The sequence below is a fragment of the Xenopus laevis genome, chromosome 5L (assembly GCF_017654675.1).
Source record: "Xenopus laevis strain J_2021 chromosome 5L, Xenopus_laevis_v10.1, whole genome shotgun sequence".
NCBI classification, from domain to species: domain Eukaryota; kingdom Metazoa; phylum Chordata; class Amphibia; order Anura; family Pipidae; genus Xenopus; species Xenopus laevis.
This window is the reverse complement of record NC_054379.1, coordinates 88140996-88285174: the sequence shown is the minus strand read 5'-3', so window position 1 is coordinate 88285174 and position 144179 is coordinate 88140996. Positions and strand designations below refer to the sequence as shown.

The following is a 144179-nucleotide window of genomic DNA, read 5'->3' as shown; positions in this document are numbered from 1 at the left end:
ATTTTTTTCTAAAAAGGGAATACCACACCTGTACCAACATGTGCAGAGCCAAGTTATCTCTGTCACTTAGTGTTGGGCCAAAGGTCCATATGACTACTGACGCATGGTCCTCCAAGCATGGTCAGGGCAGGTATGTCACCTACACTGCCCACTGGGTGAACTTGGTAATGGCTGGGAAGCAGGGAATGGGTAGCTCAACAACAACAGTGGAGTTGGTGTCACCGCCACGGATTGCACGCGGTTCTGCCACCACCTCTACTCCTCCATCGCTCTCTACCTCGTCTTCTTCTTCTTCTTACTCTGCTGCTGGGTCCTCCTTCTCCTCCTCCACACCTGTGCACCCCCAGCTCCCCCTAGGCTATTCGACGTGCCAGGTACGCCGTTGTCACGCTGTCTTGGGGATGACGTGCCTGGAAAGCAAAAACCATACCGGATCTGTACTCCTGTCATCTCTGCAGTCACAGGCCGATCGGTGGCTGACCCCACACCAACTGCAGATCGGAAAAGTGGTGTGTGACAATGGAAGCAATCTGTTGGCAGCGTTGAGACTAGGCAATTTAACACATGTGCCCTGCATGGCACATGTGTTAAATTTAATAGTCCAACGTTTTGTCTCCAAGTACCCAGGATTCCAGGACGTTCTCACCCAGTCCAGAAAGGTGTCGGCCCATTTCAGGCGTTCCTACACAGCCATGGCATGCCTTGCTGACATTCAGCAGCGCTACAACATGCCAGTCAGGCATTTGATTTCTGACAGCCAGACTCGCTGGAATTCAACGCTCCTTATGTTGGAACGTCTGCTGCAACAACAAAGGGCCGTCAACGAGTACCTTTTTGAACTGGGTGGTAGGACTGGATCTGCACAGCTGGGGATTTTTTTCCCCCGTTACTGGGTGCTTATGCGCGATGCCTGCAGGCTCATGCGACCTTTTGAAGAGGTGACAAATATGGTCAGTCGCACCGAAGGCACCATCAGCGACCTAATACCCTTCGCTTTATTCCTGGAGCGTGCCGTGCGACGAGTGACAGATGAGGCTGTAGACCAGCGTGACGAGGAGCTGGAAGCGCACGATTTCTGGTCGGAATCACCAGAACGAACCCAGGCACCTGCTGCAACGCAGGGAGAGGTGCCAGAAGTGGAGTCAGAGGAGGAAGGTGGCTTTGTGGAGGAGGAGGAGGAGGACCAACAGGAGCAGGCTTCCCAGGGGGCTAGTGGTGACCTTTTGGGGACCCCTGGTCTTGTACGTGGCTGGGGGGAGGAGACCGTGGATGATGCAGTCCTTGATAATGAGGAAGCGGAGATGGATAGCTCTGCATCCAACCTTGTGAGAATGGGGTCTTTCATGCTGTCATGCCTGTTGAAGGACCCCCGTATCAAGAGGCTTAAGGAGAAGGACCTGTACTGGGTCGCAACGCTACTAGACCCTCGGTACAAGCATAAAGTGTCAGAAATGTTACCAACATACCACAAGTCCGAAAAGATGCGGCATTTACAAACCAGCCTGCAAAACATGTTGTACAATGCTTTTAAGGGTGATGTCACTTCAGGAACTCATCAACATTCCAGGGGCAGAGGTGCCAGTAATCCTGCCACGAGCACACCTGCAAGGACAAAGCCCTTTGGCCAGTCTGTAACGTCAGACATGCAAATGTTTTTCTGTCCAAGGCAGCGCCACAACCCTTCTGGATCCACCCTCAAAGAACGCCTCGACCGGCAGGTAGCGGACTACCTGGCATTAACTGCAGATATCGACACTCTGAGGAGCGATGAACCCCTGGACTACTGGGTGCGCAGGCTTGATCTGTGGCCAGAGCTGTCACAATTTGCCATGAACCTCTTGTCTTGCCCAGCCTCAAGTGTGCTCTCAGAAAGGACCTTCAGTGCAGCAGGAGGGATTGTAACTGAGAAGAGAACTCGCCTAGGTCACAAAAGTGTCGATTACCTGACCTTTATTAAAATGAATGAGGGGTGGATCTCGGAGGGTTACTGCACGCCGGAAGACTTGTTCTGACTTCTATGCAGCTGTCCTTCTCTTCAAGCCTCATGACTCCACACACAGCTGTCCTTTAGCGTCCTCCTCCTCCCTCCGCCACCGTTACAAACTAGGGTGCAAACCCTACTGGTTTAATTTTTTCTGGCCTCTGTGCTTCAGTGGCTGCAACCAAAAAAACTGGGCAAACAATGTCTACAAGGTCAACGTATGGCAAAAAATGACTATTTTCAGCATTTATATGGCATATTTTTTCTGGCAACTGTGCTTCAGTGGCTGCAACCAAAAAAATGCATATTTTCTGCATTTATATGGCATAATTTTTCTGGCCTCTGTGCTTCAGTGGCTGCAACCAAAAAAATGCATATTTTCTGCATTTATATGGCATAATTTTTCTGGCCTCTGTGCTTCAGTGGCTGCAACCAAAAAAAATTATATTTTCAGCATTTATATGGCATAATTTTTCTGTCAACTGTGCTTCAGTGGCTGCAACCAAAAAAATTTATATTTTCAGCATTTATATGGCATAATTTTTCTGGCCTCTGTGCTTCAGTGGCTGCAACCAAAAAAATTTATATTTTCAGCATTTATATGGCATAATTTTTCTGGCAACTGTGCTTCAGTGGCTGCGACCAAAAAAATGACTATTTTCAGCATTTATATGGCATATTTTTTCTGGCCTCTGTGCTTCAGTGGCTGCGGCCAAAAAAACTGGGCAAACAATGCCTACAAGGTCAACGACGTTGACCTTGTAGGCATTGTTTGCCCAGTTTTTTTGGCCGCAGCCACTGAAGCACAGAGGCCAGAAAAAATATGCCATATAAATGCTGAAAATAGTCATTTTTGCCATACGTTGACTCAACGTATATGGCAAAAAATGACTATTTTCAGCATTTATATGGCATATTTTTTCTGGCAACTGTGCTTCAGTGGCTGCGACCAAAAAAATGCATATTTTCTGCATTTATATGGCATAATTTTTCTGGCCTCTGTGCTTCAGTGGCTGCAACCAAAAAAATTTATATTTTCAGCATTTATATGGCATAATTTTTCTGTCAACTGTGCTTCAGTGGCTGCGACCAAAAAAATGCATATTTTCTGCATTTATATGGCATAATTTTTCTGGCCTCTGTGCTTCAGTGGCTGCAACCAAAAAAATTTATATTTTCAGCATTTATATGGCATAATTTTTCTGGCAACTGTGCTTCAGTGGCTGCGTCCAAAAAAACTGGGCAAACAATGTCTACAAGGTCAACGTATGGCGAAAAATGACTATTTTCAGCATTTATATGGCATATTTTTTCTGGCAACTGTGCTTCAGTGGCTGCGTCCAAAAAAACTGGGCAAACAATGCCTACAAGGTCAACGTATGGCAGTTGTTTAAAGAGAACAGTAGATTACTAGCCAGCAAAGCTACCTAAGCTAAAATGTCCCTCAAATCCCTGCAGACTTCTGTCCCTCCAATACAGAGCAGTATCAAGCAGATTACTAGCCAGCAAGCTTACTATCATCTGTCCCTGAAATCACTAACAGCTCTCCCCCTACACTATCTCTTCCAAGCACACACAGGCAGATTTTTCAGATACATTTTTGCCCTTGATCCCCCTCTGGCATGCCACTGTCCAGGTCGTTGCACCCTTTAAACAACTTTAAAATCATTTTTCTGGCCAGAAATGTCTTTTCTAGATGTTAAAGTTCGCCTTCCCATTGAAGTCTATGGGGTTCGCGAACCGTTCGCGAACCGCTCGCATTTTTGCGCAAGTTCGCGAATATGTTCGCGAACTTTTTTTCCGACGTTCGCTACATCCCTAGTGGGTATAGATGTAGAAGGAGATGAAAAAGGAAAAGCTAAATGAGGAGTGTGATAGGTGTAATGTGTGTGAATCTGTGCAAGTGTTACCTAGTGCAGCAAATATAATGAGTGTCTCACAGGCATTGATAATAAAAAGGCTAAAGCCTCCCCAGCCGCTAGCATTTGTGGCTTTTAAGGGAGAGAAATTGCCCAAAACAAGGACCACAGCTTCCTGCCACATTTCAGGTACAAGGTCATTTAAAACATATTTAAATACAATAATCCCCTGTCTAAAAAAAGAAAAACAGGGTTTTTTTTTACAAAGTTATGATCATAAAGTTGATAAGCCACCATACCACGTCAAGGTAAACCCCATACGGTGGTTCCTAACTTGTTTACCTATGATCAAAATATAAAAGCTTGGTTTCAATGTGTGGACTAGATTCTCCCCTGCCACCTGCATTTGCGGTTTTTGAAGGGGAGACTGCCCAGACCAACACCCATTTTTTTTTTTTTTTTTTTTAAAAAAAGGTGATTGTGAAGAGACTATAATGAAGGCAAAGTAAAGTTGTATATTTAAGTGCACACTTTTGTGTGTCTGTGAGCATAAGTTCCTTGGTTTGGGCAATTTCTCTCCCTTAAAAGCCACAAATGCTAGCGGCTGGGGAGGCTTTAGCCTTTTTATTTGAAACCAACGCCTGTGAGACACTCATTATATTTGCTGCACTTATCACTAGTTAACACTTCTGCACAGATTCACACACATTACACCTATCACACTCCTCATTTAGCTTTTCCTTTTTCATCTCCTTCTACATTTATACCCACACCTGTACTTATACTCACACACAAGTGTGCACTTATAAATACAACTTTACTTTGCCTTCATTATAGTCTCTTCACAATCACTTTTTTTTTTTTAAAAAAAAAGGGCGTTGGTCTGGGCAGTCTCCCCCCTTCAAAAGCCACATATGCAGGTGGCGGGGGAGGATCTAGTCCACAGATTGAAACCAAGCTTTTATATTTTGATCACAGGTAAACAAGTTAGGGACCGCCGTATGGGGTTTACCATGACGTGACATGATCATAACTTTGTAACAAAAAACCCTGTTTTTCTTTTTTTAGACAGGGGATTATTGTATTTAAATTTGTTTTTATATGGCCTTAGGAGTGCACCCACAACCCTCCTTTTTTGTACATGGGATTGATTGCACTGTATTTAGGGGTCAGAAAACACTTTTGCAAAGTCATATTTGTTTCAGATATTTCACCATTTTGCTATTTGGGTATTTTTGAATACAATTTTCCCTATGTTGTTTGACCAATATCTGTTTTGTTGTATGCATATCAGCCTAACAAAGTCTTGTGTGTACATCTATGTTTTGTTATTTATACTGTACAACATGTCAAATCCTACATATGATTACAAATTACAAATGAGAGGTTATGGATTACTGTTTTACCATAGAAATAATATGAATCTTATTTAAAGGACCAGTAACATCAAAAAAATTTTGTAAAAAATTCGTTAGTATACAACGAAAAATAAACACCAAGACAAATTAAAATTTTAAATTGCAAAGCCTTTATTAAGAAATAACTTACCGAAACTCCACTTCCTGTCCTCTTCAGAAACGGCGAAAGGGCGACCATCCTTCCTGCAGTGATTGATTTCTCCTCCCTGGCTATTCTTCTACTCAGTCCATGTCTCCCAGCACTCAGCGCTGTGCTCAAGGTAGAGAGTCGGGACAGCAGCAGCAGCATGTCCAGCAGCAGCCCCCACAGCATCCCATCCAACAGGTCCACGAGTCTGGAGGCTGCACGCTGCTGCAGGAGAAGGTAAGGATTCAGGAAAGGAATCCTCCGCTGCGATCGCGGCGGCAGCGGCTACACGGGCAAGTGACTTGAGAAGGGGAAGAGGAGCTGCCGGCACATTCACTCACTGTATCCTTGATTGCGGCGGCTGGAGGAGGCGGCTACACGGCAAGTGACCTGAGAAGCTGAAGGGGAGAGGAGCCGCCGGCACATCCACTTGCTTTATCCTTGATTGCGGCGGCTGGAGCATGCGGCTACAAGGGCAAGTGACTTGAGAAGGGGAAGAGGAGCCGCCGGCACATTCACTCACTGTATCCTTGATTGCGACGGCTGGAGGAGGCGGCTACACGGCAAGTGACCTGAGAAGCTGAAGGGGGAGAGGAGCTGCCGGCACATCCACTTGCTTTATCCTTGATTGTAAGCCGCCCTGAAGTAACTCTGTTCTCCGCGAAGGCAGCAGCGGGCCCTGTTGGATGGGATTCTGTGGGGGCTGCCGCTGGACATGCTGCTGCTGTCGCCGCAATCGCAGCGGAGGATTCCTTTCTAGAATCCTTACCTTCTCCTGCAGCAGCGTGCAGCCTCCAGACTCGTGGACTCGTGGACCTGTTGGATGGGATGCTGTGGGGACATGCTGCTGCTGCTGTCCCGACTCTCTACCTTGAGCACAGCGCTGAGTGCTGGGAGACATGGACTAAGTAGGAGAATAGCCAGGGAGGAGAAATCAATCACTGCAGGAAGGATGGTCGCCCTTTCGCCGTTTCTGAAGAGGACAGGAAGTGGAGTTTCGGTAAGTTATTTCTTAATAAAGGCTTTGCAATTTAAAAATTTAATTTGTCTTGGTGTTTATTTTTCGTTGTATACTAACGAATTTTTTTTAAATTTTTTTTGAAGTTACTGGTCCTTTAAGCTAAATCTTTTCTTTAAAATAAAATGAAATGTTATGTGATACTGCCTCTGTTTGTCGCATGGTAAAAGGAAGTCAGTAATTGCAGCTGGACCCATGCAAAAAAAAAACCCTGCTGTTTTGTATATAAACACTTTTATAATAGTAACCAGTTTCATCAGTAGCAATGTATTCAGGTTGTTATGGTTTGGCTCTTCAGTTTTTGTAGAGCTCGATTCCCCAATCAATCAATGTAGTTTTAACCTAAAACTACCTCTTCCATTCTGGCATTTTAAACAGTAAAGTGCATTCTGATTGTTGACAACTGGTTTCTTCAGTGTTTTCAGATGAATAATTTTTTTAACATACAATATGTAGCATATGTTGCATAGCCTACAGAGAAGTCCATTAGTGCATATAAACACATGCTTATAAAGAGCTATCTATACACTCTATGGGCCCATTTACTTACACTTACATTTCTATTTTTTCCGGGAATCTAAAAAATATGTGGTTTGCCAAGTTTTCTTAAAAGCTCTAAAAATTCGAGATTTATTAAGTGTAAAAACCACGAAAAACGTTGCCAGGTAAAAGTTGTCCAGGTCCTTTAGAAGTCAATTGGAGCTGTGATGATCCATTTGGACCATTTTAATCAATTTGGACTTTTAGAGGTTTTCAAATTTTTCTTCCACATGGAATTGCCCAAAAACCTCAATTTGTTAAAGGGGTTGTTCACCTTCAAACAACTAGTTGGTTTCAGATAGATCACCAGAAATAACAACTTTTCCCAATGACTTTCTATTTTCTATGTGTGACGGTTTTTCTAATATTGAAGTGTAAAGTGTCATTTCTCTCCTTCTGAAGCAGCTCTGGGAGGGGGGGTCGCCGATCCTGTAAACTGTTCTAAATGGATACATTTAGTTGATACATTTCTTATCTTTGTCCCTGCTGAGCAGAATCTCAGGGTTTCATTACAGGCAGCTGTTAGAATTGATACAATTGTTGCTTATACTCCAGAGATGCTGCTGAGAAATGGATCAACTCAATGTTGCAAAATAGTAACAGTTCAGAGTCTGCACCCGAATTACTGAGCTGCCAGACTCAAACACCAGAGACACAAATATTCACCTTTAAACTTAGATTTTGGAAAAAACATACAAAATAAATAATGGAAAGTAATTGAAAAAAAGTCTTTATTTCTGGGGAACAATCTAAAAACAACTGAATTGAAAAAAGTGTTGGAAGGTGAACAACCCCTTTAGTGGTATTTTTTCCAAATTGTTTAGTGCTTTTTTTCATTCATGCTTTTTAAATCTGGATCTTTTAATACATTTCATGACATTTGTGGTTTTAGAGAAAGTGTGGTTTCAAAAACCTCTAACTAAAATGAGACTGTTGATAAATAGGCCTCCACATAAAATCCTTTGAAGAACCTGAAAGTTGATATTCCTGTAGATCTTGGTCATGACATGAGCTTCATGATGAGGTTGATATTATTAGTGATATTTGTAGGCTGGAGAAGTATTTCTTCCTCTAGTTGCTTCAAACACGACAGAATATATATATATATATTTTTGAAAAGTGAGAGTCTCAAATTAGAGTCTTATTATATAGAATAGTATTATATAGTGATTATCACTAAAACTGATCTCATATGCACTTGCTGTGCACACACTACATGTTTTTTTTGTCACCCATTGCTTTGTGTGCCATTTCTGTTTTTATGCTTTGGATTACTCATTTAGATTATCTAACCAAACTAAAAACAATTAAATATCTCCAATCCATTGTTTACTAATCATTTTTATTGAGGTTATAAAATATGAAAAACTAAAAATGAATAGATAGTTATAATGTTGGCTATGACGGGTCCCACTGACTTCTACATGACCTTGCAAGCTTATGGATGCTGAAGTTTTAGGCTAAAGTTGGTGTATTTTTCGGTTAATAAATATCAAAAATTCAAGTTTTAAAGACAATTATTCCCATTAAATTATTTTTAGAGCAAAAAATTTTGAATTGCAGAATTATATTTAAAAATGTTGATAAATAGGCCCCATAGAATTAAAGCACATCTAAAGATTTCTATAATTTAATTCAACGTACCAATAAATATATAAAATGTATCTCAGTATTTCAGGAATCTCTAAATTGGCAATAATACCAAATAAGAAACATAAACTTAAATGAACGCAGGGTTTAAAATACACAATAAATTAACATGTGATCTCTTGCATAAAAAGAAATCACTCTTATGTTAAGCTTGTTCTATTTTTCCTAATTTGGGTCCCAAAAAAAGAAACAATAGGTAAAATGTGAAATTGTATTCTCAAGTGCATCAAACATGATTATGAGATTAGAAAATTATATTTTCAGATGTGTTGTATACCATCAATTTATAATGTTGCAATTATGTTTTCTAAACAGAATTTGTGCTTTTACTAGTGAACTGTCATGTCAAATTCATGAAGTGCAATCGGCTCCCTATGGCAGTAATAACACAACCTAAATATTTAATTGAGTTTATTTTGTTTTCCCCTTATTGTCATGTTCTTAAAATAACAATTTGTAATCCAGTTATATTATTATAAGGAAAAATAAACCCTTTTGTAAAAGGCTCTTTTGTTTTCCACATATAGGCTGGTTCCTGATAACACTCACCATTTTGTGTTTGAATGCAATAGGGATGTTAGAGTGTAAACTCCACTGGGGCAATGTGAACGTTGTTTAATCCCTTGAAAGTGTTGCAGAATATGTTGGCACTATATAATATAGGGAACCCATAGGTTAACTTTTCCATACTGCTCATAAAGTCCCCAGTCATTAACCTAATGCTCTTTGGGAGGAAAATGTGGAGGTAGGCTGCAGTATAAAAAGAGCAGAGGTCAAACCATAAGGTAACCATTTCTTAGTGAAGCTGTGCAACAGGGACCCTCTGAAATAGGTTAGCAAGTAACAGACTAGCATCCTACGGTATATTAATTCACCCCAATATTGTAAGTAGTGATGGGCGAATTTATTTGCCAAGCGCGAATTCGCGGAAAAAATTTGCCGGCGTCAAAATTTTTTTCTGAAAAAACGGACGTCGGCATCAAAAACGGGCGCCGGCGTCGAAAAACGAGACACCGGCGTCGTTTCGTGATTTTTCGCCGTTTCGCGAATTTCGCGCGAAATTCGTGAATTTTTCGGCGAAGTGAAAAGGCGCAAATTCGCCCATCACTAATTGTAAGTTAATCAGTGAACAAGGAAGGTCTTGTGCTTCCCCAAGGAGAAGTAACAGGGTTAGTATTCTTCAAGAGACAACCATCAGAGCAGGAACTTCAGTATGTAAAGGCTCAGGGTAGAGTATATTGTTTTGGAGCATTTTGTACAGTACATCAGAGCTAACACCTGTGGTGACCATTGAAGTGCCTGATATATTGTTATACCTAAACTTAACCATTAAGTATACCAAGAAAGTACTTGTTCAATAAACATTCACTAAGGAAATTTCATTTGACCCCCACTCTAATAGTAGTAGTAGTAAAATTGTGGAGACCAATTAGTGAAGCCAGGTTTACCAAGCACCTTTATATTGAACGGCCTGTTAATTATACGTTATAAGTTACTAGTGATGGGTGAATATGACCTGTTTCTCTTTGTCAAAAAATAACAAAACTGTAAAAAATTTGGCAAATGCATTGGTCGTCAATTTTTTTTGGCACATCACAATTTTTTTTGATGTGCCACAATTTTTTCACTTATTTGAGTCTATGGCTATTTTTCCTGCGGCGAAACCTGGCAAAAAAATTTGCTTATCACTATGCCTAACAAATTACCATAACTATACTTTTAGATGCAACTTTCTCTTCCTAGAAGAGAAAAAACTAAATATTTAATACATTTGCAACTTGCATCAGGTGATTTCTGATTCAGTGCTATGTTAGAGCTCAGTGCCACTGATAGAGAAACAGTATGTTCACCTGCTCAGAGCAATCAAACAAGGCATTAACAAATTAACATATAGCTGCTTTGATCGGTTTGTCAGCTACACTGTGAATAAATATAATAAAATTTGAACTCGGCAATTCTTCAGGATTCCCCAGTTTGACTTGTCTTCAATTTACCTTTTCCCCCATAGCATCTATATATACACTATTGTTCTGTTATAGATTTATTAAATGTAATTCATAAAGAAATTGTTTAAATGAACTGAATGAGTTTAGGATTAAATGTAGAATAAATATTAACAACAATGGAGCTGTTTGTCATTATAGATAGCCTAATTGATATATCAGAATGTTATCTTAATCAAAGAAATATGGAGGTTTTTGATTAATTAAATTCAAGAGCAATGCTCTCATTTATGTTTCCTGTTGCTTCTTGTGTTACAAAATACCTTTGGGACCTCATTAATGTTCAATCAGCGCATTTCTGATGTGCATTTAATTGTTCATTTATGACACTGGTGATTATTTAAATAAGCGTTGCATATTATGACGGCTGTTTTTAGCAGTTTTATCGTTACTTACATATGGTGCTTTATATTATATGCCTTATTTTTACGTTTTTTAAAAGAAAATTAAATGTACTAATCCTGTGTTTTTCCTTGGTTTAGTGGACTATTTTAATTAAAGTACCTATTCACCTATTGATTGCCTTAGATTAGTATTTTGACATGTTCCCTGACAAAGGCATCATGAGATGCCAAACCAGCCGTGTGTGACATAGAAAATACTAAGACCTTTTGGTTTTTAAATTGATTTTCTGTGGAAAAGATATTATATTTTGAGGCCAGGGCATGGTTTTAGTTTTTCATAATTCAATTGTTTCTGCATATCATGACCTATTTTTCCAGTTCACATAGAGTTTTGAAACAAGTTACAGATGGTTAACTGAGCATTATGCGTTTATTTAAGTCAGAGCTGAAAATCAAGTTAAAGAGGTAGTCACTATAACTTAAAAAAACTCAAATTTGTTAGTACACAAATAGAATCTTTTATATGGAATGCTTGGGACCTGGGGTTTTCCTAACATCATTCTGTAATTTGGATCAACATGCCTTAAGTCTGCTAAAAATCATTTAAATGATAAATAAAACTAATAGGATTAGTTATTGAGGTAGTTAAAAAAAATAATTATTTGCTTAAAATCTCTACTCCTAATTCTGATCTTACTGAATAGTGTGTACAGTATGTGGATAAGGAATCCCATTCCTGTATATAATATTTTGCCTGCCATTAACTTTCACTTTACAGATCAACTTGGTATTAACTGAATTTTTATAACTTTTTTTCTTTCTTCATTTGGTTCGTTATAACCAATTAATATTTAGGGGGTTATTTATCAAAGGTTGAGTTTCAGAGCTTTGTGAGCTTTTTTAGACCTCAAATGTACTCTAATGAACTCACAACTTGAATGATTTCTAATTTAAAAAAAACTCATTTCAATGTAGTCAGGGTGAAAAACTCAAATAAATATGAATTGATCGAGTTTTCGGCATAATAAACTCAAATCGCTCGAATTGATCAAGTTTTCTAGCAAAACCCACTTTAAATGGTTCAAGGAACCTCTGCCATTAACTTCTACATATAGACAAATACAAGAAGTCCTCTGCACTCAACACATTATCAATATATTTAAGACATTGAGACATTTTGTGCATCCAGCTACTAAAAAATGCCTTACCCTTTACCCTTTAGACAAAATAGGGATTAGCACAACTTTCCCTTGTTTGTTATAATTTATACAGGAGCAGTGGTCAGCTCCATGTTGTAGCTCCCACACTTCCCAGTTATAGTCAGATGATCCTACTGGTGGCAAATAAAAGAACAACCATGTTTGGGAGTTTTACTTTGAAAGCAGCAAGTCAGTTGCAGGTAAAACTTAGTCCCTTTGTAAAATGTATAATGAAGCAATAGAATTCTTAATGAATCAGATGAAAATTGAGCATAGGACTGGCCAGATTGCAGACAAGTTTTAGATGGTGTATTTTCAGATTTGAGCTTTTCCAGGTTCGGGTTATAATAAATCACGAAAAATTCAAGTTAAAAAAAGTTAAAAAAAGTTTTTAACATGAAAAATCGATTTTTGAATCAAAAATACCCTCATAAACTTGGATTTTTCATGGAAACCTATGCTCAACCTTAAATAAATCCTACCCTAAATGTTTAAATTATTTTTTAGAAGACAAAATATGGAAAGATCCTGTAGGGCCCTATAGGGATACTGGCCCTATAGAGTTAATCTTTTCACCATTTCCTTGGGTTATTGTGTAGAATCCCTGTTACAAAATAACCTTTACAGTGATAGGCTGAGAGATTTGATGACACTGCTCTGACTCACTCCTATATAGTGTGTGCAGGGAGTGGCCACTTCCTCTTTTGCCTCTGGATGTGATTCCAGCTGGATGTGCTCAGGGGGACTGAGTTGCAATAGGCCCAGAAGAAGGCATGTGTCCAAGTCGGGGACCAGGAAACCCCGTGAATGAGGAACAGATATACTAGGGCAGACTTGTCATAGTCTCTCTAGGAGAGAAAGGCAGATAGGATAGAGAGAAAGAGCAGCTGAAGCACCAACAAGGATTTGCAGTAAGGGAGTAGCTTCCCAGAGGCTCTGTGTGTTGCCTCCAGTCAGGGACCTCAGTGAAGAGGGACTGTAGGGTAGAAGCTGCTTGTCTGACAACTTCCAGGAGGGAAAGGTTGTACTGTATTTGCCTGTGTACTCTCTGTGTGAGCCTGCCTTTGATCTGTGTGAACTCTCAATATGCTGTTTTCCTCAAGCTCCTGCATGAGAACTGAAACCTGTGGTCATTTGCCCTTTTTGGCATAATAAACCGTTCCTGATTGTTAAGAACCTCCTGGCGCCCAAGTTGTTTTTGTGTGCACAGTAGCCTGGGGGGATGTAGTTGCACTACACCATAGAGGGAACACTTCCACTTAGCGAAGGCCCTGCCCTGGGTGTAAGTCGCGTGTAACCCATGCTCTAGTGTTCTAGCTGGTGAATTAACCCCGAGTGGCCCAAATAGGTGTTACAATCCTTTATCCGGAAATCCCCAGGTCCCAAACATTTTAGATAACACATACCAGTATAGCATATATTAATTTTGACAAACAGGTGTTTTAACTTCCCAAGTCCAAGTTACTGCATGGTAAGAATAAAATTCTTCTTGTGGGCACTCCGCTTTTAAGGTTTGTCTCGGGTGCAAGGTAAAAAATTAGATAATGAAAAAATGACCATCAACCCACGAGATATCTTGTGAATGACTGAAAAGGTGTATTATAACTCACATGAAAAGCCTATATAGGTTGTAACTTTCCAAAGGCCAGGGCACTAAAGTACAGTCAAGTAGGGGGCATATTATTTATATTTTTATTTATATTATTAAGGGAGCTTTATTTTAAATTGTATCAGTGCCAATTGACAGTAGTCCCTAATATGATTCAAAGAAATTTGCCAGAAGTATTATTTATAATAACAAAACTGGCTCTATAATCTATGATTTATAAAAATAAAGTTTTGTCGGTGGCCTATATTTTATAATATGTGTGGCTGGATCAAACTGGTATTGGTAGCTGAACTAGAAAATGAATCAGCTTATTGGTTATTTTTGAGTGACCCTAAATTATTTCAGTTGCATGGAAAAACATGATTTAAACAGGTACTGAGTTCTACATCTCATGCCTACCTCTTAATATTGATACCATACATACATATTCCATTATAATGAGCAGAATATATTTATCTTGGCTAGAGTAACTCATAAATTGAATCCTATCTATCCATCTTTAAATGAATACAAAAAAAACCTCAACACTATAATATTGGCTCTAAAATAGTTTAAGGGCCGCTCGTATTTTGGACGCTTTAGTGCATTAGGTAGAATATGACATTAATATGACTTTAATTAAGAACAGAGTTGATTTATTCTTAAAGTGGGATATGGATGTAGTTTTTTGGCTGTTGGACATAATTTTTTTCAAGGATTAAAATAAAGAAACTGGTTTTCATTTTGCATCAGGATCTAAAGGAAGCATGGTACATTATGAAAAACAAAAGCAATATCAAAGGCTTTATTAAAGACTTCCTTGTAAAAAAAAAAACACTAATTAGTTTCAGTTAACATTATGGTCATAAGCAAGTAGAACGGAATAAGCAAATTATGTTCCTTAAACATGCATTAGCTAGAACAGAAACAAAAAGAACGGTTACACAGAATTTCCATTTTGCTGAAGATCCCAGAAAGAAAATATATATTTGTGATAACGTTTAACCCATTTATGGGGCAGGGTATGGATTACTGTATATAAGTTTGTATCTGTCAAGCCCTCACACAGTATGACATATCAGAGAATCTGTTCATATTAGATTTGATTATGTTGATAAAAATTTCCAGTTCCGACAAAGGGATTACCAAAGTGCTTTGCCCACGTTGTTTTTTCTTGATTATTTAAATTCAAAGGCACTGTACAAGTGATTGCCAGTTATTGTCACTTAAAAATCCACTACAGAAAATCTTTAAAAAAGTGCATGGACTGGTACTTCCAAAGGATCATCATAAAGAGCAGTGGAGGATGATGTGTTGTAGATGTCCATGCTACTTATTAGAAAACAGAAAGAACTGGAAGTTTTTCAAGCAGTGTAAATTAGAAAGAAATTTACATGGCAAAAACCAAATGAATAAATCCAATGAGCAATGAACTAAAATAATTTTAGGAATAAATCTAGTTGAGACATCCAACTAAAACAATTTAAAATTTAATTCGAAGCAACTTTTTCGCATGTGTTAATTAAGAAAATGCACTCAGCAATGCCGTTGCCAAGCCAGTTGGGCGTCCTAGGCAACCCAGCCGGTCTGTCAGTGTCGGACTGGGACACCAGGGGCCCACCCAAAAACCTTAGACCAGGGGCCCACCAAAGAACTATAGACCAGGGGTCCATTTTCAGTACTATTATCCTTCGTCTCCTTACTCAACTTCTATCCTCCTAGTCTCTATTCTTTACATACTATAATACTATAATCTATTATTCCATCTATTTAGCCTCTTTGTTCTCATAGAAATAGGGAATGGCCATGAAATAGGCCAAATGTTTATCAGCACAAGGGCCCACTGACACCTGGGCCCACCGGGAGTTTTCCTGGTATCCCTGTGGGCCAGTCCGACAATGCGGTCTGTCACCTCCCACCCCCTGACGAGCACAAAGCACAAGTGAATAGGCACACATGCATGAACTAGCACACACACAGATGCACACAGTCTCCCACTACAGGGGAACAGCAAAGCACAAGTGAGGAGAGTGGAGACAGAGGACTGAACTAATGGTAAGCGGCAGAGAAGGTACATGCCTGGCATCTCCCCAGCCTAACGCCCTAGGCACTTGCCTCATCTTGTTACCCCTAGTTCCAGCCCTGATTGGTTGTCCCTTTCTTTTCTCATCCTTGAGTCAGTATAGCAGGTCAGTTCTCTTTTTAATAAAATTGCTACATGTTTTAGCAACCAGAGCCATTAATACAGAGAATACAAACAGAAAAACACAGCTCTTAATTTCAAATACATTTACATACAGGTATAGGACCTGTTATCCAGAATTCTCGGGAGCTTGGATTTTCCGGATAATAGATTTTTTTTGTAATTTGGATCTTTGGGTCTATTTATTAAACCTCGATTTTTTTCTGGTCAAATTTTTGAAGGGAAAAATGAGGAAGAGGAAAAGAAAGAGAAAAAAAACTCTTTTAGACATTTATTATACCCCAAAGCTAAAAATATGAATAAGAAAATACTCCAGCTAAAACCAGTCAAGGTCATGTTGAAGTTGGCAGATGTCCCTTTTACAATTTGAAGATGTCAGACAACTCAAAAAAAACAATTTGAGTTTCAAATTGTAAAGAGTCGTACAATTCGAATTGTTACACTATTTTGTCAAGACTTTTCCCACACCGACTTTTGCAAGCTGAATTATTTGATAAATTAGTTAAATTTGTGGATGGAAATTAGGTCAATTTGTTTTAATAAAAATGGGATAAATTTGAGTTTTAATAAATACTCACCATAGTCTACTAGAAAATCATGTAAACATTAAATAACCCCAATAGGCTTGTTTTACCTTCAATAAGGAGCAATTATACTGTTTATTAGCCTGAACCAAGTACAAAATATTATATTATTACAGAGATAAAAATAAATAATTTTTAAAAATGTGGATTAATTGAATAAAATGGAGTCTATGGAAGACAGACTTTCAGTAATTCTGAGTTTTCTGGATAATGGGCTCCCAGATGATGGATGACCTGTATAAACAACTGAAAATGTTAAGTTAATCTATTGTGAAAGGTTTTTAGAATTAATTTTTTATTATACAAAAATGACAGTTAAGGGTAGACATCCACTTTAAATAGACTGCAGGACCCCTTTTGTCCTGCAGACAGTCTCGTGTTGTCAAGGAGACTGGTTGACTTAGCCTTTCAAAAAGTGATGATGGCACAGGCTAACAATTTTGATTCATGTGTTGAGTAGTCTTTAAGTGGATCTCTGCACTTCAGTCTTATCACATGGATATTCATGCAGATTGAGATCTAGAATCTTGATGGGCACACTATTGCAGAACTGGTAATTATTGAGAAGTTCTGTAATTAAGGGATGCACAGGCTGGCAATAAAAATTAATTACAAAGAAACAGTACATGCAAAAATATGTTCACCTTTACATACCTTGTAACTTAAAGTGGACAAATACTGTAGCAGCACTCCCATCTTGTATTAGTATTACTTGTCAGCTTGAAAAAGGATCTGGAAGCTCTGAAACGTTGCTGAAGTTACCCTATGAAACAGTAAAGGCGGTTTTATTTTCATAAAGATGGGAGTGCTGCTATTTCTCTACTTTAATAAAAATGAATTATCCTGTTTTCAGATATTAGTCTATAATCATTATGGATTAAATTCTGTCATTGTGCCATTATACAGTGTCACAGTGGGCCAGTAATGTATTCATCATGTGTCTTGCACCATTAGTGTTGTGGTAAACTGTTTGACTGATATGCAAAATTTGTTTCCCCTTTGTTTTCCTACCTTGAATAAAATCACAACTCAAATGTTTGGCTATTTATGAAAAAACCCGAATGTAAAAAAACTCGACTAAATGCAATTGGGGGGAAAAACTCGAATACTCAAATTAAAAGAGTTATCGGAAAAAAAACTTGAAAACTTCGAATTGATAGAGTTTTTGAGCAAAAACCACTGTAAGAAATAGAAAATCATGAAGGCATGATTCAAATGGATCAAGGGACCTCTGCCATTGCATTCTACATGGCCTTGACAGATTTTAGCTGGAGTATTTCTAGATTCAGGCTTTTAGCAGCTTTGGTGCAATATCTTGAAAAAGTCTAGGGTTTTTTTTATCTCAAAAAATTTGAGTTTTTGGGGGAACTACCCATGACAAACTCAGGAAGTTTTTTTTGCAGGAAAAACACAACTTGACCTTTAATTATAATAATAATAATAATACCCTTAGGGGCCAATTCCTTAACTTCGAGTGAAGGATTCGAAATAAAAAAACTTCAAATTTCGAAGTGTTTTTTGGGCTACTTCGACCATCGAATGGGCTACTTCGACCTTCGACTACGACTTCGACTTTGAATCGAAGGATTCGAACTTAAAAAAGAAGTACTGTCTCTTTATGAAAAAACTTTGACCTCTTAGTTTGCCACCTAAAATCTACCGAACCCAATGTTAGCCTATGGGGAAGGTCCCCATAGGCTTGGCTAACTTTTTTTGGTCGAAGGATAATCCTTGGATCGTTGGATTAAAATCCTTCGAATCGTTCGATCGAAGGATTATTCCTTCAATCGTTCGATCGCAGTTTTGACGCAAAATCCTTCGACTTCGATATTCGAAGTCGAAGGATTTCATTCCCAGTCGAATATCGAGGGTTAATTAACCCTCGATATTCGACCCTTGATGAATTTGCCCCTTAGTGGCTACTATCTATCAGCACTCTGATCCTACCCACTGCATTGGCAAGCACAATGCTGCATTGCGACATTAAACTTTTTATTCTGGTGCCAAATTAAAAATAAAAAGATAAAGACCCAAGGTCTATTGTTTGTTCTTTCCTTGGATGTTCCTGGATGTACTCCTTATGGTTCTTTATTATTTTGCTGACTGTCAGCCTGTTCCCGACTTCCCTGCTTGAAGTCAGTCTCAACGATTTGCCCATTTTTGATCATGAACTCTTTACATTTGGACTTGTACCCTGTTCTCCAGTCCTCACTTCCGATAACAAGGCATAGTGTTCCTGACACTATCTTACCTTGTTAAAATAAATGTATTTTTCCTAAACATTTTCTGTCATATAGGAAATCTATCTCTTCTTCGTTCTTTAGATTGATTGAGGTGGGTGTCAGCATTTTCACATGGATTTACCTGGAAGAAACACCAACTTTATTATGTATGTATTGAACTAAAAATTGTGTAAAAAATAAATAGCACAGTCATAGTGATTTGTGGGAAAGAATAAGATCAGCACACAGTAGCTCTGACTATTAAATAAATGTCAAAATACAACAGATAAACAATCATTTTAAAACAATCTGAATCAGATAAATTAAATTATGCATTTATATGCTTCCTGTAGATGTATACTCTTACTGTACTGTATCATAAAATATATTGCCTTCAGTATTTCCTGGAACAAAAGCACAACCACATTTATGAGTATTTGCTTATATTTAATACCATAAAAATCAACATGTTGTTAAATGCATTGTATATATAGTTATTCGTAGACTTTAAAAAGGACAGTTAGAAATAAAAGACTAATTATACTTAAAATGCAATACTCTTTCTGACATATGCTTTGTACTGAAAAAGAAAAAAAAAAAAAATTATAATAATAAAAAATGATGTATATATATTTATATTTTACACAGACATGCACACGGAAAACATGATAGCCTCCCTCTGACTCACAGGGACCCCTTCCACCCAATTAAAATTTTTGAACCCCTCCAACCTTTTGCTCAATGTTGATGTGGTTTATTCAAGAACTTATCTCAGCTTTTCATTGTTGGAGGTGCATAAGTACTTCAGGTCCCATAATCGATCAATGAACATGGAACAAGGTGAGGAAGAGGATGAATAAGTGTACCAGGCTCTATCAGGTGGGCTGGAAAATAGTCCCTACAAGTCAGAGGTCAGCTATCATGGTTGCCTCTCAATTTGGCAGTTCACATAATGTTTGTACCTTTTTAACCATAAGCATAACTCCGTATGAGTTTATGTCATGGAGGGTTGTAAATTTCATTTAATTTAACAAATACTGTTAAAAGTGTGATTAGGTAATGCTTTATATTCAAAGTTACATCAGTTTTATTCATTTAGGAAAATAACATTTTTAATAATGCATGAGGTATATTTTCTCTTTAAAATGTATTTCCCTTTGCAAAATGTGTTGCAAAGTGTTACTAGCTATATATGTAATAACCTATTCGACTGTAAATTATAAGGCCATTCAAAAGATATTTTAAATGGAAGTCCTGAACAAAGCAAACACAATTTATGACCCTAGCTTAATGACCTCACCTTTTCTACCAGCAGGATTTTACGAGATTAAGTTCAGCAATATCTAGAACAATATAAGAGGGGGGGGGGAAACCCTGTCTTATAACTTTAATTTCATCTGGGAATATATTATTTATTTTAGTATAAGAGTGATATCCCACTTGTAACATAGTATAAATGTGTTAAATTTATATTTCACAGATAGTGAGAGGTGTTTATTGTACAATGGAAAAACTTAGAGCCCATTTATTTGTATAGGGAATTAAATAGGGTAGATATTATTTTAAAATATAAGGACATCAGAAATCACTAAGGTTTTTCAAACAAAATAAAAGTAATAAAAAATGAGTATACTAATATATATTATATAAAGGTTAGGTTTTATTGACTCCAGAATGACAATCTGACCCAGCATGAAAATAGCATATTAGAATAATTAATTTGTGAATGTGACTCAACACAGTGCCAAAAGGGACTGTTATGAACACACTGGAAGATTCCAAAAGAATTAGACATCCCGCTGACCATATGTGGTGAGTACAACTGCATCCTTGAATAAGCCCAAACTTCGAAGCAGAAAATAACCATGTACATCTAATAACAATAAGATTATATACAATATATATAATATATACAATATAACGGCTGACATTCAGTGATCATAAACCAGGGCATTAACAAAACTTTATTTTTAATAGCAACTTTCCTTCCAGAACATTTGAAGTAGGATAAAGTGAATTCAGCTAAAGCTTTTGAGTATTACGGGGAAATGAGTTGTTAGATGGTTCCTTGTTGTTCAGCTCATAGATTACGTTAAATATACCTTTCTTATAGAATGATTTTTATACAAGTAACTACCAGCAGTTCCATTGTAAGAGACACAGCAGTAACCGTGTATCACTACACTGCTCTTAAAGGAGAAGGAAAAGTTAAAATTAAGTAAGCTTTATCAGAAATATCTATATAAATACACCAGTAAACCCTCAAAGTAATGCTGCTCTGAGTCCTCTGTCATAGGAACAACTACATTTCTTTCCTTCTATTGTGTAACATGGGCTTCTGTATCAAACTTCCTTCTTTCATCTAAAACCTCCAGGACACGTGATTGAGCATGCTCAGTTTGCTCCTCTCTCCCCTCCCTTCTGTTATCTGAGCTCATAGCTATGAGTGAGCAGGGAGAGACTCAGTCAGGGAGTGACATCACACCAAGCTTATATGGCAGCAGTATCTTAAACAAGAGTGAGTTTCTAGAGCTGTTTACTCAGGTATGGTAAAACATTCTACAGAATAAATATAGGGGCAAATTCACTAACAGGCGAAAATTCGCCAGCATTGGCTTAGCGCACATCGCAACACTTCGCTAGGCGTAAATTCGACTGGACAACGCTAATTCACGTAGATCCGAAGTTGCGCACAGGGTAACGAATGCTCTCAGCAGTTTGAAGTTACGCTAGCGTTGGCTAATTAGCATACGGCGCGCAGTTAAAGTACAATGCCCGTATATGCTGCAGCAAATACATTACACTACACAAGGCCAGGGAACCTTAATAAAATTATATAAAATTGTTATATTGCCCTACACATGTACCCACAGTATAGTTTAGGTGCCATATGTTAGGGTGATAGACTGAAAAAGATCATACATTTTTTTTGGGGTACCCTCCTTCTCTCCTACATTTGCTAACAAATGGCACCTAGCGTTGTCCAAGCGAATTAAGCCTGGCGAAGTGTTGCGATGTGCACAAAGCCAGCGCTGGCAGTTTTCACCGGTTAGTGAATTTGCCCCTATGTGACTTTGCCACCATGTAATTCAGAGCTTTCTGGATGACAGGTTCTGGATGACAGGTAATGTATAGAGGGAAGTACTTCAGACAACACCAAATTGCATTTTTCTAGAAGCATTTAAAATAGGACGTGACAGTTTATACTGTACATGTATGGGATCCATTATCCGGAAACCCATTATTCAGAAAGCTCCAAATTACTGAAAGGCTGTCTCCCATAGACTCCATTTTATCCAAATAATCTAAATTTCTGTAAAAAGAAAACAGTACCTTGTACATGATCCCAACTAAGATATAATTGATCCTTATTGGAAGCAAACCCAGCCTATTGGGTTTATTTAATGTTTACATGATTTTCTAGTAGACTTAAGTTATGGGATTCAAATTACAGAAATATCTGTTATCTGGAAAGCCCCAGGTCCTGACCATTCTGTATAACAGGTCCCATACTGTACTGTATACTGCTGGTTTACTACATTATAATTACAGTTCGTATTTTTAATTGTAAGTGTGTCATGTCACACATTTGTATGGAAAGTTTTATTTTCTTTACTTGTGACATCTTAATAATTATCCCTGCGTTCTAAGCAAAATGTGAAATTTGATCCTTTTATTGAACTGTGCTAAAACAGTTTGTTGAATATTTCTCTATTCTGCCAGGAATTATGAAACCTAATCTCTTCGCAAGGAGATTTACAGGGCTTGAAGCATTCATGTTGGACTCTGTGTAATGTCAAATGCTTAAATCTACCCAGGGTTTAGAAGTACCTGTAGCTACAGGATTATTCTAGTAAAAGCAAACCTATTGCTACTGTATCTAATCAAAGTGACTGCTTTGCTTTGCTTGCCAAGGGTGAATGTTTAAAGAAGTAGGCTTTGCCATTTGTATCACAAATTGTTTGCCTGGGCTCTGATTTCTGAAGGTTATTGCCTTATCTGTGTACATAGATTATAGGGAAAAAAGAAGGCAACGCATCAAATCTGAATGCTAAAATTAAGAAATCATCTATGGGGCAGATTTATCAAAGGTCGATGTGAAAATTCAAATTTAAAAAATTTGAATTTCAAGCTAATTTTTGTGTACTTCGACTAGGAAATAGTCCAAATTCGAATTTCGAAATTTATCATGTATTGTCTCTTTAAAAATTCTAGTTTGACCATTCACCATCTACACCTGCCGAATTGCTGTTTTAGCATATGGGGGACCTCCTAGAACCTATTTGGAGTCAATTGGTGGACTTTGAAAAATCAAAGTTTTTTCTTGGAAAAAAAAAATTTGAATCGAATTTGATCGAATGCGCTATTATTTTGTTTCGTACGATTTGAATTTGATCAAAAACAGACCTATTCAATCAAAAACTGACCTATGAGGCCAAAAAAATTACATTTGATTAATTTTGGTTGGTCTTTTTGAATTCCAAAGTTTTTGCAATTCGAAATTCGAACCTTGATAAATATAATACAGGTGGGCTTGGATATATATTTATTTTATCAGTATCTCAAATTCACTGGTTTCAAAATATATGATGACTTTGATAATAAAGTACACATGCATTTAATATTTAAAAGGGAGAGTTAACTTGCTTGGTACCTCAATATAAATTTTCTCTTTAAAAGTAGGTGCTACAAATGTATTATTCTTTCCAAATGCAAAGGTAATTTATATAAAATTCATTTCAAATAAAGTTTTATTTCAAATACCGTATTTAAAAATACAGAAGCACAAGAAGATGAAATCTCTAGCAAATCAAGAGTAAGAGCATTTGTCATGTAGGCGCATATTTATCTAAATACACAAATTGCTTAATTATCATGGTATGATATGCTTATTCATAAAGCTGTGTCATAATACAATCAAACCATGATATTACATTTCCCAAGGGACTATTAATTACGGGAAACATATGATCCAGGGATGTAAAATGAGGGTTCTACTCTATTATGTAGATATTTTATTTTATTAATTTTATGAATATTTTTGGCTATGTTTAAGTGCAGGCTCAATGTGTAGATATTACATGTAGGTATTTAAGGCAAACATCCTTGCATCTTACATGTGGGGGCTTATTCATCAAAGGTCGAGTGTTAGAGGTTTTTTTTGCCTCAAATGAACTCAAATGAACTTGAAACTCAAATGGTATTTTATTTAAAGGAAGAGTAACACCAAATAATTTAAGCATTTTAAAGGAATGACAATATAATGTGCTGTTGTCCTCCACTAGTAAAACTGGTGTGTTTGCTGCTACACAGCAGCTTGTTTTATAAACTATTGTAGAGTTTCAGAAGCAAACACACCAGTTGTACCAGTGCAGTACAACAGTACATTATATTTTCATTACTTTAAAACACTTTCATTTTTTGGTGTTACGGTTTCTTTAAGAAAATTTGAGTATTGACAAAAAATATTTGAAAACTCAAATTTTTGTGGAAAAAACAACTTGATCCATAATAAATCTGCCCCTTACCTTCAGATAATTTGAAAATTAGAAAAAAATAAAAGAAACAGTTGTGTCAACAGCATTGTTGACAAATCATGGAGATTTTGTAATTGTAAAATGTAAGTGTATAGAGTTTAATCCAAATGTAAAGTTGGCTACTTTGGAAAGCTGTAGGGTATGTTGCCCAATAAGTGACACTAATGTTACCAGTGTTACCCTATGTTGCATCGTGTGTTTAATTACTGTTTTAAGGGGGATGATTGGAAGGAATAAACACATTGCATTTCTAAGGCTTTAATGAGCATAACATTTGTAAAGAAAGACCATGTCTGGTCTAATTTGAAATATAGTTCCATTAACACGGTCCTTTTGGAAGCAGGTAATAAAGTCTTGACTAGGTGGTACTTAACGCCAGCTAAAATAGCGAAGATATACCGCACTTCTAACAACCATTGCTTCCGAGGGTGTAGAATGCCAGGCACGATGGGGCATATTTGGTGGACGTGCCCGAGGGTTATTAGATTTTGGAGGAGGGTCTATCAACTAATATTTTCGGTTTTTCAAATTAATCTAAGGCAGCACCCTTACGAAGCCTTAATGGGACTACCTCCTCCAAATATCCCGAAAATTCAATGTAAATTGTTGAATCACATATTCTTGGCGGCCAGACAAACGATAGCGAAATGCTGGAAGTGCCCCACTGTCAATTACACTATGTTTAAAAATAAGGTCGATTGGATATATGTGAATGAAAGGCTCTCGGGGTTGGCCACGGACAGGTTACAGACGATTAACAAAATTTGGCAACCCTGGATTAGGTATAGGTATAATGGTACAGTTTCGGGCGCCATTTGATGGGTTGCGATAGCGGGGCAGTCAGGCACTCTATATGTACTTGATTTCCATTCTCACTCCATGGTAACTGGGTCTCCACCGGTTAGGTTATGATGACCGTTTTTTTTTTGTTTTTTTCTGTTTGTTTTGTATTTCGATTTGTGGTATGATGTTGAATTGTTGACACTATTGTTGAAACGAAAACAGTGGTTCGCATTTATACATAAAATGTAGTTCTGTATCATGGCCGGTACGTACCGTTTTGTGAATGTATCGGGAGTATGCATTTTGATATTAACAGAATGTAATGTGATGGTATATTTCTGCAAGGAACTACACAAATAAAAATATTTAAAAAAAATAAAAAAAGAAAGACCATGTACGTATCCTGGTATGCATTTAAATATTTGAAAATGTATGTTGTAATTCCTGGAGATGTGAATGCCTTTGATATTTCCTTTATCCAAATGGTGGCCGACTCTTTAAAACACCCAGAGCCCTAGCATGTTTCACACAGTTCAGGCTTGGGATTGTGGGAGGCACAGATATAAAATATTTGTAGCTTAAATTATAATAAACGCCTTCCTAACCATTTAGATACTGGTGCAAAAAAGTTTGGGTTGTTAGTAATCTCACAGAGAAGGTGAATATGCAGAAAGTCTGAACTAAACATTCAGATGGTTGTTTACAAAAATCCGAATCGATCTAATTTTTTAAATTAAAAAAAACATGACCAAACTCTAATACCTGATTTGACCTTATTTATTACTAAAAAAGCTTGATTTAATCAGTTCAGGTAAAAACTTGATAACATCATGCAAAAACCCAATCATACAATTTGTTTTGTGTGTTTTCCAAAATTGCTAGATTTTTTCTAATTATACAGATTTTACAGATTTTTGCCGGAAAAGTCAGAAAAGGTTGGACTTTTGGGCTAATTCCAGCGCAGACCACAGAAACCTCAAAATAGGATAGGGACCTCTGCCACTGACTTATATACAACCTCGGCAGTTCTGAGATGATTTTTGGGTGAAGGCTTTTTGCTGCATCGGGCTTTAATAAAATTGAAAAATGTGAGTTTTGCCTTAAAACTGGAGTTTAGTAAATAACTCTCTCAGTGTACATAAACTTGTTCTGTTAGGACCTATTCTAATATTTCCATTTTTTATTTATAATATTGAAATAAGGAAGGCAAATTTTGCTGTATGAGGGGATTTCTGAATAAGACATCAAATTTCCAGTCATCAGAGGATAATTTATTGATACTTGTCAAAAGGAAGTACCAGTCTAACAGAAATCAAGACAAAAGGAATGCCTGATGAATTTCCTTTGATGTGTCTTTTATAAAAGTCCTTGGTAATACATATTGATGAACTCCAAATTGTCTTGCCTGAAGGGAAAAGTAGGCTGCTTTACACTGTCTTATAAATATTCATCAAAGGAACAAGACTTCTGCTTCCAGGCGTGAGGTGAATGATTATGTTTATATGATTGCTTTGGAATGTGGATAATTAGTAAAAGTATATTTGACAAGTTGATATTCACAGAACTCCCATTTGGGCCTCCTTGGACTATTTCTGTTTATCAATAATCCAGTAAAACAATACTTATTTAATAGTTAATTTATTGATTGACTCCATTCTTAATATTACATTTTAGTTATGTCGAGTTTGGAAGAAAGTTTACCTGCGATTAGCATTTTGATTTCTGAACAAAGTTCTCATTCAGTTACATCTTTATATTTTTACACTTAGGGGCAGATGTATCAAGGGTCGAATATCGAGGGTTAATTAACCCTCGATATTCGACTGCCGAATTAAAATCCTTTGACTTAGAATATCGAAGGAATAATCGTTCGATTGAACGATTAAATCCTTCGAATCGAATGATTCAAAGGATTTTAATCCATCAATCGAAGGATTATCCTTCGATCAGAAAATTGTTAGCAAGCCTATGGGGACCTTCCCCATAGGCTAACATTGGCCTCGGTAGGTTTTAGGTGGCGAACTAGGGGGTCGAAGAAATTTTTAAAGAGACAGTACTTCGATTATCGAATGGTCGAATATTCAAACGATTTTTAGTTCGAATCCTTCGATTCGAAGTCGAAGGTCATAGTCGAAGGTCGAAGTAGCCAATTCGATGGTCGAAGCAGCCAAAAAAAACATTCGAAATTCGAACTTTTTTTCCTCTATTCCTTCACTCGAACTTAGTGAATGGGCCCCTAAAAGTTGGTAATCCATGTTAAATATCAATAAATGAAAATGCAAATGAAAAAACAGGAAGAACACCCATTCAGTATATGGAACATTGTGCAAAGGCTGCAGTTTCATTGCCCAGGGTGAAGTCCTAAAATAGTATCAAAACTAATATTCACTAAGCTAATTATGTGTATGTTGGTTTATTTATAAAGGACTTCAACATATATTTGTATAGCTTTAATCTCTGATGATGATAATGATGATGATGATTATAATAACAATGATAAAAATAATAATGAATACGGTCTGTAGCTTGTCCATCAACATATACTATTCTATTTTAATTTTTCATATGTCCTGGTTCCCTCACATACTTGTACTGATATCTTCCTATGGTCTTTACCAGGCCCGGATTTGTGGCGAGAACACAAAGACCCGGGTCTAGGGCGTCAAGACTGTAGGGGCGGCATGTTGACCAGCCACACTCTCAGAAGCTTTTCTCTCCCGTGGAGAGATGGTTATGCGCAAAGTGGTGGGTGCTAGGACCATGCAGCCTCGGGGTGCTCCAAGATGGAAATTCGGGCTGGTCTTCACCAGGGGGTGGCATTCTAGTGTGGGTTCTTCTAGGTGGTTCTTCACAGTGAGGACAGTGAGGTTGTGGAATGCACTGCTGGGTGATGTTGTGATGGCTGATTCAGTTAATGCCTTTAAGAATGGCTTGGATGATTTCTTGGCCAGACATAATATCAAAGGCTATTGTGATACTAAACTCTATAGTTAGTATAGGTATGGGTATATATCATTTATGTAAAAGTAGGGAGGGGTGTGTGTATGGATGCTGGGTTTTCATTTGGAGGGGTTGAACTTGATGGACTTTGTCTTTTTTCAATCCAATTTAACTTACTATGTAACTATGTAACCTGAGCCTTCTGGCCCTGACAATATCGAACTGCTAGGAATCTCTGTGGATTGTCTACTTCAATCATTAATAAATCTGTACCGTAGTCTTTCACTACACGTTTGCTCATTCTTGCTTTTCTCTAAAGACCAGTAAGACCAACTTTGTGTTTAGTATTATTAAACTTATAACCAAAACCTTGACTTAACTCCAATACTTTTTTTACTCCAGGTTCAGTGGATTTCAATCTCTTGCAGCTTTTCTTCGCTAAAATGCATTCTGTATTGTCAAATGTTTACCCTTTAAAAGCTAAAAAAACATTTATTTATTTCAAATGATCTTCTTATGCAAATCAATATGCAATTATTTTTTTATTATTTGTGGTTTTTTTAGTTATTTAGCTTTTTATTTAACAGCTCTTCAGTTTGAAGTTTTAGCAATCTGGTTGATAGGGTCCAAATTACAATAGCAACCATACATCTATTTGAATAAGAGACTGGAATATGAATAGGAGAAGGCCTGAATAGAAAGATGAGTAATTACAAGTAGCAATAGCAATTAATGTGTTGCCTTACAGAGCATTTGCTTTTTAGATGGGGGTCAGGGTCAGTGAAGAGTCAGAAGAAGAAGGCATATAATTCAAAAACTATGAAAAAATAAATAATGAAGACCAGTTAAAAAGTTGCTTAGAATTAGTCATTTTATAAAATACTTAAAAGTTAACTTGAAGGTGAGCCACCCCTTTAAAGTATTAAATGTTATTTTCATTATATGCTGTATAATGTACCCCCTACTGTAATTTATATAGTGAATAAAGTACTGCCTATTGTAAAATATAAGGATATTATAAGTTACAGAGGAGTTCCATAACAATATAAAAACACTTGGCAGAGGCCAAGTGTTTTTATACAGGTCATGGAACTCTGATGTGACTTCTAATATCCTAATATTTTGCAACTGGGGGTACTTTATTTATTATATTGCATAAGTTTCAGGGAGTCATGTGACAGAAATCAGGAAATCACATGGACCGCATGTGACCATATGATCCGGAAACGTTTGATCACTGTGAAGTGTTGTGAGCACCATGGAATAAAGTTTGGGATTCCCCCGTTTGTAGCAGACAAGGTATTGGCTCTCTTTTTTCCTGATATATATTACTGGTGAGTGGCTAGGCCAGTGCCTTTAACTAATCCCCTTAATTGAACTGTAATTTGTAGTCATGTGACAGAAATGACATCACTTAGCTCTGATTATAACTGATGACTTCACTAAGCACCATTTATAAGGATATAATTTACTGGATATTCATGTCTCTTGTGTATTTTAAAGATATTATAAGTCCTCTATGACCGTTACATGAATGCATGAAAGCACAAGGCCACAGGCCAATATATAATCTTCAAGTAATCATTATAATCTACAGATAAATGCATACTGTATAAGTGAGTCAAGAACTTTCTCTCTTTGCTGCAGAAAAAAATGTCTGGTACAAATGTGCCATACGCAGGCCCGGATTTGTGGAAAGGCCGCCTATGCCTGGGCCTAGGGCGGCAGGATTTTAAGGGGGTGGCATGCTGCCCCACCACACCCACATTGGTTCAAAAACACTGGGGATGCTCTGGAGATACAATCATTTTTTACATTTCCCGTGCGCCAATCCCCATTGCTCCAGTCCAGATGATGAAAATTTGCACGAATAAAGGGAAGAGGACAGGGGCGATTAACGGTAGTGGGCCTAGGGGCACCCACTATGTAAATCTGGCCCTGGGCATAGGGTAAGATTTTCCAACACTTTTTAAAAAATAATAATTGCTTATGTTAGGTGGTCCCCCCCCCCGCCATCCATGAACAGTGTGATTCACAAATATTCTTGCCCCATACATGCTCATTTATACTAACACTGTGCCATACACTGTGTGTTTGCCAGTTTGTTAGATGCTTGTTAGATGTGCCTAATGCTGTGCATAAGGGGCAAGATAAAAGTTGCACTGCACTCTGGATCTTAGTGCTCTGTAATACAAAAAGAGCACACAGTAACACTACATATACTACATTTGAAAATAAGCCTTACTGTGTAGATATTTTATAACAATTGCATTATAGTACAGTATCTCCATAAAGATCCACACCACACCATTTCTCAAAACTCCTTTTTACCTGTGAAATTTCAATTATTTACTACAGACAGCATATAACAAATTGTTTCCAAATTCTGAAAACTGTAATTAATTATCTATCCCAATTTCATTTCATATAACTTCAGATATGTAGTTCTGTTTTTAGGGCATAATTATAATGATTATAATAATTGTTGATTATTGATTATTGCTACTTTTATGATAACAGAATATTAAATGAAACAGAAAAAGTTAGCCCTATTTGGATATTATTGCAAATTTGTATTATCTACTACGTCAATAAATACTTAGCAGCCTAAGATAACTGCTAGAGTCTCCTGCTTATAATTATATTTTATTGGAAAGAAGCAACCTGTCTTAAGAAGAAAGAAGAGAAAAGAAGAAGAGGCAATACAGAGGAGGATGAAGGGTACTTTTAATGAAATGCAAGATAGTCACTGTGGTTGGATGGGTTAAGCAGGTAGAAAGAGTTACTATTAGAAGAAATATGATAGCCAGGGTTGCATTTACTGTAGTTTGCTCTAGGCACCCCATCCACATCAGCCCACTGCCATCCTTTGGCAATCGGTGCATCGCAGAAGACCAAGGTACCCATCACTTCCCCCCAGCCCCATTGCCTGATTTAGCCACAGTATCCAGATTTGTGCTGGAGAGATTATTTTTAGAGTGATATTTTATTTACCATAAACCACCTGAGGAACATCCCTCTAAAGCTGCTGTCATAGAAATGGGCCCTCAGATGTTGATATGGTAAACATGGACTTGCCTTTAGAACTGCATCACAGTTGCACATGGATTTTATAGTTAATGATTAAACTGTTGTGTGGAATCATTTTTTTGCTAATGGTTATTAGTAACAGACTGGTAATTACCAAAACTGTATTATTAACTTAAAGTGTTAGTTGCTGTTATGATGTATATTTGTGCATGAAGGGTGAAGAAATGTAGGAAACACCAATTTTCTTTTTTAATGATTAGAAAGTCATGCTTCCCCTACAGTGTTCTTTATGCCTCAACTGCTTAAAACCTGACATGAAGCTTAATAAGCTTCAGATAATGTAATCTCCATATAATGGGATTTTTTGAAGCTAGTTGCTAAGTGTATGAATTATTATAAGAAAAGAAAGCAAAATGCAAAATCAAAGAGCCAACTTCAGAAGTTCAAACTAAGGGCAAAACACACTTCCATCAACAAAATTGTTTAATAAGAGACTATCAATGGTTCAGCATGTTAAGGATCCTTAAATTAGAAATGTGATGTCTAGATATAATTAAAGCTGACGTGGTGGTGTGACCAGGATTTGTAACATTTTTTATATGCATTATTCTTGCTAAAAATAAATGATTTCCCAGAGTATGAATCGAGTCGGAATAATGTGAATATAGAATTATATTGCATGCAAATGACTGTAATCCAAATAACAAAACACATTTGTCTGCACAGGAAAGGAGTTAGATGTCATTAATAAAATGATAAAATGTAATACATTTAATTTATAGCAAATGTTCCAAAATATGTAGCGAGCACAGATTCACACCCATTTAGTGAGTAGTAGTAGTAGTAGAGAGAAAAGTTCACCCAAATTTTATAAAGAACTGCAAATACCTACCTTTTCAAGAATGGAAATTTAGGAGGGATAAGTGTGGTTGCATCACAACCACATTATAAATATATTAAGAAAGGCAAATCCAGTTGACTTTAGCTGATCTAAACAACCATGCAAGCAATAAAGAAATAGTGTATGGTTATTATTTTAGTTGCCTTGAGGTTTAAAAATAAACATTTCGTGGTCCATATCAGATGTTTGAAGCAAGACTTTCTGAACAACAGAAAAAAGAATAAACTTAATGCAAAGATATTCATGATATCTTGTACCCCAGGGCACATGATGGGGTTTTGAAGAATAGGTTTGCTGATGAAGTAGAGAGTTGTTATCATTTTGATTATCGGGGTCTGAACACAATTACTTTCAAGTGAATTGACCATTTTAAGAAGCTCAAGATCATCTCCATACTGGATCTTCAAGGGAATTACATTTTTATATGCAAGTGATGAATGAAAGATTGCTGATAATACTAGCAATGGTCACAATGAATACACCATTATGCATTTTTTTCTATGTGATGCTTTAAAAATGCTTCTTGCATCCAACCAAGATTTTCCCCTTAAACAGATTCTACCAAGGTTTCAGCAGTTCTGGCTGGCCTATTACCTTGGGACTCAACAGTTTATACAGTTTACCAACTGCAACAGATGTTAAATTAAAAGCACCTCCTTAAGTGTTACCCATATTATTTCACATACTAGAATAGGACCTGAAGCAAATTGGACTCATGAACAGTGATGGGCGATTCTGTAATATTTGACACGAGCGTCAATTTTTATACGTGCGACTATTTTGTCCAAATGCATTAAAGTCAATATGCGTCTGAATATTTTTTATGCGCGACAATTTATATTATTTTTGTTGTGGCGGAAATTCTCTGTGAAACCATGCCTGCCAAATTTATGCACCCATCAATACTCATAAAGACTCAGTCTGCCTTAAACAGATTAGGATCTGAACTTTTCATATATTGTCAAGAAGTCACACAGCAATGAAGGTAGCCCCTGTCCTAGCACCAATCATACTGTACATTACTGAACTGAAAATTCTTTTTGAGCTTGCTAATAGACCTCCCCCCCCAAAAAAGCAATATGTGAAAAAACTGTATCCCTCTGATTTCTACAGAGAGGAAGCAAGGATTTGTGAAAGCATAATCAGCTATGGACAGCACATTTCATTATAAAGAAAGTAGAAAAGGCATTCTGTCATTCCTAGTTAGAATATTAACTGGTTAGAGTGTCTTGTGTCCCTAATGTTGGGGTTTGGTTTGTAGCTGAAAGGGTGGAACAAACTTGTCTGAAATAATACATACCTTAATCATTTTTGACAAATTAGATTTGTTTACCTTAATACAAGGACATATGGACCTTCTATTCCCCTAGTGCAAATTTGTTAATTAATACATATGTAGATGTAAGCTGCAGAATACACACTGGGTGGGTAAAGCTGTAAAAATAAGGAGTTTTAATTGCTGTCTGTCCACTTGTGGTAAACTACAATGATGGAAATGTGTTTAACCAGTGACTATTTCCCATACTATTTCCTATACTATTGAAAGAGAAAAGCACCGATTGTAGCACACATTTACAAACATTTGATAACATACTGTATATTCACTGTATATTCATTCAACTACTTATACCTGTTAATTATGTTACTACAGGTATGGGAATCTGTTATCCGGAAACCTGTTATCCTGAAATCATCAAATTACTGAAAGTAATAGTCTATCTACCATAGACTCCATTTTATCCAAATAATCAAAAAGTTTAAAAATGATTTCCTTTTTCTCTGTATTAATAAAACAGTACCTTGCACTTGATCCAAACTAAGATATAATTAAACCTTATTGGAAGCAACACCAGCCTATTGAGTTTATTTAATGTTTAAATCATTTTCTAGTAGTATTAATAGAGAACTAAGTAGTGATGGGCGAATTTGCGCCGTTTCGCTTCGCTGAAAAATTCGCGAATTTCGCGCGAAATTCGCGAAACGGCGAAAAATTCGCGAAACGGCGCCGGCGCCTCGTTTTTGACGCCGGCGCCCGTTTTTGACGCCGGCGCCCGTTTTTCCGACGCCGGCGCCCGTTTTTGGCGCCGGCGTCCGTTTTTCGGAAAAATTTTTTTTGACGCCGGCGAATTTTTTGCCGCGAATTTTCGCGGGCGATTCGCGAATTTATTCGCTGGCGGCGAAACGCGCAAATTCGCCGCGAATTCGCGCCTGGCGAATAAATTCGCCCATCACTAGAACTAAGCCCTAAAAATGAATATGGCTAAAAAATGCCATATTTTATAAATTGAATTTATTGCACCAGCTTAAAATTTCAGATTCTCAATAGCAGCAATGATCCAAGACTTCAAACTTGTCACAGGGGGTCACCATCTTGGAAAGTGTCTGCGACACTCACATGCTCAGTGGGCTCTGAGCAGCTGTTGAGAAGCTAAGCTTAGGGGTTGTCGCAAATTATTAAGAAGAAGCTGAGGTTGGCCTATAATATAAGCTGATGCTACAGTGCAGAGTTTTCAATTCTGATGCTAGTTGCACTGGTTTCTGTGGTGCCATGTAGTAATCCCTAAGCTCAGTAAGTGACAGCAGCAGAGAGCATGTGCAGTGAATCAGCAGAAAAGAAGAATTCCTATTTGAATTTTAGAATTTTTTACAAACAATATGGATATATTCATATGCTGCATAATTTTAACATTAGATACTATTCGTGGTTTGAAAAATATTGCTATAGAGTTATTCTCCTACCTACTGCAAAACAGGGGTCTTGTAGTGCTAAATGCATTATTATATTCAGAAATTGCTGTAATGAGTCAAGGAAATTAACACCCACACTATGGTTTAATAACACATACTACTTTACTAAATGGCTACTTTTTTATGCATGTCTTGTTCCCCAACTATTTTTACATTTTACAACCATCAACCAATCACCACCACCTCATAAACAGGCTAACTCCACCTGTACCTGTACAATTTCTGGATAGGGTACAGTGTCTGTTGTGTATTAAATGCCTATTGTGTTGGGTGTGAAGATGCCCTTCCCAGGGTCTTTTGTTTACTGTAAACAGATAGGCAGCCACGAGTCTGTTGTCCACTGTTTACAAAAAAACTGAAAACCCAGCACAGGGCCTGTTGATTTATAAATGAATGCTTTATGGCCCTAAACACCTACTTTTTGCTGTATTCATTCCAGAAAACATAATATTTTTTTTTTATCATACTACTGGTCTTTACTTTTCTTCTTAATAAATTAAATATGGAGGTAAAGAATGGAGCAGAGTGGAAGATAAATTCCTTCTGTAATGTTGGGAGATAGGAAAGAGAACTCTCACAAAAACCCGTAAATCAACAATAAGTTCTATATCCATTTATGGACTAAAAGAATAATTTGTGTGGGTAGTAGAGAGAGGGAGTCACGCTATGGAAAACTAGGCTTGACCTATGGTAGCCATATGTTCAGTTTTGCTATTAGGGCATTATTACTATATTAGAAAACTCCTAGGTATAATAGTTTCATATTTGTTCATCTCTTATATAGTTAATATTTACTTATAGTACTCCAAATTATTAACCTGCGCTACTCTTTTAATTTTTGATGGAGGCAAATCTAATTAACCAAAAGTTTTTTTTTCTTTTTTCCTCCTTTTCAGTTGTTTATTACCTATCGTAACTAGCTTTCTATTTATGTGGTAGAGGTAATTTTGTCCTATTTGCTGTTCAGTCAGGGAGGCTGTTCAATTAGGAATTTCTGCATTAAGAAATTAAGTGATAAAATTGTGTCAAAGACTAAAATGTGTCACTTGAAGTTGGCAAATAAACACTAAATAGCATGAGTTTCAGATGTTCTGATTTTCACTGAAGAGCAACTGAAGTTTCCAGGTGGGATGCTTTATCAAAGCAGATATACCCAATTAAACTTTCTGTGGAAATAGATCTCTTGCAGCCTATATCATTAATAGTCTAGTCATCCTGTATTCATTCAGCTTGCTAACTTTAAAGCTGTGCCAGTGAAGTTCAGTTAGAATTTGTCCTGGCCAAGTCTCATGAAAATATAATTGGTTTCTGTGAGCATTAATTTGGCATCAAATGAACAAGTGACTTGGCGAATACAACTGATTCATAAAATATTCCATTTTTATTTTATGTCATTATTTGTAAACTGGAATGGAAAAATGCTGAAAAATACAGATAATACTAATTTATCTGTGAAAATGTATGCCCTATATTGTATACTGATTTATATAGATTTTAAACGTGCCCTACCTTTAATGTTATGTCATAAAGTGCTAATGAACGATATGTCTGCATTTAGGAATGCAATAATAAGATTGATGACATCATCCCTCTATCACATAGCACCAGGGAATTTATACGGAGAAGATTATAGAAACACATTTGCACATTTTTAATTATACAGCTTAAACTTCAGGACTTCTTCATGTGCAGGAAAGACAAATCTTCAAAGCTCTGGTAAACTTTCGGTGAACCTGAAATACTGAAATTATCATCAGCCCTCAGGATCTGAATGCAAAAACTTTGCTTCCTGTGAATCAAAGAGAATTTATGATGTGTAGTCTATGGTGAAGTTTAAGACAAAACATAAAATATTTAATGTGATAAATAATTTTGCATTGACTGGTGTTAGTTTCACTTCAAAGATCATTACCCAATGCAATCATCTTTACATCTAGACTATTTGTAGTCAGGCTCATAGCAACTCAAGTGAGAAGGCTACCAAAACATCATTTAAATAGAGTTTAAAAACCAATTAAGAATATTTACAGCGCAAATGTCAATTTTCAGACTTGCTTTTCACAATGAAAACTATCTAAAAATAAGCCATACTGCATGTTTCAAACAGATTGGCATTTGGCAGACGTTTTTTTTTCTGAGCAAAGAATGTTAAATAGATTAAGCTGTAACTGTCATATTGAAAACTGAAGTAACTGGGGACAGAATGCACAGCAGATATGAAATGCAAGCTACAAGGAATAGCTAAGAAATAGCAGAAAACGATAAGGGTAATGGTTTGCAAAGTTCAGGTTTTAATGTTGCATTGGCTCAGCATGAGAAACCACTCTTTGTACCATGTAAATGATGTTTCATGTTGATTCATGTTTATGTTAAGTCATAACACACAACTGAGGTTTGCTCCATCTGAAAGTCCAACCCTTTAAATGTGCCATTTTGCTGAGATTAATTGCAGAAGAATTCCCTCTACTTTGTTATAGTCAGCTTAATGCATAATTCTTCAAATATTTTATTCACAAAGGGCCATTTCCCTGTTAAAACACTAAACATGTAGGTGTTAAAGCCCAGTCACACAATGTCCTGGAACAAGAGGTGGAGGGTCATTCCTCAGATGCAACAAGCTAACAAAATACGTGCTGTGTAAAACAGAGGGAATTTTTTTTTTAAAAAGAGGATCCTACTGTCACTTAGTGTCTGTCATAGAGAGAGTGTATATGCCAAAAGACTGAGCAAAAGCAATGTATGCAATGGACATTTACAGTGCAGGGAACAATGCAAACATGGGCACAACCTGCCCCGCACATAAGAGAATTGCTACAGGTCTCTGTAGCCCTTTGTTTTCCCCATGAATAGGACTGTATTCAGCAGTACTGTATTCATGGAGGGGAGTGTCCCAGACATAAAAAGTTGTATAATAAAAGTCCTTTCAGATATAAAACCTGCATTATTTAAAAAGAATAACATCCATACCTGTTACTAAATTCATTAACTCATAAAATTCATTTAAAAATCTCAGCTGTCAATCATATTTTGTTTTTCCTGCCTCAAGTACAGCAATCACTTTCAGTTCTGTACATCCTTGATGTCACTCTGAACATCCTCCTCCTCACTCATTGTCTACAGTTGCATAGCCTTTGAATGAGAATCAGGTCCTCCTTTTTGATCCATACAATTCAATTGGGGATGATGCAAAGTTTGCCTTGATAACTTCTTCCAAAAAACGCACCTGCCTATATGATCTTATTATATCTTAAGAGCTGTTATTTGCTATTTGGTAGCCCCTATCTGGACTGGCAGCCTACACGAGGCTCTGTGTATGCCACCTAAACTTGCCTTTAAGCCAGGTATTCAAAAAATAAGCGCCTACTTTGTGGCCATTGGGAACAATAACCAAGGGGTTGGTTAACAGAATTTGGTTTGCGAGCCACTGGTTGGGGATCAGTGCACTGAGCTAATAGGACTATTATTGCTATGAGCACATAGACATTCAAACACAGCAAATAGAACAGAAGCTTTCAGATAATTATAATAAGTTAGGAATAAAATATAGTTAAAAATGTAAAAACACAAGTACAACAATCAAAGGGCTTAACACAGTAGAATCACTTACCTTGTAAGCAATTAACAGGGAAGAACGCTATACAATTTTTAACAATCCTAAGTAATACTTTGAGAGCTAAGAATGTTAAATTTGATGTGCTGTCTGTGCAAAGGTACATTTTTCCTTGGCTACAATGAATGGAGTGTTGCTGGTTTTTACTTACAGTAATTGCTTTACATACAACAGCAGCATTTAGGCAGGTGGATATTCACAGATAGTACATAACCTACTGTTTTTATTTACACAGTACTTTGGCAAGCGCCACAAAAGGTTTTGTTTTCACTTGCATTATAGATGAGTAAACCAGCAATGACTGACTTCACTAAAGACATTATTTCAACTCATACATTTAACTCACATGCTCAATGGGCTCTTCTAGTTAGTTCATTTTGCTGGATAAGTAGTCTTTCATTATTGACATGGTTTCGCCCTGTTATTATGGAAGAAGCAAAACATTTGTTGTATTTTCTATATAAACAGCAAGCTAGAAAAACACAAACATTCTAGGAATGTTGAAACTAGTCTTAGACTAGATAGATAGAAAGATTCTATTCTTTGTGTACTTCGACTAGGGAATAGTCCAAATTCCATTCGAATTTGAAAAAAAATGTGAAAATTTGAATATGAAAATTTATCATGTACTGTCTCTTTAAAAATTCGACTTCGACCATTTGCCATCTAAAACCTGCCGAATTGCTGTTTTAGCCTATGGGGGACCTCCTAGAACCTATTTGGAGTCAATTGGGAAAACGTTGAATCTAATTCGATCGAATGCGCTATTCCTTTGATTCGTACAATTCGAATTCACCAAATACAGACCTATTTGATTGAAAACTGACCTATTCGACCAAAAAAAACTTTGACTTAATTTCGGTTGGTCTTTTTGAATTTGAATTTTGAAGTTTTTTCAATTCGAAATTCTACCCTTGATAAATATGCCCCTTTAAATGGTTTTTAGCAAAGTTAAGATACTGTTCGGAGACTAAATTTACAGAAAGACTCCTTATTCAGAAAACCAAGCTTTCTGTATAACAGATCATACATATACCAGTAGTTTCATTGATGAAAATACATATCCCACTGTCTTCTATAGAAGCTTGCCAGGTTTTTGTTGCCAAATATTTGTATACAAATCTGATATTTTTTCATTGATAAATCTTGGAAATTAGAGTTATAAAAATTTGAAATAAAAAAAAATTATTAATCAAAAATGTAAAATATATTTGCCCCATAGTGTTAGCCAGTGTAAAAAAAACTATTTTGCTTCATTTCACAGCTTTTGTGGTCAGTTCAAAAATGATGTTCAAACTGATGTTGATTAGCTAACTTTTTACTCCTAGTGATGCGCAAATCTGGGCATAAATTGAAATCAGTGGCTTTTTTTTTCATTGGCAACTTTTTCAGAACAAAATACATTGGAGTCTATGGGCATATTTCACAATAACAAACAGTTCCCCTGAAAACTTTTTGCAGTTTCTCAAAAAATCTACAATATATCCAAGTTGGTTGTAAAACTATTTAAGTCTGTTTACAGTAACACAGTGTTTTAGTATTACTGTATGTTCCAGAAACTTATATCCAGGCTGGAGAGCCAAACCAATCAGATGCCTTGTCCCGTGTGCATGCTAATGTGCATTCTAATGTGCATGCCTGGTTATACATATGGAAAGCTTATACTTTATCCCTGCTACTGGTCTTCTACATTGACAAGTCTCTTTATTATGTCCAGTTATCTGACAAACCTTAGAACCTGAGAATTCCATACCTATACAACAATTAAATTGACTCTGTTGCTGTGAAAAGTTAGCACAACCATGTAGATCAGGGCTTTCAGACTTTTTCGTTTAAAGGACCCCTTAAATTCCTGGCACAATAGAGGAATACTATATACACGGCCACTACACCTGCTCATGCAGCAATGTGGATTATGCAATAACATGCACTAAATGCCCAACAAGTGGCATTTACATTGGAGAAACTGGACAAAGCCTCAGAAAAAGAACCAATCACCATCGGTTCACAATAAACAATAAAAAATTGGACACACCAGTAGGTGAACATTTTAATAGCCCCAACCACAGTCTGGGAGACTTTCAAATTTCTGTCATCAGAGGCAATTTCAAAACAGAAAATGAACGCAAAGTGTGGGAATACAAACTTATGCAAACCTTCAGGAGTCTGGAGACAGGACTAAATTTAGGCCATGGATTCATGGCAAATTACCAAGACTAGCAACAAACACATTCATTTTTTTCTGTGGAGACAACAAACTACTACGGGAATCTGTTATCTACTTCACACTGTAGGTCTAATTTGTGCCTAGTCTGGACTACTTTGCATAACCCACCTCTCTATAAATCTGTCCCTGCTTGTAAGTGTTGTTTCTCCTTTTGTCCCTCACAGTCTTCTTTGTAAACAAAATGCTGTATTTTAGTCCCAACAGAGCTTCATTGTAATCAGCTTTGAAGAAGGAACTGCAATGTTCTGAAAGCTTGCTGTGATTATCATCTTAGTTAGCCAATAAAGGTATCACCTTTACACCACTTTTGTTATGCTTCATATCAAAAGCTCTTCCCTATAACTTTCTCAAGGGGCTAACACGGTGCAAAAAACTTTACTTAGGACCCCTTAAAGTACAACATTCAACCAGGGCCCTCCTTAACTTATAACAAAGTCTCAAACATAATATGTTTTGCTCCAATTGTGTCAGGATCTGCTAGTAATGGAACTCTGGTCTCTCTGATTGTCTGGTCCTACATTACCTCAGTGAGCAACTGGAGGCTTTTAGCACTTATGCTCGCTAGTATACATAACTGGCTTCTAACGTTCCCTACCACTCAGTGCCCTCCTCCTGACTCGTTAACAACATCTGCCACTGATCAAGCAATCAGGGGACTTTATAAGCCTTCTCACTGAAGCTCCCAGTTGCTTGATCATTGAAGCCCACAAGCCTGATCCAGACCATTACTTCTTGTTCCTGTTTGTCCCTCTTCCTGGTTCTGAACTCTTAGTCCTTGCCTTGTTCCAGTGCCCTTCTTCCTAGTCTTTTCAACCTCGAAAGGACCTGTTATCCTCTGTCTTAAACCTGCCCATAGCTTAACCTGTATATTGGAATTCCCTTGTTTGCTGCCTGTCCAGATCTTTGGTCTGTTTAACAGACTCTGCTTGCTGGCCACCTGCCTCTGACCATTGGCCTGGTAAAAAGACTTGTGTATTTGTTACCTTGCATTCGATCTGCTACCTTTTCTCTGCTTTTACAATAAACCCTGAAGTGACAGGGAGAAAGTTGAAGACAATGAACAAAAATGGGGTTAAAAAATCAAAACAAAAAATTATCTATTTCTTTCACATCTATATTGTTGATATCACAGTTTTGCCAACATGACTCTAGATAGAAGACTACATCCTCCAGTTTTCCCCTTTGATGTACTTCCTCCTCTAGTCACAACCTAAAAGGAACAACAACAACCCCCTGTAACTGAAGTTTAAGGGAAGAACCTACTTATAGGTAACTTTGAAGAGCTACACGATGCTGATGATTGTTTGCAGGCATCAGGTGTTATTTTAATGCACCACAGTGGAAAGAATAAAATAATGTTTTTCTCCACTTCACAAAGAGTATGGACTCAGCCAACTCAACTACAATAGTATAGAAAATTCACATGCTGATTTGATTCAGTCATCTACTAGAGGGTTTCCAAAAATTAAAAGGATAGAACAGTGTGACCTGTATTTTCATATTTTATTTCTGTATTATTTTTTAATGAGTGTTTTACGACTTCAAAAAAAAAAGATGGCTTTTTTGGAAGAAAAACTGTTTAGACAGAGGAATAATGGTTTGCATTGCGCACATTTTTGCGTTCATGAATGTTATTACATTCCCCCTGTCGGCCTAACATTAATATTATCAACTCTAGCCCTGAGCAAGCAGAGCAAAAACAGACTATTTAATTACATTGTGCAGTGTCTATAATCCTGCTCATATTGAATTTAGAAACAGAGCAATAGTGTGCAGCATAATTGCCAGAAGTTTCAATGAGTTGAATTTGCCATAATACCTCACAGCTATATCTGAAATTTATCAGAGAAGCAGCATTTCTATACATGTTTGCTAGTAAATACAGAATGTTCTCTCTTGAAAATGTGTTGAATTCCTTGTCTCAAGAAATATCAAAATAATTTTTTTTACCAGCAGTACCTATCATGTCTAGTTCAATCTGTAATTTCCTTATTTAACATGCACCATCACCCTGTGCACTTCAGGTAATTACACTGTAGAATTGCTGAGATCAGATGACCTCTTATTAAAATCTACTTTGTAGCATTTCTTCACTCATCAATCACTACTGTGGATGCCACCCACTGAGACAGTACCTTTCTGCATATAAAATAACCACTTAGTTCAATTAAATCTAAATTGTTGGCTTTGTGGATAACAAAAAATACAAGACATAGATCATTTTTCAGAAATACAACATCCATAATTAAGGAACATATTGTAACTCTTTTGACACTTCATTGGTTCAATGACTGTGAAACTTCTCAGGCACCAAAAATCACATTGTACAATCTGTGTGAGAATAACACTTATTTTGTATGAAAGACTTTCTGTTCAAAGCAAAAAATAAAGTCTGATTTGTATTTATGCTTCTACATGTTTTGATTTCGAATCCCGTTGCATGAATGCTTTCTTGATTTCCAGACTGCTTGTTCCATTTATTTATGGAAATAAATTGAGGTATATAATCCAAATTATTCAAGTTACATATTTGTGACTCATTTGCTCAATTGGGTTTTTATTATCTAGCTTTAGAACATGTGTAAAAAAACAGAATATTGCAAATTCAAAAGTAGTGATGGGTGAATTTATTGTCCAGGCATGAATTTGCGGTTAATTACCACATTTCACCACATGCGATTTGCAAAACTGCTGTGAAAATTCACCGGCACAAAAAATTTGCTTCAACATAAAAAGCGCTCATGTAAAAATTGTCATGTGTCAGAATAATTTTGAAGCCCATTTACTTTAATAAATTTGGACAAACAACTGTAAAAATTGTCGCGTGTCAAATTGCGTTTCACAAAGTTTCGCTAATTTTACAGCGAAGCGAAACACGACAGATTGGCCCATCACTATTCAAAAGGGTTCAAAAACTTTCAAGCACCACTGTAATTTGTAAGGGTTATAGTTCATAGAAGTTGGAATATTTTTTAATATATTGTATGTGGTTTAACTGGGACCTATTGAACCACTGACTATATGGACACCAGACATTTTTAATTTATACCTCACCATTAATATTGGGAGAAAACCTCTTTCATTCTCATACCTGGGCATTTATAAATATTCATACACTTTATAAAGGCACCTCTGTTCCATATTAATGAACCCCCCCAAATGGATTATTATAGATGTCTCTATCAGCTTCAGATTCTGGGTAGGATTTTTTGTGTGCGACACTTTTCTGATAGCTGCTTCTGCATATCCAAAAGGTAAATGCCACCACTGGGTTCACAAAAACAAATATCCTTTTTAATGTTTCACTTTTCACTTTTTCACCCAAATTAAGGAAGATAAAGATAGACAAATAATCAAAAACATTCATTGGTGACAATTGGCAATACCACAACTGCATACACATTTACACATACACATATTAGGATAACAGATGGTTAGGAAATTATATTATTTAATAATAATCTCTGCAACATCAGGTGACACTTATGACATGTATACATATTGGTATACAGTCCATTACAAAATATAGAATAACATAGGAGACAATTGGTTGCGGTCATACTATAGTGAATATGTATCCAGTTTTGCCCCACTTTTTCAAATTCCCCCCAGAATGGTTTCATGATATAGGGCAACTTGAAATCAGGCAATATTGTGTTACAACTTTCTTTAGTCAACAAACAACCTGCCTTAATGATATCCATCTTATCTTTGTGCATACATTGCTTACTACTAGAGGTATTCTGGTAATTCAGTTCAGCCATGTCACTCCATGCACTGGCTTCCACTGACTTTCAGAATAAAATTCAAACTATTGCCCCTGACATTGAAAGCAGTTCACGCATCTTCTCCATCCTACATCCCTGAACTCATCTTCAGATATTCACCATACCACTTGTTACACACATCTCCTGACCTGCTCAACTGTTCTCTCATTAACTCATAACATACTCACATTCAATACTTTGCTGGGAAATTCCCGGACTTTCAACAAACTCTTTAAATGATCTCCTAAAATACATTTAAAGCTTACCGTGAACAAGCTTAGCATATCTTCTGTATACACTATTTACTGCAAAATACCACTTCTCTCACTTTGCAGAATGATAGTTAAAGTGATGGTTCACCATCAAGTTAACTTTTAGTATGTTATGAAATGACCAATTCCAAGCAACTTTTCAAATGGTCTTCGTTATTTATTTTTTATAGTTTTAGAATTATTTGCCTTTATCTTCTGACTATTTTCTAGCTTTCAAAAAGGGGGCCACTGACCCCATCTAAATGCTCTGTGTCATGAACGTCACCCTATATCCAGAACCAGTGCTAGGTTCCCTGGTCTCGGCTCTTGCTTCTGCCTTTAACAGCCGCCTTTCACCTCGGGAGGAGCCCTCTGCTAATTGGATGCCGCCAGGTCTTACTAAGAGAGGAGCAAAGCTACAGGTTCTGGACAAGCAAAGGGGTACGATCGTCTCACCAAGGATATTGGATGGAAGAACACAACTTGGAAGACAGGCCAGCTAAAACAGCGTGGAACAGGCAGACCTGCCAGCACAAGCAGAGTTAGAATAGTCAGACAGGCTGGCAGACAGGATTGGAGAACGTAGAATAATCAGACAGGCAGGGTTCAGCTTGGAGAGATCAGAATAAACAGCCAGGCAAGGGTCAGGATACAGATTTCAGAATAGTCAGGCAAAGCAAGGGTCAATACACAGAAGATCAATAGGAATCACAAAGGAATAGTACCAGGAACAATCAAATTGAACCTAACAATGGGCAATGTGTTATTGCTACTTTTTTACTACTCTTCTTTTTATTCAGTTCCTCTCCTATTCATAGTCCAGTCTCTTATTCAAATCAGTGCATGGTTGCTAGGGAAATTTGGACTTAAAATCCACAAATAGTAAAAAATGAAAACCAATTGCAAATTGTCTAAGAATTTCATTCTCTCTATTAAGACATAGATAGAGATAACAAAGGGAATCTGTTTGGTTTGTTTGGCACCTGAGACAGTTTTCACTTGTAAAATGGTTCAACCTATGTAAACAGTAAGGGGTACCATTTGTGCAATTAAGATATTTTACTTGTGTGAGTTTATCTCTACTACATATAAGCCCCTGTCTAAAGGGAAATCCCTTTGTCACTATAAAGGATGCTAAATTGAAGACCAACACCCAACAGCAGCTGTTTAAAAAACAGAGAGAAAGGCTTCTATAGTAGTAATGACTAAAAGTTTTCACCAATTTTAGGTCAGGTGTATTCACCAGTCCTCCAGTCCCCCGGGATCTGTATTAAACAGTTGATTTTTAAATTGGAATTCTCTCGCAAAACACTTCATCTTTTTTGCTTCTTTTGCTCCAGGGCTTGCAATAAATCTATGAACTACTGCTCCATCTTGTATATGTTTGTCCACGTGTATTTCAGATAACTTTTTAGCAGTTCTATTAAGGTATATACTTATATTCTCTGCTTGTAGCTTGCTTGTAGCAAGGTACTGGGTATTATTTTATATTAGGATTGGATCATTATAACTAAGGTTCCAGGTCAGAGTCATCTCATAGTGCCATTTTGAATGAACATTTTGTAGGTTATAATAAGCCCAGTACCACCATTAAGAAGAAACAAGCTTGTTTCTTGACTGGTTCCCAGAAGGCATGATGACATTGGGGTTATATGCTGCCATTGGGGTTTTAGTAAATTGGGTGTGTGGCCAAATGGGCATATATGGCCCCACAATATCCTACAGCAAAACTGCTAACCAGGACCCGCAGTATTTACAATGTAAGACATTGGGGCAGATTTACCAAAGGGCAAAATGGCCGTCACTAGCGAAAATTCATCAGAAATTCCATCCACAGGGACTTCGCCAATTTACTGACAAATGTAAGGGACAATTCGCTAGCCAAAGCGACCATTGCTTGTGCAGTTTTGCTCCCTATCGGCAGGCAAATTTTCACTCAGGCAAACAATTGTTACTCTGCAGATTTACTAGCGAACGTGTGAATGTTCACACTGATGAATTAACACTAGTGAAACTTCACCAGTAGTGATACTGAAGTGGTGTGAAGTGTGGCGAACCCTTCGCAGGCGAAAATTCATCCTTTTGTGAATTTGCCCCATTGCCCTTTTACATAAATGCAGGAGGTACAGGTGTTTGATGAACAGCTTCTTCCAGATCATATATTACTATCCAGTACTTTAGATATACTGATGAGAAGAACTACATATAATACTGTAGCTCAAGACATTTCAAACATTCCAAATCCTAAGGACTTTTTCTTGTTAATGTTTTATAAGGGTAAATATCTCATGGCTACAGTTAAGATCTCTGTATGTAGCTGCTAAATGATAAAGACATATCATTGGCTAAAATGAAAAGTAACATTTTTTCTTAAAACAATAATGTAATTTAAGTCAGGAGATGGACCCCAGCTAAAATGTTAGTGTGGATTCTCGAAAAAGTTTGCCGCTTGCAATTTTTCCACAAAACTCTACTTCTAAAAAAGTTGCCAAAAAAGCTGGCATTGTCTTTAAAAGTTATAACTATTAGAAACTTTTGTTTTAACCTATTCAAATTGACCTGAGCTTAAGTGTACTAGTAGACCAATGTATATAATATTGCAGGATTTTCTGTAATTTCTTTTATTTTTCGGTGAGGGAAACAAGCTTGTTTCACTCATCACTACACTATACCTCTCAAACAAATCTTGCTTGACAAATATGCATATTTTTAGAGAACTCAATTTTGTGTAGGATGTACAAATTATTTTATTCACTAGTTGAGGTCTATGAATAATTTTCATGGCTTAGAAGGTGACCTTTGTAGTAGGGCCAGTGGCATACAAACCTGCATTTACACTTTGACCTGTAACTAGCCATAATATTAGTCAATGTATTTTAGACTCTACATGGATCCAAATATGTAACAACAGGATGAGTAAAGAATTAAAGACAGAGACTGAATCTAAATAAAAATAATCATATGGCGTCTTCTTAAATTGGGATGCTGGGCGACAATTTGTAACTAATAAATCTTATAGGCTGGTGTTCAGCTTAGTTAAATGCGCTATGGTTCTATACAGTCCAGTGTGGTCTCCATCAGAAATGAATATGATTCTACCCTGAATAAGCTCTTATATTAATCTTACATTAATTATATATTTTTTTTGCTTCTTAATTTAAACACCTATGAAATAAACTCAAATGAAATTGAGTAGTAGGCAGAGACCTGTATTACCATTTCTCATCTTATTCCGCCAGGACTACTGCAACTTGCTTACTGCTTGCTAATTGGGCCCCCTAAGTCCCACCTCTCCCCATTTAGAGTGCAAGCTCTATGTGGCACTTAGTACTTAATGTAACTTAGTATCTTTTTATGTATTATTGTTCTATTAATTTATTGTCCTAAGTACAGTGCTGTGTATATAAGTAGTGCTAGATAGATAAATAAAAACATACATACATACTTCAGTATGCCCATGAATCCTCATTCACTCATCTAAGGCTCTCCGTTATTGAATTCTTTATTATGGCTCCTCATTGAGAAAATACATACAAATTCGTTCTCATGACTTTTAAAGCTCTTCAATCTTGCTCTTCTATCTCTTTTCTTATGTCTCTTTGCATTCCTGGCAGCCTACTCTGTTTTTCTCACAGCTAATACCCATTAACATCTATACGCTTCCACCGTTTTATTCCACCTTCTCTTACTGCTCCTTCTCTTTGGAATTGCATGACTGGATTCCTCTGGACTAAACCCAAAGAATACATCTTGAAGCATTCAACCACTGGAAACTGCAACATGTATTGTTGTCCTGTACACAGTATTTTAATGTTTTGATGAATAATATTGTGTAGCATCACATAAATAGGGATAAAAATTTAAGGCAAAATTTGTAGTTTTGTCAGTAATTTCTTTTTCATGAATCCAAGCTACTATTTCGGTCACGTGGTCTGTTTCAACAAAGATGCCTGTCATTATTGCATCAAAATCAATGAATCTGATAAATCTGAGTATGGTATTGCAAGTAACCTTGTCAAGCGGTGGATAGTGCATGTTTTTAAACAGCGGGTAAAGACATTCCCTTGATTCCAAACTCTGCTATTTCTATATCAAGCAACCACTATGTCAGCACACCAATGGTTGCCATATATAGCAATTACAGTTGTTCTATGCTTAATATAGCAAAGTCAATGGTTACAGTTTAAGGGGGTACAGAGCCTAAGGGGTATATTTATCAAAAAGTGAAGTTAGAGATCGCCGCACTCCTCTAGAGTGAAATTCCGCCACTCTCCATCCCTTACTATAGGATTTTTAAAAGAGTATTTATCAAAAGTGAAAGTTCATCCTTTGATAAATACACCTTTCAATGAATGGAGTGTGGCCAAATTTCACTCTAGAGGACTGTGGTGATCTCTAACTTCACTTTTTGATAAATATACCCCCTAGAGTATGGTAAAAGGTGCAATTTACTTGTAGGGGCAGATTTATCAAAGGCCGATATGAATTTTCGAATTAAAAAACTGCAAATTAATTTTTGGGTACTTCGACCATCAAATAGGCCAAATTTCGACTTCGAATTGGAAAACCTTCAAATATTCGACCACTCGAAAATCGAAGTACTGTCTCTTTAAAAAACTTCGACACTTCACCACCTAAAACCTGGCGAATTGCTGTTTAGCCTATGGGGGACCTCCTATCTGAGGCTTTTGTTTTGAGAAGTCCGTTTTTTCGTACGTCAATCGAATACGACCTTTTTCAAATACTTTGACTATCGAAGTACTCAAATTCGATAGTTGATTTTCGAAGTTTTTTTTACTTTGAAATTCGATCCTTGATAAATATGCCCCCGAATCCTGGATGAAGCAAGGTTTCTACTGCAGGACCTGCTCTGGCTGCCCCTAGAGGTCCACAAATGCATTCAGCAAAGCAAATGCTGCTGCTTAAGGCACAGAATGTGGGAACTTTATTTGCCTCCTTTATTGTGTGTGTGTTATACAAAAGACACTTGTTAATATATGTATTTATACAGTATATGCAGACTTGCTTGATTTTGCTATATTATGGAAGTAAAGTGTACTCTGGTTTACTGGTCAGTTATACTTTTATTCAGCTACAGTACCTGCTATGTGTGCAAAACCAATGAAGTTTTATTATTTCCAACAACCACTATGAACATTTGTTTCTGTATGTTACAGTTATAATATAAAGGAGTTTCATCCATTAAAACAGATGCCAATTTGCTACCAGGTTTAATTAAAGTAATTTATATAAAAGACATTAAAAATAATTGCAAGAATCTTTGGGGTGCTTTTTATTTTCACAGCCTATGTTTAGACGTACAGATACTACAAAAGTTGCATGCTTGTACAAAGTGTACATTTTAATTGTTTTGTAATTAATCACTGTCAATCATATGTATAGTGTTAGCATTTTCTGGATAGCAACCCAAGAATGTAAAAAGAATGGGTCTAAAATTTATAATATAAGAGAATCATATTGAAAAGGTTTGAAAACTAGTGATGGGCGAATTTATCGTCAGGCGTGAATTTGCGAAGAATTTGTGCGATTCGCCGCCAGCAAATAAATTCGCCTGCGTCAAAAATGGCCACCGGTGTCAAAAAAATGTTTCGAGAATTTTTCGCCGTTTCGCGATTTTCGCACAAAATTCGCTAATTATCCGGTGAAGCAAAATGGCGCAAATTCACCCATCACTATTGAAAACAAATTAACCATGTATTTCTACAATTCTAAGGGAGGATGGCATTAAATTCCAGACTTTATTCCATTACTTTAGTGTATCGCCTTGTTTCTATCTGTCTGTCTATCTATCTATTCCACCGCACATGTTTTTTGCATTAGCTAAGTTTATTACATTCCATTTTTAAAAAAAATATGCCAAACTTTGAACAAACTGACATTGAGATACTTTGCAAAGCTTTCTTTTAATGTAACATTTAAGAGAAACAAAATAAGAGTAAGTTTATTTATTTTATGCAATAAAATGTCACCTTTTGGGAAAACAATAGCTATACTCCATCATTTTCATGTTCCTCAGATGTGCAATTCACTTTTCAGAAAATAAACGATTGGACTCCTGGGTGTAAAAAAAAGAAGAAGCAAAGATGCCAATAACACATGCCAATAACATCTAAAGCTTTGATACAATTTGGCAGCACTTTTAGTATTACTTTTTTTTGTATTCACACACATGCATTGCATTATTTAAAGGGTGTTTTGCTCTTTAAAAGTTATTTTACTAAATAAAAAATAAAAATAAATAAAAGGTTATTTACTTGAAATATAGAACACAGAAAAGTCCAGTCGGTGGGTCTCCATCTGTTGCTGTAAAACTGTCTAACTCCTGGAATCCCCTGACAGCAGAAGACTGAGGTTGTATCTACCATTACAAGAAACCCACATAACATTATTTACAGAAAAATGTATAATATTCTTCAAGTGAAATATTTTCTTATGGGTTGGCATTAATCCACAACTACACATTTAAAAAGAAAGCTGATATTTTTCATGTACATTATGTTGATTAACATTGATGGGGCACGAATAGACAGGAACAAATTAAAGCTGAAATTTAATTACAAGTCTATCTAGTACTAATTGGAACCTTAGAAAATGTTCACCCTTCTAATCCATTAATCAGCTTTTCTGACTACCATCAAATTAATAAATGTAATTAAAAAACCATATATTTAAATGAGTAGTTCTGCATATTAGACAAGCTTTTTGCTTGCTTGAAATATATCTGCTGTTCCATCTTTACTGTGGAAGGAACAAACTGAATATGTAAGATACACATCTTCAGAAGAAATGCAACCATATTTCTAAGACATTATTGATTTATATTATTGAAGGGAAACAACAAAATAGAATGTTTCTACAGTATCATTTTTACTGTATAGATTTTAATGATACCTATGTTAGGCTTGTGAATTGCATAGGACTGGTTAAATACATGCAAAATAAAAACGTTAAAACTAAGAAACTAATAGCTTGAGGGCTCATACACGCACACAAGCATGCACAACTCACATATGCACAAGTGTGAATTCTTGTAAAAAGCCGAAGGTAATTCAAGAAATATTTAAACAACAAAGCAAGCTGGTCACATTTCTTATTCTGTTGGGGTTTCAGAATTCTTTGCTGCAGGTGTCATAACATCTATTAGTAATTCAAATTGTATTATCTCATGACCCCTTCCGACACTCCCACACAATTACACATTTCTAACATCTGCCAAACCATTACCATTTTCTTCTTAACAGAAACCTACTGACATTTTTATGAATTAATAAAACAAGACCATTGACCATATCCCCAACTTTGCAGTTAACGTAGATGGAATTCTTTGGGACCCATACCCATAGGTTTAGAGGTTGCTGGGTATTTTTTTACTGTATCTATACTGCATTTTAGTATTCATTATGCCCTTTCTGTTTCAGATTATAGAAAATTATAGTATCAATGCAGTAAGAGGTCCAACCCTTTACAGGCTTTAAGTTGTCAAGTTCTAGTCTGAGTTTCTACTTCTGATGTGGAAACCTTCCATTAAAAGCTAAACAGTGTCTACAAGAGATAGTACTGACATTTGAAAAAGTAGATTACAATGTACAGTAACTGTCGCAACTACAGTTTTACTTGGAAGCCAGAAAGCATTTCAATTATAGCAGTTGTATGGTGCTATATAACTTTAGAAATTAGCCAGTGTGTGGGCTTGTTTATACAGTTCGGTCTTAAATAGCAGAAACTAGGCATTTCTATGTTTGGAATAAGTCATTTTTATTTTTTGAAAGACAATTTATATACTGTAATAAAAAATGTAAGTAATTGAGTACATTCCCCCTTAAAATAAGTACAGATGCAGCCACTTTGGTTTGTCTGTTTGACACAGAATAACTAAACACAGATATCCCATTTATCTCATTTAACACAGAAAACTGTGTCACAACAACCCATCTAATTAAAGCATTCACCATTGTGAACAATGGAGCTTTGGTATGCTAATGAAAAGGTTAAATGCATTAAATGAGTTAAGATGACTTAAGATAACACAGTTTCTTCAATTACCCCTGAGTCATGACGCATTTAACTCACAAATCCAAGTGGCTTCATCTGTATCTGGAGAGTACACTCTAAGTTCGGAATTTCTGTTATAAACTTCCACTAGAAATGTGGATGAAAGAGTTAAATGTCTGAACTTACTCTTTTACTCTCATCTTACATTTTGTAAGGCTTTCACACTGAAGTGTTTGCTGCTAAACAGCGACTTTCAAAACTACAAATTATTTAAACATCATTATGTCCAATATGATTCATACTGTATTTACATCTATAGAGAATATTTGCCTTTTGATTGGCAAATCTGGAATCAGTGTCTGTGCATTATCTGCCTATGTATTTATAGATCAAGGTAATAGTGCAGCTCATTTTGCTAAACTAATCAATAAAACTTTATTTTTCAATCAGCTTTTGGATCAAAGTTTTTAAAGTGCATATTAAGTATTCACATCCCTTTCATTATTTGTGCCATGTTTCACAGTTATGTAATCCACTGGCAGCCAGCCAGCATGCTAAGCAGAAGTCTATTCATCTGTAGTGCTAATTTAAGGAAAAAAAGACAACATAGCTCAAAGAAGAAGATGATTCTATAACAAAAAGAGGGAAACACAGTAGAATTTCATAGTTCATTAGGGCATGCAGAGAAAGTCAAATACATTTTGACACATTCATGTACAAAGTAAAAACTACAATTTAAAAGCAATCATGTTAGAATGTATAAAAGTCCAAAAGTCATTGCAGATCTCAAAAGAATCTTCTTTCCTTCTACTGAATAAATCAGCAGTTGCAGACCTTGGTGGTTAAAGATAAATGGTAAGGGGAAAAAATGCAAGGTTAACACAATTTAGGTTAGACAGGACATTTACTTGATTAGTTCAAAAAAACGGCAGCTACAAAATAAATAAACAAATTTGGTTTGCTTGCTGGGAGTGCTTTAATAGATATCCTGAAAATGTGAAAATCTATCCGACTAAATTATTGTTACTTAAAAGTCTTTTAAATAACACTAGACATTGCTTAGATATTTATTTTTTCAAATAACTGTCTGATATGAAAAATAATTTCTACATATGCAAATAAAAGACTGCTAAAAGTTTGAAGGAGGTGTTAAATCGAATTAATGCAAGCAGAGGTGCAGAGAATTTCAAGTTTTGTTAAAGGGGAGGGGCATTTGAGGCAAAAGGATCGTAATCTGTCAAGATTAATAGACATCTGAGGTAGCTAGAGAGTAATGATCTGAATAGTATCCCACAATGAGCTTCTACTTCAGTGGTCCCCAACCAGTAGCTCGTGAGCAACATGTTGCTCTCCAACCCCTTGGATGTTGCTCCCAGTGGCCTCAAAGCAGATGATTATTTTTGAATTCCAGGCTTGGAGGCAAGTTTTGGTTGTATAAAAACCAGGTGCACTGCCAAACAGACTCTCCTGTAGGCTGCCAGTTCATATAGGGCTACCAAACAGCCAATCACAGGCCTTATTTGACATCCCCATGGACTTTCTCATGCTTGTGTTGCTCTCCAACTCTTTTTACATTTAAATGTGGCTCACAGGTAAATAAGGTTGGGGACCCCTGTTCTACTTACTTAAATAAGACAACTTCTAGAACATTACCAGTGTTTTCATGGAATGATATTAAATTGCCAGTATATGAAACTTTAGTTGCCATGCTAGTTGGGAAAAATGTCTCTGACAGGTAACGCCTGTCTTGCTGAAGCAACAAAAAATCCTGACTAAGGAAAGAATATGTCTTCCCTATAAAAGCTACAACTGGGAAGGATCAGTCTGTTTAAATATATAAGCTTATGTTAGGAGACACTTTTTTCAAAGGAAGAAAGGAGTAAGCAGGGAGGTGCCAGCCTATGAAAATTATGATGAGCACTATATGGGATTTACATTGGTTTGGTATGGTTGCTTGCCAATTTTATGATTATAAACTTGTAACACTGTTATTGAAAATGCATGCACTCATAGAGAAAATGTTTCCAATAAAACATGGTGCCAGTAATGGACATAAATTGGTCCCTATTTTTTGTACATTTGTTTATACTTACATTTATTTTAATTAAGCTGGTGATATATGCAGAAGGCAGCCTGCCAATTCTGACCAATATCCAAAAACAATTGGTATTGGGAAAGCTTTAAAACTGAATTGGCCGATGCACCATGCTAGTCAGTGCAGAAAGGCTGAAATAAGGGTACAAGTGAAATAAATATTACCCTGAATATCAAGAAATAATAAAGTAAAGTAATGGAAAGATCTGACCACTATTATATTATTGATATTTTATTGCCCAAAGATAATATTCATAACGATAATTCAATTAATAACATGCAATGTATCCTGATAAAATAAAAAAAAGGAGCTGGAAAGTCAATTTACATTGATCTAGAGATTTGCAACAGAATTATGCAGAACTTTTTTGGCATTTGTATGTGAGGTAGCTGGTTTTCGGAGGCTGCATTCTGCTAAATACAATTGCCGCCATATTGGATTTCACAGGGAGGTACGAGTGGAGTATCAGGAGACACTAAAAAGTGGCTAAACCAAGTGCTTTACAGGAGAATTAGATCGAGTGCCAGCACAGAAGCCCAAGCGAAGGAGTGGGTGAGACCAGCCCCATAGTACCACCTTATTCAATAGGCTCTAGAGACTCCTTGTAAGACATTTATGCATATACGTTAAGGAAGTTGGTGGATTTTACCTCTATTATACCTTCATATATGGACCATGAACAGTGATAATTCATTCATGAATAACTGCATATTATCTATAATTTAACTACAATTTACACACACACATAATCCTTTGTATTAACTTTTTAATGAATTTTTCAGAATTTTTTTGTAGGTGATTTTTAGGAATTGATGCTGCTATCTCTGTTTTTTTAGCGAAGCTCCTGCAGATTGATATAAATTTATTGTATTGAATTTATATTTATTGTATTCTGGCCAGCCATTTTTAGTGATTTTATTAGGATAAATAGCTTGTTATTAGTTTTATTATTGTTCTGAATATTATCTTGGGGCAATCAAATATCAAATAGTGGTCGGATCTCTCCATTTTTTTTTTCATATTCATAAATATGTTTATTGAAACAAAATATTTGACAGTTCTGTAAATAATCTGCTGTTACATGTATTACTGGATCTTTCCATTATTTTACTTTGTTATTTCTTGATTTCTGTTTTCCCCTCAAAAGGACCTGGGGGATTGTGTTGGAAATATTCCGACCAGTTTGTCTCTCCTACAAGGCCACTTTAGGGCCTTTTAATATATATTATTATTAACATGTTATTAACATGTATTTATATAGCGGCAACATATTTTGCAGGGAATATATTCCTTGAATATATTTCTAGCTCTAGCTGTATTACTTGAAGAGTCTGTGTAATGATATACTGTACAGCAGAGTCACACTAGATTAAATCAACACTTAAATAGACACGTTATCCAACACCACTTAGAATCAGGCCAAAAGGTGTAGATTTGAAAGAATGGCTTGTTTATTTCTTGGAATGGGGAATTGAAGATGTCAGCTCAGTGGTCCATAGTGCTGACATCAGAAGTTAAGGAGGCTCAGTATTTACCAACATTCCTAAAAATGATATAAAGTAGCATGTGTTGCTGAGAGTAGGTCAATTCAACAGTAATGAAAAGTATCACTAGTGTCAAGCCAGACCAGCTGAACATAACCCTTTTTCATCGGCAGCAGTTCAAATCCAAGAGACATTTATTAGGAGATCAGATGGAAGGCACAACCTTTTTAGCTGGTACACAGCTTGCTGATGTTGCACTGCTTTATTATATATTTCCTTTTTGGTGTCAGAAGGATGAAAATGTATGTAAGAAAGAATATTGTAATAGGACACTCTCATTAAAATTTGTCCATAAGTGAATAAAATATTGGCTGCAATAAAACAGTATTTATGACTTGCATTATTCCCCCCCAAAATCCATGGTAAATGCAAACATCTTCTTTATATCAATAAATATTCAAATACTCTTAGCCCAGCATTATGAAAAAGGAATCCATAAGCACTTTTAAATCATGTATTTATGAGTACGCATCACATAATCAAATGTCTCCTTGCAAGGAAACGTTTCATAAATTCCAGTAAAGGGAAATGTTGCATTTAAATAAGATCTATTGCACCTATTGGCAACTCAGCAGCTGCATGCTGTGGTACTTTGCTGGCTAATAACTCAAAGGACTTGCAAGATAGGGGAACAGAGCAAAAACTGCAGTTTCTCCACACATAATGAATATTCCTGCTGTCTAAGTGAGGAATTCAGTGGTTCAAATTCAATGCATTAATTTTTTCACTTTCATGAAATGTTATGTTTACTATTTTACTTCATACATTAGTAATTAGATCTGGCTTTGTTAGATAGCTTGGCACCATAAAAATGTTATAATATATTTGGCCCTTACAAGTACTGTTAGACATGCTTGCTTTTGCATAGGAGGAAAAAAAGGTATTCAAATCTAGTGTTTGGAAACTTTCCAGGTTTTGTGCAGCTACAGCTGGCAAGATAGAGAGTTAAAATAATAAGACATTGACAGCATGGGCAGCATAATCATAAAAGACATGCTCAAGATAAGAGCTGTCTAAATCAAGGCTGTGTCAACAGTCTTCCAAAACATCACACTAATTATTATTCTAATCAGCACTGGTGAAGAAGTACTTTGGATGCTGAATATAAAATACTTAAAAGAATTAATGCCAACTTGAAACTACAATAATTTACCTAAGAATCTCAAGAAAGTGTTTCATCTCCCTTATTTCCTTTAACAACAAATGTGGGGTCAGGTAAAAGGTTCTCTTTGCCTTTTACTCCCTAAATCAGACACTTCAAAGGCTCAAATCTCTGTTCATCATTAAATGTAGATTGTAGAAACCTAAGGGAGCACCAGACACTTACCCAGCAGTGAAATGTCCTCCCTTTGTCCTTGCTGTATTTATCTTCTTTTTTTTTTTTTTTTTTGCATTGGTGTATCTCAGATCATTCTAGTGCCTTAGAGTGTAAATATTAAGATCATTTTTCATAATTGATGTCAATAAAATTCCACGAGAAACAATTTTAACAAGATGAGATTAACAAATGGTATGCTAGCTGAGACATACTGCATATGCAGTTTGTATATATATAAAAAAAAAAAAAAAATATATATATATATATATATATATGTATATATATATACTGTATATATATTATTTTTTTATTAAATGACTAACCCAAGTTAAAGGCATAAAGGATAATAATAATAATAAGTAAAATTCTCCAAGTGTGTGCAGCTTTATTTGGAACTATTCACAGCAAATTATGCTAAAGGTTTTGTTCACCTCTTCCCAGGAGAAGATCATTGGTTACTTCCACCTGGTGAGTGCAGTTTCAGTTGAGTTGTTTTGGGTGGAAGCAAGATTTCAGGGCGTCAAGAAGGGAGTTGTTAGTGCAATACTGGACTAGGCATTTGTAAGCAAGACTTTCTAGCAGTTGGGATGCAAATGGAAGAAGGGATTGGTGATTAGTTTGTTGACTGTGATGAGTGGCAGAAGGAGCAAGGCAATCAAAGACCAGCATTGTAGAGAGAAGTCGCCATATTCAGACAAGAAAGCTAGTTAATATTAGAGATCCACTATGCTGCTACTGTTGATAATTGTTGTGGGTCAAATGTGTTAAGGTTTCTGTATGTGTGGGTGGAGAGAGATGGTTGTGATAGCATAATTGAAATTGTTGATCAAGAGCATGATCCTCAACATGAGTAGGTGAGTCAGTCCACTGAAAGAGGTACTGTTTAATTATTACAAAGAAAGAACAAATAATGTTTTAAAAATTAGAATTATTTGCAAAAAAGTTTAGAATTTTTGCAGGAGTCTTTTAGTACTTTTAATTAAATGTATGGAGGGAGCAAAACAGTATAATTAAAAAAAAAATGCAGGGGTAATTCTGGCAGGTCTATTTTTTAAAAAAAAAAAAAAAAAATTAACTGAATATGCTGCTTAGCATATTATGAAAGTCATTCATGGGGATCTTCTTGCTAGACAGACCCTATTGTCTCCTCCCAAAACCAAGAAACATATTTGCATATGTGGAATGTCTTTACCTTAACTGTTCCTTAGCTTTGGAGGTAAAATTCATCATCAAATAAAAAATTATGATGTACTACAAGTCTGAGAAATGTCACAAACAAATGAATTGTGCTCTAATTGTAAACTCTGGCGAAAGAGGTAACGTGCAGTAAAATTTGCATCTTGGTAAATTTATGGAGTAACGACCATTTGCCAGAACGAAAAGTTGCCTGGCAATAGGGTGCAAACGAACGCTGGCAATGGTCTTATTCACTAGCAAATTGTCCTCTATGCCTGTTTGTGAATTGCCAATGTCCCTGCGTATGGGATTTCTAGCAAATTATTGCCATTTAGTGAATCTGCCCCAAAGAGTCTTGTAGCATCACCTTATAGTATTTGACAGGCAAACCTCATTTTCTACTTGATGAGTGAAATTTCCCGCCAAGTTTTGCCATGAAAATGACAGCTATAGACTCCAATGGGTGAAAAAAAAATGTTGTCGTCCATAAACTTGCATTTCAGTGAATTTTCGGTGAATCGAAACTGGTCAGATTTGCTCATCACTATAAATTGCAACAGCTCCTAAGCTTAGCTTTTCAATGGCTGTTCAAATCACAATGAGCATGTGCGTGGCACAGACATCCTTAGAATCCAAGATGAGAAGCACTTTAAAGGCCTAAATAATTTCTATTATAGGGATTCTGAACTTTCAGACTAGTTCAATAATTCCATCATATAAAATATAGCAGCTTAGCCATTTTTATTGTTGTTAGCAGTTAAATCTTCACTACCGCAGGTAACAAATCTCCCCCCCAAAAAACTTTCCATTGAATGATATTACAATCTCCCCAAGTCAAACGTAGTACTCACGGAGATCCAGATTAATCATGAACAAATGCAAAGGAACGCTGACAACGTCGTGATGGGCAAATCTGACCCGTTTCACTTTGCCAAAAATTCATGAAACGGCAAAAAGTTGCCAAATGCATTTTCAATGTCAAGTCAATGGGAGTGACAATTTTCCAAGCCACGCATCATTTTTTAAACCAGGCAACTTTTTTTACTTATAGCCTATGGGTGAAAATATTTAAAAATGTTTGCTCATCCCTACGACAAGCAAAGGAAATTATATCCATCACACCCAGATTCTGCATATGCATTGTAACAATAAGGCGAGTTGAGCTACTCGTCTCAGGCGGCAGCGCCCCCCTGGTTGCCAGGGGCGGCAAAAATGCCACTCCTGGTAACGAAGAGCTGAATTTCTGGTTTTCAACCCGGAAATTCGGCTCTTCTAGTGTAGAGAGCGCTCTCTGCACTAAGCGACATGGACCAGCCCTGCCCTCTCCAGCGCTCTAAAGGTGAGTGCCGTGGGGATGGGCGGGGGTGGCAAAAGAAGGCCGCCACAGGCGGCATAATGGCTACAATCGCCCCTGCAATTACTTGTTTATTTTTCACTAATAAAATGCACAAAACATAATTCTTGAACTTGTCCATAGACTTTGAAATAATGTCAGTAAAGGAAGGCACTGCTTAAATGTAGCTGTTTACCTGTGCTTATTAAAAGGCTGCGCTAAACATTTTGGGATGGAGACTCTGTCCTAACATGTTGTGCATAGCTTCTACATAAACACAGGCATGTAGCCTTTGACCCTTCCTGAGCAGTGTCTTCTAGTGATAAGCGAATTTCCTGAAAAATTCACAAAATGGGTTTGCTGTGCCCATTAAAGTCAATTGCCGTCCATTAATCGGCACTGGCATCTGATTGTGGATATCTGCCGCAAATTCACTAGTGTCTTCCTTCATTGCCATTATTTAGATGAAGTTATTGCAAGCCAACTCTTTTTCTATGTGTCAAAATACAACATTCAGAAGGCTCACTGACAGCTAATCTAAGCATGCTTGTCCTCCTGGACACCGATGTCAGAAATATAAGCAAATGTAATAGAAGGGCACCGTATTTGGCCACGAAATGAGTCACACAAAGCCTTTTTAGATCCACCTTAAAACACATACCATATCCTAGATAGGGATGTCGCGGACTGTTCGCCCGCGAACTAATTCGCGCGAACATCGGCTGTTCGCGTCCGCCGAATGTTCACGAACGTCGCGCGACGTTCGCCAATTTGGGTTCGTCTTAGCTGCCGCTTATTTTTGACCTCTCACCCCAGACCAGCAGATACATGGCAGCCAATCAGGAAGCTCTCCCTCCTGGACCACCCCCACACCCCCTGGACCACTCCCCTTCCATATATAAACTGAAGCCCTGCAGCGTTTTTTCATTCTGCCTGTGTGTGCTTGGAAGAGCTAGTGTAGGGAGAGAGCTGTTTAGTGATTTGAGGGACAGTTGATAGTAACTTTGCTGGCTAGTAATCTACTTGATACTGCTCTGTATTGCAGGGACAGAACTCTGCAGGGATTTGAGCGACAGTGAGTTTAGGTTAGTTAGCTTTGCTGACTAGTAATCTACCTTCTACTGCAGTGCTCTGTATGTAGCTGCTGTGGGCACTGCTTCTGATCTCATCTGCTGACTGCTGTAATAACCCAATAGTCCTTGTAAGGACTGCTTTTATTTTCTTTTTTGTTTTTTTACTTTGCTACTATAAGAGCCCAGTGCTATTAGTCTAGCTGTGTTGGGGAGTGGGACTGGTGTGCTGCTCCTAGTAGTTCAGCACCAACCAGAGTAATTTTTTTTTTTAATATATATATATATTTTTTTATTTTACTTATCTTACTGTTCTTTAACGTGTCCAGTGCTGTTTGCTGTTCTTCATAGTAGTGCACCAATAGTAGTGCACTTGCAGGCATTGTTTGCCCAGTGTGTTCTTCAAACAACTGCCACCTAGCTGTGTGAGCTTTTTCACATTCTGTCTAAATATCAATAATAATACCGTCTCCAGAAACACCACCTGAGTGACGTTTTTCAAGCAGCAATAATATATTCCGTATCCACTGCTGTAGTGTATACGTTGACCTTGCAGGCATTGTTTGCCCAGTGTGTTCTTCAAACAACTGCCACCTAGCTGTGTGAGCTTTTTCACATTCTGTCTAAATATCAATAATAATACCGTCTCCAGAAACACCACCTGAGTGACGTTTTTCAAGCAGCAATAATATAATCCGTATCCACTGCTGTAGTGTATACGTTGACCTTGCAGGCATTGTTTGCCCAGTGTGTTCTTCAAACAACTGCCACCTAGCTGTGTGAGCTTTTTCACATTCTGTCTAAATATCAATAATAATACCGTCTCCAGAAACACCACCTGAGTGACGTTTTCCAAGCAGCAATAATATATTCCGTATCCACTGCTGTAGTGTATACGTTGACCTTGCAGGCATTGTTTGCCCAGTGTGTTCTTCAAACAACTGCCACCTAGCTGTGTGAGCTTTTTCACATTCTGTCTAAATATCAATAATAATACCGTCTCCAGAAACACCACCTGAGTGACGTTTTTCAAGCAGCAATAATATAATCCGTATCCACTGCTGTAGTGTATACGTTGACCTTGCAGGCATTGTTTGCCCAGTGTGTTCTTCAAACAACTGCCACCTAGCTGTGTGAGCTTTTTCACATTCTGTCTAAATATCAATAATAATACCGTCTCCAGAAACACCACCTGAGTGACGTTTTCCAAGCAGCAATAATATATTCCGTATCCACTGCTGTAGTGTATACGTTGACCTTGCAGGCATTGTTTGCCCAGTGTGTTCTTCAAACAACTGCCACCTAGCTGTGTGAGCTTTTTCACATTCTGTCTAAATATCAATAATAATACCGTCTCCAGAAACACCACCTGAGTGACGTTTTTCAAGCAGCAATAATATAATCCGTATCCACTGCTGTAGTGTATACGTTGACCTTGCAGGCATTGTTTGCCCAGTGTGTTCTTCAAACAACTGCCACCTAGCTGTGTGAGCTTTTTCACATTCTGTCTAAATATCAATAATAATACCGTCTCCAGAAACACCACCTGAGTGACGTTTTCCAAGCAGCAATAATATATTCCGTATCCACTGCTGTAGTGTATACGTTGACCTTGCAGGCATTGTTTGCCCAGTGTGTTCTTCAAACAACTGCCACCTAGCTGTGTGAGCTTTTTCACATTCTGTCTAAATATCAATAATAATACCGTCTCCAGAAACACCACCTGAGTGACGTTTTTCAAGCAGCAATAATATATTCCGTATCCACTGCTGTAGTGTATACGTTGACCTTGCAGGCATTGTTTGCCCAGTGTGTTCTTCAAACAACTGCCACCTAGCTGTGTGAGCTTTTTCACATTCTGTCTAAATATCAATAATAATACCGTCTCCAGAAACACCACCTGAGTGACATTTTCCAAGCAGCAATAATATATTCCGTATCCACTGCTGTAGTGTATACGTTGACCTTGCAGGCATTGTTTGCCCAGTGTGTTCTTCAAACAACTGCCACCTAGTTGTGTGAGCTTTTTCACATGCTGTCTAAATATCAATAATAATACCGTCTCCAGAAACATCACCTGAGTTGTTGTTGTTGTTTTAAAAAAAATGCCAGGCAAAGGCAGGCCGCCACGCAGAGGCACTAGGGGCCGTGCTGCTATGCTATCCTGTGGCCCTAGGAAATTGCCCAGTTTTACAAAGGCAATTACCCTGAACTCCCAAAATGCTGAAGAGGTAGTTGACTGGCTTACACAGCACACCCCATCCTCTACCGTTTCTAACTTTGCCACAACATCCTCATCCTCCTCTGCTATGGGCACCCCACGTAACACTTCCTCCACCACCGGCACCCATTCTTCACTGGAGTCAGAGGAGTTATTTACACATGAGTTTCTTGAACTGAGTGATGCGCAACCATTATTGGCAGAAGAAGATGAAGGAGATGAGGACGTTACACCAGATATAATTCTGGCAGACAACACAACAGAGATGGACATAATGAGTGATGAGGAGGTCCCCGCTGCTGCTTCCTTCTGTGAGCTGTTAGAAGAAATTGATGCATCTGAGGAGAATGATGATGAGGAGATTGATGTTATGTGGGTGCCCAGTAGAAGAGAGCAAGAGGAGGATAGTTCAGATGGAGAGACGGAGAGTCAGAGAGGCAGGAGGAGAATAAGACTTAGAAGAAGCAGGAAGGACAGCTCGCAGGGAACAGTAGGGCAACAACATGTATCTGCACCTGTGGTCAGCCGGCCAACGCACCCGCCATTGCCGCCAACTTCTACTGTTACCGCCAGATTGCCAGCTTCAAAAAGGTCAGCAGTGTGGGATTTTTTTAATATGTGTGCCTCTGACAAAAGCGTTGTAATTTGCAATGAGTGCAGTCAGAAACTGAGTCTTGGGAAGCCCAACACCCACATAGGTACAACTTCTATGCGAAGGCACATGAACGGCAAGCACAAAGCACTATGGGAGCAACACCTCAAAGACAGCAGACAAACTAAAAGCCACCCTCCTTCTGGACCAGCATCTTACTGCTCTACCTCTGCTGTCCTTGACCCGTCTGAACCATCCTCCACTCCGCCTTCCACCTTGACCACCAGTTCCCAGTCATCTGCCCCCAGCCAAGTTTCTGTGAGGGCCATGTTTGAGCGTAAGAAGCTAATGTCTGCGAGTCACCCCCTTGCACGGCGTCTGACAGCTGGCTTGTCTGCACTCTTAGCCCGCCAGCTTTTACCATACCAGCTGGTGGACTCTGAGGCCTTCCGCAAATTTGTAGCAATTGGGACACCGCAGTGGAAGGTACCCAGCCGCAATTTTTTTTCCAAGAAGGGAATACCACACCTGTACCACCATGTGCAGAGCCAAGTCACCGCATCTCTGTCACTTAGTGTTGGGGCAAAGGTCCATATGACTACTGACGCATGGTCCTCCAAGCATGGTCAGGGCAGGTATGTCACCTACACTGCCCACTGGGTGAACTTGCTTATGGCTGGGAAGCAGGGAATGCGTGGCTCAACAACAACAGTGGAGTTGGTGTCACCGCCACGGATTGCACGCGGTTCTGCCACGCCTCTACTCCTCCTTCGCTCTCTACCTCGTCTTCTTCCTCTGCTTCCTCCTCCTCTGCTGCTGGGTCCTCCTCCTCCACACCTGTGCACCCCCAGCTCCCCCTAGGCTATTCGACGTGCCAGGTACGCCGTTGTCATGCTGTCTTGGGGATGACGTGCCTGGAAAGCAGAAACCATACCGGATCTGTACTCCTGTCATCTCTGCAGTCACAGGCCGATCGGTGGCTGACCCCACACCAACTGAAGATCGGAAAAGTGGTGTGTGACAATGGAAGCAATCTGTTGGCAGCACTGAGACTGGGCAATTTAACACATGTGCCCTGCATGGCACATGTTCTGAATTTAATAGTCCAACGTTTTGTCTCGAAGTACCCAGGATTCCAGGACATTCTCAGGCAGTCCAGGAAGGTGTTGGCCCATTTCAGACGTTCCTACACAGCCATGGCACGCCTTGCTGACATTCAGCAGCGGTACAACATGCCAGTCAGGCGTTTAATTTGCGACAGCCAGACTCGCTGGAATTCAACGCTCCTCATGTTTGAACGTCTGCTGCAACAACAAAGAGCCGTCAATGAATACCTGTTTGAACTGGGTGGTAGGACTGGATCTGCAGAGCTGGGGATTTTTTTCCCCCGTTACTGGGTGCTTATGCGCGATGCCTGCAGGCTCATGCGCCCTTTTGAAGAGGTTACAAACATGGTCAGTCGCACCGAAGGCACCATCAGCGACCTAATACCCTTTGCTTTCTTCCTGGAGCGTGCCGTGCGACGAGTGACAGATGAGGCTGTAGACCAGCGTGACGAGGAGCAGGAAGCGCACGATTTCTGGTCGGAATCACCAGAACGAGCCCAGGCACCTGCTGCAACGCAGGGAGAGGTGTCAGAAGTGGAGTCAGAGGAGGAAGGTGGCTTTGTGGAGGAGGAGGACCAACAGGAGCAGGCTTCCCAGGGGGCTTGTGGTGACCTTTTGGGGACCCCTGGTCTTGTACGTGGCTGGGGGGAGGAGACCGTGGATGATGTAGTCCTTGATAACGAGGAAGCGAAGATGGATACCTCTGCATCCAACCTTGTGAGAATGGGGTCTTTCATGCTGTTATGCCTGTTGAAGGACCCCCGTATCAAGAGGCTTAAGGAGAAGGACCTGTACTGGGTCGCAACGCTACTAGACCCTCGGTACAAGCATAAAGTGGCAGAAATGTTACCAACGTACCACAAGTCCGAAAGGATGCTGCATTTACAAACCAGCCTGCAAAACATGTTGTACAATGCTTTTAAGGGTGATGTCACTTCAGGAACTCATCAACATTCCAGGGGCAGAGGTGCCAGTAATCCTGCCACGAGCGCACCTGCAAGGACAATGCACTTTGGCCACTCTGTAATGTCAGACATGCAAAGGTTTTTCAGTCCAAGGCAGCGCCAGAACCCTTCTGGATCCACCCTCAGAGAACGCCTCGACCGGCAGGTAGCGGACTACCTGGCATTAACTGCAGATATCGACACTCTGAGGAGCGATGAACCCCTGGACTACTGGGTGCGCAGGCTTGATCTGTGGCCAGAGCTGTCACAATTTGCCATGAACCTCTTGTCTTGCCCCGCCTCAAGTGTCCTCTCAGAAAGGACCTTCAGTGCAGCAGGAGGGATTGTAACTGAGAAGAGAACTCGCCTAGGTCACAAAAGTGTGGATTACCTGACCTTTATTAAAATGAATGAGGCATGGATCTCGGAGGGTTACTGCACGCCAGAAGACTTGTTCTGACTCCCCATGCAGCTGTCCTTCTCTGCACGCCGCATGACTCCACACACAGCTGTACTTTAGCGTCCTCCTCCCTCCGCCACCGTTACAAACTAGGGTGCAAACCCTACTGGTTTCATTTTAAGCAAAACTTTTTGGACAGGTAAATCCTGAGTTTTTCTGGCCTCTGTGCTTCAGTGGCTGCAACCAAAAAAATATATATTTTCAGCATTTATATGGCATATTTTTTCTGGCCTCTGTGCTTCAGTGGCTGCGACAATTTTTTTTTTATATTTTTAGCATTTATATGGCATATTTTTTCTGGCCTCTGTGCTTCAGTGGCTGCGACAAAAAAAATTTATATTTTCAGCATTTATATGGCATATTTTTTCTGGCCTCTGTGCTTCAGTGGCTGCAACCAAAAAAATATATATTTTCAGCATTTATATGGCATATTTTTTCTGGCCTCTGTGCTTCAGTGGCTGCGACAATTTTTTTTTATATTTTTAGCATTTATATGGCATATTTTTTCTGGCCTCTGTGCTTCAGTGGCTGCGACAAAAAAAATTTTATATTTTCAGCATTTATATGGCATATTTTTTCTGGCCTCTGTGCTTCAGTGGCTGCGGCAAAAAAAAACAATTTTTCAGGAAAGTACACATGCCTAATTTTTCAGGGTTCTGCAACAGTGGCAAAATCGCATCTTTTATGGTCACCGCAGGTGATCAATAAAGTAGACCAAAACTGGGCCCACACTGCAGAATCAGTGTTTTTTGGTTCACTTCACTGTACATTGAATTACCTCTGCCTGCACGTGCGCACAAGCACGGTGACTGCTAAACACACCACTACAGAAATATTGCCACCAACAGGACGAACATCCTGGAGGTGACAAGCAACTAGTAATTAAAAACTATTATTTGCTCACTTGACGGTATCATTCATTAAAGCTCTTTGCGTTTTTTGCGTTGCAGTAAGCGCCGCGTTTTGTCTTTGCGTGTGAACAGGCTGTAACCTTTACACGACTTGATTGGCATGTAGACGCCGGACGTTTTAAAGCAGTTTATTACACAAGTTTAGAAATGTAGTGTGATTTCTGCCCTTTACAGAACTCTGCAAGGATTTGATGGACATTTTAGGTTAGGTAGCTTTGCTGGCTAGTAATCTACCTTCTACTGCAGTGCTCTGTATGTAGCTGCTGTGGGCAGCTGTCCTGCTGCTGATCTCTCATCTGCTGACTGCTGCCTGTAACCCATTAGTCCTTGTAAGGACTGCTTTTATTTTCTTTTTTGTTTTTTTTACTTTGCTACTGTAAGAGCCCAGTGCTATTAGTCTAGCTGTGTTGGGGAGTGGGACTGGTGTGCTGCTCCTCCTAGTAGTTCACCACTACCAGCACCAACCAGAGTCAAAATTGTTACAAAGTATCTTATTTGCACCTGTTAGCTGTTCTGAGCTCTCTGCCAAAAGCTAATTAAGTTAGAAACTGTTTTTTTTCTGGCTGTTCAGTGCAGAGAAAAGAGGGACTGGTGTGCTGCTCCTCCTAGTAGTTCACCACTACCAGCACCAACCAGAGTCAAAATTGTTACAAAGTATCTTATTTGCACCTGTTAGCTGTTCTGAGCTCTCTGCCAAAAGCTAATTAAGTTAGAAACTGTTTTTTTTCTGGCTGTTCAGTTCAGAGAAAAGAGGGACTGGTGTGCTGCTCCTCCTAGTAGTTCACCACTACCAGCACCAACCAGAGTCAAAATTGTTACAAAGTATCTTATTTGCACCTGTTAGCTGTTCTGAGCTCTCTGCCAAAAGCCAATTAAGTTAGAAACTGTTTTTTTTCTGGCTGTTCAGTGCAGAGAAAAGAGGGACTTTCCAGTACAAAAGAGGGACAGGGGGTTGAGTGGTCAAAAGAGGGACAGTTGGGAGGTATGCAAGTGCAACCTAGCTGTGTGAGCTTTTTCACAGTCTAAATAACAATAATAATTCCGTGTCCGTAAACATCACCTGAGTGATGTTTTTACAGCAGCAATAATATATTCCGTATCCACTACTGTATACGTTGCCCTTGCAGGCATTGTTTGCCCAGTCTTTAACCAAGTGCCACCTAGCTGTGTGAGCTTTTTCACATTCCGTGTCCAGAAACATCACCTGAGTGACGTAGTGTGATTTCTGCCCTTTACAGCACAAAACGCAACGCTGTGTCAACAATGTATTTTTCAGATACATTTTTGCCCTTGATCCCCCTCTGGCATGCCACTGTCCAGGTCGTTGCACCCTTTAAACAACTTTAAAATCATTTTTCTGGCCAGAAATGTCTTTTCTAGCTTTTAAAATTCGCCTTCCCATTGAAGTCTATGGGGTTTGCGACGTTCGCGAACCGTTCGCATTTTTGGACGCAAGTTGCGAATATGTTCGCGAACATTTTTTCCGCCGTTCGCTACATCCCTAATCCTAGATTAATAAATACAATACAATACACACACAATACAATCAAATACAATACAAACATTAGCTACAAACTTAGAATTCCAGTAATTTAATGTTCAAATAGAAAATAATAAGGGTTATTACTACAGTATGTAACTGTCGATTTACCTTTCAGTGCTGTAATTCTAATGCAGTAATGCCCCTCTCTGTTTTACATCCAATATCTCAAACTCAATAAAGAATTAAGCATAATGCACAAATGACATGAGTCACTGCCTTCTATTTTATCATGCGTAAGGCATGTCGCGCTCATTTTGAGCAAATATTAAGGTATCAGCATGACAAAAAAGAAATCAATCAGTCTCCCATCTATGCATCATTTTTTCTTATTTAATAATTGATAGTAGTTATACCAGCATGTCTGAAATCCTCTGCAGATAAGCAATAATTAAGTTACTAGCAATCAGAATGATATCTCAATCAGAATGTAAAAGAAGCAGAATAAAATGATTGAATGCCTGTAGGTTCTCTTCTCTCAGAAAGAAGTGATTCAATGTCATATTCAGTGACATGTAAAGTAGCCAAAGTTTTACAAACTGGTAGAACTAACTTTTGGCAATGTAATGAATCTTTGTTTAGCCTGTTAGGCTTTCAGCTTTTTCTTTAGCAATGCACTGTGTAATTCCAATAAACATGAAGTCGGATCATGTTTAATTTGTGAAAATACACATTAAAGCAGTACTAAACCCCTCTGGCTGCCAATTTAACTATATGGGTCCCCTGTAAACCCCTCTCAGTCACCATCCAAATCATACCAACATTGTTTCCTTATATACCTTTACACCCCTATACTAGATCTTTTTTAACAATAGACTTACATCACTTTCAGAGGCGACGGCACCAAACAGCATACCTCAGTTCTTGTACCTACAAATTAGACACAATTCTCTTACATTATTTCAGAAAGAGAGACTCAGCCAATAGTGGAACTGTGTAAGCAAGCATTGACACAGAGAGACCTTATCTCATGGTGGTATCAGATAATAAAAAAGTAAATGTTATGCAGAACCCACACAAATACAATATATGCTACACTGGGAGGAAACTCTGGGGAGAAAACTCTCTCTACCTGGTTAAAAATCTGGGATAATTCAACAACAACCTCAATTTGCTCCATCATAAAGGAAAATATGTATATAAAGTGTTAATGGGATGGTATCATACCCCTTCTTTGTTACAAAAATTGTTTCCTGATACAACAACATCAGTGTGCTGGATATGTGGAAAACAGGAAGGTTCTTTACTGCATATGTTTTGGGAATGTCAGAAAATTGAATAGAATCTGGGGAGTGGTACTGAAATGGGTACAGAACTATGGTTATGATAAACAGAGATCCCCTGATTTTTATATAAGGAAATAAGATACTGAAATTGAAAACTCCACTACAAAGGATGACCAATCATATTCTGATGGCGGCAAGGGGATTCATAGTAAAGAATTGAAAATCCCAGACACCCCCAGCAGAAATGGAATTAGTGGAAAGGATAAAATATATACGTAGGATAATTGCACTGAAGCATGATAAAGTAGATCAGTTTGCGAAAGTTTGGCGTAATTGGGACATAATAGAATCTGGAGGGGGACGGCAATTGCTTACATAAAAAAGAAGTAATTTCTATTAGTAAGCCATGGGGATATCACCTGTATTTATTCTGCAATATGCAGCAGCCTCAACTATTGGAATTAGAGATATATACTGTAGGTTTAGAATGTCTTGCATGTGAAATCTGTATGACCCTTTAAACATGTTGTAGAGTTTGTGTTATTTACTGTATAACTTGAATCTCTATGTTATGGCCCCTTGGGGCAAATTATAAGTTAAATATGAAAAGCAATAAAAATATAAAAACAAACAAACAATAGACTTACATCTAAAATGATGCCATTATTTTTGCCACTTGAGACCAGACATAATTTAATGAAGTCCAATTCAGGCATTAAAGAATTTCTTGAAACTTGAAAAAGCAGTGGCACTCAATACTAGCTTTTATGCAACCTTTTTTATGCTAACACCTCTATTAATATACAACGTATCATGGCAAGTAGGGATGGGTGAATCTGAGCCGTTTCATTTAGTTTTCGACGCCATTAAAGTCTATGGGCGTCACAAACATTTTTTTGACGCGCGTCTATTTTTTTTTTGACGCACATCGCCATACAAGTCAATGGGCATCATTTCCGTGGCGAAACAAGGCGAAAAAATTCGCCCATCCCTAATGGCAAGAGCCTGTGTTTTCCTGTAGGCAAAATCGACATCTGTCCATATTAGCAATTCATGTTAATTGCAATGTATGTGTAAGTCTATGGTACCACTCAACAAATAAGTATTAATGGAAAATACAAAAATATGGTGGAAATAATAAAGGAGAATACACTCACAGTTCACCTCAGTCCCAAGGTGCAAAGACCAAAAACACTGTATCCAAAAGGATGCAAGGATCTCCAAAAATAAAGAAACAAATGTAAAAAATAGAAAAATTTATTAGGACATGAAGACCTAACACGTTTCGTGCCTGTTGGGACACTTACTCATAGGCTGCTACTCATAGGCCTATGAGTAAGTGCCCCAACAGGCACGAAACGCATTAGGTCTTCATGTCCTAATACATTTTTCTACTTTTTACATTTGTTTCTTTATTTTTGGAGATCCTCACATCCTTTTGGATACAGTGTTTTAAACTGATAAGTAACACTAAGGGGTTTTCAAGGTGATTTTTTTGGTGAAAACTCAAATTTTCAGGTAAAAAAAAATTTCTCGAGATTTGTTATACCCCGACCCTGGAAATACCTTGCATCTCAAAAAAACACAGTATAAAACCTGTTGAGGTCGTGTAGGAGTATATGGCAGAGGTCCCTTGAACTATTTGAAGACGTTAAAGCCGTTGTTCAGTAACAGGTACTATAGCTTTTAGCATGATGAAATGAGTTGATATTCTGAGACAATTTGCAATTGGTTTTCATTTTTTATTATTTGTGGTTTTTGAGATATTGCTTTTTATTCAGAAACTCTCCAGTATGCTATTTCAGCAATCTCGTTGCTAGGGTACAAATTACCCTAGTAACCATGCTTTATTTTGGAATATGAATAGGAGAGGCCTTAGAAAAATGAGTAATAAAACTTAGCAATAACAATAAATGTGTAGCCTAACAGAGCATTTTTTTTAGATGGATCAGTGACCCCCATTTGAAAGCTGGACAGAGTCAGAAGAAAAAGGCAAATAATTCAAAAACTATACAAAATAAATAATGAAGACCAAACGAAAAGCTGCTAAGAATTAACCATTCTAGAACATACTAAAAGTTAGTTTGAAGGTGAACCACCCCTTTAATATTTCTTATGATGTTCGAGTTTTTTTGGAGGTTTTTGACGCAAAACACAATCAATTTGAGCCATTTGAGTCTTTCTTCGATGAAAACACAATCAATTCCAGTTTTCGGGTTTCACAACTCGAACTCGCTCAATCGAGTTTTTCCCAATCAAGTTTTTCCTTTAATAAGATAGCATTCGAGTTGTGAGTTCATTTCAGCATTTATCAACATTCCACCGTTGATAAATAACCCCCTAACTGACCGGGAGAGTTTCATATTTTTCTTCTAGTGTATATGACCAAACTAAAGCAGAAAATCAACGGCAACAAAACTTGCAATTAAAACACCAATTTTGTAAAAGATACATACAAATTTGATAAAATTAGTTGAAATTCAGTACATAAAATTACATTAAAAACAGGGTAATTAATCTTACACGGCACATGGTGAGTGTAAGTAGCAAATATGAATGCAAACACTATTAGAAACAAAGGGAAAATACATTTAGCAACTGAATGAAATGACTGAGCAAAATGAATGGAAAAGTCATTTACCTTTTTACCCCTATTATGTCCATTAAAAATATATAATATATATCATATCATTTTCTAGTCTTTATACTTGTTCTGACCCACTTTGTTTCCCAGCATTTAATCAGTTGAGGGTGACATTTTGATCTGACACTGTGAGTAGCATTCCCTGGGGCATAAGTGCTCAGTAAGAGAGCACCAAGGGCCACACTTTTGCACCCCATAATACTCTTGCATTGCGCCAATTATTTAAAGAATTTAGTCAGTCAGCAGTTACTGTATAACCTAATATGACTCACCCTAGCAAATTAGTGTAAAGAGCTACAATGGGTGTAAAATAAAGCACGCATTGATACTATTCATTAAAGAAACATACAACAGTCCATGCATTCAGATGTGGGGAGTGCCAAAGTACCCAGCCAACCTGCTCAGAATAGTGTACAAGTGCACATATTGACACTAGGAGACCCTAAAATTACCACCAGCCTGAACAAAGCTTTTATTTCAGTATTTCATTGGTGTATTTCATCAGTCGATACTATGACTTGTGACAAGGCAACTGCTAACGTCATTATTAATGAATATACACTGTCCAACCTCAAACCATGCACCATGCACCATAAATGAGCCATTATACGTTCTTCTTACTCTAGGAGATGGCAGGTTATTCTTGGCATGTTTCTTTTGGATACACTGATTGCAGAAATCCTCCTTCTGCACCTTCCCATTACCCGGCCTAATCTTATGTTTATAAGTAGTATGGGTATATATATATTGAGTATGAAATATGTAACGTATGTTATTGTACGTCACATGAATGAAAACATTATTTTCAAGTTCCTCTGTCTTCCTCTACCCAGTTGTTTAGCCACTAACTCTCAGATCTTCCTTTCCTCCCGCTGATTAAATAAGCTCTCTTCCTACCCCACTCTCCAGAAAACTGCCTCCTCACTATGGGGCAGATTTACTAAAGAGCAAAGTGGCTGTCGCTTATGAAAATTCACCAGAAATCCCATCCACAGGGGCATCACCAATTTACTAACAGGCGTAGAGGACAATTCACTAGTGAAAGAGACAGTTGCTAGCGCAGTTTGCTCCCTATCGCCAGCAAATGATCATTACTCCGCAGATTCACTAAAGTGAGAATTTTACAGAACGTTATGTCTTTCACCAGAGTTTCCTTCACCACTTTAGACCTGGCGAACTGATGAGCTGAAGCTACATTATCCTCAATCTTATGTCAGTGACATCATATCCTGTGTGCCAGAAAGACATAAAAGTTCTAAAAAACGTTGGTGTTTTTTTCATATTTTAAAGTGGGATTGTCTTCAAAAGTTCTAATTATTAAAGATTTTTGTGTTAACAATTTTTTTAACCAAGTTGAGGGGCATGGCACTTTTGTTTTAGGGTGGACTCATGTCTAGGGCATTAGAGGATCTCTTTTGTTTTTATTATGCTTCCTTGGACATTTGTAATAATAAGTGGCCACTTCAAGCATTTGCACCAACATCTCTAATAAAGACATCTATACAACATATACAGTATGTACTTGCTCTATTCAAATTGATCTAAGCGTAAGAGTACTCAAGAATTTTCGATAGGCGGAAATTATTAAAATGCTCGTGATGACGCATTAATGCTAGCCAGTGTTCGGCTACAGAGACGCAACTTCTCATCTTAATGAATTAGCACAGTATTATCGAATTTGTGCCTGACGAAGTGGCGAGAAGTGTGGCAGATGGTTCACTGGCTAAAATTCGCTCTTTAGCGAATTTGCCCCTATATGGACAATCCAATGCAAGTTTTGTTCTTTCTTACTTACTAATAAATATACTCACTTCTTAGTTACATAAATAGCTCAATTTGATCACAGTGAAATATTGAGTCCGTTAAACAGCGTGACAGCTCTCTTATTGTTTTCTGAAAGCATAATATGACAGTATAAAGGCAATACACATTAACTACTGAAACCTCAAGATGCATATTTTGTTATTTTTGTGGAATAAAAATGCAGTTATTCCAATTTATTTATATTTGTTCGAATTTTCTCATTGGAATTTTAGCACTATCAGATGTTTTAGCATTGTCTGAAAGTAGAATATGTTGTGTTTTGGCATCTTGTTTTTAGGTCTAAGTGTTAAAAATAGGTTTGAACTCTGCTCATTTATCTCAGCAACACCTCTAAAAAAAATTAAATAAAATGGGGCCATTATGACTGAACAAAGTGAAAAAAAAATTGTTTCCTGGTAAAGATATCTTCTGACTGACTTCAAAAGATATCCATAACAAGTAACTGCAGTGAAACTGTTTCATCTCTGCCTCTGGGATATTATTAAGTCTATCAAGTAGCACTAACAGTAGGAACAAGGATTACAGAAGTGTAGCTGCCTGCCTGCCATATAAATATCAGAAAAAGCACAGATCTTGTTCATATATAAAGGTCATGTGTTTTATAACTCATCAAATTTAACCTGCTAAAAATGAGAAATAAAACCTTTTTTCAGTCATTGGTTGCAAGGCAGAATTTATTAAATACACGTATGCAAAGCTATTAAAGGTTTTCCCCCAAAATTGAAATAGTAATATTTTTAAAAATATTGAGTTAAGTGCCCTTAGGTTACACTTGCTCACTTATTTTTAAAACTGATATTTTATTAAACTGAATATTACTATAAAACAACATCATGGTTATTTTTAATCTGTTATTATTACAGTAAAAAGGATTAAATGGACACATAATTCTCATCTCTACATGGTCTTATGTTTTTGCAAAGGCTTTAATAGTACTTAAATAGCAATTTCCTGCTATAAAAGGGATTGCTTATTTTAAACTAAATACAGATATGGGATCCATTATCTGGTAACCCGATATCCAGAAAGCTCTGATTTATAGGAAAGTCATCTCCCACAGACTCAATTTTAATGAAATAATTAAAAAATGTTTTTCTCTAAAGCTGATCCCAAATTTACTCAGGGCGCAGGGCCTTCTTTACCTCTTATATTGGTTATTGTTTGCTTGGGATATAAACCTGTATGTTCAATGTGTGCACTCAATTATTGTACAGCACCATAAAATATGTTGGTGCTTTATAAATAATAATAATAATAATTCAGCATCAATAATCATTATTATAACCTGATATTCCATTTGCCAGTAAATGGCTTCTTATCAGATAAGTCTGGAAATATGTTCAGGCAGAGAATATAATGAAATTCCATAGAATCAGGCAGCTAATGGGAAGTCTGGCAATGAACTGGCAGTTAGAGGAAAATGAGCAGAGTAATCTTAGCAGTGTTCTGAGCCTTTGAGGAGAAATCTGCGGAGAGTCTGCTGAAGAACACCAGTCCAGGAATGGAAGTTGTAGCTGGTGAGCAAAAAGGTGATGGCAGACAATGGGAAGTGAACTGAGAAGAAGCTACACATTATGCTTGAAGTTATAGTTATACAAGGGTCATTGAGCAGGAAGATGGTCAGAACATGGAGCAAAGCTAACAGAAGGTCAAAACAAGTTAATCTACACACTGATCAAGTCTGGAAGAAGGTCAACAAAGGCTAATCTACACATGAAACAAGATAGAAAATCACTATGTAAACAAAATGATGTATAGGGAAAGTATATTTGAAAATTAAGGTCACAGAAAAGTAAACATAAACAAGAGCCAAAATAGGCATCAATGTTTCTTTGTTTAAACCAATAATGACGTAAAAGCCAGATCTACTTGTGTCTGGACAATATAAGATCACCTAATTGAAAGTGAGTTAAGCTAAAGTGTTCCAAAGTTTGTGCAATCCTCCAGTCCAATTCAGCCAACCACTGTGTTACTCATCCATAGTATAAATACAAAAACAATGCTCAGATATAGATGGTTATGCTCTGCAAAATGAATAGCTACATGATTCTCACCCCTACTGAGTTGGTTTTATTCTCAGTCTAATTTTTATTTGTTAAAAGCATAACCGACTTCTCTGCACAGCCCAGGAAAATTAGACATTTAAGTATGTACACCAAAATATGTGTTACAATTAAATCTTTTTGTTTTATTTTGCCAGAATGGTTGGTGCTGGAAATAATCCCCACCATCAATGTGTTATACATGTTATAGAAAGGCAAATAGGTAACATCCCAGTCATTTGTCATGTCACCATGGGATAACTGTACTTTCTAATGGGAAGTGCACTGCAGACCCTAACTAATTTCTCCAATTTCTATTTTATTTATGTACCATCTGTGAATGCTTCATGATTATGACTAGTAGCACTCAGTTATAATCCAGAATGTATAAACATTATGTATTATCATTGCTACTGCTGAATTGCAATTTTGAATGCCTCTTCTGTGGCTATGCCTTGTTCAGAACTATTCCAGTCACCAGTGCTAAATTATCCCAGCTATCCACTTTATTACTATGTATTTTGAAGGGGACCTGTTACGCAGACATAAACATCTTTATAATAAAAGCATTCTTCATTTTAATTTAAATATCCATACCTATTTTAAACGTATTGGAAAATCTTACATTTTTCCTTCCCCCCCATGTCTCAGGCAATGCAAATTGCAAAAAATCACTTTCATTTTCCATTCTGCACTTCCTAGATGTCACTGCACTCTTCACATATATCCTTTCTACTCACTCAACCCTTTTACAGGATTTGTGCCTTTAAGAAGAAATAATGTTATAATACACATGAGCCATGAATGACCTGTAAATTATATCCTTATAAATGGTGTTTAGTGATGTAATTGGTTATAATCGGAGCTTAGTGATGTAATTTCTGTCACATGACTCACAGAAATGTGTGTATTAGAGTAAATAAAGTACCCCTTTTGCAAAATATGAGGATATTAAAAGTCACGTCGGAGTTCCAGCCTTGTGTTTTCATTTGGTCATGGAACTCCTCGGTAACTTATAATATCTTTATTTTTTACAAGAGGGGGTACTTTAGTCACTATATAATATCTTTCTTTGCATTTGCATTGGGATTCATTAATACTTTCCATTCAACAAAATAAAATATTAGTACAGGTATGGGGTTTTCCAGATAATGGATCTTTCTGTAATTTTGATCTTCATTAGCGATGAGCGCAAATTTTCGCCGCAAAAATTCCACCCTTAAGACTCCAATGGATGAAAAAAATTGTTGCGCGCCCCAAAGAATTGTCTTTTATCAAAAAATTGTTGCTGCCCATAGTCTTTGATGCATTTTTATGACTTTTTGCCATTTTGCGAAATTTCATTGAAGAGCAAAGGGTCAGATTCGCCCAACACTAATCTTCTTATCGTAAGTCTAATAGAAAATCATGTCAACATTAAGGGGCAGATTTATCAAGGGTCGAATTTCAAGGGTTAATAAACCCTCGAATTTGACCTTCGGAGTAAAATCCTTTTTTTAACTTCGGTTTTAGATGCTTCGAATGAATGATCGAATAAAAATCGTTCGAATCGAACGATTTTAAAGCGATCAATCGAAGGATTTTTATTCGATCAAAAAAAGCTTCGAAAAGTGCTGGGGAAGGTCCCCATAGGCTAACATTGCAGCTCAGCAGGTTTAAAGTGGCGAAGTATGAAGTCGAAGTATTTTTTAAAGTCACAGTACTTCGACTATCAAATGGTCGAATAGTCGAACGATTTTTACTTTGAATCATTCGAATTATTTGATTTGATCAAATTCGATTGAATTTGACCCATTTGATGGTCGAAGTACCCCAAAAAATACTTCAAAATTCGATTTTTTTTTCATTTGAATTCTTCACTTGAGCTTAGTAAATCTGACCCTAAATATACCCAATAGGCTGGTTTTGTTGCTTCAAAAAAGGATTAATTGTATCTTAGTTGGGATCAAGTACAAGGTACTGTTATATTATTACAGAGAAAAAGGAAATCGCTTTAATTCTTCAGATAAAATGCAGTCTATGGGAGTCATCCTTTCCTAATTTGGAGCTTTCTGGATACTGGGTTTCCAGATAACAGATCCCATACCTGTAAATGTTCTTATAATTACTCTTCAGTATAATTTGATATGTAGTATTATATGGATATTCATAATATACACGTCAGCAATAATGAAAGTAGAATATGTATATATGAATAAAAAAAGGATGAAGCTAATAAGTAACAGGCCAGTTTTGGAGTCATGCTATCACCTGTCTGTCAGTGTGTAATTCAATGCTTTATTAAACCTCCAAATTTAACAGTGGCTAATATGCTGTGACAGAAATATAATTACCCATCTGATCAACGTTCCATGTGTCAGTACAGTATGAGTGAAATGATCCTCTGTTAGGTAGCTGTTAAGCATGCCATTTTGTATAAAAATGTCTTTCTGTGAAAGGTCACACAGGACAAGAAGTAGAAAAAGTATATTTAGAAATAGAAACAGCTACCTTTAATATGTCACTATTGTTTATTGTGGTAACTGCGAATAATTTCAACCAGGAAAGTAGGAATGTTTGGTTCAGTATATACATCATTTTATTATTTCGTTTATTTAAACCAACTGCAAGTGCTTTAAGCTGAGTTTTTTTCTTACTCCAGGGTACCAATAGAATCATTGAGTTTGATCAAAATGACTGTGCCTTTGTTCTTTTCACTGCTGTGAAAAATGCAGGTATGGAACCTGTTATCCAGAATGCTCTGGATCTAGTGTTTTCTGGAGAAGGTGTCTTTACCTAGTGTGGATCCCCATAGCTTAAGTCTGCTAATAAATCATTTAAACTTTAATTAAACCCAATAGGATTGTATTGCCTGCAATAAGGGCTAATTATATATTATTCTGTGGTACCAGTAGACTCATTGGGTTTAGATCAAAATCACTGTTCTTTTGTTAATTTTACAAAGTACAGGACCTGTTATCCAGAATGCTCTGGGTCTACGGTTTTTCAATAAGGGAACTTTCCGTAATGTAGATCTCCACACTTTAATGTGCAGGATTATAAAGGGTCGATTAGTAAATATGAATTCGAATTTTCAAACTGTATTTTTGGTCAAAACTCACAAATTCGAATTGGGAATAATCCAAACTCGATTTGAATTCGAAATTTTAGATTTATCAAACCTTTATAACAAGACTTGAAGAGGGCCTCCAACAAGTAGAATTTTTACTCAACACATTAGGTATGTGACCCAGGTACACTGCCCTGAGCCCTCAGCATCCAAATAAATGTGGAGCAGGCACTCAAATAAAGGCAATCTTCCACCAGGTAGTTGAAGCAAAGTAAAAAGATGTATTGTGTGTCCTCAGCCTTATGCGTTTGTGTTACAAACACTTAATAATTTGTGTAGCAGATTTACTTAAAGGACCAGTAATATCAAAATTTTTTGTAAAAAAATTAGTAGGTATAGAACAAACTAAAAACACCAAGACAAATTTAACTTTAAAATAGCAAAGCATTTATTAAGAAACTCTGCTTCCTGTCCTCTACAGAAAAGGCGAAAGGGCAGCCGGGGACCCAGAGGGAGTTCGGCATCAGACAGCAGCAGTTCCCGGGGCAGCCAGCAAGAGAGGAGACTGGGCCAGGAGGTGCCGGCGCACAGGGGCAGCAGTAAGAGATCTACTCTACTGGCTCAAGGACCGATCCCAGTGTGCTGCCCGTGTGCTGCTTTACTGTAACAGCAAGAAGAGAGAGAGCAACACTGATCACTGATACAGTTCCACACTGCGATGGGGACCGGAGGCCGAACCGGTGCGCTACTTCCTCCTGCGCTGCCGCTGTTGGACACCTGGAAGTTAATAAGAAGCCCACTGACATCACCTTCCATGAACACTCACGCTGTCAGTAGAATATGGGAGAAGAAATCGAGCACCGCACAATGGATCGTCGTCGCCCTTTTGCCTTTTCTGTAAAGGACAGTTTCTGTAAGATATTTCTTAATAAATGCTTTGCTATTTTAAAGTTTAATTTGTCTTGGTGTTTTTATTTTGTTCTACACTAACAAATTTTTTTTAAATAAATTTTTCTGGTCCTTTAAGGGTAGAAGTGGCAGTTGCTAGCAAAAATTTGCCAGAAATCCCATCTGCAGGCACATCGCCAATTTACTAACAGGCATAGAGGACAATTTGCTAGCAAAAGAGACTGCTGTTAGTGTATTATTACACCCTATCTCCAGACGAACAATTGTTACTCTGCAAATTCACGAATTTTACCGAGTTTCCTTTGTCACCTTAGACCTGGTGAACTGATAAAATGAAGCTACATTCTCCTCAATCTTATGTCAGTGACATCATATCATATATGCCAGAAAGTCATAAAAGTTCTAAAGAACCAACTATTAAAGATTTTTGTGTTAACAATTTTTTAAACCAATTTGAGGGGCACAGCACATTTGTTTTAGGGTGGGCTCATGTCTAGGGCATTAGAGGAACCTTTATTATTAGTGATGGGCGAAAAAATTGTGAAACGCCAATGACATTTGACGTGCATTAAATTTGCATTAAAGGTGTTCGTTAATTGACGCCGGCATCTGAATTGGAGATATTTATTACACACATATTTGTTATCTCTACCTGTTGTAATGTTTCTAATACCCAATAAAAACAACACTTTAGAAAAAAAGACAAAAGCAAAATGAGAGAAATGTCCAATTAGAAATGCTGGTTTTTAAAACTAAGATGTAAAAAGAATTTATAAGGGAAATTAAGTGATATTACATATATATATAATATAATTTTATATATATATATATATATATATATATATATATATATATATATATATATATATATATATATATATAAAATTATATTATACAATGAAGAAAATGCATTCTTTATGAGAAGTCAAAGCATCAGCTGTAAAGTGGATTTGCCTTGGTTGCCTGACATAGACAATAAGTATATAGATGAAATGTCACTAATGGAATGGCAGGAAATGCTATCATAGGGACATCAATGGAAAAATCACTTGGTCTAGACATTTTGATAATACTCTCTTATAGGAAGCTCTTTGAAAATTCTAAGAAAAATATACACCTTTATGCAAATTTTACTACTTAATCTAACAAAGGTGACAGGCCATTCTAAAGAACTTTACAGGGCCCCTTATTATAGTCATACAAAGCTTGACATACATCGACAAAAGTATAATAACTACAGGCCAATCTTATGGGAAAATACATATGTAAAAAGAATGAGAAGACTCTCTTGTCGGACTGTCAAAGATATTGCTGAATCTTATGAATAAAGAATGGATGTCTTCCAACCAGTCAACCATAACATAATGTTAAAGTCATATTTTAAAGTCCATTTTATATAGAACAAAAATCAGCCTCCTAATAATTTGAAATTTTTGTATTTATGGCCTTGTGTTGTTGTATATCGGTATCCATAATCATTATATTGCCATGAAGATAATAATTACTCTTTCTTATCATAGTAATTTTGCTATTTGAAGTTAATTAAACATTAAAGCTATACATTTTCTTTTACTAAAGCTAGTTGTTAAACTATTTGGAATGTAGTTCTGTACATAATAGTGGATCTTCTTTTTCATTTATTGTTCTAAAATATATGGACTTCTGCACAGCTTTTATATATATTTCCTTGATTTGGTTTAAGGGCGTCTTTCATAGACTAAAGGGAAACAGTTTAGAAATTCTAGAAACCAATTCTAAACTCAAATTAAAGACAGAATACTTAAGCAACATTACATACTGTAGTTCATATCATATTAACTGGCATATTAAAGGAGGACTATCCAGAAATGTAAATGTAATATAAGCTTCATCATACTGACCTGTACGGCATATTCTAGATGGGGCCTTACCAGTGCTTTATACAGTGGAAGAATAACCTCTTCCTGCCGCCAATCAATGCCCCTTTTAATACAACTCAAAACCTTATTTGCCCTTGATGCTGCTGACTGGCATTGCTTGCTACAGCCAAGTTTATCATCTACAAGGACTCCAAGGTCCTTTTCCATAATGGATTTGCCTAGTGCAGTCCCATTAAGGGTATAAGTGGCTTGGATATTTTTACATCCCAGATGCATGACTTTACATTTATCAACATTGAATCTCATTTGCCACTTAGATTAGCTCAAGATCCTGTTGCAAGGATGCGGCATCCTGGATGGAATTAATTGGGCAGGATAGTTTTGTGTCATCTGCAAACACTGATACATTACATGGACCCAATACCGAGCCTAAAGGGACCCCACTAAGAACCTTACTCCAAGTAGAGAAAGTACCGTTATCAACCACCCTCTGTACCTGATCCTGTAGCCAGTTTCCTGTCCATGTGCAAACAACTTCATTAACCTCAACAGACCTTAGTTTAGATAGCAGTCATTTGTGGGGAACAGTATCAAACGCTTTGGCGAAATCAAAATAGATCACATCTACTGCTCCCCCCTTGTCCAGCATCTTACTTACCTCATCATAAAAAGCAATCTAATTTGTCTGACATGACCCATCCTTCATAAAGCCATGCTGATTCTGCTCATAATGCCATTCACTAGGACAAAAATTTGAATGTGATCCCTTAACAAGCCTTCAAATAATTTGCCCACCACAGATATCAAATTTACTGGCCTATAATTGCCAGACTGAGATCGTAATCCCTTTTTAAATATTGGAATGATATCAGTTTTTCTCAAATTCATAGCTGCCATACCAGATGAATGAGAATCTGAGAAAATCAGAAATAGGGGCCAGTCTAAAACTGAACTATGCTCTCTTAGAAACTGGGGGTGTATGCAATCTGGCCCTGGCACTTTGTTTGCTATGAAGTCAGCCTGGGAACACTGACTATTGTATACACTGAAGAAAAGAACTGATTTAGCACATTTGCCTTTTCTGTATCTTGTACAAACATACTGGTACCATAATTTAAAGGAGCAACACTCTCAACCTGCATATTTTATTTAAAATATTTTTTATTAATATACTTAAAAAACTTTGGGGTTAGTCTTAGCCTCAGCTGCATTGCACTTCTCATTTACTTTCTTTGCCTTCTGGATTGTGGTTTTACAACATTTATGATAGTGTTTATATTCATTAAATGCAGATTGCGTCCCAACAGACATTTTTAAATGCCTTTCTTTTCTCTTCTTTACTTCTATATTAAGCCACATTGGGTGATTTATAGTGCTTCTACATTTACTCCTTAAAGGAGAAGGAAAGGCCAAAGCTAAGTAAGCTCTATATAAATACACCAGTAAACTCTCAAAGTAATGCTGCTCTGCATCCTCTGTCAAAAGAAATGCAGCATTTCTTTCCTTCTATTGTGTATACATGGACTTCTGCATCAGCCTTCCTTCTTTCAACTTTAACCTCCAGGGCTTGGGCTTGAGCACGCTCAGTTTGCTCCTCTCCCCCATCCCATTTCCCCCTCCCTCCTCCCCTCCCTGCTGTAATCTGATCTTAGAGCTATGAGTGAGCAGGGAGAGACTCAGTCAGGAAGTGATGTCACACCAAGCACATATGGCAGCTGCTATCCTCAACAAACAGAGACAGTGTCTAGAGCTGTTTATTCAGGTATGGTAATGCATTCTGCAGAATAAATATAGTCTTATAGCTTGTACTATTGTGGCTAATCTATTGGCAATAAACTGCTTCGGCAGCTTTCCTTCTCCTTTAAGAGAATAAATTAAGAACAGTAACTATTTAATATCATTTTAAATGACAACCGTTTCTGTTCTACATAGTAACATAGTAACAAAGTAAATAAGGTTGAAAAAAGACACATGCCCATCAAGTTTTACGAGTTTCAACCTTTTTATTTTAATTTTTTATTATTAACTACCTTTCTGCCAGTTGATCCAGAGGAAGGCAAAAAAAACCCATCTGAAGCCTCTCCAATTTGCCTCAGAGGGGGAAAAATGCCTTCCTGACTCCAAAATGGCAATCGGACTAGTCCCTGGATCAACTTGTACAATAAGCTATTTCCCATAACCCTGTATTCCATCCCTTGCTAAAAAGCTATCCAACCCCTTCTTAAAGCTATCTAATGTATCAGCCTGTACAACTGATTCAGGGAGAGAATTCCACATCTTCACAGCTCTCACTGTAAAAAACCCCTTCCGAATATTTAGGCGGAACCTCTTTTCTTCTAATCGGAATGGGTGACCTTGTGCTACTGGTAAATAAAGCATTAGAGAGATTATTATTTGATCCCCTTATATATTTATACATAGTTACCATATCAGTTACCAGAAGTGGCTTTTTGCTGCCCCTGTTAACTTGTGGGTTGCTGCCGACACAGTTTTACAGTGCCCCTGCTTACAAAGATATACATTTATTCCAACCATGCAGAACCCCAGTCTCAGTAAAAGCATTATGGGGATGGATTTAAAACATTTGAGAAATGTATTGTGCTTACAACTGCCATAGGATTAAAGTTTGGACTGGTGAATATGTAATAAATAGTCTGTTATTGTTTGTGTCTCTCGTGTTGTGTCTTATATAGGGTTATATAATAAGTCAGCATTAAAAAAAAACAAAAAAACCTTATTTCATATAGATATATATATATTGGAAGATATAGAACTCGATCAATGCAGTAATTGTGGACAAAACAGCCACACATATTCCTTACAAGAAAACCGAGAAGAGGAGAAAATCATATAGTATGTGAATTATTCCCCTGTTTCTTGAAGAATCAATAACTGTTTTCATAGCCTATAATGCCGAGACCAGGAGAAAAGTATGATTTGTTTTGCAAAATGGAAAACTGGAGGCAGTTTTGTATGGATTATTCCTCTGTTTATTGGGCACCTATTATATGGTATATCAACTTACATGAATTGTCCTTTTAACAACATTAGAGTTGTATGAATTATGCTCATATTGATTTTTTTAATATTATTAATGTATACATGTATATACATGAATGTGCACATACATGTGAATTACTGGTGTGATTGATTTGGTGTAGGGTCATGGAACTAAATATATATTTTTGTAGTAAGCAGAGTGCATTTTTTTATAGCTCTTTTAGGTCCTTAACACATTTGAATGTATATTAAGGTTTAGTTTGCCAAAATACCAGTATAACATTGTAATTAGGTCAATATGCTTAACTTGCATGAGTAGGGCCAATTGTTATTGATTGAGGACTATATGATACCAGAGCTTTGTCATAATAAACTAAACCTAGTTGATATGTTACAGTATTTCATTTGTTCAATGCAGTTCTAGTCATATTTTTTGTGAGTTCCCACAGGATCAAAGGTATATCTCAATGCTTTAACCCTTTGTCGTTTAATTGACCATATAATTTAGAAAATTATATTATCTATTATTATAATAGATAATCTATTATATATCTATTATTATAATCAAAATTATATTATCTATTATTATAATAGATAATTTATTATATATCTATTATTATAATCATTATCACCTCTGAGCATACAGACTATGGGTGTCATTTACCTAACCAAAGGCAGTGATCAATTGGTCATTTTATTGCACTTGCACACTGCCATCTGGTGGAGGCAAATTGATGCAGGTCTGTGTGCTTTGTTTTTGAGAGCAGAGATCGTGGGCTACCTCCCACCCCTCCCCAGATAGAATGCTGCCTGCATCCAGCAGTGCTGTATTCAAGAGGGGTGTATATTTGTGAGGGACAGGCCTTACTGCCTGCCCTATAGCAGACAGTAAAGACAAGATTGACCTGTGCCTCCTGATGCTGTGGTCTGCAATTGTCATATTAAGTACTAAACTCCACCCTTTGGGTCATATGAGGCACTGTGTTCACACACAATCTAAAGGCAGACATATATGCTATACATGCAAAGCTTATTAATGGATAGAGTTTTTTACTCCCAAGCTTCTTCCTGTTACAGTTAGAGCTAAATTGTTTCTGGCCAGGTGATCTCTGAGGCAGCACACAGACCATCAGAAATTGGTGGATCAATGGAAAACATGTAAAAGGGCAATATTTAGTGATATGTATATGGCGATTTGGTAAAATTATCTGTTGGTTAAGTATTCATTCTGAAGGAATATTTTACCTTTAAAAGAAGCAGACAGAATGCAGATTTCAAATAAATAATGTGCTTTCTTTTGGAAATACAGACCAACAAAACTGAATTATTTTGCCGGCCAACTTTCATGAATAATTGCCTACATTGACACTGGAATGTTGTCAAAAAGACAATGAATTACATAAATACACAGTCTGAGAACTTAAAAGCTACGGAAAGAAGTAAAAAATGAAATGCAGTTAAAGGTTCTGGTCACTGTTGTTGAAGTCACAGTCTGGAGCGGATCCACTTGGAAACAACTTTGGCTGCAGATTTCTCCAAGACCATAGGAAATATGAACAATCACTTAAATTCTAAGAAGAAAAAATTGAAGACACCTGTTCAAATCTTCAAAAAGCATCAATCATATGTATAAATGTAGGCGTCCAAGTAAGAATACTTGGACACCGATAACTCCAACTCTATTGAACCCTCAAACAATCGTTAGAAAATAATGTGAAATAACTGCCATTTTTATTTAAAAGTGTTTATTCAAAGTAAAATGGATACATAATGAAAGTAAGCTCAAAATTTGGCTTTTGTTGAATATATGAACTGTGTGTTTTTTTAAGTTAAAAAGCCATTTGTAAGGATGGTAAAAAGTAATAAGTAAGGAAATAAATTGTAATGGAATGTGCACAGGCTGATAAAATGGTTCTATGTGAAATGGACCCTTAGCAACAATGTGCAGCCGTATGAAGAATATCTACATTGTTTAAGGGCTTCAATATTACAGAAGCCGTATCTATGTTTATGTGGCCAATTTCTTCCAAACACAGCACCTGGACAGCTTCTTAAACAGATATTGATGGGGTTGGGGAGGGTCTTGATCTGATTGGGGGTGAATACTAAGGATGTGAATGTTTTTTGCACAGCTAAACAAAACACATGGTGACATATAACGCATTTTTGAAAATTTTCACTGCTGCCTAAAAGGTGAATTTCACTGCAAAACTTTACAAAGCAAACAGTTTCGCTCACCCCTATATGTCAATATTGCATAATTAGTGATTTCTTAATTGTAATAAAACATTTTCAGCTATCTATTTATATCGGTCTTGCTATAATACACTATAAAACACCTGCTCTGAAGCACCTTGACTCATATTTTTTTTTTTATAAAATCTGACTTTTACAAAATCACGAATTTTCCAGAATTGATTCAACCCCGAGGATGGAAAAGTCCGAATATAAAAATCCGGCATCTCAGACCTGTCGAGTTTGCATATAAGTCAATGGGAGAAGTCCCAATGATTTTTTTATGTGTGCTGGGTTTCATGCAATACCCCGAAATTTTCTGGTGAAAATTCCGAAAAAATCTTGAAAATCAGATGGAAAAATCCAAAAAAAACTTGAAAATCAGATTTTTTCCAGCAAAGCATATTTTCAGGAAAATTTAATAATAAATAAGCGTAAAAAACCAGAGTAGATTTGATCCGAGTTTGTAGTAGAAAATATTGAGATACATTCGGACTTTGATAAATAACCCCCTTAGCTTTACCAATACAGATAGCTGTTGCCTCACCTACTTTGTGTTAAAAACATGAGAGATGAATGCTACAAGGCATATTATTGTTTATCTTTCTTGAGCCAGTTGATGTAAAAATCTAAGCAACTACAAAATATAACTATTTGTTAAACGTGTTGACAATATAAGTCTTTATTTCTGTTTAGTGCTTCAGAGAGAAATCTTTACTAGGTCATAAATGCTTTTTGCATGTATCACAATAGCTTACTCTGGGAATCTAGCCATGTTATAATTTGTATATATTGTGCTATGTACAAGAAAGAGAAATTCAACTGGCTAGAGACAAGCCAAAATGACTCTGAATAGGATGTACTGAATATGCATTACCTCATTCTTTGGTAAAGTGTGTGGACATTTATGGCTTCAAAACTGCATATAAAATGATTACTGAAAGATACAGAGATACAATTTATTTATTTAAATAGATTACTTTACAGAATATGCTCTGCCTCACATATGACTGCATTATACATTTCTCAACCATCAATACAGATAACAATTTTCTCTCCAAAAACAGTGCATCAATGTAGTCTCAAATTTCTCTAAAAGCATTTGTTAGTGTCAGGACAGAAGAGTTCAACATTGTATAAACATTGCATCTCTGGAACTATGATTACTGGTTCATATAGCTGGTTACATACAAAGGTAATTTTTTGAGTGCCAAATCACCCAGAAATGCCTGCATTGACAACTGAGATCATTTGTGCAAGGCCCTTTCATCTCATTGTGGCATTTGCAAGAGCTCTTTCAGAACAGGTGGTCTTAATTATCCCAGTAAAGTTAATGGCCAAACCATTGTCAAGAAAACTGCCAGGTCCTTTAAAAGACAGAAGGTAGACACCAAGGGGCAAATTCACTATGATTCGTAGTTGCGCCAGGCGTAACTTCGCCGCACTTCGCCAGGCGTAGTTTCGCCAGCGCCTCGCAAATTCACTAAAATCCGAAGTTGCGCTCAGGGGTAGCGTAAGGTTGCGAAGTTGCGCTAGCGTTGCTTCGCTAAGTAAAGCGAAGTTACGCTAGCGAAGGCTAATTTGCATACGGCACCAAATTCAATTATCAATGGAGGAATACATATCAGCACTACAAATGGCTAGAAAAGCTTCAAAACATCAAATAAAAATTTTATTTTGCCCTACACATGTGCCCACTCTCTAGGTAAGTTGCCATGAGTCAGGAAATGTAGGGGGGAAGGAGGGGAGCCCCAAAATTTTTTTCGATCTTTTTCAGCCTATCACCCATAATGTAGAAAACACGCCAGCGTTTTTTGGGACTTAGAAAAAATTTTGACTTTTTTTGAAGCAATCCCTATCTACTCTATTGCGCTTCGCCTGGTCTGAGGTGGCGAAGGAAGTCTATCGTAAAAGGTAGCGTTCAGTACACTGTGCGCGTTATTGAATTTGCGTAGTTACGTCGCAACGAAACTTCGCCAGGCGTAAGGGTGCGAAGTAACACTAGCGAAACTACGCCAGCGTTCGTTAGTGAATTTGCGCAGTAACGAAAATGCCAAACGCTAGTGAAGTAACGCTAGCGTTCGGCGCTTCGGCGCTTAGTGAATTTGCCCCCAAGAAACAATTCTGTGGCTTATCACATGAACACTCCATTGAAGACAACTTTCTAACTGGAGGTCTTAACTTCAAAATGTATTAGGCAGTCCTTTGCCCAGCCATGATTTGTGAGGACAGGGCTGCAAACTGCATTTTTACTGGGCTTAGACTCAATTCCTTGTAAAAGCCTGTCTGGAGAAAGTTTAGATGTCACTCACAGAAGGAAAGAAGGGATTAGTAGATTTGTTTCTTGCAAATAGAATGAACTTTTCTCACATGCGATGTTAAGCAGCATTCGTAGACCTTTTCATGGCTTTTAACAGGACAAAAATTGCTGTCCAGGAAATTCCTCTCTTGTCCGTTCAATCTCCAAGCCATTACATTGAGTAGGGACAGATGTAATATTGTGCCTTGCTTCAAGAGATCTATCTTGCATTTCAGTCTCAATGGTTGGGCCCCTCAAAGAAAACCTATTAAATAAACTAGTGTGGGCACCAAACTGAATGGATCCAGCACTGCATGAAAAGGTGAAAGTATGGGTCACTTTCAGTTGCATCACCACCGAGTGGACCACAATGGAACTTAGACTGCTAACACCAAGACGTTGAGGGGATACCCCATGCAGGGCTTCACATTGTGGAAGGGCTAACCATGACCCAGAGAAACTACAAAGAAAATGGGGGTGGGGTAGGGGTGGTACCTAATCCTTTAGCAATTAGTCACTTGTTAAACCTGTGACTATGCCTATGACTACGTTAGGAGGAGAAATGTTAGGGAAATAAAGTTACTTTTTAATCCACCGCTGGCCTCTGGTTTGTGAAAGTGCACGCAGCAGTTTTGAAGCACTTGTTAAACCTGTCCATTTTCACAAGGGAAGGAATTAATCTACTACTTGAACCAAGGAAAGCTCCCCTGTGTATGACCAAAACGTTGACTTACACCATTAAAGTTTTGCAAATAAATTAAGTCCCATGGTTGCTCCGTGTTCCTGGGCTATTTTGCCTTTTTTAGGGGTCTCTCTCTCTCTCTCTCTCTCTCTCTCTCTCTCTCTCATTACTTCTGAAGATTACATTTGGTCTGAATAATTTTGCAGCTGTATGACAAATTACCTTTCTGTATCAATAAATAAGTTAGTCAGTTATGAAAAAAAACCTTTTTCCTCTAAAGCAAATTGGGTATGATTTTGTTTTTATGCCCCGTTGTGCTACTCATTTTATTAAGTAGGATTAGTGCTGTGCAGCAATATGGCAAAATTCAAGCAAACTGCACATAATTATAAAATCACCTGGAAACACACACATTTTGAACTTGCATTAGGTTTTTTTTACTCAGAGAATGTTCCAGGTGAATTAAGAATGGATTCCATTTAGGCACATATAACACATTTAAATGCAGAGATGATAAAATGATAGTATCTAATAACAGTTAAATCTTGCACCCTGTGGGCAATACACATTAAAGGTTGAAAAGAATCAAAACATAAAAGTATTCTCATTAAAGTACAGTATAATCTGCCACAATGAATTTAGCTAAACTTTTTCTGCATATGCTGGTTGGATTACAACACACAACAGGTAAAGTCCCAAAATCCTATGGTTTTTAGGAATATGAAAAATAATCATTTACAAAAAAGACGTTGTAAGGTGATGTATGCTCAGTGTACCCAGGGAAGACACTTTATATGAGGGAATTAAAAATAAAAAAAAAACACAATTGTTTCCTTTTTAACCACCTGCTTCTACATAGAATGTCATTAGAATAATTGAGTATAGAAGTGAGTCTAATCAACTTTCTACACTATATAATCAGAATGAATGAGTGTTGAGGGAACATTATTAATTAAGGGATTTTAACCGCAATAACCTTAAAGACCTTAGTATGTTATGGATAGGGTACAAAGGGAGGTTTGAAAGTGAATTCTCTTGAATTATACCAGCCGGTATCTTAGGGGCCGATTCACTAAGGGTCGAATATCGAGGGTTAATTAACCCTCGATATTCGACAAGGAATTAAAAGTCGAAGGATTTAGCGCAATTAGTTCGATCGCACGATCGAAGGATAATTCCTTCAATCGAACGATAAAATCCTTCAAATCGAACGATTCTAAGGATTTTAATCCAACGATCGAAGGAATATCCTTCGATCAAAAAAAGTTAGGCAAGCCTATGGGGACCTTCCCCATAGGCTAACATTGAGTTCGGTAGCTTTTAGATGGTGAACTAGGGGGTTGAAGTTTTTTTTAAAGAGACAGTACTTCGACTATCGAATGGTCGAATAGTCGAACGATTTTTAGTTTGAATCCTTCGATTCGTAGTCGTAGTCGAAGGTCATAGTAGCCCATTCGATGGTCGAAGTAGCCCAAAAAAAACTTTGAAATTGAAGTTTTTTTACTTCGAATCCTTCACTCGAAGTTAGTGAATGGGCCCCCTAAGTGATGAGTGAAATCTTTCGCTAGGTATGGATTCACAGAGATTTTGTGTGAATGCACATTGATTTTAATGCAAATTGAAAATTATCACATTTTATCATTTTTTTGGCTAGGATTTGTTCATTGCTACGTAGATGCTCTACTGAGATGATGTTACACAATTGTAAAAAGTGTAAGATATATTAGGAGGGTTTATTTTCTTCCAGTTTTGTGGCTTAAGAGCACTGGATGTATAATGCTACTTTTACTTAGGATGTTTACTTTTCCCTGCATATCTTCATAGGTCTGCATGGAGAGAAGATGAAAGATGTACTTCTGAGCTGAATTTCCACATAAAGAGCCAGATTCAAATATATGAGAAAATGTAAGCTTATGGTTCATCACATGAAAACTCACAGTCGATATTACATTTGTGGAGAAAATACTTTTTTTCTCATTCAATTGCATCTGGCTCTATGGGAATTGAATAAGGAGATAAGCTTTTCTCCTGTAACTGAGTATAGCCCATAAGTTTTCACATGATAAACCATAAAATTAAATTTGAATCAATGGGCAAGATTTAATTTGAGGAAAAACATCCTCCTAATTCAGTTAGGGGAAAAGTGGTTTCTTTGGAATTTCTACTAAAATACACCTGGGGCCGATTTATCAAGAGTCGAATTTGAAAAATTCTAAATTTTTATTCAAAAAGACCAACCGAAATTTATTTTAAAAAAAGTTTTTTTGGCCTAATAGGTCAGTTTTCAATCAAATTGGTCCATTTTCGATAAAATTTGAATTGTACGAATCAAAGTAATAGCGCATTAGATCGAATTCAATTCAAAGTTTTTCCAAAAAAAACTTTCGCTTTTTCAAAGTTTCAAACTAATTGACTCCAAATAGGCAGGTTTTAGATGGTGAATGGTCAAAGTCGAGACAGTACATTTGGACTATTCCCTAGTCTAAGTACACAAATATTAGCTCAAAACTCTAATTTTTTTGAACTAGAATTTTCACTTTGACCTTTGATAAATCTGGCCCTACATTTAAATATTTGGATTTTCGAATTTTTTTCAAATTGATAATTGATAAATCTGCCCCCTAGTTTTATCCGAAAAAGCAAATCAGAATTTGTTTCCACATCTGCATATAAGAATGAGGATGCAGGCACAATTCAGTAACTTTTGTAGTTTGAGAATACAATCACAGTTATAGCTAACAAATAGATCTCATGCTTGCTATCTCTTCATTTTTGATACTTTGAGGAACCAGCAATTGTATAAGTGTTCCCCTTCTTTACTTTTAACATGATTTTTGAATCATGTTTTTTTGCCATAACTGTAACATTGTTATACATATACTCAGTACAATATTTAGTAGAGCAAACATTCATATTTTATTTCCGTCGCCTTCGCTGAAAAGGTAGGACTGTATCTTTTAAACAAATAGTTTTTTCTTTCATTTTAAATTGTTTTAAAAACAAGCAGGACACTGCTTGTGGAAACAAGTTCACATTTTAACCCATTCAGTGCCAGCTGTTTTTCCACGTGCTTGCACCATCATTACCAGGTGATGCACTCAGGGTAATTAGCAGTTTTGTTGTAGAGAAACCTCTACAAAATGTAAATTAGGCTTTGATTTAATATTCACCTATATATTCAAATGGTAATATTTCTTGAGTTGTAACTACAAATTGTGCAAAACACTGTATAAAAATGTAAATAAAAATATGAATGAAATGATATTGTGATGGTCTTAACAGAAAAATTTAATTTACTGAGAGTTTTGTAGAATTTTGAAACTGAATAAAAGAGCACCATCTCCTTTTGACCTCAGATAACTGCATAAATAAAAAAGTACATCACACCTTTAATTTAGATTTTAAAACTCCACACTGCAAAGCTTTTAAGTGTGCTATAATCATTAATTGAAACTTTGAAGCAGAGTTTTCTGTTTCCCTAATCATGAGGGTGCCCCTTAGTGCTCATGTAGAGCATTTCTGCCAGGGGGTCTGGCTGTACTCTGCGCTTCATCCCAATAATAGGGCAGGTGGGAAGTGCAGGGTCCTGTTGTAGCCTTTGTCTGATGCTCCCTAACTTGCATGTCTGGCACTGATGTATTCATGGGTGTGATCTCTGTGCTGTCGCAGAAGCCTCTGGCAACTTATTTTATCTGGTAGGCAGGGGTCATCATATCATATATTTTTGTGTGAGGGGGGGCAGAGTACATGAAATGAATTTAAAAAAATTAAATCAGTTACTTCTGTGCCCAAGATTTCCAAGAAATTATCTTAGCTTTTGTGTTTTGATTCAAGTAGATTTAATTTAAAAAAAAATTAAATAGAGATTTAGGCAATATATAAAAAAACTGTGTGATGTGTTACTATAAATGTTATATTTATTATATATTTAAATAGCAGCACCTCTGTGACTTAAACTTCCAATGCAGTAACCAACATGCAGCCAATTTCTATTTCTTGAAATGTTTTGTGTCTCCTTTGCCTTGCTGCCCTGTCAGGAAGCCTTTTTGTTGGAGATTCATTCTGAACAATGTAATGACAGCTTAAAATAATTAAGATGTATTTCAAGCTGAAAAGGGCAGCTAGCAGCTAGTACCTGAATAAGTTGTACTGCATCAGAGTGATAAATTAACAGAGACCTAGGATCATAAACAGAAGAATAGAGAATAAAGGTATAGAAGACAAATTGTTAAAATGGATGGAACGACATATATAAAAAGGTTAAAAATGCCCATGTAAATGTTTCATTTTAAACATTATATTTGATTGTACCCATCTATTATTTTTGTTAACTTGTTGTTATATGCAGTAATGTATATATCTTTTTAAATGCAAGATTTTATGGATTGTATGTATTGGAGAAAGCATTAAAAGTAAACAAATAAATCTTAAAACAGAAACCTGCAGAAACTAACTCCAATGAAACTCAAGTAGAGAAAAGAGGTAAAGGAAAATAACCACACTCATGATAAAGTCATAGAACTTCAATTGTATAAAGTATACAATATTACAACATTCACTTATTTCCGTGAAGCCGCTTCTTTTTTCCTTAAATTCAAAAATAAAGCATTAAAGCTCCACAGTCCAAAATTTTTATATAGATTATTTGTCATGATAGAGGCCTGTAAGAATTAATAAAACAGACCAAGGTATCATGAAAAAAAACTATCTGTACCAGTGTCAGGCACGCTGCCGCCGGGAGCTGACAGCAGCGCGTCTTCTCCCGGCGGCGCAGGATCCAAAATGGCGGCACCCATGCTGCCCACGTGGTTACAGCGCTGGCGCCAAATTCAAATAAAAAGGCGCCTGAAACACTGTATCCTTGCCCAAGTATAGGTTTTAGTGCTACTTGAACCTGGGTGTTTATTTCTACTGATTATTCCTGTTGCTGACTCCTGTTTGTTCTGGATTTTTGACCCTTCGCTGCCTGCCTTGTGAACTCTTGCCTGAAACTTGACAATGACCCCTGTTTAACCCTTTGGCTACTTCGATTTGGAGTACTGCTCCTGCGCTTCCTCCTTGGTCCGGACTTCTCCCTTGGGAGCCGCAAGGCCCCTGACAACCAGAAGCAGATAGTTTACAGGTTTCTGCTCAGTAACGTCTGGAAAAGGGATCACAACCTATGATGCCCCGTTCTAAGCCATGGCTGATAACTTACTGATAAGAGCCATTCCATGTGGGGGAGTGAAAAGCCCATGAAGAGGGGACTTAAAGAGATACTGACACCATAAATTAAACTCTTTTTGCATCTGTCATAGCAATGCCTTTGAAAGCTACTTATAACTTTGCCATAAAGTATTTGCACAATGCTTTTACGTTACCCGTCTGATGCCCCATGTTACTATATGTAGGGGGCTGCCATATTTGTGCAGCAGGAGTCCGTTAGTATTAGAAACTTTAACTGACAGGCTTAGATGGGACAGTCAGGTTGGCAAAACAGTCAACTTCAACTAACCATTACTTACCAAAATAAACCTCTCAGCAAAAAACGATTAACATGACCTATAGGTAACTTTTAATGTACATTCATATTTTAAAAAGTCATTTTTTAGTGTCAGTATCACTTTAAGAGTTCCCAGCAAGACCCCTCATTAGCTTTAAAAGGAGTCCAAACATGACCAGGTTTACCAGATGGGAATATCTGGCTGGGGCAGGTCAAACATTATTGATGTTTAGTATCTAAGAAATCAGTGGGAGGAGTTATAGCCAATGAATATGATTTCACTTCTCCACTATGTTCCTGTTAGGAGTTATGGTTATTATATTCTTGGTTCAGTTCCTACTCACAGGAGGTCATAAAAAAACTCAATCTGTGTCCTGCTAGGCCATGACCCCTTGAATTCCAGTGGCAGTGGGGGTTGTCTAGTTACCCGATGCCCCTGCAAACTGTAATACATAGTCAAATCTTTTGGCTAAATATTGGATTTACTTGTATCTCAAGTCCTGAGATTGGTGGCAGAAATTTTTTTGTATGAGTTTGTGGGTGCTGGTTGGTGTTTGGGGTGCATTTGTGTTAGTCTAACCTGTATGCAAGATGAGTGAGCCCTGATAGCCACACCTAAAGTCACGTGCACCTGGAATTGCCATAACTGACACTATTGTGACACTATTGTACTTCAGTATGTTACCTGTAGTCAGGCCCGGACTGACAATCTGTGGGTTCTGGCAAATGTGGGTTCTGGCAAATGCCAGAGGGGCTGAGAAAGTCAGTATTTAGTGGGCTGGTGGAGGCTGTTTGGGCCTCTGTGTGGGCTGATTGGGCCTCTGTGTACCTGAAATGCCTGGGCCTATTTTAATTCTCAGTCCGGACCTGCCTGTAGTACATTTTGTAACTCATCAGTCATTCAGAAATTTGTTAAAACCTAAAATAAATGTTGCCAAAATAGACTTTTAAAGGTACTGTGTATATCTACACATAAACGGAAGAAGAATATATTTGATATATCTGCATCTATAAATAAGTTTATTTGCTTGTGTGTGTTGCATCTGTGGTATGTCTGCCTAATGTGACTCTAGTTTGTTCATAGTTAATTAACTAAGGATGAAATCCATTTAATCAGGTTGCTAACATTTTGGTAAATAATTTAAAATCAAGCATTTATGGCGGGGAGGGAGCATATTTGTGGAACATCACTGTATAATATCACAATGTTGGGGATTAGCATTGGCCTAGTTTTTTTTTACAATATATAGGTAAAGAGTAAAGCCAACTGGGCCTGTGCTAGTTAAAACATTATCTGTCTCGCACTGTGTGCCAAAAATAATAAACATCTTGTTTTAAATAAACTGGTATTCTGAGTGTTCGTGTTATACATGGAAACAGGTATTTGTAACGTTGAAGTTTACATGTCTAATTCATTTATCAGCTTTTTCCAAAAGGAGGCCATATTATTTGTTTCTCACCTTTTCAAGGTTTTATACAAAATATATGAGCATGTTCCATTTCTAGTTTATTAATTGCATTGTTTATACAAGAGTTACATTGCCATTAGAGTTTTCTTTTCTGTGTTCCTATTTTAATTAGTTGGCCTTGGATTGTGGCAATGTGTGCCACCTAGATAGTACTCATTGACAGCTCCTTAACCAGGTTTTCTAGAGAAACATGTAGTGTGTTAATTGTTTTAGGGAATGAGAGTAATGAGTCATTATTGTGTCTACACTTTGGCTTAGTGTGAACAGCAGTAAACCTATTGATGTATATGGGGAAAAAACTGGAACTGAATTAGTAGAAAAGTTTTTCCTCCTCAAATTGAATCTTGCCAACTAGTTTATAAACCATAAAATAAAGTTTTGTCATTGATTTGAATCTTGCCCAATACCTCATAGGAGGCATGTACTTTGTTACCAAGTGTCCTTGGGGAACAGTAGGAGGCTGTACACCGGCAGCAAATAAATTTGTAAATCTCCTGCGAAAATTTGCCGACGAAATTTCGCCAGCATCAAAATTTTTTGAACACACGTCTGAAAAGTCGCTTGCATCAAAATCAGAGCGCGTCAACACTATTCGGACGCCCATTGACTTTAATGCCAGCGTCACAATTTTTCGTGAAACTATCCAATTTTTTTTGTGAAATGTCAGATTTTCGTGTTTTTTTTGTGTGAAAACGGATGAATTTCAAGTTTTTTCCGCCAAACGTTCAGATTTAAAATTGTTTTTTTGCAAATTTTTTTGCTGTTTCGCGAATTTCAGAAAACAGGAGAAATTTGCCCATAAATAATTTTTAGTTATCTTTCTTAGAGTTTGCTGTTTCCCAATTCAAAACATGTTTAGGAGTAGCTTTCGGTGAAGGTGTAACGATGTGGGGGGCGCAAGCGTTTAGAAAAAAATATTGCCTCTGCTGGATCTGTAAGAGAGTGCATTACTCTGTTCTGCATTACTGAGAGTTTAATTGAAACCTCGTATCAATATTTCCAGCTGGATTGCTGTAGATTCTGTGGAATAGCAGAGGTCATTCATTTCTATAGTGTTATGGGAGAGTTACCTGGAAAGCGTTGTAATTTAGAGACTTATATGTGACACTCAGAAGTGTGGCAAGATTTAGATGGTTATTTATTATTAAGTCTGAATGCTAAAAACTCCTAAAATTTGAGTTCTTTTTTACTATAAAATTACATTTTTAGTGGAAAAAAAACTCAAATTATTCGAGATTTATTATAACCCGAGGCTACATAAAGTCAGAATCTGAAAATCCGCCATCTCAGACCTGCCAAGGTTGTATATAAGTCAGTGGGAGTTGTTGTCCCTATCCTATTTAGAAGTTTCTGTGGTCTGTGCTGGAATTAGCACGAAAATCCCACTATTTCAGACTTTTCAGGCAAAAGTATGAAAAATTCTGACTATTCGAGAAAAAGCACGAACAAATCAGACTGTTCGGGAAAAAACTTTCCCCCCCCCCCCCGAACCAATTAGTTTGTGCTTTTTTTATTAATAAACAAGGTCAAAGGTTTCTAGTTTGGTGTGACTTTTTTTTTATTTAAAAAATCAGAAAAAAAATCGGGTTTCGATAACTACTGTATATCTTCTTTTGTGTAAAAAAAGTTTTTTTTGAGCTTAGGCCGCAATGAAAAATGAATTCAATCTATCGTCAGCAGATCTGTTTGGTACTAGAAGTTTGTTGAAAAGTTGTTACATTAGGCCTGGGAGATCATTTGTATTTCTGGTATATTTCCAAGGCGATGTTATTTCATAATTTTTAGTTATTCAAGTCTTTTGCTTATTATAAGAGAATTGTTACTGCATGTTGCAATGATTAACGTGCAAGCTCCTTGTTTATTTCAGTCGTAGTTGCCTTCAATACTTCCTGAAAAGAGTCTCTCAGTTTCTGAACTACGACATCTAAGCTTGAATCAAAGTCAGTTTTTGTGATGAAAGTGTCATGCCTCAGCCCTCTTGAATTCTGCACAACGATTTTTGTGAAAGTAGGCTCCTACCACTTTCTACATGTTTTGTTGTGATCTTTCACCATAATGTTGTTTCCAGTTGTGTTGGGCCGAGTGAGCTTCTGTTCATAGTGCATTAGCTTTGCAATTAAGTACCAACTATTTCAAGGGAGGCAGAGACTGCAGGAAATCCACGTTACATGCATTTTAAATGATAACATATTGTCAACTCAAGTAAACAAAAGAACATGGCAAATTACTTTTATGAATCAATAATTATTAATTATTTTTTATTTTGCTTTCTGAATCAGTGTTTAATCTATAGTTAATTTTTTATGCATTCCATTCTTTTTGGAAACAACTAATTTTGCCTCTCTATAAAAAGAAAATATTCTGTAAAATGTAATTATTAATTTAAAGTCATCTGATTTAATATTTTTAAAACTGTTGTAGGGTGGCATTTAGTTGATTTGATAAAAATGTCAATTAGAAAGAATTATGTTGCCTCTGCAAAAGCCATACCATTCATTAACAATATAAAATCTCTGTGTGTAAGGGGGAAGAATAAAATTAATTTTGAAATGGGATTAGCTGACAAAGGTATATCAAAATGTAAAAAAAAATATTAATATAGTTTTAATGGTAGTCTGAGAAGAGCAAGTGTCAATCAGAGCCAAATGCCATGTACACTGTCTGCTTGTATATCTCTTGAGAAAGCACATATGCACGAAACACGTAGAGGATCAAGATATTGGTGAGAGATCTCTGAATACCGCCCCTGGTCATAAACTGTACCTGAAGCCTGTTTGGATATTGTGCAGTGGTGTGAATTGGGACTGTTTGGCTGAAGAAAATCTCTAGTAGCATTTATTCCTGGAAAGTGAATTGGTTTTAGCAGTGTTTAGCCTTTGAATTTATTTAATTTACTTATTTTATTGTTGCATCATAATGACCAAGAAACTCAGTACATACAGGATCTAAAGTGTTATAGCATCTTATTTGGTATACTGGCTAATGATGCGATTTCAGTATATATGAGCTGTAAACCTCACTTTTACTAATGCCCTTATTATTGGTGATTACTTTTTAACATTCTATTAACTGGTAATTTCTTTCTACTTGTACTAGAGGCATCATATTTTTTTTGTTTGTTTGTTACCAAACTAAAATTTACCATCCGTCCCCAATTCCCAGGGATAGGCCCAGTTTCCCACAGCAAATTTCCCAACTTTAAAGTCCCCGTGTAATGCTAGCAACATCCCTATGTAAAAAGGAACCTCATTAGGCGCATAAAACATCATTCAAGTTAGTTTCTGCCTTCCGGTTGGCTAAATTTTGGCACAAGGGAGAATAGGGGCTGGACCCCTGGGAGATATATATACCGTTAGTTGTCCTGTCCCCAAAAGTGCACAGTTGATGGACACCAGAGAGGAGGGTGGTATGTGTAGACTGAGGTGCAGAAAGGTGGCCATGAGAGTCCAACTGTAACTGTGTAGAACAGAGAAAAGCAGAGAGAAAAGCAGTGGTAACTAATCAAAAGCAGCAGCCGGGCTACTTAACCCTTTAACTGCCAAGAACGTAGCTCCTACGTTATTTGAAAAAAGGCTTTAAGTGCCAAGAACGTAGGAGCTACGTTCTTTACTAAAACAGCTCTCTCTCTGCACACACTGCAAAATCAGCGTGCAGAGAGGAGCAGCTAGCAGCAGAACCCCCTAGGCAACGAGCTTACCTGAAAAAGATCGGCGATCCTCCACTCCAGGGTCGCAGAGAGACGCAGCAACCGATTCAGCAGCTTCCATGTCCCAAGCATCAGCACAGCACATGTTCCTGCTCCGCCCACGCACTTCCTGGTGTAGTGACTCAGCGTGTTTCAACTGAAAAGCACTGAAAAGGACTCCTCTTCATCTAGATTTGGTAAGTGCCCCTTTTTTTACTAATTTACAGGTATTTACAGGCATTTACAGGCATTTACATATACACAGTACACATACTAGTAAAAGTAGTTTTTTTTGATTTTCTGATTTTTTTGATTTTTCAAACTTTTGCACATATTTACATACTCAAATACATATATGCAAATATTTATACACTTTTTAGAGCTGTACATCCATGCATACACAAACACACACTTATAGGTTTTTTTTTTTGTTTTTTTAGTTCATTTTCTAAGTTTCCCTTATGTTATTTCCCTAAAAACTTTAGATTTCACAGCATGACTACTGGATCAAGCATTCTGACCTCTAACCACGCTGTCGGATCAGTTATTTTGTTATTTCGTTGATTTTCCTAATTGTATTTGCTTTTTTGTGATTTTTATTGCAGTTTTATGCTTGCATTGTTTTTCCTTATGTAATTTTTTAGCCTCATTTACACTTTGATAATTTGGGATAGAAACATATTTTTAGCAACTCTGTGTTCATCAGAATGTGTACTTTCCAAAAATATATGGTTTTGGGGGGTCTTTGTACTGTTAGGGGGTCTTACGGCACATTATATGCAGTCAGAGTGCTATGTTCACAGAAGGCGAATTGACAGCTGAGAAAATTCTTATGCACTGTTTTTATTTGGGGTCCGTACGTGCCCACCTACTTTGGTATATTTATGCATATTGGGCATCAAACTGTTCAGTAGACCCTTGGTGTCAATATTTAGGGTGTTTTCTAATTGTATGTAAGAAATTGGGTGAGATAAATGCGACCAACTGCAATATTTTTTGGTGATTTTCAGAAATATCATAAAAACCACTGCCTTTAGCGTTGCTTTGCAGTATGTACATTTGGAGCAGAAAGATAGTTTTAGCAAATTTTTATTCGGCACAAGGTGTACTTTCCAAAAATATATGGTTTTGGGGGTCTTTGTACTGTTAGGGGGTCTTACGGCACATTATATGCAGTCAGAGTGCTATGTTCACAGGAGTTGAATTGACAGTTGAGAAAATTCTTATGCACTGTTTTTATTTGGGGTCCGCACGTGCCCACCTGCTTTGCTTTATCTATGCATATTGGGCATCAAACTGTTCAGTAGACCCTTAGTGTCAATATTTATGGTGTTTTCTAATTGTATGTAAGAAATTGGGTGAGATAAATGCGACCAACTGCAATATGTTTTAGGCGATTTTTAGAAATGTCATAAAAACCGCTGCCTTTAGCATAGTATTGCAGTATGTAAGTTTGGAGTAGAAAGACAGTTATAGCAAATTTTTATTCAGCAGAATGTGTACTTTCCAAAAAGATATGGTTTTGGGGGGTCTTCGTACTGTTAGGGGGTCTTACGGCACATTATATGGAGTCAGAGTGCTATCTTCACAGAAGGCGAATTGACAGCCGAGAAAATTCTTAAGCACTATTTTCATTTGCGGTCCGCACGTGCCCACCTGCTTTGGTTTATCTATGCATATTGGGCATCAAACTGTTCAGTAGACCCTTAGCGTCAATATTTATGGTGTTTTCTAATTGTATATAAGAAATTGGGTGAGATAAATGCGACCAACTGCAATATTTTTAGGCGATTTTCAGCAATATCATAAAAACCGCTGCCTTTGGCGTTGCTTTGCAGTATGTACGTTTGGAGTAGAAAGACAGTTGTAGCAAATTTTTATTCAGCAGAATGTATACTTTCCAAAAATATATGGTTTTGGGGGGTCTTTGTACTGTTAGGGGGTCTTACGGCACATTATATGCAGTCAGGGCGCTATGTTCACAGAAGGCGAATTGACAGCTGAGAAAATTCTTATGCACTGTTTTCATTTGGGGTCCGCACATGCCCACCTGCTTTGGTATATTTATGCATATTGGGCATCAAACTGTTCAGTAGACCCTTGGCGTCAATATTTAGGGTGTTTTCCAATTGTATGTAAGAAATTGGATGAGATAAATGCGACCAACTGCAATATTTTTAGGAGATTTTCAGAAATATCATAAAAAACACTGCCTTTAGCGTTGCTTTGCAGTATGTACGTTTGGAGTAGAAAGACAGTTTTAGCAAATTTTTATTCGGCAGAAGGTGTACTTTCCAAAAATATATGGTTTTCTGGGGTGAACCTAGTTTTTTGTACCTTTGCCTGTTGCAAAATGCTGTATATGTGCTGATTATGCAGTATCTGGAATTACAGAACTCGTATGGGGTGTCTTCTTTCTGGGGCCCCTATACGCCACATACTTAGGGGTACCTATGCATATTGGGTATCAAACTGTTCAGCGTACCCCAGACTTTCATGTTTAGGGAGTTTTATATTGCTATATATTGATATGTAGGAGATACAATGCTTTAGAGTTGGAGTATTGAGGAGATTTTTGTATATGTCATAAAAATTGTGAAATGTAGGAAAGCTTTGCGGCTTGGTACTTTGGAGTAGAAAATCGTGCATACCCATTTTAGATTCGTCAGAATGTGTACTTTCCAAAAACATATGGTTTTCTGGGGTGAACATAAATTTTTGTACTTTTGCCCCTTGAAAAATGCTGTAAATGTGCTGATTTTGCAGTATTTGGAATTACAGAACTGTCTTCGTTCTATGGCCCCTATACGCCATATACTTATGTGTACCTATGCATATTGGGCATCAAATTGTTCAGCAGACCCTGGGCTTTCATATTTAGGGTGCTTTTTCTTGGTATATAATGATATGTGGGAGATACGATGCTTCAGAGTTGCAATATTGAGGTGATTTTCTGTAATGTCATAAAAATTGCCAAATGTAGGAAAGCTTTACGGCTTGGTACTTTGGAGTAGAAAGACGTGTATACCCATATTAGATTTGTCGGAATGTGTACTTTCCAAAAACATATGGTTTTCTGGGGTGAACATACATTTTTGTACTTTTGCCCCTTGAAAAATGCTGTAAATTTGCTGATTTTGCAGTATTTGGAATTCCAGAACTGATAACTTGTATGGGGTGTCTTCGTTCTGGGGCCCCTATACGCCACATACTTAGGTGTACCTATGCATATTGGGCATCAAACTGTTCAGCGGACCCTGGGCTTTCATATTTAGGGTATTTTATCTTGGTATATAATGATATGTGGGAGATACGATGCTTCAGAGTTGCAATATTGAGGTGATTTTCTGTAATGTCATAAAAATTGCCAAATGTAGGAAAGCTTTACGGCTTGGTACTTTGGAGTATAAAGATGTGCATACCCATATTAGATTCGTCAGAATGTGTACTTTCCAAAAACATATGGTTTTCTGGGGTGAACATAAATTTTTGTACTTTTGCCCCTTGAAAAATGCTGTAAATGTGGTGATTTTGCAGTATTTGGAATATTATTCAAATTACAGGTGAGTGATTGCTCACCAAAATGAATTACACCTCAAAGGAGATGTTGATGATGAATATAATAGATCTGTCACTTAAATTAAAGTGCACTTAAATATGAAGTGTGAGAGTTGTCTTAACAGAAACCAAATCTGGGGATACTGAGCAAAGCAACCCATCTATTGCCCACTGGTCAGCAAATTCACTCAACCGGCCAGTAAACACTGCCTGGGTGTACTCTGCTCGGATGCGGGAACGCACCAGCACCTGGAACAAAGCCTCTACCGGTAGAGGATTCCCACCCTCCAAACATTGCATTCTAGACTTATGAATGGCTAGTTTGGCTAAAGCTAGGAGCAAGTTGAAGAGAAGGTCTTTCTCTCGATTGTCCCGGGATACTGGGCGTCCAAAAATAAAAACGTGAGGGGAAAAATGTAACCAGAACTGCAGGTGAAGTTTCCTCAAAAGAGCCAAAAGAGGTTGCAGTCTGGCACACGAAAAATAAGCATGAAACACGGACTCCCTTTTGCCACAGAATGGGCAATCAGCTGTGGAGTCTGTAAAATGGACCAAGTACTCTCCTGTGCTCAAAGCACCATGGAGCACTCTCCAACTCAAGTCTCCAGTGGGTCTGGGCACCAGGCTGGAATAAAGCGCTCGCCACTGGGGTTTCTCACCCTCATTAAACACCCGCCTCCAGATGGTATCATAGCGGGAGACAAGAGCAAGAAAGTGTACAGTGTGGAGCATGAGGGAGTACAATAGCTTTCTTGTCATGTCATAAAAGCTAGTCGAGGTAAAATTCTCCAACTGGCTCAAGTTGGGGGAAAGAGGTGTGTCAGGGGATTGACGGGTCTTGGGTGCTATTTTTATGGCTGGAGGTGGAGAGTTCCAAGGTGGATGTGGTTCTCCACCACGTACAACCCCATCAATAAATGAGTGAGAGTCAGGAGAGAGGTTATTCTTGATCTCCTGGAGCAGACGATGTGGAACTCTAGTGGTAAGGTACCCCATGCGTGGCATAACTGCCCGAGCTTCCACCCAATCTGACCTCTCGAAATCCAGGAAATCCCCAACTCTGGTTAGCTGAGCCCTGCAAAGGCGGTGGCGGATGCTGGTGGACTCCAACATTCTAGTCTTTAAAGATGGATTGTAAAGTAGGGGCTCAGTTAGAATGTCCTCCCCCTGAATGCCTCCTTGCCTTTGCACAGTTACCATGCTCCAGGTCTTTAGAGTCTCTTGGTAGTAAGCCGGCAATGGTGAGAGGCTTCTTAAGAATCCTTCAGGTTCGATGGCAAACAATTGCCGGTCATACCCCATGTTGCGTACCTGATGATAAAAGCTGGATGCTAGGGTACACCACTGTGGAGAAGGATCTGCATACAAGTATCTCTGTATCTGTTGGAGACGGAAAGTATGTACTTGAGAGCGTATGCATACAACTCCCTGACCTCCCTCTCTCAAGGGTAGGCTTGAAACACCTGCAGAGACCCAGTGCTTTCCCATCCAGAGAAAGTCCAGCAATCTTCTCTGGATTTTAGCAATGAATTCTTGGGTTGGGCTAAGACATGTCAGCCTATACCAGAGTTGAGAGGCCACCAGCTGGTTAATCACCAAAGCCCTCCCCCTCATAGAAAGCATTTTAGCAAGACTCTTCCACTTTCCCAGGCGGGTAAGAACATGCTCCTCAAGTTCAATGAAATTCTGTGGAACAGGACGCTCTTCAGCTGACAGATAGACACCTAAATATTTGATGACTTTAGTCTCCCACGAGATGTCGCGAAAAGCAGAAGGCAAAGAATCTACATGTAAAGGACCTTCCAGAAGGCCTGAGCTCTTGGTCCAGTTGATCCGAGCTGATGAGGCATTCTTGGCATTCTTGTGCTCGCTCAAGATCAACTAGGTCCTGGGCCACAAGGATGACATTGTCAGCATATGCTGAAAGAACTACCCTCATGTCAGGTTCCCTGAGCACCAGTCCTGTAAGCCTCTTCCTTAGTAGACACAGGAAGGGCTCAATGGCCAGTGCATACAGCTGTCCCGACAAAGGACATCCTTGTCTAACTCCTCGTTTGAAGGCCAGAGGTGCAGTCAGAGACCAGTTGATTTTAACTAGACACTCTGCAGAAGTGTACAGTGTTTTCAGATAGCTCACAAACTGTGGGCCAAAGCTATAGGCTTGCAGAGTGCCTAAAAGATATTGGTGATCTACTCTGTCAAATGCCTTCTCTTGATCCAGGGAGAGAAAAGCAAGAGATAGACCAGCCTTCCGGGCAAAATGTAGTAAATCCCGAACCAGAAAGACATTGTCAAAAATTGTCCGGCCGGGGACTGTATAGGACTGGTCAGGATGAACCACCTCTGCCAGCACAGACTTGAGCCTGAGTGATATAGCTTTGGCTACAATTTTATAGTCTGTGCTGAGCAATGAGACTGGTTGCCAATTCTTAATAAGGCAGAGATCCCCCTTCTTAGGTAGCAGTGATAACACTGCTCGACGACACGAAAGTGGCATCTCACCGGTCTTGAGGGCCTCATTTAGAACCCTATGGAAATCATGTCCCAGAGTATCCCAGAAGAACTGGAAGAACTCTACAGTCAATCCATCTAGCCCTGGAGATTTATTATGGGGCATTAAGTGGAGTGCTTGAGAGAGTTCATTCAGAGTGATTGGTTTTTCCAACCTCTCTCTTCTCCCCTCGCTGACCACTGGAAGCCCATTCCATAGCTCCCTGCAGGCATCTGGAGAGATGGGATCAGGAGAAAAAAGGTTCTGATAGAAGGACCGGGCTCTGTCCCGGATAGCCTCCGGATCTTCAAGGGGGGTGCCATCCTCCGCAAGAAGGCATGTTATTTGTTTTCGATTCCCCTTCTTCTTCTCCAGAGCATAGAAGAATCGTGAGCCACGATCCATATCACAGAGTAACTGCATGCGGCTTCGCACATAAGCACCACGAGCCTGTCGCTGTTCCATGTTACGCAGAGTCTCTTTCTTTTCTACATATTCATACTGCATGGCTTGGTCTTCAGACCCTGACAGCCTTTGCTCAAGATCAAGCACCTCCCTATTCAGAGCCTCAATCTCTGCGTTTTTCTGTCTGCTCAAACATTTTGTATATTCTTGACACAAGAGCTTTAGGTGAACCTTGCCTACATCCCACCATTGACTCAGTGTGGCAAATTCATCCTGATAACCCTTCCAGTCTGTCCACATTTCCCGGACTGCCTTTGCAAACCCTTCATCCTTTAATAAGCTGTTATTAAAGTGCCAATAGGCTGCTTTGGGCAGAGATGGTGCAACTGCCACTATCAAAGAAGCACAATTGTGGTCCGAGAAAGGTGCCAAGCTAATATTACTGGACCGAACTCGTGACATAATATGGCTTGATATATAAAGCCTATCAATCCGGGACTGAGACACACGGCCATCCCTCACCCTAACATAGGTGAAAGCATTGGTTTCTGGATGTTGTTCTCTCCAGATGTCTACCAAGGAGAAACGGGCAATGAGTTCCCGCAAAGCTGACTCAGATGAATCCCTTTTCTGGGGAACATTTCGGTCCCTAGCCTCAAGGGTGTAATTGAAATCACCCCCTATAATTACAGCTTCATCTGAGTCAATTGTCTCCATATAGACTTTCAAAAAAATTCTCTCTCTCTGGTCCAGTAGTTGGGGCATACAAGTTTATCAGATTGTATGTTCCACTAGACTCCCGGACCCGGAGATGTAACAAACGGCCTGGGATGACAGAATTAACACTCAGTACCTCTGGCTGGAAGGATTCTGAGAACAAGGTCACCGCCCCACATGACGTCCATGTGAGGTGATTAAAAAAGACTCTGCCCTTCCATTCCAGATGCCAGGTCGCTTCAAGCTCCTGAGTGATATGGGTCTCTTGAAGGAAATTCACAGAGTACCCTCCTTGGCGTAGAAAGGAGAGTACCTGAAACATTCTAAAAGGCTCCCGACAGCCATTTGTATTAAGAGTGCTTATACTTAGAGCCATTATTGTGTGTTAGTAAATGCTTTAGCCCGCACAGAGGCCTGGTGAGACAAACACTTTTTGTGGAACTTAACACTACGGAGATATTCTGCCGTTCCATAGTTTTTGGCCTCTTTTATGACCTTGATGTATTGTCTCACAGAACTGATCACCAAAGTCAAATCATGCCACTTCTCTAGAGCCATATGTAGCTTCTTCTCCAATTTAACACCAAGGGTGCTCTCAAGAAACATCTTGAGTTCCTCAGCTGGGATGATTGGGGTAGAAGGATTTGTCACAACTGTGTCAACCTCCTCTTCGATGTCCCCCTCATCCATGAACTCTTCTTGGCTAAGGGATTGATAATTCCCCCTCTCCACTGGAGCTTTGATAATATCTACACAAGAAGTTTCAGGAGAAGGATCAGAAGCACCTGCTATCTGGAGACCCTGCAACGGCTCAGATAATACTTGGATTTTGCTTGGAACACCACTGGAGGTGTTTGGCTCAGGGGTAGCAGATGGAATTGCCTCCTTAACAACAGGAGCTTTAGAGGCTCGATGGGCAACCTCTGCCCTTTCCACTGCCTCCTGTGCCTCCTGAATGGCAATAACATTGGGATCAGTGGAAGAGAATGGAGGAGAGATCTTAACATGCACAGTAGACCTTACAGAGTCTGTCTGGCTATCCTCCATATTTACAACTCTAGCCTCATTATCCTCCCTCGCAGCATTGTCTGCAGGATCCTGTATGGGGGTTGTCCCAATGTTCTCCATTTCTTGGAGTGAAATACCCTGAGGCACTAAACACTGAGGCTGGTTGTAGTTCCCAAAGCTCAGCACCTCAGGAACACTTACGGCCCACTCTGCAGGGGTTTCATTAGCTGTCCCTTTATACTCCAGGGGAAGATCCCCTGTTGGAGACAGATGCAGCACCCCTGACTCTGTGGGGAGACCCATAATCCCCTGTTCAAATTTCGCCAGACCATTTATCTCCTCTTCCCCAACTGAGTCTATAGGTGCATGGTCTGGCACCAGTTGATTGCATCCAACAGTTGGACCAGACAATATCACCACATGAGGAGCAGATGTTTTGCTGCCCTTTTTGCCCTTGGATGGGGGTGCTCCATCATTGACCACTGAAACCCATTCCTCAGGTATCAGCCTGTTGGATTTAAATTTCCTCTTCTTTTTCTTATCATTTGAAGAGGAAATGCTACTCTCTGCTTCCACCATGACAGGTGTTACAACCACCGGCACCCCCACACCCTTAGGATTGCTCATAACAGGGTTAAGTTGGTTTTTGGCAAAAACAACTGCAGCACTGGGGGATGCATTGACATTCCTCTCCCCCTTCTCTTTTGCTGAATTTGAAATGTAGGCTGCATCCTTAGATAACTTGAGTGGAGGAGGTTTGGAGGTTTCAGAGGTGAGTTGTGTAACAACCACCTTAAGGTTCTTTACTGAAGGGGATTTCTCCTTTGAGGAGCCTGCAGCAATAGCTGTAGCAGGGTATGATGTTGCATTAGAGGTACTGGGGGCAGGAACAGGGACTGTGGTCTTAATATGCCCTTTGGGGCAACTCTGGCGAGTGTGTCCCAGGTTCTTGCAAAGGAAGCACCTCACTTCTTCTGTGCAGTAAAAAATTTTATACAGCACCCCCTCAAATGGAACACCAAAGGATCCCTCAAAAGTATCTTGACCCCGAGGCAAAAGTAATTGCACCTGCCTTTTAAAAGAGAGGATATGTCTCAATCTGCTCTCCTTGCAACCCAAGGGAAGTTTAGAAATAGTTGACTTTATTTCACCGAGGGCTTGCAGGTGGGGTAGCAATAAATGGTCTTGCAGGAAGGGGGCACATTAGATAGGACTATCTTTATGCCTAATCCTTCTAGGGGTTCTACAGGGATATAACTACCCCCTACTGTGATGCCTCTCTGCACTAGAGTATGCACTGCAGTTAGTGTACGGGCAAATATTATGGCTTTCCCATACATTTTACTTGCTGCCACTATTACAGAGGGGCCCACCACTTCAGCTGCAGCTTTTATGTAAGCCTCTATGCCATGAGCTCCTGTCATTAGACATCTAACCCCATGCTTCCTTGTAAGCTGCTCTACCCCAGCAGTGACTTGGCTTGGGTTGTTGCCAGTAGCCACTGCCTGTGCAAAACTTTTAGCAGTGGTCACATTGGCTGCAGCAGCAGCAGAAACAGAAGCAGTGGAGCTTTTAGACAAAGGCTGTGACTGGTGTTTTTTAGCATAGCTACAACCAGGTTTTTCAGCTCCTTTTCCTTTAGGAGCCTGAGGTATTTTTTTATAATTTTGTTTTTTATTCCCTCCCATTATTTTACAAAACAATCCACAAAAAAGTAAGCTTAATTCTATTAATCAGCAAAAGTAAATGCAACAATGAGAAGCTTTAGCAGGGAGAGGGTTAATGAGAGCAGGTGCCTGGGAGTTGCACTGCTACTAAAAAATGTTTTATTTTCTTAAATCCTTCTCCCTTTAGCTTTCTCTCCTTACAAAACAAGGATAAAAATAAAAGCACACACACAATCTGTGCAAATAGTGATAAATTTCAGCTTAAACTAAATACAAAAAAACAAGTGAAACTGACACCCAGGTGTGGGGGAGGGGTATGGGATCTGTCAGTGAGTTTGTAGCCCACAGGAAGTGAAGGGAACTGGGCTAGCAATCACTCACCTTCTGGGTCAAAATAAAAATCGATTTTAAATAAAGTAAATCAACTCAAAACTTCCCAAAATTCACACACCAAGTAGCTAACACCTTCACACACCAAATGAGAACAAAAAATCCTGCCTTAGACAGGGATTTCTCTGCTTAATTTGAAATCAAACAGAGAGCTTTCTTTTTTGTGGCTTCTGCAGTATTTGGAATTCCAGAACTGATAACTCGTATGGGGTTTCTTCGTTCTGGGGCCCCTATACTCCACATACTTAGGTGCACCTATGCATATTGGGCATCAAACTGTTCAGCGGACCCTGGGCTTTCATATTTAGGGTGTTTTATCTTGGTATGTAATGATATGTGGGAGATACGATGCTTCAGAGTTGCAATATTGAGGTGATTTTCTGTAATGTCATAAAAATTGCCAAATGTAGGAAAGCTTTGCGGCTTGGTAATTTGGAGTAGAAAGACGTGCATACCCATATTAGATTCGTCAGAATGTGTACTTTCCAAAAACATATTGTTTTCTGGGGTGAACATACATTTTTGTACTTTTGCCCTTGAAAAATGCTGTAAATGTGCTTATTTTGCAGTATCTGGAATTCCAGAACTGATAACTCGTATGGGGTGTCTTCGTTCTGGGGCCCCTATACTCCACATACTTAGGCGCACCTATGCATATTGGGCATCAAAATGTTCAGCGGACCCCGGGCTTTCATATTTAGGGTATTTTATCTTGGTATATAATGATATGTGTGAGATACGATGCTTCAGATTTGCAATATCGAGTTGATTTTCGGTAATGTCATAAAAACTGCGAAATGTAGGAAAGCTTTACGGCTTGGTACTTTGGAGTAGAAAGATGTGCATACCCATATTAGATTTGTCGGAATGTGTACTTTCCAAAAGTATATGGTTTTCTGGGGTGAACATACATTTTTGTACTTTTGCCCCTTGAAAAATTATGTAAATGTGCGGATTTTGCAGTATTTGGAATTCCAGAACTGATAACTCGTATGGGGTGTCTTCGTTCTGGGGCCCCTATATGCCACATACTTAGGCGCACCTATGCATATTGGGCATCAAACTGTTCAGCGGACCCTGGGCTTTCATATTTGGGGTGTTGTATCTTGGTATATAATGATATGTGGGAGATACAATGCTGTAGACTGGACACTTTGAGGTGATTTTCAAAAATGTAACACATTTTTATAAAAACTGCTAACTTTAGGAAAGAATTGCAACTTGGTAGTTTGGAGTACAAATATATATTTACCCATTTTGAACTCGTTAGAATCTGTTCTTTCCAATAAGGGGTAGTTTTTTAGGGTAAACCTACTGTTAGTGGAATGTTTGGCCTTGAAATCAGATGTATGCTGTTTTGTGGAGCGGTGCTTTGGAAATTTGGTAGTTTACTGCTTCGGAGTTTTCAACTATCGAAGTGAGAAATCTCCATAAAATTATATATATTTGGTATTGGTTCATTCGGGAGACACAGAACTTTCCAAATCTGCCATGTTCTCATGCATAAAATAAATTATGCTTCTGATATATGCGTTTGTATCATGTGAAACTGTTTTTTTTTGTTTTTTTTATACACTTAGAAGCCCATATCTTTTTACAGGACTGGAATGACAACTAAATTCTAGCATATTTTGAAAGCTTAGGTTGTCCTGAAAAAAACAATATCTTGTTTTCATGGGTAAACTAAAAGACCCCCCAGGAAAGTCCCCTAAAGTGAAAGAGCAAAAAATGTTCAAAAACGGTCTGGCAATAGAAGTTCCAACTTGGCCAAATTGGCTGGCAGTGAAAGGGTTAAATGAGCTCCAAAAATGTACATACGGCAAATGTAAGAGGAACAGTTATTAAGAGCAGCTATGCAACTTTACTTTACTCTGACTCCATACTGTAGATAAGGCAGAGGAGCAGTAATTAATAACGGGGCTCTTTTCATACAGTATTTTTTTTTATACATTACTTAGTAAACTTACTGCACATCTCAGGTTATTATGCCTGCTTGGGACCCACTGCTGTAGTTGGGGATGATGAGAGCTGCAGTTCACAAGCAGCTGCTGGAGGGCCACAAATTCTGTCTTGCTCTGACCGTAATAATGTCACTTGATTGGGACTTGGGTCGCAGCATAAGCACAGATACTGTAACTCCCTGGTCCCACTCTGCTGCAGGCACTACAATTGAATGTCAAGTGGTCTGCTTTCCAATCCTGTTGAAAACCAATGCACTCTGGGAACTCTAGGCTATTTCAAAACCATATTAACCTGCCAGCCAATCAAGCAATCTGCATTATTTAGATTACTTCTGTTAAATGATTAGAAAACAAGACATTTTTCTTATCATGTGATTTGTACTATAGCTGTGGATTTCTTGATGGAAAAAAAACTACAATGCCCAGTGTGCATTGGTAAAGGGCACAATGTGTATCACATGATTAATCAGAAACAATCCCTGTGGTACTGTTCCTGCATTAGAGAGGTTTGGTGGAGGTTATCTATGCCTTGCCTCTTAATCAGCGTATCAGACATTACTAAGGTAGGAGCAAAATAGAGGTAATTAATACATATTATTTTAATAGAACCAGTGATCTACACCTGTGAGTATACATGGCTGCTGCACTGGAGTTGTAGGCACACGAGTAAATATAAAGGGTTAATATTACTTATATATAAGTATATATATAAGTTATATATAAGTGTGTAAATGTAATATTTTATATAAATCAACTTTTAAATGTGACAGCAGTTGGGTTTGTGCTAGCTTGAATTTGGGCTATCTATAGGTGTATGGAGGAGGATTGTGTGTGCTCTTTTATTCACTTTTGGATGCTTTTGGACTTCGTGCACATTAGAAGCCCAGCTAGCTAACTTGATTTTTCCAATATTCAGTTACTGTTCCTTCCTTTCCATTGTAAAACTTACAGGCCACTCACAGGTGACGGGTAAGGCATTTTTAAAGAATTGACTCATGTAAGAAGCTGATGCCATGCACAGGGAAGTGGGTGAGTGGCTTGTGGGTGTATGTCCCAAAACTGGGCGTGACCTATTTTTTTTACTGCCCCTTTAAGATGTGTCTTTTCACTTTGAAAATCTGGTCGTCTTATACCAAAACTTTGTTGAAATAAGTTTTATACAGTAGCACAATTTTAAAGTGATTTCAGGTTGTATATTCACCTAAAGTAACAGGATATATATATATATATATATATATATATATATATATATATAGAGAGAGAAGTCCTTTGTGATCCGCACTCCACTGGAATCCAAAAAGGCACCCAGGTGCTACTCATATAAACAACATGTATGTATATAAGTCCGAGAAGCATGAGTGCACACTGGGATTTAATAAAAATATAATTTTATTTGGTTACATTAAAACAGATCAACGTTTCGGTCCAAGCCTAGGACCGAAACGTTGATCTGTTTTAATGTAACCAAATAAAATTATATTTTTATTAAATCCCAGTGTGCACTCATGCTTCTCGGACTTATATATATATATTATATATATATATATATTATATATATATATATATATATATATATATATATATATATATATATATATATATATATATATATATATATATATATATATATATATATATATATATATATATATATATATATATATATATATATATATATATATATATATATATATAAAAACAAAAAAGTGCGGTGCACACCAGGAACGTTTTTCAAATAGTTAAAAAAGTTAAATTTTATTTAATGCATTTAAAAAAGGTCAACGTTTCGGTCTGTGTCTAAGACCTTTCTCAAGACCCGAGTTATGGCGCCGAAACGTCGAAAATAAAATACAAGTTTTTTTCACTTAAAAGCCCTTGGAGTGCGGTCTGTTTTTGATATGATTATTTTGACCTGCACCTAGGCAATGTGTTAGACTGTTGTGAGTGCACCAGGTTGGAGATATATATATATATATATATATATATATATATATATATTTTTTTTTTTTTTAACAACATATATTTTTTAAATAGAAATAAACTGATTGTTAACACAAGGGGACTCATTTATAAACAGTGGGCAGTAACCCACGGCTGCGAATCAGAAGAATGCTATCAGTGTTCAACCTGCAGCTGGATACAAAAAAGCTAATCACTGATTGGTTGCTATGGGTTACTGCCCAGGTGTAAATTTGCCCACTGATTATAAATGAGCCCCAGTGTGTCTTATCACAAGGACAAGACTCTGCAGTCTATCTACATCTCAAGGAAAAGGGACACTCCTTTGAGGACAGCAATGTGCACATTTTGGATAGAGAGGACAGATGGTTTGAAAGTAGTGATGGGCAACTAAATTCGCCGGGTGCAAATTCGCTGCAAATCTCCACGTTTTGCTCCTGACGAATAAATTCACAAAACTGTGGGGAAAATTCTCAAAAAAATTTGGGCACGCATCGAAATTATTCGGACGCCCATTGACTTTAATGCATTTGGACACATTTTTACCCTGGCTGTTTCATTACAATACACTTCCAGTCATGTACACGAGAGCCGGGGCTCACCAAGTTTTTTCCCGGTGTCCTGCCAGCCCAGTCCGACTCTGAAAGAACTGTTGGGCTTCCTTGCCCAAGTGGTATGACTCCAAATTGTCTCAGAAGGCAGATGTGGATAGCACCTTGGCATAGCCTCTTTGCGGAAGTTTCTGATTAAGGGTCTCTTTGTGGACCCAAAACCTAATGCCTCCAGTATCAACCCTTTACAATGCCAGCACAATACTGCTCTAGCATGACAGTTGGCATTGTAGAAGCCGCCTCAGGCAGCTCCTACCTTAGACTCTGTGCTGCATTGTGTATGGATGCCTGCCAATCGCAACCAATTTCCATGTACTATATGTATCTATCCTTTCAGCGATCAGCCAGGTTTGAAAATATATTGCATTGTCAGATCAGCAAGTTAAGAGGAGCCACAGCTTCAATTTATGTTTTGCTCTTCTGAATGCTTGCACAAATGATAGGAACAACAGATTATACCGCATATGGTACCCTGTACACTCCACTTGACCAGTGAAAGTCACTTTTTTGTTCCAGTTCTTTAATTCTAACTCAACCTACCTATAATAAGGTGTTCTAAAATCCTAAAATGGTTTGTTTAAATACATGTTGACATCACTAATGTTGAGGAGATAATAAAACAAACAAAAGAATATGATTGTAGCTTCCTTTTGTCTTAACTTATCTTCTCAGCCAGTTATACAACTATAACCAATCCAACAAATGCAAGTGTCACAAAAAAAAATCACAGGTATTCTCCAATAAGAATACAATTCTTTCCAGAAAAATATGCCTTATTTGAAAATGTTTCAAGGGCTGATTTCCAAGCATCACTGGCCCATTAGAGCACCAATTAGCTAATTAATAAATATTACTGATGAACTGAATCCATGGCCCTGTTAAATGTATTTAAACTATTTACATAAATCCCTCAGCTATAAAGGAAGCTACCATGCCACTTTCTCAAATATCTGACCAAGAACTGTTTACATTTTAGAACTGTTAATATCTGGGGTGTCTACATTATAATTTAATGTCAATACCTTTTCTAAAATGATTCTCATGGAACTGCACTCGAAGCTGCATCCACACGCATAAATCCCATCAGAAGCAAAATTTCTCTGTTTTTTCAAGCTACATTTATATAGCAGTATAAAATGTGCCACAGAAATACAATTTTCTGGGTTATGTTTTACACAGCCATGTAAAAGTCAGCAAAGTTAAAAAACGGAGAAACAGCTGTAAAGCTGCATGTAACAAATAGCTGGAAAACCTTTGAGTACAGTAGAAATGTTTGTACCTACAGCACATGATGATATGGTAGTATGCAGTATTTGATACAGATTTTTAAGAGTAAGAACCCAATACAACATTTTTTCCCCACACTCAATCATCTCCACATCCCAAAATACCTTTCTGTTATGATCCTCATGAATTGCCTGCACCGGAGGTGATTTTGCATGGGAGATAAAATGTTTTTTCTTTCAATTGCTTAAATACATGTTCTGTATTTGCATTACCTTTCTATTACTGAAAAATTAAAGTCTAGCTGCCAAGAGCACACATCACCAGAACCAATTCAGCCCTGCTACTTCTTCCTAAGAATCTTGAACAACTACGTACAGTTAAGAAAGTAAAATTAACATTTGCAATCCTTCAAGGTGCAACAGAAAGCTGTTGCTGTTTCAAAATATGCATAAATGCAGAATAAAGTGCTTTTTAAATTTTAGATATTTTCATGTTCTTTTCAGGAAAAATACATTTTCCTCTCTCTAAATGAGATTCTTGAATGAGTGCCTTAACATGTATATTCAAATAGTCTCGCATTTGCACTGCAGCATGAAAAATAAGCAATTCCTCAAATAGAATCTTAGCTAGCATGAGATAAATGAAGAAAATTAAAGTATATATTTGATTTTGCTGCATCAATTTGCATTGCTTATAACGGGAGCAGACACACAAAAAAAGGTAAATCAATGCACCGCAAAAGTTTTCCGATGGAAATAAAAAACAAATGTTAGTCATTTTTCATAAATGGGTATCTTCTTCCACTTCCAATAAAATTAAGAAACAGGAATGATAAAGTGAATTTATATTTTTACTGGACACTTTCCTATAGTGTGAAAGACAGAATGATAAATATTAAAGCAGAAATGATGTTGCTACAGTGTGCTTGCAAAACTATTGTATACAGAATTCAAGGCAAATGATATGAAAGTACTACAACCACATGGCATTCCATCCTGCAGAATACAAAAATTCCAAGATTTTTGTGGGAATACTTCAAGGTTAAAATAAAAGTGAAGTACAAACACACAGAAAAAAAACCGATTCCCATTCTTTTTCCCTATAACCATATCATTTTGTGACTCATAAATAGCATTTTCATCTCTCTTGAGGCCCCATCTACAACAAGGTCCCTCATTGGAATACCCCTTATACACCCCTGATGGAAGTTCTGCCTGATAGTACCATCTAGCTAGTGCTTCACCATGTTTTACTGTAGACATTGCCTCCTCGTTTTTGTGTGATTACACAGAATGCAGCATTTCCAATACTGACAGATGGATAGGTATTTTATGGCACTTTGTGTCTGTAGGAGAGGTAATTCCCCACAGGCAAAAAAAAAAAAACAGTGTCATTTCCCTAAAACTGCAGTTACATTTTTTACCGTGGGACTATGCAAAGGTGCTATCCCCACCTGCCTTCTGAGACAATTTGGAGTCACACCATTTTCTTTTGACCTTTTTTCTTGCTTTCTATTCCTTGCTATTTTTTTTTTTGATGTCTTATCATCTCTGATTGACAGTATCTTGTTTATTTTCATCCTAACCCTAAATACTTCCCATCTTTTTCTAGCCTATCCCATCTCCCCTGTGTGTCATTTCTCCTCCTTCACCCTCTCCCTATTGGCCATACAATACTCTCCTATCTAAACTTGTGCCTATTTATGTCTTTTTATGATTCTCTCTCTTTATTTGGCATCTTCCCTTATCCTTACTCTTTTGTCATGTGCCATGCAAGTTCTGCCCAGTGTGACATTCTCACCCTTTTCTCTTCTTTATGTGCCATACTCCCATTCTTTCCCCCCTCACTCCATGTACTATCTCAATTAATTAATTATATTTTCCCTCTGAATGTGTGTAAAAATAATTACCCACTGTCAGGTTCAAACCAGTTACCCGATGCATTACAACATTCCCACCTTACCTCTACTCTACTCAGGCAGGCTAGATGAATAGTCTTTCCTGGTACTGAGGTTCCTGTGTCAGTCTGTAGCCTTAGTTCATACCCTGCTGCTCTGGAAATATGACTGCCGAATCAGTAAGTCTTCTGATTTTATACAAGACATTCTGTCTTGTTTTGGTCACCCTGCCTTTGTTTAGTTAAACTGTTTTTATATGCAAAGCATCCTTAAGTATCCATTTGCCAGTCTAATCCCTCATCATTCTCTACCTCAAACATCAGACCAGTGGCCCATGAGACTGATGCGGCCCCTTGTTGGTCATTCTGTGTTGGTTTTTGTCCACTGTGTTTGACAATGCGCTATCCCCTGACTTAATTTACCTTTTATATTTTATCTTGGAAAAATATATACACCCTCTTCCCTTATGCCTGTCTTTATTATTCATTCCCATTATATGTTTTCCTTGGCTACCTGCCCACTATGGGGCAAATTTACTAAAGAGCGGAAAATGACAATTCGCAGGGACATCACCAATTTACTAAAAGGCGAAGAAGACAATTCGCTAGAGAAAAAGCTCAGGGCTAGAGCAGTTTCCCACCATTTTGCAGATGATTTTTTTGCTCAGGCGAATAATTGTTAATTTCCCAAATTTATCAAAGTATGAACTTTCCAGTACGTTAACCTTTTTGTCAAAGTCTATTTTGCCAGGTTCTACCTTGCAATTGATTAGATGAAGCTACATCCTCAGCATTATTATGACATCATATCTTGTGTTTCAAAAAAGTGATAAAAAAAACACTAGAGTTTTTCATATTTCATGTGGGATTATGTTTACAAGTTATTTACACCATTTGAAGCTCATGCCACATTTCTTTTATGGTAGGCTTATATCTAGGACTATAGAGGATCTATTTTGTCTTTATTTAGCTTCCTTGGACATTTTTAAGTAGCCACTTCCAGCAATTTCACCAACATCACTAATAAATACATACATATGACCTGTATGTACCCGCCATATTTAAATTGTCATACATGTAAGTTAACAAAGTTTCTCTAGTAAGAAAGTAATGGTAGAGAAAAATTGCTAATTTTGGCTCCCGAAAGTACGCCAGTGTTCATTTGCCAAGCTGAATTTACTATTCGCTAGTAACATCTATTGCAGTTGCAGGTAAGTACATTTGCATCATGTGTCATGCTGCCATACTTTTCTGCCCCATGTTACAATGCTTCCTGAGTTTTCCTTTTCTGCTATTATCTTGCCAATCAATCATCATCAGCCAGGTACACGCTTAATCCTTACTTTATGCAGTTCCAGATTATGTTTCTCTTTTTCCCAGGAGATGTATACAGTTAGTAATTGTAATATTGAGACTTCTGCTCTGTTCACTAAGGCACAGCACTTTACTACTGGGTTTGTGGGTGTGATGGGTCTTAACTGCCCAGATAGTAGGGGAGAGAAGTACAGCAGCTAATTGCTTCCACACAAATGAAGGGGTTTTAGTTTCAAAGTTAATTTAGCTTTACTACGGATGGTGCTGTGACCATTATAACGCAAAGTGCATGTCACTTTAAGCTATAGAATGCGCAATTTGAAGTTAGTGTAAATAATAATGTACCACCTTATGTAAAATATAATGATATTATAAATCACCAAGTAGTTTCATAACCATATAAAGACACAAGGCTAAGGTCATTCATTTATTTTTTTAAAACACACATGTTTCAGTGAGTCATGGAACATAAACTACATCACAAAGCACTGATTATAACTGATGACAACATTAAGCACCATATATCAGGATATAATGTACAGGATATTCACTGCTCTTGTGTGCTATAGCCCTATAATAAATTTCATTCTCAGGAATATCCTATAAATATAATTATAAATTATTTCATCCGTTAAAATTGGTGGTTATGGATATCATTTGTCTCACATGACTCACAGAAACATGTGTATTATCAAAAATAATTTATTAAACCTCAAATTGTTACCTCAAAGCTTCTAAAAATCTGAATTGATGCTTGATTTTTTTGCAACTTTTTTTTGCTTTTAACTTTTTCAAGTAAAATTTTTGAAACGTTAGTTAAATCTTGTGGACAGGAGTTAGGTTGACTTTATTTTAATGAAAAAAAGATTAATTTGAGTTTTAGTAAATACCCCCTAAGTCAACCTTGTTTCATGACCTGTAGAAACGTACTTGACCTCTGGCCTTTTGGAACACATTTGTTACTTCTAATATCCTTATATTTTACAGTAGGGGGTACATTATTCCATATATTGTTTCCTGTAGGCATGCTAAAAAGGATCATTTGGGCTATTTCTTTCTGATACTACCAGTTCCTTTAGAGTTAACTAAGAAAAGGGTAGAAGATAGGTTTAATACATTTTCCTGCTTGGCTGCTGGATTTGTGGCATGATGGTAAAAGGTAACTAGATCGGCGACAATAGCTTTCATATAATAATCAGCTCTAAATATAAGCAGTTTCTATCCGGCAACTTGATTTCTAGGTGACAAGTGCAATCTTGCTCAGTAAACTGTTACTGAACATCTGCGTCAAGACGCCTGCCAAGATACCAAAAGTTACTAGCTGGAAAACAGAATGCTTGCTTCCATAATGACATGTCATATTTTAGCATTATTTCATGCTTTACTGAACATTTTCACATTTTATTTTATTTAGTTTTCTCCTTCACCAAATCTGGATCACAAAATCAGACAAGGTTTGAACTTGTATGGAGCTGCTTCTGTTTTTAAGGTACAATAACTGAAGTCAGTGTGTGGATGACTGAAGATAGTCTATTCTTTGTGTTATTTTCTGTATGTTTAGTCAATAAAGCCAAACAAAAAATCCATTCAGTGTTTCAAAAACAAACTAGTAAACAATTATTGACTTTCTTTGATATGTACTGTAACAAGTTGCACTGGTGGAGTTTTGCAAAGAAATGACAGTGGTATCCTGAACATTCTAAATGATGCTCAAGATTAGGGGGCGAGTTATTATGTGGTATTAAAAATTGCTGAATAATTCAGCAGGAATCGACGTGTAAAAAACGTACATTTTTTTACACAATTTTTCTTTGATCAACCTCTGCCAGAACTTACTTACAAAGGTCTGAAGCAGTGTAAAATAACAGTGGAACATCTTGCGTTGGCATGACGTAAAATATCACACACCTTGATAAGTTCATCATTTATTTTATACAGTTTTTTACACCGTTTCCCAGCTAATTTTGTTTTACACGCATAATAAGTAGGCCTCTAGGAGTTTCAAGAAACAGCCAGGTTTCATATGTAACCTGCCTGTTGTGTAAAAAGCACTTTCAGGTGCAGAAAATTATGCATATAGACAAAGGTGCAACTATTTGAGCTCCCTTATACAAGTGCAATAAATGCCTTAGGCAGGCCATTTCAAGTTAATGCAACTGGGCCAAGGTGCAAAATACAAAAAACAACATGTTTTCATCTGTATGATTCACTTGCCCAAAATGTCCCAAATGCCCTACATGAGCCTTCTAGATTCATTCTCAAGTATATCTCACAGTTTAATATGTCCAATTCTGCCGGAATGATCTTGTGACTTATTTAGTGTAGAAGATAAAAAAAACTCATTAATAAAGGCTATGCAATACATGCACAAAGTGCAATTTTCAGATGAAAATCACAAGTTATTTACCCACATGCTTTGTTTGTAGTGTGAAGCACTATAACAACTGTACCCTCTAGTAGTATGTGTCATTGGATAATCCCATATAGAGGCACTTGTGTGCAGGGGCGATTCTAGCCATTATGCCGCCTGAGGCAGTCTTCTTTTGCAGCCCCCCGCCCCTCACCACGGCACTCACCTTTAGAGTGCCGGAGAGGGCAGGGGCAGTCCATGTCGCTTAGTGCAGAGGGAGCAATTGCAATCAGCTAGAAGAGCCGAATTTCCGTGTTGAAATGAGAAATTCGGCTCTTAGTTACCAGGAGCGGTATTTTTGCCACCCCTGGCAACCAGGTGGGCGCTACCGCCTGAGGCGAGTAGGTCAACTCGCCTCATTGGTGGAGTGCCCCCCTATTATGATATAAATTATCTATTGGTTAAAAGAACAGTTCAGTGTAAAAAGTAAAAACTGCAAAATTAAAAAAAAATTCTTATATAGTTAGTAAGCCAAAAAGGTAATCTATAAAGGCTCGAGTGTCTAGCATAACATAACAGAACCCAACTTTCTTTTAAGGGGGGCCACATGGGACATAACTGTTCAGTGAGTTTGCAATTGATCCTTAGCATGCAGCTCAGATTCAAAAGCAAACAATTATGTGGCCCTCCCTCCCTGTCACTGATTGGTTACTGCCTGGTAACTAATCAGTGGAAACCAAGAGAGCAGCAAAGCAGGAAGTCTTGTTCTGGCTATTATGTTACACATCCAATCACTTTATACATTACATTTTTGGCTACTAACTGTATTAGAAATATTTTTTATTTTTCACAGTCTATCCATTTACCCAGATTTTATACTGGGCAATTCCTTTAAGTATAAATTCTGATGGTATAATTTTTTTTTTTGTAACACCATTTATGTGGGATTCCTCTGGTGCAAGTGGGATCATCAATAGCCATAACATGCAATAAATGCCTTGTAATGATGTAGAATACAGTGATCTCTTGCACCAGACCATACTTTGCCTTGCGCCCTATTTGCCAAGCAGTGCAACATGCATATCAGAGTTTATTAGTAGTAGAGGCTAGTGGAGCTCATTTGGATACAAGCACTGTTGTGAAAGGGGAATTTGAAAGGTACAAATCTGCTCCCATTTTTGCTCTTATCAGCCCCCCCTTGCCTTTCAAAGTAGCACTTTCTATAGGATACTTTAAAGGAATGGAAATGAGAACAACTTAGGCCATAAGATACTATACTAGAAAAGAAGTGTGATTATATAGTTGTAAAACTAATGAAAGCCAAGCCATCTGATTTCCTCAAATTTTTTAGTAGTAAATATTTCTAGAGAATATCCCAGACCATCTCCTGTTTAAGATAACAGAAGAGAAAGCTAGATTAAAATGTTATGCGGTATTAAATGTGAGTAATGCAAATACTGTAGCTATTTTGCATTCTCCTAATCTAAGACATATTATTAGTTTATAGGGTAATTCAGATCTAAAGTTATTAAAAGCATGTATAGTAAATTAGTGACACTCTCGCAAGGTTTGTCTTTTTTAAAATATGAAGTGTTTAATTTGCTTCAGAATTACTCAGTAGGGTACATTTGCTGACATACTTATTCAATTCTATATGTTCAGTTACCAGTTTTGGTCTACTACAAATAAAAATGAAAACATATGTCTGAATGTTTGGTAGAGTAAAAGTACTGGTGCACTTTAGCACATGTTAATAAATTAGCTTCAGTAGTGCTACCACTCCTTAAAAGGATACTTGTACAAGAAAGTTAAGCAAACAGTATATCATGAATTGTGCTGTCAGGCAACTCAATACAAGAACAGACCATCTTGCAGTAGCAACTAATAATGGTAAATGGGCAGTCAGGTTGTTGCTTTTATGACATGTTTCATCGGAACAAAACCTCAAAAGAGCTTTTTCTTGCATTTGGAAAGATAATAAGTGAGATAAAAGCCAAAGCTGATGGAGATTTACTGCTGAAACAAGACTTTTTAAACGTAGCATCCTATTATGCTGTAGTCCTCTTTTTTAGTGCTTTTTGAGGGCTCGCTGGCTTTTGCTTTCCTTGGGGATGTGAGATCAGTCAACACAGCAGTCTTAGAATTTGGCACTTACTATATATATATCTTTCATGAGTGCAAAAACCTGCAGAGGTATGACAGCAAGGATAATGTTTGTCCCAAAGAATGGGAATTTCAGTACTGACAGGCTCATCTTGTTTCATTTTATACTGTGCATGATGAATGTAGAGAGCGAACAAATGCAAATCTTGTGGAACAAGGTAAGGACAAGGCCTGTTGAAATTTAATTTAGAATAGAAAGAAACTGGAAGCACTTTTCTAAATTTCTTCAGTAGTGAATGTTATCTTCATCTTTGGTTGTCCTTATTTCACTTTGGGATCTTGTTTGTCTGATTTAAACTATGCTAATACCATTTATAGCAGTCTAAAATACAGTGGGCATGGAAGTACAGTGATTTTAGCCATGAAGTGAAGATAAGCAGAGGAGAAATTCAACAAATAACAGAATTTGGCTTAAAGAAACAATGTAAATGATTAATTTGAAGGAAGCTAACGATTGTCATGGGCTGACCTAAATGCGACCATAGACATAACAATTACGATCGTTCTTGGAAAAGATCTTTCTAAGAAAGATTGTTTGTTTCAATACACACGTGTAGAGCTGGATTGTCAGATATACAGGTAGATATACGGGAAGAAACAACCTGTATCTGACGATTCAGCACTAACAATGGCCGATATTTGGGTCCCTTCAAAGGCACCCGATCAAAATTTTCCGTCCATGCCGACAGACGAGCCAACCGATATCCAAGTCTTCTGCCAATATCGGTCGGCTCTTTTTCCACCATACACGCACCGAATATCGGACGAAAATTAGTTTCGAACGATATTATCTGTGTGTCTATGGCCACCTTAACTGAGAGCAATAGAAGATGACCCAGCCCATAAGGGTGATGACATTATTCAGAGCATTTTGTTACTTGAGCAATTTCGAGCTCAGTAGAAAATACAGTAGTCAATATGGCAATGCAATCACGTTTTTTTTTTTAAAAAAAAAATGCTTTTCTGCTGTGTTCTGGATTTTCGGCCAAGATAACGTTATTCTGAAAGCTAATAGATTTAGCTTTGTAGTAATTTTAAAGAAATACACTCAAAGGAGAATTCAACCCTTAACTAAAACAACACCTACCCTATGTAGACCCCGCTCCCTCCTCCCCCCAGCCTAGCTGCTAACCCGTGGAAATGCCCCTAACTTTTTAACTTACCCCTCGGTGCAGATTCAGGGATTGCAGTTCACGGCAGCCATCTTTCGGGTCTTCGAGGCTTCTTCCGGCACTTCAGCAATTTCCATATATTTTGGCGCATGCGCAGTTGTCCCGAACCAGGCAATTGCTTCGCCAGTCTCCGATTATGAAGACCCGGAAGATGGCTTCCGTGAACTGCGATCTCTGAATCTGCACAGAGGGGTAAGTAAAATGTTTGGGGGGAGGAGGGAGGTGGGTCTACATAGGATAGGGGGTAGGAGTTAGTTAAGAGTTCTCATTTAACTTCAGATGGCTAATAAGACAATTTACAACTGTAAAATGAAAGAATAACGGCAAATCTAGATGTAGAAATTACCAAAGATTTTGTGATTTCCAGCTGATGTGAGTTTCACTGTTTCTAGCTTGGCAGGACTTAAGAACTGCCATTCAATTCTCCCAGTAGACAATAAAAAGAGTTAATATAAGACCATCTACCGATTATTAGCTGCACACACAAATGCACACATTTCTTTAATAAAGACTACAAACTACAAGACCCTGCAAACCAGGCTTTTAACAAACGTCTCTATCATAAATATAACATACACAATTAACCTGTCTCGCAATATCTTTGAACTCTAAAACTTGTGAAAACCAGAAGATACTAATGAACTAGCAACATGCCATAGATGACATTTCTACTATACAGGTATGTGATCCATTATCTGGAATGATTTACATTTTTCTCTGTAATAAAACAGTAACTTGTACTTGATCCAAACTAAGATATAATTAATCCTTATGGAAAACAAAACCATCCTTTTAGGTTTATTTAATGTTTACATCATTTTCTAGTAGACTTAAGGTATGAAGATCCAAATTACGGAAAGATCTATTATCTATAAAACCCCAGTTCCCGAGCATTCTGGATAACAGGTCCCATACCTGTATATATATTATTAACAGCTAAAACATATTATTATAGTCTAAATTCTTAGAAAAGCGAACAAATGATGGATAATGGAATCAAGTTGTTTAAATAGATTAAAAGGAGAAATGGTAAGCATTTGCTAATATATTTATGCCTCTGATGAGTTTGTGTCCCCCAGGGGATAGCTAGTAGCCACAGAAAAACACTGTGAGAGTGGACAGGCTGAAGAGCATTGTCTTGATTATCAGGCAAAGAGCCCCATTTGCCAATTTGTAAAACAGAACAACCATATGGAGTTTTAGAAGGGAACTGTCCCTGCTGAACTTGTACAGAATAAGCCAGTAAAAGACTGTATAACCACAATAGAGCTATTCGCCACCCCTAAGTCTGATTTTGCTAACTATAGTAGGTAAATCCTAGTTGGAGAATAGCAGGCTAAAATGCACAATTATTACTACTTTATAAAAGGGTCATGTAGTGTATGCAGTGGAAGTGAGGTGTATGTAAGTTATAGATACAATGCTAATTTTGCACCACTGTGGGTTGAGCAATACTTGTGTAATGTTCCAATGAAAACCCCTGTGTTAAAGGTAGGGGCACTCTCAGGAAATAATTAAAAAAGGCTTACTTATTAAAGCAAATAATTCAGAGTATGAGGCAAGTGATTGAACCGATATATCTTGCTGCTATATTAGCTAAATCAAGCCTATACATTTATTCAGCAATAGCTATTCATGGTACACACACATATCCCAGATTCTGCTGCCACAAAAAGCTTTAAAAAGTCTTTCTACTCCCATGGTCCTAACCTATTATTGTGTTTATCCTGACATAGCCTGGAAAAAATATTATGCAATCACCAAACCAAGTTAAAACTGCTATACTGTAGGTAAGCCTGTGCTTAGTTATTTTTTATAGTCTGCATTACAGATGGAAATAACATATTTGTAAGCAGACAAAACAATTCATTTTCTTTGTTCAACAAAAATTACATTCAAATTAAACAATGTTCAATGCTCACTAAAATTACAGAATCAATATGACTTGCTCAGTTATTCTGTACCTTCTATTAAAACAGAAATCATCATCCTACATCTAATAACATTTTATGAGTTGCAGCAGCAATATTGAGATCCTTATGAAGCTAGGCTATTATGAAAAGCTTTTCTTACGATGATTCTTCCCAGACAGCAAGCTGCGCTTATTTACTCCACATAATGCAGTGTTCTGAAAAGCTTTTCATAATTAAAGACATTACTTTGTTTTAACCTTAACTTCCACCTGAATTCTTCCACGTCTATGTAAGCAACTTATGTTCTGCAAGCTTAAAGAAGTATCTATATATTTACAGTATAATATATATAGTGAATAAAGTACCCCCTCTTGTAAAATATAAGGATATTATAAGTTACCGAGGAATTTCATGACCAAAGAAAAACACGAGGCGAAGGCCTAATGTTTTTATACAGGTCATGGAACTCCGAGGAAACTTCTAATATCCTCATATTTTGCAACTAGGGGGACTTTATTTATTATAATACACAAGTTTTAGTTAGTTATGTGACAGAAATGACATCAGAACTCACCGTTTATAACTGATGACATCAGAACTCACCGTTTATAAGGATATAATTTACAGGATATTCATGGCTTTTGTGTATTATATATATATATACACACACACACACACACACACACACACTAAACTGGTACCCTTGTGGACTTGTATTGAGGTCACCCCTGTACTCACAATACTTCCTTTCTCTGTATCTCCCTCAGACAGACTCTCAGTCACTTGGTCCCAGCTCCTTACAGTTGCAGGCAGCACCCCCAGCCCCTATGGGAGTTCCTAACACAGACAGGTAACCTTCCTGCTGTGCCCTGCTCTGAGAGACCTTCCTAACAATTTCACTACAATTAAATGCTTTTCCACAGGACAGCCTTCCTCTGTAAAGTAAGCTCCAATACCTGAGCTGGACTACTGGAAAAGAGTACCTGGCTTGCCTGTTCCTTCCAGAATACTCCAGCTTTCAAGATCTGGCTACCAAAGTCTTTAAACAGAGAAAATTAAATCTATTCTTCATCAAAGCATTATGGACATCGTAGTGTATGCAGATGTCTGTAATTTTTTGAAGGAGTAAAGATTTCATTTTTGCAAACATGTACCGTGAGTGTTTTCATTTTCTCTCTCTTATTATATTTTTGGTTAGCACCTGGCAATTCAAAAAGATGGGAGGTGAGTGCCAGTAATAGTATATTTTTATATATACAGGTAAGGGATCCATTATCTGGAAACCTGTTATCCAGAATACTCTGAATGACGGAAAGACAGTCTCCCATAGACTCCATTATAATCAAATAATGCAAAATGTTTTAAGTGATTTCCTTTTTCTCTGTAATAATAAAACAATTGATCCAAACTAAGATATAATTCATCCTTAATGGAAGCAAAACCAGCCTATTGGGTTTATTTAATGTTTACATGTTTTTTTTTAATAGACTTAAGGTATAAAGATCCAAATTACGGAAGGCCCCTTATCCAAAAAGCTCCAGGTCGCTTTACCTAGTGGTGCCAGCACTAGGGATGGGCGAATTTGACCCATTTCATTACGCCAAAAATTCGCTGCCGGCGAAATGTCACCGACGCCCATTAAAGTCTATGGATGTCAAAAAATTTTAGTCGTGCGGCAAATTTCTTTTTGTTGCACAACGCCATACAAGTCTATGGGCGTCATTTCCGCGGCGAAACGAGACAAAAAAAAATCACCCATCTCTAGCCAGCACTACTCGTATATTTGTTCAATTCTGCCTGGGTGCGAATGGCCAAGAAGTAGTTACAGAATTTCAGTACAGGCACGCACTCACAGGAGTGAGAAAAAAAATATTTATTTCAGCAAAGAATCTGCTAACATTTAGCAGATTCTTTGCTGAAATAAATATTTTTTTTCTCTCCATAAGTCCTGTGACTGTGTGCCTCTACTAAAAATTTATATTTATATATATATATATATATATATATAATACACAAAGCCATGAATATCTTGTAAATTATACCCTTATAAACGGTTAGTTCTGATGTCATCAGTTATAAATGGCGAGTTCTGATGTAATTTCTGTCACATGACTCACTGAAATTTGTGTATTATAATAAAGTACCCCCAGTTGCAAAATATGAGGATATTATAAGTTACATTGGAGTTACATTGGAGTTCCATGACCTATATATATATATATATATACACACACACACACACACACATCTATATTTAAATGCATTTCCAGTTATTAGGTAGGGGTAGCAGCTGCATGAGATTAAAGGGGTGGTTCACCTTACAGTTAAGTTTTAGTTTTTTATAGAATGGCCAATTGTAAACATTTTCAAATTGGTTTTCATAGTTTTTTTTTTTTTACAGTTTTTGAATTACTTGCCTCCGTCTTCTGACTCTTTCCAGCTTTCAAACAGGGGTCTATCATCTAAAAACAAATGCTCTGTGAGGCTACAAATTTATTGTTAGTGCTATTTTTTCTGTTCTGGCCCTTTCCTATTTATATTTCAGACTCTTTTTGAAATCAATCAAGGTAATTTGGACCATAGTTGCTCAATGCAAACTGGAGAGCTGCTGAATGAAAAGCTAAATAACTCAAAAGCCACAAATAAGAAAAGGGTACAACCCCTTGAACATTACAGAAATTTAAATTAGAGAATTACATTTCTAAACCTAGAAAAACATTTTTATTTGCCTTAGAATTCTGCATATGTAAAGTCGTAGTTAAGACTAGCAGTATGACAACAACAAATCATTGGAATTACATGTGAGACAAATCTTATTTAATGTATGGGACTGCATTTTACAAACAAAGATAGTAGACTAGCAAGATCTGGAGTTCAGGAGTGGGTCATAAATTGTAATCATAGTTCAGCAGAGCAAAGGTCACTAGGTCAGCATAGTCATAAGACTGAATTATTATTATTATTAGATAACAAAGCAAACAAGCCAGAAAAGGCATTGAGCAAAAATAAGATTGAGGCAGGCAGAACGAGGAGCCATATGATACTTGCAGTGTCACGACTCACCTCGAAACACAAGAGAATATGAATATAAATAAACAGAAGCAGCAACACTACTCTTTTTAAAATGGATTTTCCACCTAATGACTGGCATGTTGACATCAGTTCCCCACCGATATCATTACATTTTGTCAGTATGCCAGCTACATCAATAACAGGTTTTGTGCCATCTTGTTTTACCCTTGTAACATTCATTTTATTTGCTTTCAAAAATGTGCTTGTGTACATTATTCCTGATTTTCCCTGTTTTAGGTTTTACACTGTGTCCTTAATCAATTTGTTAGCAGTATAATTAGAATTTGCTGGGTGGCAAAGAAACAGGCATTCAGCCAAATCAGCCTCTTCTACATTTTTTTCAGTAGACAAAAGTGGGTCATCCAGGCCACAATATTCTTTTGATAGCACTTAATCTGACAAACATGTTTATTATGCATATAGAGGTTAACTATGAAGGCTTCACAGGCTATTTAGTTGCTTCTTTTAAGCAGCTCCATGTGCTAATATGCTTTTTGTATTGAAATAATACAAATGAAGGTCAGAGTATGTTCAATGCTGTTATCACCATGAATATCTATCTATCTATCTATCTATCTATATATATATATATATATATATATAAAATCTTTATTACTGCATAGTTTATCAACGCGTTTCGATCCACAGGGGATCATTGTCAGGATAGTGAAAGGATGTGAACACACATTCAAATACCCCTAACAACCAATCAGTGTACAGAATCAATTAATACTTCAAATACATAAGAGCAACCCATATTACCGTATAACCTGCTTTTAAAGTGCCAAAATCCCTATGATTAAAACATTAGTGTATATTACAAACAGATTACTCATTTTACAAACAGATAATATAACGTACGGATTACGTTACTTGGCTAGATCCAGGGCAGTCCTAATCGTGGATATTTTCTAACATATATGTTGGAAAATAAAATATTGAACCTCTCTAGACTCACAGAGCACCAATAAAATTGATTTATAAAACATTGCCATAAAGAAGTCCCTTGGATACGTGCAGGGGAAGAGAAGTATTTATTAAAAAAAAACTATTAATCTTACCAACAAGACAGTAAAACCCTTAAAAATCATAAACTCTGTGCAGAAATTTCTTTACAAAAGATTGGATGACACTGCCATTCATTTTAAGGAAGCAAAGAAAAAAATAAATGAATGTTTCTACTATAGAGATCTACTTTCTGATATGGGTAATATATTTCTATAGGAAATAATATACATTACGTTTTCATTAAAAATGCATGAAATGACACAGCTGAGACAATCAAACATGTTTGCTAATTCAGTTAAAGGAAAAACAAAACCTAAAATCAATATGGCTAGACATGCTGTATTTGAAATACTGAATTTACTGCATTCCCACAGGAAGGGGAAGTGAAGGGGAGGAGCAGTGTGGAGAGAGCAGCCAGGAATAAAGCTGATTTCTACCCTGCAGTCTGGCATCTCTGTGTGCATTCTTCCAGTTCCACAATAGCCAGCACTGGGATATCACACAGCCTAGAGTTTCAGCAGCCTTGTAACAGTAATAATCCGTGTCTTCAAAGTTGTTCATAGGAACGTGCCATCTTGGATTTTGGTTAGACCTTGTTTTCATTGCCAATGCACATGCTCAGTGGGCTCTGGGCTGCTGCTGCTGAGGAGCTAAGCTTATGGATTGTAACTAATCAAGCCTGCCTACCAATGCTGATGTGCAGGGCTGATTAAAAAATTCAAATTTTACTTGTGATAAATTATACAGAGATCTGCAGCTGCACCTATAAAAACAGTGCTGTCTGTGAAAACAGGACTGCCTTGTGCTCACCAGTGCTACACTCTGCACCAAATTTTTATCCAGTGCAAAGTGCAATATGCAGACAGACCCCATACGGGACTGCTTTTTAAATGGGCACAGAAAGGGCGTGGTCATAAAAATTTCGCTGTTCTACGTGCGAAAAAAAATTTTGTCCCTCTTTTTACTTCCCAAATGTTGAGAGGTATCATATGCCTTCATGGAATGCACACAGAAAGCCCTTCTGATTTAAATAAAAGAGGTCTCAAACTTTTTATCTTGTGATAGCAAGTAAAAAAAAAGTTTAATGGCATTAATAAGTTATCAAGAAAAAATGTACAATTGTGATTTTCCTGTATTTAGAAAAGTACAAATTCGATTTATACTAAAGCATTTTTCATTTTCATTGAAACATTTAGGGGCAAATATATCAAGGGTCGAATTAAAAAAACTTTGAAATTCAGAAAGACCAACTGAAATTAAGTCAAAGTTTTTTTTTAGGTCCATTTTCAATCTAATAGGTCCGTGTTCGGCCAAATTCGAATTGTACGAAATGAAGGAATATCGCATTCGATCAAATTCGATTCAAAGTATTTCCAAAAAAACCTTGGATTTTTCAAAGTCCACCAATTGACTCCAAAAAGTAGAATTTTTAAAGAGACAGTACATGATACATTTCGATATTTCGATTTTTTAATTGTTTTCAAATTTGAATTGAATTTGGACTATTCTCTAGTCGAAGTACACAAAAATTAGCTCAAAATTTGATTTTTTTTCATTCAAAAATTCACCTCGACCTTTGATAAATTTGCCCCTTAGAAAAATGTTTTTAAAAGAACAGAATAGATATGTTTTATATAAAAGTGTATTTCTATTTTCATAATTGTTGATGTTTCTATAGCATATTGAATTAATCTCTTCAAATTTGCACTGTGAGCATTCTCACGTCTAACCCATGCAAAATTGATTACATACATATAAAATAATCGCAAACATTACTTACAATCCAGTGAAACAAATTAAAAAGCCACATATATGTAAACAAACAAGAGTGCAGATATGTAAATATAGTTATTATAGAAATATCAGGAAAAGAATGCAGGCATAAAATGTAATTAGAGTGAACAGACTGACTGAACACACAGTGCTGAAACTTTCTTGGGTGAGGTAAAGAACAAACCCAATTATTTACTGTTGTTATTTATAAGTTCTGTTTGTGCTGCAAAATATTAACTATTTTGTGCATGCAAAAGAAAATGCAAACAGGCACTGTAGCTAACGCGGTTATAAAGTTCTCTTTGTTCAACTAGAACTTGGAATTGTTGGCTGTACAGAATGTACTTGCTAATGCTCTTCAGCAGCACTGCACAACTGTTTGGCACATACAGTATATACTTGTGCCTACCTGCTTTTTCAAATCCTTGATATATTTTATATTATAAATATTGTTTATTTTTTAATGTTTGACTTTTGAGTCTTGAGTAACTGCTAATAAGGCAGTATCCCATAATGAATCCATGTTTTTTTAAGTTTTCCATTTCATTATCAACTAGATGCATAATTAAGAAAATATTAATTGGATAAGCAAGGAACGTCGTTGCAAAGCAAAACCTTTTTGGTTCAATAGAAGCATTGGTGTTGAGGTGGGTAAGAAAAGACGTGCTTTTAAGGCTCTCAAGTTAGCTGGGACAGCCGAAACATTTATAAGGGACAAGGAGGCCAATAAATCATGCAAAGAAGCTACAGTATAAGGCAAGCTAAAATTGATATAGAAAAGGATATTGCAGCAAGCAGTAAAAAAAATCCAAAATTATTTTTTAAATATGTTAATAGTAAAAAAATGAAGCAGGAAGGGGTGGGACCCTTACTATCAGAGGGGGGGTCAGCTGGTTGATGAAAACAAAATAAAAGCGCAGATTCTGAACTCATATTTTTCATCTGTCTACACAAATGAGGAACCAGTAAGTGAAGGTTTCCTTCTTAACAGTCCCAATTCTAGTAATGCAACTAATGATGCATGGTTCACACATGAAGAAATTCAAAAGAGACTAGAACATGTTAAGATTAACAAAGTTCCAGGGCCAGATGGTATTCATCCCAGGGTAATTAGCGAGTTTACCGTATATACCCGAGTATAAGCCGAGTTTTTCAGCATCCAAAATGTGCTGAAAAAGTCTACCTCGGCTTATACTCGGGTCAGCGGGCAGTAGCTGAGATTTCATTCACTTTTAATCATTCCTATACCAACAGTTCACTTGGGGAGAGACTGCAATATCCCACAATGCCCTCTGTTGGTTATATGAAAGAATAACAGTGCGCCCTCTGTTGGTTATATGAAAGAATAACAGTGACTGCAATATCACACAGCACCCTCTGTTGGTTATATGAAAGAATAACAGTGCGCCCTCTGTTGGTTATATCAAAGAATAACAGTGACTGCAATATCACACAGCGCCCTCTGTTGGTTATATCAAAGAATAACAGTGCACCCTCTGTTGGTTATATGAAAGAATAACAGTGACTGCAATATCACACAGCGCCATCTGTTGGTTATATGAAAGAATAACAGTGACTGCGATATCACACAGCGCCCTCTGTTGGTTATATCAAAGAATAACAGTGCACCCTCTGTTGGTTATATCAAAGAATAACAGTGACTGCAATATCACACAGTGCCATCTGTTGGTTATATGAAAGATTAACAGTGACTACAATATCACACAGCGGCCTCTGTTGGCTATATGAAAGAATAACAGTGACTGCAATATCACACAGCGCCCTCTGTTGGTTATATGAAAGAATAACAGTGACTGCAATATCACACAGCGCCCTCTGTTGGTTATATGAAAGAATAACAGTGACTGCAATATCACACAGTGCCCTCTGTTGGTTATATGAAAGAATAACAGTGCGCCCTCTGTTGGTTATATGAAGGATTAACAGTGATGGCAATATCACACAGCACCCTCTGCACATGGTAGTGGGACAGTGGGACAATGCACACAGTAATCCGTTTGGCAATTCTCTGTCACCATCAACTTTGCAAAGAAGTCCGGTTGATCCCTGGGGGGGTCTCTTTGGCGGAATGTGCGCTGCTGGGAGACAGGGCTGTAGTTGTGTCTAGGCTTATACTAGAGTCAATAAGTTTTCCCAGTTTTCGTAGGTAAAATTAGGTACCTCGGCTTATACTCGGATTGGCTTATACTCGAGTATATACGGTAGCTCTGTGATTGCCAAACCTCTTTACTTAATTTTTCAGGATTCATTGAGATCTGGCATAGTGCAGAGAGACTGGCGAATTGCTAATGTGGTGCCTCTATTCAAAAAAGGATCCCGTTCTCAGCCTCAAACCTATAGGCCAGTTAGTCTGACGTCAGTGGTAGGAAAGCTTTTCGAAGGGTTAATATAGGATAAGATACTGGACTTCATAGCAAATCATAATACTATGAGTTTGTGCCAGCATGGTTTTATGCGTAATAGATCTTGCCAGACTAACTTAATTTATTTTTATGAGAAGGTAAGTAGAAACCTCGATTCTGGGATGGCAGTGGATGGGAAAGCATTTGATACAGTGCCACACATAAGGTTACTGGTTAAATTAAGGAATGTTGGCCTGGAACATAGTATTTGTACCTGGATAGAGAACTGGCTAAAAGATAGACTACAAAGAGTGGTGGTAAATGGAACATTTTCTAATTGGACCAGTGTTGTTAGTGGAGTACCGCAGGGCTCTGTACTAGGTCCCTTGCTTTTCAACTTGTTTATTAATGACCTGGAGGTGGGCATTGTAAGTACTGTTTCTATTTTTGCAGATGATACTAAATTGTGCAGAACTATAGGTTCCATGCAGGATGCTGCCACTTTGCAGAGTGATTTGTCTAAACTGGAAAACTGGGCAGCAAACTGGAAAATGAGGTTCAATGTTGATAAATGCAAGGTTATGCACTTTGGCAAAAATAATATAAATGCAAGTTATACACTAAATGGCAGTGTGTTGGGAGTTTCCTTAAATGAGAAGGATCTACGGGTCTTTGTAGATAACAAGTTGTCTAATTCTGGGCAGTGTCATTCTGTGGCTACTAAAGCAAATAAAGTTCTGTCTTGCATAAAAAAAGGCATTAACTCAAGGGATGAAAACATAATTATGCCTCTTTATAGGTCCCTGGTAAGGCCTCATCTGGAATATGCAGTGCAGTTTTGGACTCCAGTCCTTAAGTGGGATATAAATGAGCTGGAGAGAGTGCAGAGACGTGCAACTAAATTGGTTAGAGGGATGGAAGACTTCAATTATGAGGGTAGACTGTCAAGGTTGGGGTTGTTTTATCTGTAAAAAATGTGCTTGCGAGGGGACATGATTATACTTTACAAGTACATTAGAGGACATTATAGACAAATAGCAGGGGACCTTTTTACCCATAAAGTGGATCACCGTACCAGAGGCCACCCCTTTAGACTAGAAGAAAAGAACTTTAATTTGAAGCAACGTAGGGGGTTCTTCACAGTGAGGACAGTGAGGTTGTGGAATGCACTGCCGGGAGATGTTGTGATGGCTGATTCAGTTAATGCCTTTAAGAATGGCTTGGATGATTTTTTGGACAGACATAATATCAAAGGCTATTGTGATACTAAGCTTTATAGTTAGTATAGGTATGGGTATATAGAATTTAATTAAAAGTAGGGAGGGGTGTGTGTATGGATGCTGGGTTTTCATTTGGAGGGGTTGAACTTGATGGACTTTGTCTTTTTTCAACCCAATTTAACTATGTAACTATATCCATCCAAAACCTGTTTTTTTTGCATAGTGAATGAATTTTGATTAACAACCCTAGAAAAATATTTACTTCTGTGAAAGTCACTGGTTAGATGAGGTAGTGGACATAGGAAGGGAAAATGGGGAGCAGATATGGTTGGTCGCATGACTGGGCAGGTAACATCAGCAGCTATACTTTGTTTCAGAAGAACAGAGGCAATAGAAAAGGAGGATGGGGTGTGTCTGTTTCTTAGGCAGGATTTTAAAGCTAACAGAAAGGAGGCAATGTTAGAAAACAAGGGAGCTGAAGCCTTATGGGTGGATCTTTTAACTGATTGTAAAGAGTCCAGCAAATTAGTTGTATGAGCATGCTATGGACCGCCTAATGTAAGTGAAGAGGAGAATGCTAAGCTCCTGAGTCAAATAGAAAATGCTGCTAGTTTAGTGAAAGTAGTGATAATGTGGGATTTTACTTACCCAGATATTGACTGGAGAAACAGTACTGCCAGGGCAGTTAATGGAAACAAGCTTATAAACTTGATGCATGGCAATTTTATGGCACAGTTTGTTAAGGAGCCAACCAGAAAAAGTGCTATACTGGATCTAGTGATCTCTAATGACCCAGATAGTATATCAAATGTGCAAGTATTTGAACCCCCTGGGCAATAGTAAGCATAATGTGATTTCATGTAATGTCTGCTGCTGCTGCTGCTGCAAAAATATATATATATATATATATATATATACACTGGGGCAACAAAAACCCTGAATTTTAGAAAAGCAAGTTTAACTCCTTAAAGGCTGCCCCTCAGAGCATAGAGCGGGGCATTGTGTTTTCTTCTAAAAACACAGAACAGCAATGGTTGTCATTCAAAATGATATTAAATTGTTACTGTTCTCAATTTATTCCCTTAAAGGGATACTGTCATGGGAAAAAATTTTTTTTTCAAAATGAATCAGTTAATAGTGCTGCTCCAGCAGAATTCTGCACTGAAATCCATTTTTCAAAAGAGCAAACAGATTTTTTTATATTCAATTTTGAAATCTGACATGGGGCTAGACATTTTGTCAATTTCCCAGCTGCCCCATGTCATGTGACTTGTGCTCTGATAAACTTCAATCACTCTTTACTGCTGTACTGCAAGTTGGAGTGATTATCACCCCCTCCCTTTTCCCCCCCAGCAGCCAAACAAAAGAACAATGGGAAGGTAACCAGATAGCAGCTCCCTAACACAAGATAACAGCTGCCTGGTAGATCTAAGAACAACACTCAATAGTAAAAACCCATGTCCCACTGAGACTCCTTCAGTTACATTGAGAAGGAGAAACAGCAGCCTGCCAAAAAGCATTACTCTCCTGAAGTGCAGGCACAAGTCACATGACATGGGGCAGCTGGGAAATTGACAAAATGTCTAGCCCCATGTCAGATTTCAAAATTGAATATAAAAAAATCTGTTTGCTCTTTTGAGAAATGGATTTCAGTGCAGAATTCTGCTGGAGCAGCACTATTATCTGATTCATTTTGAAAATTTTTTTTTTCCCATGACAGTATCCCTTTAAGAAGTAAATGTAAGAGCAACAAGAATCACCTTATGTGGCTTAATATAAAAGTAATTTATAGGAATGAAGAGAAAGGCATTTAAAAACTTCAAATCTATGAGATCAGAAGCTGCATTTAACAAATTATATATATATATATATATATATATATATATATATATATATATATATATATATATAGTAAAGTTCAGGGGGAGAGGGATCGCCCATGCACTACGGCCACAACACAATAATAGTATAAATGTCCTTTTAAATCGTAGTCAAACTTAAGCTGTATCTTCAGCAGGTACAAATGGCAGTTTGAACACAGTTTTCATCATAAATTAACATTGGCTTTTATGCTCAGCAAAACTGACAAATTAAACAGTTCATTTTCCCATTCAGGGATCAGGCTCACCTAGCCTTGCAAAATGTTGAACTCCCAGTCAGGAGAGCAGTTCCCAAACACACTCCTCTCGTGCAGACCTCACGTGTGTCTACCAACCCCCCTCCTGAACTCTCAGGGCTCTCTTAACTCCTGCACTGCTGCAGTAATTAGCCCTGCTGTGCACCCTCCAGGTACAATATATATATATATATATATATATATATATGTAGTCCCGCAGTACCAGCACTCTGATCATTAGACTGGTTTGTGGTGCACGATCAAATTCAGGATAAATAGAATAAGAAGGATCAGCACTCACTATATTCATGTGAAAAAAAAATTTGCTTTTTATTATTACATTATAATCCATTATGATGTAATAATAAAAAGCGATTTTTTTTTTCACATGAATATAGTGAGTGCTGATCCTTCTTATTCTATATATATATATATATATATATATATATATATATATATATATATATATATATATATATATATATATATATATATATATATATATATATATACTGTACTATAATAAATATTTTAAAACCGGAAGGCGAATATTGGAAATGAGGAGTGCGTTGTGGCAGAGGCTAAGACTAACCCCAAAAAGTTTTTTAAGTATATTTAAAGTAAAAGGATCCAAGTTGACAGTGTGGCTCCTTTAAATAATTGTACCAGTATGGATGTAACAGAAAAGACGAATGTGCTAAATCAGTTCTTTTCTTCAATGTATACAAAAGAGGAGTCAGAGTTCCCAGACCCGCCTCATAGCTGCACTGTTGGTTCAGCTCAATCTGGTCTATTGCTGACTCAGGATATGGTTCATAAAGCTTTACTAAAAATTTATGTTAACAAGGCACCAGGGTTAGATGGAATAAACCCTTTTTTAAAGAGCTTAGTTCAGTTTTAGGCAGGGCTCTATTTCTGATTTTCTCAGACTTGCTTTCTCGTATGCTACCTATGTATTCGAGGAAAGCTGATATAATTCCTATATTTAAAAAGGGATTACAATCTCAGCTTGGTAACTATAAGCAATTAAATTTGACATCTGTGGTGGGCAAATTATTTGAAGGCTTTAACAAACAAGGGAAAGTTGTGCTCACCACTAATTTTAAAAACCATTAGGTGCAATGAGGCTGTGACCACAAAATACATATAGACAAATACAAAAGGTCCTCTGCACTCAACCCATTATCAATATATTTAAGACATTAAGACATTTTGTGCATACAGCTACTAAATGCCTTACCCTTTAAACAAAACAGGGATTGTTTGTCCATATATTACAATATATTTAAACTGGCCAACTATGTCAAACTCATCCTGTATCTGGTCAAGTGGCCAGTCCTATTCTCAATTTTCATCTGATTCATTAAAGTGGACCTGTCATCCAGACACAAAAATCTGTATAATAAAAGTTATTTTCAAATTAAACATGAAATCCAATTTCTATTTTTTATTAAAGCATTCATAGCTGCTGTAAGCTCATTTAAAAATCTCAGCTGTCAATCAAATATTGTCTGCACCTCCTCTATGCCAGTGGCATAGAGGCGGGGCAGACAATTACTTTCACTTTCCATTCAGCACTTCCTAGATGTCACTGCTCTCCCCACATTCCCCCGTTTCTGAGATGATACAAGGCTTGTCTTAATAAAACTGTCCACAAAATGGCCACTTCCTGCTTGCTATAATTATGAATTCCCAGACTGAAGGAAACAAGATTCAAATAATTTATATAGTGTAATTAAAGTTCATTTTGCTTGACTAATGTGATAAAATAGGAATTGGAATGTTTTTTTTGGGTGACGGGTCCCCTTTAAGAATTTTATTGCTTCATTATACATTTTAGAAAGGGACTAAGTTTTACCTGCAACTAACTTTCTGTATTCAAAGTAAAAGTCCCAAACTTGGTTGCCCTTTTATTAGCACCAGTGGGATCACCTGACTATAGCTGGGAAGGGTTATTATTTGAAGACTTGTTATGAGAGCACATTCAAGATTTTGTCCTAGTGAATGGCATTATGAGCAGCCTTGCCTTATGAAGGATAGGTCATGTCAGACAAATTCGATTGCTTTTTTATAATGAGGTAAGTAAGATGCTGAATAGCTGGGGAGCAGTAGATGGATTTTGCTAAACCATTTTATAGAGTGCCCCACGACTAAACTAAGATCTGCTAGGCTTAATGAATTAATTTGCACATGGATAGGAAACTGGTACAGAGGGTAGTTGTTAATGGTACATTCTCTATTTGGAGTAAGGTTCTTAGTGGGGTCCCTCAGGGCTCTGTATTGGGTTCACTTTTATTTAACTTGTTCATTAATGACTATGGGGAGGGTACTGTAAGTAATGTATCCATGTTTGCAGATATCACAAAACTATGCAGCCCAATTAATTACATACAGGATCTTGACAAATTATCAATCAGGGTGGCAGATGAGATTCAATATGGATAAATGTAAAGTCATGCACCTGGGATGTAAAAATATGCAAGCCACTTATAACCTTAATGGGACTGCACTAGGCAAATCCATAATGGAAAAGGACCTTGAAGTCCTTGTAGATAATACATCAAAAGCAATGGCAGCCAACAGCTTTAAGAGCAAACAAGTTAAACCCATAGACTCTAATGTGCGTCAAAAAACTATTTTGTCACCCATAGACTTCAATGCATTTTGGCAAATTTTTGGCAAAGTGAAATGGGTCAGATTCCCCATCGCTAATTGAGCGGTATTGAAAGGGGCAAAGATTCGGGGGAGGAGGGGATTATTCTTCCATTGTACCGAGCGCTGGTAAGGCCCCATCTAGAATATGCCATGCAGTTTCGGTCACCAGTGCTCAGACAAGACATTATTGAATTAGAGAGGGTCCAGAAAAGGGCAAATAAGCTGGTAAAAGGTATGGAATATTTAAGCTATGAGGAAAACTGGTCAAGTTGGGGTTGTTCACACTGGAAAAGAGGCACTTAACCCTTTCGCTGCCAGCCATTTTGTCCTTAATGCAAACATCTATTTCCAAGCAGTTTTTAGACTTTTTGCACTCTTTCACTTTAAGGGCTTTTCCTGGGGGGTCTTTTAGTTTACCCAGGAAAACAATATACCCTGGACAACATGAGCTTTCAAAATATGCTAGAATTTTCGGTAAAAAGATATAGACTTCAAGTGTCTAATAAAATGAAAAAAATCATGTTTCACATAGTACAATCACATATACTGTATCAGAAACAAAATTTATTTTATGTACGAGAACAAGCTGATTTGGAAAGTTCTATTTCTCCTGAATGTGCCAATACCAAATATACATAATTTTATGGAGATTTCTCACTTGTATAGATCAAAATCTACAAGCAGTACTCTTACCAAATTTCCAAAGCGCAGCTCCACAAAATGTCATACTTCTGATTTCAAGGCCAAACACTCCACTTACATTATGTTTACCCTGGAAAACTATGTATTATAATAAAAGAGCGGATTCTGGCAAATCAAAAATGGGTAAATATATCTATGTACGCCAAACTACCAAGTTGCAATTCTTTCCTAAAGTTGTAATTTTTTATAGAAATTGGGGAATATTTCGAAAAATGACCTCAAAGCTTCCAATCTACAGCATCATATCTCCCCCCACACATTATTAGGTACAAATGTAAAACACTCTGAATATGATTGCCAGGAGTCCACTGAACAGTTTGATGCCAAATATGGCATATAGAGGACCCAAAATGTAGACACCCTATTCAAGCTATTCGTTTTTCTACTCCAAAGCACCAAGCCGCAAACATTTCCTAAAATTGGCAAATTGGCAAAATTTCCACCCTAAAGCATTGTATTTCCCACATACTTTTAGGTATCAAGACAAATCACCCCAAATATGAAAGCCTAATGCCTAATATGTATAGGTTTACCTAAGCACGTGGCATATAGGGGCCCCAAAATGAAGACCCCCGCTATGGTCTGTCATTTCAGGTACTGCAAAATCAACACATCTGCATAGGTTTGAGGGGGGCAAAGGTAGAAAAAGTATGTTTTCCCCAGAAAACCCATATATTTTTGGAAAGTACACATTCCCCCGAATCCAAATTGGGTACGCATTTCTTTCTACTCCAAAGCACCAAGCCGCAATCCTTTCCTAAATTTGGCAATTTTGGTGACATTTCCAAAAATCACCTCAAAACTTCCACCCTGCAGCATCATATTTTCCACACACTATAAGGTATCAAGATAAATCACCCCAAATATTAAAGCCTTGGGTCCTCGTAACAGTTTTATGCCTAATATGTATAGGTTTACCTAAGCACATGGCATATAGGTGCCCCAAAATGAAGACCCCCCATATGGTCTGTCATTTCAGGTGCTGCAAAATCAACACATTTACTCCAAAGCACCAAGCCGCAAACCTATCCAAAATAAAGGCAGCGTTTTTTAAAAATATTGCAATTGGCCACATTTATCTCACCTAATTTCTTACATAAAATTGTAAAACACCCTAATATTGGCGCCAAGGGTCTAATGAACAGTTTGATGCCAAATATGCATAGATATACCAAGGCAGCTGGCATGTGTGGACCCCAAATAAAATTAG

The 144179-nt window shown here is 37.4% G+C and overlaps 1 long non-coding RNA gene across 2 annotated transcripts; it reads right to left on the bottom strand.

The window, feature by feature from the left end:
• Positions 1 to 36047: 36047 nt before the first annotated feature.
• LOC108716870 lies at positions 36048 to 139774 on the bottom strand. 2 transcript variants are annotated; one of them, XR_005961282.1, is made up of 5 exons: positions 139625 to 139774; positions 50806 to 50909; positions 50521 to 50606; positions 38632 to 38703; positions 36048 to 36464 (listed from the first exon to the last, which is right to left on the bottom strand). It is a non-coding gene; the product is annotated as an uncharacterized LOC108716870 (long non-coding RNA). The 2 variants fall into 2 exon arrangements; XR_001935783.2 differs by lacking the exon at positions 139625 to 139774 and adding an exon at positions 57510 to 57604.
• Positions 139775 to 144179: the final 4405 nt, after the last annotated feature.